The sequence below is a fragment of the Phallusia mammillata genome, chromosome 7 (assembly GCF_965637545.1).
Source record: "Phallusia mammillata chromosome 7, kaPhaMamm4.hap1.1, whole genome shotgun sequence".
Classification (NCBI taxonomy): domain Eukaryota; kingdom Metazoa; phylum Chordata; class Ascidiacea; order Phlebobranchia; family Ascidiidae; genus Phallusia; species Phallusia mammillata.
The window spans coordinates 20,533,797-20,652,814 of NC_137258.1; the positions used below are offsets into that span (position 1 = coordinate 20,533,797).

A 119,018-nucleotide genomic window follows, 5' to 3' on the forward strand; every position below is an offset into this window, starting at 1 on the left:
GCATTTAATGACCGTTGTTTATCGCAATAAATTGTGTGTACAAAAACCAACTGACTTTGTCTCTAGGTTTACAAACAAAATTCCAGACAAACAAAACATACGTTATAAGTGAGGATTTGGTTTGAAAGTTAATCCACACAAAACGACTAGTATTGGGATAACACAAGCATATTTAGTGTTGCAACTGTAATCATTTGCACTGTGTCGTGCTTTCGTGGCACAACACGAAATTTACACCTTTATCCCATTGTCTGTCGTGGAAACGCCAAACATCACTGGCACCCGCACGCGTGGGCCCCTTTTCATAAAGCCTATTGGGTCATCGTGCGTCAAATAAACAACTTCTATTTATCATAACGCTGTAATCAACACCTCGAGACCTATACAGCAAGTGGGAAAGCTCAGAGAAGCATCATTCGACTGCAGATCGCGTTTCGAGCATCCATTGTTGAGTCCCTCTATATAAAGGTGGCATATGCTTCGAAATTCATTCGGCAAATTTGGTTCCTTGCGAGCAACAGCAAAAAGCAAAATGGCGGGAATCAAATCAGCAAAGCTCCATTCCCGATTGGAAGGAGTGACTTGATGTTTCTAGTTAGCAACTGGCAACTAAATGGAAACATGATCAACCCAACGGCGACGGCAGTTGTCTTTTAACAAAGGTGTCAATCTATACATCAACAATTCTACTCAAAGGTAAGAAGATGTCACTTTAAGCAATATCAAATTAAACCATAAACTAATCTGGTTAACGATGTAAAAGATTAAAATGCAGTCTTCTAATCACGAGTCCTATTCATTTGCAGACGTGAGTGAAAAGATGTTGACTAGAAGTGCTCATCAGGAGTAACACCATTGCGGACAGCATCTGCACATCATCTACGCAATGTCCCAGTTTGGGAACTGTACATGGTTTCCCACAATATTTATATATTGTAAATATAAGTTTTGTTACTACAACGCGGTATTCAAATGTTATTCGAATACCAAATCGCAAATACTTTATAATTTTGACAATGAATATGACTTGATTTATTTGTTATGTACGCGCAATGTGGCTGACAATGTTGTATTAACTTGCAACTATTTAAAATTGACTTCTCCCTTTTGTTAGGAAGGATATATTTTTTTGACCTGACGTCGCCAGCATTAATTGCTGGTAATTATTTTTATTTTCTGACTTCAGCATTTATCGAAAAAGCTGAATAATGACTTTGACTTTCCGCTCATTGAGTGGTGACGATAATTTTGTGACATAAATTGCAAACAAGCAATTTACTTTTATTGTGACAGTTGCATTTTTTAATGCATAAAAACATTAATTGCTGTTTATTTGGTGTTTGACAAATGGAACCGTTTGTGTTTCGCATTTTTAGTTTCGTCTTCATTTGACAAATTCTCCAGTGGAGAAGATAATGCTTTTGTATTACGACAATGTCAAACTTGCATAACAAAAAGTTGCATGGGCTTAGTTTGACAATTTGTATTAATACCTCAATATTTTGACGTGTAAGTCTAATTCGACTTTTAATAATATTATCACTTGACATTAGCGCATCGTTTGCGTTTACGATTTCCATGACTTACCCAAATGGGTGAAATTAAATTGCATTTATTGTATTGTGACGATTGAAATAACATATTTATTTTTGTGTTTATTGACCGTTGTTTTTTCGCAATAAAATATTCGTTTGAAAGACAAAACTGATATTGTCTCGAGCTATCTAAAAAAAGATGAAATTACCAGATAAGAAAAACACAAACATAATAAGTTATCGATACACAAATGACTGGTATTTCTATTCAGTGAAAATGCAACCTATAGAAACGCCACAAAACTATTGCCTTAGAAACATATACATGCGTAGGGTCAAGACTAACATAATGAAAAAAACATTCTTAACTTAATGATCTAAATCTAAAAGAATGTTATTGCCATGTGTATGAAGGCATAACTAGAAAATGCATGTTTGCGTACCAACGCGCGATACAAGACGGAATTTTTAATTAGCCTATGATTTGACGCGGTGTGAGTTAGCTGTAAACGATGCGATTACGAATAATTAGCTGGTTTGGGTTTGGTTTAATTTGCTACGGGAGTCAAGATGTTAACACTGTGAAATTTATGTAGGTGTTTTTAAAATATTTTCGATAACAAACATATTTAGTGTTGCAATTGTGATCACTTGTACAGTCTCGTGCCATCACGACATAACATGAAATCTACACCTTCGTCCCATTGTCTTTCGTGGAAACCGCCAGTGAAGCTTGTTTCTCTTCGTGTGGGAGCCGGTTTGACAACAAAATTGTAATAATCATCATCAGCGCCAGAAAACACTCGTAACGCTGTAATCGGCACCTCCAGACCTATACAGCAAGTGGGAAAGCTCTGAGAAGCACCGTCGACTGCAGATCGCGTTTCGATGACAACGTGTGGAGCCCCTATATATACATGTAGCATATGCTTCGGGATTCATTCGACAAAATTGGTTCCTTGCGAGCAACAGCGAAAAAAAGAAAAATGCTGAGAATCGAAACAGAATCAGCAAATCTCTATTCCCGATTGGAAGGAGTGACTTGATGCTTCTGGTTAGCAACTGCAATTAAATGGAAACATGATCAACTAAACGGCGACGACAGTTGTGTTTTGACAAAGGTGTCAATCTATACATCAACAATTCTACTCAAAGGTAAGAAGATGTCACTTTAAGCAATACAAAATTAAAGCATAAACTAATCTGGTTAACAACGTTAAAGAATAAAATGCAGTTTTCTAATCGCGAGTTTTATTCATTTGCAGACGTGAGTGAAATGATGTTGACAAGAAGTGCTCATCAGGAGTAACACCATTGCGGATAGAATCTGCACATCATCACAGCAATGTCCCAGTTTGGGAACTGTACATGGTTTCCCACATAAGTTATATATTGTAAATACTATTTTTTTTATTACAACGCGGTATTCAAATGTTATTCGAATACCAAATCGCAAATACTTTATAATTTTGACAATGAATATGACTTGATTTATTTGTTATGTACGCGCAATGTGCCTGACAATGTTGTATTAACTTGCAACTATTTAACATTGACTTCTCCCTCTTGTTAGGAAGGTAATATTTTTTTGACCTGACGTCGCCAGCATTAATTGCTGGTAATTATTTTTATTTTCTGACTTCAGCATTTATCGATAAAGCTGAATAATGACTTTGACTTTCCGCTCATTGAGTGGTGACGATAATTTTGTGACACAAATTGCAAACAAGCAATTTACTTTTATTGTGACAGTTGCATTTTTCATTGAACGAAAACATTTATTGTTGTTTATTTGGTGTTCGACAAGCGGAACCGTTTGTGTTTCGCATTTTTAGTTTCGTCTTCATTTGACAAATTCTCCAGTGGAGAAGATAATGCTCGTGTATTACGACAATGTCAAACTTGCATAACAAAAAGTTGCATGGGCTTAGTTTGACAATTTGTATTCATACCTCAATATTTTGACGTGTAAGTCTAATTTGACTTTGAATCATATTATTAACTGACTTTAACGCATCGTTTGCGTTTACGATTTCTTTGACTTACCCAATTGGGTGCAATTAAATTGCATTGATTGTATTGCGACGATTGAAATGACATTTGCATTTTTTATTTATTGACCATTGCTTTTTGCAATAAAATATTCGTTTGAAAGACAAAACTGATATTGTCTCGAGCTATTTGAAAAAAGATGAAATTACCAAATAAGCAAAACACAAACATAAGTTATCGATTCACAAATGACTGGTATTTCTATTTAGTGAAAATGGAAACTACAGAAACGCCACTAAACTATTACCATGAAAACATACAGATCCGTGGGTTCAAGGCTAATATAATGGAAAAAAGATGCTTAACTTAATGATCTTAAAAAATGTTATCACGGTGTCTATAAAAGTATATCTAGAAAATACATGTACCCATACCAAAGCAAGATACAAATGAAATTTTAAATCAGTCTACGATTTGACTCATGTATGTTGGTTGGAAACAGCATGTCGGCAAATAACTCCGTCGTCGACGTGTGGTTCAGTTCGCTACCTTCACAAAAATGATAACATCATCAAAATTATATAGCCGTTTTCAAAATATTTCCATGACACAAACATGTTTAGTGAATTGCAATTATGATTACTTGTACAGTCTCGTGCCATCATGGCATAACATGAAATCTACACCTTCGTACCATTGTCTTTCGTGGAAACCGTCAGTGAAACTTGTTTCTCTTCGTGTGGGACCCGGTCTGACAACAAAATTGTAATAATAATCATCATCAGCGCCAGAAAACACTCGTAACGCTGTAATCGATATCTCCAGACCTATACAGCAAGTGGGAAAGCTCAGAGAAGCATCGTTCAACTGCAGATAGCGTTTCGGGCCTCTATTGTGGAGCACCTATATATACAGGTAGCATATGCTTCGGGATTCATTCGACAAATTTGGTTCCTTGCCAGCAACAGCGAAAAAAAGAAAAATGCTGAGAATCGAAACAGAATCAGCAAATCTCTATTCCCGATTGGAAGGAGTGACTTGATGCTTCTGGTTGGTAACTTGCAACTAAATGGAAACATGATCAACTAAACGGCGACGACAGTTGTGTTTTGACAAAGGTGTCAATCTATACATCAACAATTCTACTCAAAGGTAAGAAGATGTCACTTTAGGCAATACAAAATTAAACCATACACTAATCTGGTTAACAATTTAAAGAATAAAATGCAGTTTTCTAATCGCGAGTCTTATTCATTTGCAGACGTGAGTGAAATGATGTTGACTAGAAGTGCTCATCAGGAGTAACACCATTGCGGACAGCATCTGCACATCATCACAGCAATGTCCCAGTTTGGGAACTGTACATGTTTCGTGCATGGTTTCCCACAAAAGTTATATATTGTAAATACTATTTTTTTTTATTACAACGCGGTATTCAAATGTTATTCGAATACCAAATCGCAAATACTTTATAATTTTGACAACGAATATGGCTTGATATATTTGTTATGTGCACGCAATGTGTCTGACAATGTTGTATTAACTTGCAACTATTTAACATTGACTTCTCCCTCTTGTTAGGAAGGTAATATTTTTTTGACCTGACGTCACCAGCATTAATTGCTGGTAATTATTTTTATTTTCTGACTTCAGCATTTATCGAAAATGCTGAATAATGACTTTGACTTTCCGCTCATTGAGTGGTGACGATATTTTTGTGACATAAATTGCAAACAAGCAATTTACTTTTATTGTGACCATTGCATTTTTTAATGCATGAATACATTAATTGCTGTTTATTTGGTGTTTGACAAATGGAACCGTTTGTGTTTCGCATTTTTAAATTTGCTTTCATTTGACAAATTCTCCAGTGGAGAAGATAATGCTTTTGTATTACGACAATGTCAAACTTGCATAACAAAAAGTTGCATTGATTTAGTTTGACAATTTGTATTAATACCTCAATATTTTGACGTGCAAGTCTAATTTGACTTTGAATCATATTATTAACTGACTTTAACGCATCGTTTGCGTTTACGATTTCTATGACTTACCTAATTGGGTTAATTTAAATTGCATTTATTGTATTGTGACGATTGAAATGACATTTGCATTTTTCGTTTATTGCCCATTGCTTTTTGCAATAAAATATTCGTTTGAAAGTCAAAACTGATATTGTCTCGAGCTATTTGAAAAAAGATGAAATTACCAGATAAGCAAAACACAAACATAAGTTGTCGATACACAAATGACTGGTATTTCTATTCAGTAAAAATGCAAACTAAAGAAACGCCACTAAACTATTGCCCTAAAACATATATATGCTTGGGTCAGGACTAACATAATGGGAAAAAAGATGCTTAACTTAATGATCTTAAAAAATGTTATCACGGTGTCTATAAAAGTATAATTAGAAAATACATGTACCCATACCAAAGCAAGATACAAATGAAATTTTAAATCAGTCTACGATTTGACTCATGTATGTTGGTTGGAAACAGCATGTCGGCAAATAACTCTGTTCAGTTCGCTACCTTCACAAAAATGATAACATCATCAAAATTATGTAGCCGTTTTCAAAATATTTCCATGACACAAACATGTTTAGTAAATTGCAATTATGATCACTTGTACAGTCTCGTGCCATCATGGCATAACATGAAATCTACACCTTCGTCCCATTGTCTTTCGTGGAAACCGTCAGTGAAGCTTGTTTCTCTTCGTGTGGGACCCGATCTGGCAACAAAACTGTAATAATCATCATCATCAGCGCCAGAAAACACTCGTAACGCTGTAATCGATACCTCCAGACCTATACAGCAAGTGGGAAAGCTCTGAGAAGCATCTTTCGACTGCATATCTCGTTTCGAACATACATTGTGGAGCACCTATATATACAGGAAGCATATGCTTCGGGATTCATTCGACAAATTTGGTTCCTTGCGAGCAACAGCGAAAAAAAGAAAAATGAGGAGAATCGAAACAGAATCAGCAAATCTCCATTCCCGATTGGAAGAAGTGACTTGATGTTTCTGGTTGGCAACTTGCAACGAGACAGAAACATGATCAACTAACCGGGACGACAGTTGTGTTTTGATAAAGCTGTCAATCTATATTCAACAATTCTACTCAAAGGTAAGAAGATGTCACTTTAAGCAATATCGTGAAATCGTTTACTGAGGTTCTTAACAACGCAAAATATTAAAATGCATGCAGTTTGCTAATCGCGAATCTTATTCATTTGTAGATGTGAGTGAAATGAAGTTGACAAGAAGTGCTTATCAGGAGTGACACCATTGCGGATAATATCTGAGCAACATCTAAGCAATGATTTTTGGGAACTGTGTTCTCAACTATAGGGTTTCCCACAGTGTACATATTTCTTTTGTTACTGGAACGTGGTATTCGAATACCTAATCGCAAATATTTTATAATTTTGACAACGAATATGATTTGATTCGCATTTAGTTGTTACATACACATAATGTGTCTGACAATGTTGCATTAACTCGCAACTATTGACTTTGACTGCTTGTTAGGGAGGTAACAATTTTATTAAATGACGTCGCCAGCATAACTTGCTGGTAATACAAGTTTTTTTTATTTTTTATTTCGTGACTTGAGCTTTTATCAGAAGCTGAATAATTACTTTGACTTTCCGCTCATTGAGTGGTGACGATATTTTTGTGACACAAATTGCAAACAAGCAATTTACTTTTATTGTGACCATTGCATTTTTCAATGCCTGAAAGCATTTATTGTTGTTTATTTGGTGTTCGACAAGTGAAACCGTTTGTGTTTCGCATTTTACTTCGGCTGACTTTCGACTATTTCTCCAGTGGAGAATGCTTTTGTATTACGACGATGTCCAACTGGCAACACAAAATTTGCGTTGACTTGCTTTATCAAAGTGTATTCGTATGTTAACATTTCAACGTGTAAGTCCATATTGAGACTTTAAACAATGTTTTATCAATTGACTTTACGCATCATTTGCGTTTACGATTTCTATGACTTACCCAATTGGGTGAAATTAAATTGCATTTATTGTAACTTACTTGTGACGATATAAAATGATATTTGCATTTTTCATGCAATAACTGTGGCCGTTTCCAAATAAATATTGTTTGAAAATCGCATTTAGTGTTTATTACAGGATCTTTCCGGCAAATAGTAGGCATTTTATGTCGACGATCACTGATATATACATGGAATTATCTGTAAGAATGATTGACGAAGCAACAGCGCTTCCTAATCAAAATCAGTCAGCAAATGTTTGAAAATCAAAACTTTTTCAGAAATGTAAACATAGAGTTATCATTTTGACAAAAACAAACATTATCAAACTGTATTTGACTGTCAGGTAGATTACAAAAACTTTGTACTTCACCGATAATGGACTTACTGGTAACTCACAAAAATTCATTGCTTAATCAAGACATAACGCACTTTGCAGAGAAAATTATATTAGCCTTTTAGTTTCAAGTTAGACTCTATTTTTATCCCAATTTTGTGTTGATCGTGTTATTTGTCATTTTAAACGAAAGCGATACACTCATATTGCATGCGTTGACGATTTGTCTGGAATGAAATGAGTCCCAAATCACACTAAATTTTGATTCTTCATTAAGCGTTTTGTACATTGCTGCCAAACATACTGTGCATTCTTGCCAAAATACGCAACAAATATAATATGAATCACAGTACGCCAGGCCCATTGAAGGCGCTATACCGAATCAGAATTTATGTTCATCTTAACTGAATTTATGTTCAAATATAACATGGTTAGAAATTCGCAGCTCTCAAGACATTTAAAGGTACAACGAAGGCTACAAGTGAAGTCTATAGTGAAAAGTATTTTTTATGCCACACACTTTTACTCCTATACGTAAATTAAACACTTTTGTAATGTTTCAATTACTGCATGTAGTTTGCATTAGGTAGCTACAGAATTGCGGGTTTAGGCTACTATTACTTGTAGCAGTCAGCAGGAATTTAACTTGTAATTGTTGAAAATAAGACAAAATAGGGACTCAAGTCAGAAACAAGGACATTTCTTAGAAATAAGGAAAAGGACGGTATGGCAGCCCGGGCTATAGTGAACACAATTTGTAGCTGCAAAAATGCTTAAAACGAACTTTGAAATGGGCCTATTGTTAACCTGCAAGCGTTAAAACGAACAGCTGTTTTCTAATGAATCGGGATTGATAAAGCCACTTTATAAGCATTTTTAAAGCAAACAAACAACAAATCAACAATTATTGTACTTGAGAACTTGTATTTAATATAATTGTTTTCTGCTGCCTTGTTTAATGTATGCATAACTACTCATGTAACGTAGTGACAAATCCGTTTTATTCAAATTCGGAACTCATTAACTGCAGTGTTCATATTTTGATTGCTTCATTTCCGGCGCGATATTTTAATTGGCGTTTTTATTAAAACAGCTTTAAACGTCGTGCAGGCAGCATGGCTTGAGTGAGGAGATTTAAGTTCGTTTCAGTGTGGATAATATTTTTCTACATGCCAGAAAAACTAGTCATGACCGAAACAGTTATTTATACTTTGTATTTAAAATGCAGACACTTTATTGTCTTTCTGAAGTCGTGTACTCAGTAAGCACTCAGTCAAAAATTAACCAGTAAGTAGGTGGAAATCGAAAAGGACGCCAAAATACGGACAACCGAAAAGTTGTATTTTCATACGAAACGAAACAACTTTTAAAACAAATCTTTGCATTTTACATGAAACAAGACATATCAATTGCGAAATATTTTGCCATAAACAATCTATTTCAGCAACTTCTTGTCTGTAGAAAATGTTTCGTGTATATCACTACATTTCAGATCTAGGTTTACTTCCCTGTGGCAGGGATTTGACTGTCATTTCACTAAGTTTGTTTCTTGTAATTGTTAAAAAAGGGACTCAGGCCAAAAACAAGAACATTTCTTAGAAATAAGGACAAAGAATTTTACTAAGACACTACCGTTCAAAATAAGGACAAATCTTAGAAATAAGGACGTTATGGCAACCCTGCCAATCAGCAACAAAAATAGGTTTCACTTTTTTCAAGCTAAAACGAGTTTGACCATAGTTTTCATAGAGTTGTGCATATCGTCTTAGGTAAGTGACAGACAGCGTATTCATCCACCCTTTCGTTATAATTTTGATACATGGTTTGTATAAATGTTGAATATTCCATGATGGGTATCGCACTTAAAGCAAGTGTTTTTAAAGCAAACTGTTTTGTCTTTGTTGTCGAGCCCAAAATATATCTATTGGCACGTTTCATAAACGTGATGATTGTAATGAAAGTCGTCAGTAACAGACAAAACACGAAGTCTGGAGTTGACACGTTTGTCGGTCAAGTTCCGACTATTTTAAAGTTGCAGAGTTTCGAAATGCAGTCACATCTTTTGACTCATGCAACGCAAATAAACTTTAACTGCAGTCTGTATAGCGCATTGGGAATTTCACAGATAAGCGTTAACTCATTTGCGGTTTTATGATAGCAAACGATCTCTTTTTATTGATGTGGTCTTCCAATCTGTCGAACAACAAAGCTTTAACAACCTGAATGCTTATTCTAAACATTTTATAGCGACAAACAGAGATTTTCAACTCAATTTTGTAACATCGTTTTCATATTTAATTTTAGGTAATTTGCTTTATTATTGAGTTTTTGTTGATTAGTGTAACACTTGTACTGTAAGACAAGTTTTGATAAACACGGTTACTATTACGCTTATACACCGAAAAAACAAAAAATGATGTCATTATCGTTGCTGTTCGTTATCGTGACTCATTTAAAACGAAGCATTTAAAGCATTAAAGCATTATTTGCAGATGTTACAGCAGTTCAGCTCTTAGAGGTAAAAAAAACTAGGTTTCGAAAAAATGGTTTACTTGGAATTAGCAAGTTTGGTGGTCAATGGTGTTTTCGGAATTTTTGCGACATACATGCTTATCAGCCTGGGATATTTCCAAATCAGAAGCTTTAAGGAAAACCCGTTTGGACAAGGCGATGTGACCATTCGAAACGGACACTTGCTCCGTATATTCTGCATCGCAGGAACGTTTTTTGCTTGTCTGCATTTTTGGACGGTATTTATCCGACATTTTGTTGCTGACAGTGACAACACATGCTACGCCTTTGGAATTTTGTGGCTTCTTACTTATGCTCTGGGCATTATGTGCAGCTATATTTTCCTATGGTTTCGACAGTATGTCATCAACAACAACCCAAAGATGCCTTATCTGCGGAACAAAAAGGTCACCGTGCTCAGTTACTTAACCCTCGTCTTTCTGATTATCGGAGCTGTGATGATCTTTCTCGCTGGTTCGCGGCTGATATTTTTCTCACAATGTTCACAAAACCCTGACCAGGCTAGACAAAAGCTGTACACGATAATACTATCCGGGATTTTGCTTTCTATTACAGTGATTGGCCAGCTCCAATTGCTTGTCCTGTTTATCATGCCAATTATAAAGAGCAGACAGCAAGTGGGACAAAGCGTGGTCTCGGAGTCGGGGACCAGTCCAATGGACATAGTGCATCGGTGTATAGCTGCAGCAGTTATTTGCACCTTCAGTGATGTGGCAGCGGCTGTAGTGACTATTGTCATTGAGAGCTCGGTGGGTCAGCTTATCTACGATCTGAATCTGTTTGTCAACATAATCTGCTGTCTTGCAAGCTTCAAAAACTGGCAAAAGCTATTGAATCCTTTCGAGTATCGCCGCTTGCTGGCTAGAATTGCGATGCAGGGAGATTCCAATACACATATGTCAACGGAGGTTACCACAACTGGACAATAGAACTATGTACATAAATTTTGTCAAAAAGTTGTCCTTGTGCGTTTGCTTGTTGTGCTGTTGTCTTTATGGTGTTGGGGCTTAAACTTTTTGTCTATAACCTTTCTGTAGTAAACGAACCAATTATATACCTAATCACCAGTGGTGGGATTCAATTTTGTGTGAGTCGGTTCTATCACAACAGTCATATTTTTCAACCCGTTTGTCGATAGTAAATCCATTGACAGTAACCAGTAATGCTAACCGGTTCGCTGATCTCATAAAATTTCGTGAGACGGTTCTATAGAACCGATGAGAACCGGTTGAATCCAACCACTACTTATCACGCCTGGGACTTCTGCGTAATGTCTTGATCTTTTGACGAACTATGTTGTATGCTACGTTTCTTCTAATAATAAGATAAAACAGAAAACCAAAGATCGTTTTCGGACTGCATCACTTTGAAACGTTTTCTTGTTTTTAAGATAATCGCAGTCATCTTCCATTGGGTCCCGCTATTCCGTGGTTGGGAACCACCACCTTGAGCATTATCGTACACAGCTTATATAAGTGTGAATATTTAGAATTTTTTTATAGTTGTGAATACGCTATGAAGAAAAACATTTGGGTTCAAAGTCCCAGTATATCATCAATAAGTTAGAAGTCAGGACGCGTGTAATGTTGAAATTTTCACAGTACTTGCTTTATTCAGGAGTCATCCGTCAAGAAAAGATATCACTAAAATTATATCATGTGATTGCTTAATTTTGACATTAAATGTACGCAGAATGACAAAATATACCAAACACGCTTAAATTGGCATTTTTTAGCGTCTTTGAAACGGTCGTGACTCGGGTCAAGTTATTTCTTAATGAGCTACTTCCGGACCCTAACATGTTTTGACACGGATTATAACATTGCTGGTATGTAAGGATGCCCTAAATATGTCACCATGGTTTTTCCCGCGTCGAGTATATGCCAGAAGCCTGGCAACATATTGACAGTTAATAAAATTAATTGCCCTGTGAATAAGTGCAAGTTGAATGATCTTTGTTCTATGAGGATAAGAAGAGGGTTCACAAAATGCCAAGTTGTAAAGGAACTTAGTTGTGGTGTATGTATAGCATGTTTTAAGAGTTCCCTACCAACCTGGAACTATGTCACAGACAAAAGACTCTAAACACTTGACCTGAAACTGATACTTCAAATCGAAAAGTGCGTATCCAGCAAATAAACCCAACTGTTTATTAGAAGCAAAACACTTGTGCCGTAAAACGGCTAACGGCGTCGATACACGGTATGAAAGGGTATCGTGCCTTTATAGCGGATTGTTATCTGTACAAACAAGGATATACATACAGTACGGAAGTCTAGAGACGCGGCGAATGGATTACAAAATTCCGGCAGCTAAACGATTGATAACCTTAAATTTAATGCGCCAATGCCGACGTTCCGTTCCAAGACTGGCTAGGTGAAAACCGACATAATCCATTGCAATTGGCTAACATAATGGCGCCAGAATTAGTTTGAAGCAGCAATTTTCCGGTGTCTTGTCTGTTTAATGCACAGACAGAGCTTGTTTATGCGCCATACATCGGCGGGTACTGTTTGCACAAGATGTCGATAACGGTGTTATTTGAACAAGATGATTTGATTTTAGATAGGTGTCGATTTGGAATTCGAAGGGGTAGTACAATGAACGATGATTTAAAACGTAAATCGGACGTGCTTTTCTGCCAAAGTGCCGATTTTACCACATTCGTGTCGTATCGAATGGCACTCACGTACCATAGCAAAATGCACACAAGCGTAAAAATGTACTAACAGTTGCAAAAATTACTTTACAGCCAATTACAACTGCCTTGTTTCAACATTTAAACAAACAGCATATGTGTTTCGTCATTATGTGTGGACACGTCACGCAAATGTCGAATTTTAAACATCATGTTAGCAGTGTAACGTTGACTAAGCATATTCAGGACCGTATGTTAAGTGTAATGCTCGTAACAGGATGTCAAACAACACCGTGTTTGCGGAAAAGTCCATGCGCTGACGTTAGTAGGCAAAAGGGTGTTGGTAAAACAAGTTTGATGCGGCCAACAAACGCAGGCGCACAGAAAGAAAACAAAAAGTTGCAAGTGGTGGCCCAACAGCTACTGCTTCAAAATTAAATGCAAAACCAGCGTCTTTGGGCCAAATTACTCACAGTGATTGAACCTAAAGTTCAGTTACAAGGTGGCAAAAATTGTGCGAAACAGCACATTTGGTTATCTCTGCTAGCACTTGTTGATTAATTATTACTAAATTTACTGTACAGCTTGGTTGAATGACCCATAAGCTAGAAGCAAATTACCCTGTTCCCAACTTGGGAAACTGGCAAAAATGCCTTTTTATGTTTTTGAGTATTTGACGCTACAGACTGGCAGCAATTATTGAGTGACAGACTAAATGTTGGATTAAACCAAACACATGCTGTACATGACATTTTGGCAATGGTTCATGACATACACGATAGAGTTTAAAATTATATGCATGTACACTTACTGTGCAGTTTAAGAAGCAAATCTGATATCAAAACGCAACTACCTCCCAGCAAGAGCAATTGTGCCCAGTGTACTAAAATAATTAAGGCAATGTTTAGGGCAGATCACAAAGCTCATCTGCCAGGGGGATAAGGAAGTACAGCAACATCAATCTTTCTTTTTATCTTTGTCTGCTTCGCTATCACTCATATCTGAGTAGTCGGTTGGCTCCTCTCCAGGTTTCAGCAGTTTGCCCACAAAATCATACTTTTCTAAAATTATCGCAAGCAGGAGGTTAAGAATTTGGTGTTTGGACCAAAGCACAGCATTTTTCCACTATGAAAAATACTTTCAAGAACACACTAAGTACCTGAAAATTGCATTTCCCATTCTCGCACACTTTCCATTTCCATTGCATTTAAATCACTTATATCATCATATTCATCTTTAATTGCATCTTTGTCCAACCTAAACTGTGCCAAACCACGAGAAGCATCCCGTCCGGCAAATACACCATATGGTCCGTCTGCAGCAGTTTTTAACTCGTTTCTCAACGAAAACATGGTTTTGAAAATCCTATACTAACCTGGACCATAAAATGCCTTTCCTCTGGTTACATCAAACACTTTTCCATTAACAGCCATTAATATTCTTCCATCATTTTTCACACCATCAAATTCCTTTAGTTCACTTATTGTCATGTCCTGTTGTTTAAGCTTCGGTAATCCAGGATTTGGGGGTGGGCCAAAGTCCTGAGGAAGTTTTTTGTTAAATTTAGTAATCTGGGAATGAGTGATTTTCAGGATTAAAAGCAAAAAAACACATATATGTGTTTAAAAAAAACAGTTTAAAAAAGAAAATAATGCTCAAATAGACAGGTGTAACTGATATGGCCCCTCAAATCATTGATGATTGCATAAGCGTTTGCCGAAACGTTAGAATAGTACAGCATATCACCTTTTCTGTCTATTTAGGTCTTTATTTTCCTCTTTTAAAGCAACATGTCATAAATATTTCCAAACAATAAGCAGGCACTACAGTACTATGAAGTACCATGAGGTAAATAAAGCTGAACACATCAAACTATAACACAAGTCAATCATTTTTACCTCTGTAGAGTTGCCTCTGACTATTTTATACAACAAATAGGCGCAGACCGATAGTAAAACAAGATTAATAGGATTGGTTACAAGACTAACGAAGATTCCTTCTCCACCCTCTTCACCCATTGTAGGACCGCAGTAAAACTCTTTGCGACAGAAGAAGTCTAAATGAAAATGCTGTTCGATATTACTGTAAAATCTAAAATTGATAAACAAATGTACTGCAAAAATATCAGGAAGCACAAAAACATACAGCGACCATGTTACAAAAAACAATACCAGTGTTAGGAAGTTTATGTGTAGAACATGTAACAATTTCCTGTTTATTATTTAATACTTTTTGACACAAATGGATGAAACAAATATCAATACACAGTTTTGACACAAATACAGGCAACAAAAAAGCAATATGGAATGTGAACTATTTTGTTATTATTATACAGCTACAAAAATATCTTTTCTATCTAGTCCTGACTTTTCTCAGAAACAGAAAGGCAAACTGCGGATGTTGAATCTTATAGTAAGCGCATAAACGACCACAATCGTTTAAATCGATAAGTGCTTAGTACACAACATGCAGTCCTAACTGTAAGGTTAATGCCGACTGCTGACCCTACGTACGCACATTTCTTCATCAACATGCATTTTTTGATTTGCTAGAACAGCATATTCGTAAAAAAACGCAACATGCAGTTCACAAACAATTTCTGCATCACTCTTTGCATTAAATCTTTGCATTAAGTCGTAAATCATTGACGTCATGACACTTTTTTTACACAGAGATAATAAGCAAAACATGTTTTTATGAATCAAGGATAAAAACATAAAAAGTCAAGAAACTTTTGTTTTACAATTTTTTGTCGGAAAAACAAAAAATAAAAATATAGGATACAATGTACAGACTGATACTTGTATTTTCTAACAACTTTAAAGCAGATCTAATCTTAAAAGAAACTGTTTCAAATTCAACAATTTTAGTGAATATTATTACTTACTGGATAAATTGTGTTAAAAATATTGTTATAACGTCGTTTTGTAGCGAAAAAAAGTAATAATATGGTTGTTTATGGTTCGTCGAATTTACCAAGTGAAGCCATGCGCATGTCGGATTGCCAGTCTTCAGCAAACCAAACCATTTAATATTTTTTAGAGAAAGAATTTTCGAAGTTTTCCTGTACAGTGTAGCAATGAATTTCAAAGGCTTTGGTTCTGCTGCAACAAGCAATTCTGGTTCTACAGGTTTTACATTTGGGTAAGCTCTATACTTTTATCATTTTTGTTTTAGAACAAAAAAATTGAGTTTTTTTGTATTTTTTGTAGAAAGACTCCAGCCACCACTGCGACAGGATTTGGCCAACAAACTGGCACTACTGGTTCAACTGGATTTACATTTGGGTAAATACAAATAATGGTACCAGGAAAAGAAATAGGGTGACACTAAAACGCTGAATGGGCGGGAGCGGGACGTCGCGGAACCGCTAAATATCGGGTAAATTGCTGATGGTTAGTGCTATTAGGGTTGGGTTGGGGTTTTATAATAGTACACAAATAAAAAAATGTCCCTGCCTAAAACTTATTCAGCTGTTTCTTGACATTCAGCAAAAACGCTTGGGCGGGAAGACTCCCTCGGCCGCTGAACGTTTCCCTCGGTCGCGGAAGGTATCCGGGCAAAAAAAATTATTTTTAATGATTTTATATTATAAAACCTTATCCCAACCTTAATAGCACTAACCGTCAGCAATTTAACCCGATATTCAGCGGTTTTCACGTCGCCCCGCCATCTCCTGCCCGTCCCGCCCATTCAGCGTTTTAGTGTCACCCAAAGAAATATGCCAGACTTGTTGGTTTAAGTTTTCATGTACTCTAGTTTTTTTTGTATGAAAGATAGAATTAAGATGACCCTTCATCCACTCTACCTTTCTGGTAGGCAAAAACTGTTGGCATATTTCTTGAATTGCTGTGATAAACAATGATCATTTTTTGACTCATAAAGCTATCTATTGTTAAGACACTGAGGCAGTTTAACAGTTTCTGAAATGCTCATATCCAAGATCTGTTTTAGTTCTACAGCAACCACAACAAGCAGCACAGGATTTTCACTTGGAGGAGCTGCCAGCACATCTGCAGGAACAGGTTTTTCATTTCCAACCAAAGGATCGACAACAGGTACCTCTAAAAATTGTGCAGAGAAATGACTGAAACAAAACATTTAGAATTATGGCAAGGTATCGCAGTCTGTTTGAATGAAATACATATTGTTTTTGTCCGTATTTTTTTTTTCTTTTTTCCCGTCTAACGCGGATTTGGTCAAGAAAGAATGGTTCAAACTTTTTCAAATTTACACACATTACAGATATTGATCTAAAGTTGGTCCATGTGAATTTTGACCCCGTTTGACCCCTAAGTTCACCCACAGCCCCCCAAAACGTGCAATTTTTAGCGCAGATTTGTTCCCACGTTTTGGTCAAGAAAAAATGGTTCAAACTTTTTCAAATTTACACACATTATAGTTGTTGGTCTAAAGATGGTCCATGTGAATTTTGACCCCGTTTGATCCCTCGGTTCACCCACAGCCCCCCAAAACGTGAAATTTTTGAAACGGCTATACTTGCTAAAGCAGATGATTCTGGAGTTTCATACTTTTTTGATTGGTACATTGCAGCGTATTTTAAAGTATTTTGTAACTTGAAGTTGTATATATCCATTTTCACCCCCTTACCCCCAAATGTTTGTTTGTTTGTTCACATGTTAATAAGGTCAGAAATACAAACTTAACCTGCTGAAATTTTAAACAGCTGTGGATAGGGTACTCCTTATCGGCTGTTAAAAATTTCAGTGCAATCGGCTCAGTAATAGTAAAAATATGTTTTTACATGCTGTCTTTTGTCAAATTTGTGCTCGCTCTGTGCACAGCTGATGCAATGGGAGTGATTGACGATAGTCGCGCATGGAAAAAATGCCTCTGCTTCACGCATGAATGCAGTCGCCACTTGACCATTTTCTCACTGGTTTGAATTAACATGTTACGATGTTAGTGATATTGCGCTGTAAACGTTAACGCTGCGGGGTCACGGCAGGGACAGGCGATGTGTATGACATCATGACTGTCTTGGCCTGTCGCTCAGTGCACAGCTGACGCAATGGGAGTGATTGACGATAGTGACGCATGGAAAAAATGCCTCTGCTTCATGCATGAACGCAGTCGTCACTTGACCATTTCTTATTGGTATTAAGATGTTACGATGTTAGTTATATTGCGCTGTAAACGTTAATCTAGGTCAACTTTTTCGTGTTTCGAAACGCAGAGCGACAACGCCTCACTATTTGTTACACCTGTGTAACCTAACTTCTCAAACTGAAAGCGTTAATAAAATTGTTTCAGAACAGGTTTTGGACATAAAAAGCCCAGCTAAGCAATCATATTGATGGTATGTAGAAACTTAACGGCGCCAGGGAACGCTATGTGTGGATTAAAAATCATAATTCAACCAACTCAACCAAAGCCAATTCAACCAATTCAACCAAAGGGCTGTGACTGTTACAAAACAAAAGTTTATAAATATTTCTTAAATACGTCAAATTTCATCTGTGCAATTCAAATTCTTACCTAGCATATGCATGCGCCATTCATCCTGTTACGAACTCAAAATATATGTGGGTGTGGGGACCCATTGGTTTTTGCTAGCAAAAACAATTATGTTATAACAGGCCACAAAGTATTGGTACCATACTGAATGTATCCATCAAATATATATCCCTTACAATTATAACAAATGGTGCGTAAATATGGCACAGTTTCTGTAAAATGGAATATATAGGAAAATCACTATTCCAGTTTAACAATGATTGTGCCCTATTTTTACTGTTACCAAATCGCATGTGCACATGTGTGGGGACCCATTAGATTATGCTTGCAGAAACAATTATGGTATAAAGTGCCAGGAAAAAGATAGGGACCCAATGAAATGTAGGTGCCAAATATATATCCATTATAAATATAGTAAATCAATATGTGATACATCGTTAAATATGATGTAGTATATATAAACTGGCAATATATAGGAAAACCACTATTCTAGTTTAAACTAGTAGCTGTTGTCTTTACTCCTTGCCACTTTATTTCTAAAAAAAACTCCCATTGACATCATTTCTCTTCAAAAGTTGGTTTTCACTAGGCCTTACTTTTGTGAATTTTCGACTTTGTAATTGTTGAGTGCAATTGTGCCTCTATATGTGTTTTTCCAAGCGAAAACTCAAATACCATTCAAAGACATATTCTGAATTTAGGGCTTCTGTATTAGACTAGACCAGGATTTCAAAAATTTAACTAGTGGTTAATTTGACTCACTTAAAGGGAAAACTAAGTAAGAATAAAAATTTAGGTTCTGTTGGATTAACATGTAACAAAAAACTCTGGGTTCAATTTTAGTGTGAAAATTTGCATTGGTAAATGACAAAAAAAATCAGAACGCATGGAATAAACATCATTGAATTCGCCATTACAGCCAGTTCAACAACTCCCAGCTTGGGACTGGGATCTTCTTTGCAACAAACCACAACAAAGCCTGCCTTTAAAGGACTTGGGGGAGTTGATCCAAGTGTTTCCACATCTAACAGCAATGGTAATGGTAACAAAAATGACACCATAAGTCAAGCTGTGAAAGAGCAAAATGTTCCAGACGAAATCTGCAAGGATGTCAAATCCTTCGAGTATGCATTATAGATTTTGTGCAGTCTAATTGTACTACCTGTGTATTAAAATCAATTTTCAATGTTTCAGGGAATATGTGACAAAACAGAAGGCAGAAAGCAATGAGGTTGGAAAATTTTCTGTCCATTCTTTGCACAAAATAAATGAAGAAATAGGTAGTCTTTCATCAGCTTTGGCTGTAATTTCGACAGCTGTCCAGAGGTAAGTTTATTACCACCATCCAATCAACCATAGTTACAAAACATTAAGTAAAACCATTCCCTTGTCCTCAGGAATAAATCGGCAGTGGATAAACTCCGAGCAGAGTTTGGTTCTCAGTTGTGCTACACAGAAATGGCCCAAAGGACGCAAGACATCCCACCAACATTGCAACATGAAAACACTGCCCCGCTTATGTTGGTCTATGTTAAATATTTTAAAATTGAACATTTGTTTAGAAACATATGTAATTTTAGGTATTTTGTTGACTTGGTCATGGAATTTGGAGAGAGTATGCAAATTTATCGACAACAAATAGAAGAACTTGAAAATCACCTGCATTCCCTGTCACAGCCATCCAATCTGACACCACAAGGTGGGTTTTCCCATTGTCTTTGCAACTGTTTCTGTCATTACCTTACCCAATGCTTTTCAGACATATCAGTTGCTCTGTGCAAAATGCAGGAGAGTTTTATTTCGCTTGCATCCAATCTTCACTCTATTCACGACAGTGTGAAGGTATGAAGGTTTTGTTGTGAAGTATTATAAGATGTATATAACCGTTACAAATTTTTTCAGCACATTAAAGAGCAATACCTCGCGTATCGTCATATGGTGGTAGGAGACTCCACGGATATCTTTGCTGCACAAAAGAAGACAAAACCAAGTATAGATTCTTGAACCAAATAAAAAAAACATTGTAAAAGAGATGTATTTTGGTCAATGCAGATTCTGTTAAAAGTCCTGGGTCCCAAGGCCCAGCACCCCTTAGTAACATGAGCAACATGGCTGCGCTGGCCATGGCAACCATGCTGCAGCAGCCCCAGCAGAACCAACAGGCCCCTCCTTCTCAAGGCTTGGTAAAGCCTGCGTTTGGCTCAGGTAGTAAAAACCAACATTAATTTACTGTTTTGTGCTCAAGCCAAACCCGGGTTTACTTACTTAGCTACAGGCAGTCTATTCGGTTCAACTGCTGCGCCTACTGGTAGTGGCTTGTTCGGGTCTACCAAGACAGGATCTACAGGATTTGCGTCTTCAAACCCCCTTAGACCAGCTCTAAGTGCAGGTAGGTTGATACAGTGTAACAATGGTTTCAATGTTTTCACCTAAAACGACTACACCCTCAGGATTTAACCCAGCGTCTAGTGGTGGAAGCGCATTCTTTGGCAACACAACCTTTAACTCGAGTGCTGGGGTTACATTCGGTGGGACTGCTTTGAACAAAACCTTCGATTTAAAGCCTCCACCCGCTGCAAGCAAAAGGAATCGAAAATAATGTTGTTTTTTGTTCGAATTATTTTCACTGCCCATTGACCTGCTGTCGTTTCCACTCCCTAGACTATTTTGTGCAAAATGTTTTTCATTTTATTAAAATACAACACAGTCACAACTTGATATTCACAGCAACTAGTATTAGGTTATGGTGGGCAGTTAATTAGACGCTTTCAGAGCCCCACATGAAGCATTATGTCTTGGATGAAACTATTGTACTGGAAGACTTGAAATCAAAAGTAGATACAACATATGGACCCAAGTAAAAACAAACGTTAATTTTATGACAGTTAAAAAAATGCATGACTAAACCGTTCAAGGTGTTGACCACTCCATTGAAATGCATGGGTAAATTTTACTTGTCAGACCTATATTATGCTTCAAGGCTGCACAGATTACCAAAATACAATAATTTACTAATTGAGTGTGTGTTAAATGCTGCTTATAGCACCTATGTACAAATATACTGAGAAATTATTTATCCATAATATCAGCAAAGGCATATTGGTACATCATGCTCAAATGGATAATTTTTTCAAAAAACAATAGACATGTGCCAATGCCACAGCTGTTGGAACATAGCACACAAAATAAAATTAAATGTACTGCACTGCTTCCAAGTTGACTAATAAAGGCTGTGCTGCACAAAAAAATAGCAACAAAGTCGCGCAAATCAGTCATTATATGAAGAAATGGAAATATTGAAAAAAACTTTACAAATCGTGTGAAAGTTGAACATACAACAATTTCAGGGAAATTTGCTTAAAGTGCTCGCAAATAGCTTCATATTAAGATAACCATGCCATGAAAATGGTGTTTCACGTGACATATTAGTACAACAGTTACTGCAGTGGTTCCCAACTGGGGAGGAATTTTAAAACTTGACAGGAGGAATTTACTTTTATTTGTACATGTGATTAGTAAATAGACACTTTGGCTCTGGAAATATGACCTGTGACGTTGATAAAAGACTGAATTTTAAATGGTCTTTGCATGTCTTAGCATCTACTATGTAGCATGTGGGAGGAATAAAAATGTTTTTAATTGTTAGGGGAGGAATCTGCCAATAAAGGTTTGGAACCACTGGGTTACTGTATCAAACGCCGTTTGTAGTGTTACAGATTTAGTTGAGAGAAACCAGCCTTAAAACAAACCAAACAAAACAGACCAAATTCCCCAGCAAATATGATTACAGTTTAGGGTTTAAAAATCTAAGACATAGTGCCAACAATTTTAATTCATATGGCTGATTTTAGAAACTTTTTGATATGTAAGCACAATTTTAAACTGCAGATTAATGCCCCAAACCATAAACCCGATTTTTCTGGTCCACTTTTTTGATGCATAAAGTTGTGGTCAAGTTAAGAAAATTTGTGAAACGCAATACAAGACTAAACCAATGCCTAAAAATTCTGGTTTGCATGCAAGACTGGTGCAAACACAGAAATTAATCGGTGCCACAAGAGCAGAAATGCGTAGTAAGGGCATGTGATGAACAATACAAAAAAGAATCAAAAAATCTCAACCACACATATCACTCTGAACAAAAACAGAGTAAGAAGATAGAACAATACACAAAAAGAGTAAATTGACCACCATGAGAATAATAATTTAACATGTTAAGTATGGGTTTACTTGACTGTCTGATGTTCTTGACATGGGGCCATGTCCAAAAATGAACCATATTGTCTTTTTAGTGCATCCATTGATTTACAAAATGCAACAACATAATTGACAACGTCCTTCTCGACTTTTTTCTCTGCTTCTTTGCTCTGTTGACAAGTAGCATGCATTTGAAAAGTATATGTATTTCTATAAGATACATATTTCTATCGCACCTATGTTAAGATTGTGAAATGTTTTAAAATGCAGGCAACTCCCAAAAGCATTTAAATTACAAAAATCTCATTATAAAACACAAATATGCACCTAGTCTAAAAATACAGTTTTTCCCTTTAGATGTTAAACAGGAAAAGGCAAATACAGGTCATACAATCATAAAGGTGTTGACATTTAGATCCTAGCTACACAACATACCTTGCGAATGAGGTTCTGGCAATGTTTCTCGGCATACAAGATGCATCACTGTCATTTTTCCAACAGGAATTTTCAAAGCTTCACAAAACAACAATTGAATAAATTAATGTACTGGTAAGGTTTAAAAGTTTGCCCTTTATATCCTGTCGTGTAGGTCAGTGCTTTTAACTGGTTGTCACACAATTTTTAATGGGTGTACCATATACAATATACTGTTGGCCAGGTATCACAATAGGCATGTTTATGTTTTAGTCCAGACTGACTGGAGTGTACAATACATGGTACAACATGTATCTCAATTGTACATAGCTTGTAAGTTACTATATTTTATTTGTGACGTCATAATTTATTATTTCTCACGGCAATCGTTGGTAAGTGTTCCTTTTGCAGTGGAAAGTGAATTGCAATTTACAGTTTTCACTAATTGTTTGCCATAAAATAAATGATCATGGACTTGCATTGTGCTTATCCTTATTCCTGATAGGACTACTGATTCAGTGTATTACAAGGGTGAATACGCATTTGTACACATTTTAAGAGAAACCTTAAAAGTGTGTACCAAATAAAAGGTTGACAAGCACTGCTGTAGATTACAATTTACCACTATAAACATTAAATATGCACCTAGTCAAAAATATATTATATACTTTCCAAACTACTTTGTATTCCCAGAATAAGTTTTTATTCTCTAAATGCAATTCCTAAGATGTGAACAATTATAGTTTCAGAACACAATTAGTAACTAATTGGGTATACTGAAGTGAGTTATAGTTCTATAACTTCTAAGTGAGTTATATATATATATATATTAGGCAATAATTACATACAGTTTACATAGAGGTGACTTGGTAATGTGACAACAATGGACAAAGTGGCTACTGCTGTAGACTGATAATGAGAGATGGCGTAAATTGTGACATTTATGTTGAACAGCTTTAGCAACTGTATGTATTAGCTTAACAAGCGAACAGAAAAGGTCATGTTTACACTAACAGGCAATATTGAACATAAGTAAATTCTAATGTTTATTTGCTATAATCAAATACTGAACAATATTATACGAGATAATGTATACAAAAATAATAGCCTAATGGATGTGACAAGTCAGAAACTATTTAATACTGGGTTGAAATATGTTAGCTTTCTGGACATAAATGTTTTCCAATCTGTGGATATAGTAGGAGAGGTTGAAATCTTAAGAATTTCAACAAAAATCATTTTATCAATACATATATTTGATATATACTGTATTTATACGATTGTAAGCCATGCCTTATAAAGTTTTTTACACTACCATTTAGGCGGTTTACATTCGAGGGCAGCTTACATTTTCATTTCATACTGGTATAATTTCAACACCCCTACTTTTTGACTTATTTAGCGATCACAATTCTCTTGCATGATGGATTTACATGTCAACAAACACTCTGATGGGTGATATTGTTTGGGTAACTAACAATTCTTGACAACTAGTTATACATTGTAGCAACAGGCAGAAAAATTATAAAACACTATTATCTAACTTCATGGGAAGTGGTTTACAATCAAGGGCGGCTTACATTATTTTTTTGACACCTTAAGCTGCGGCTTACAATAGATGGCGGCTTATAATCAGGCGTGGCTTACAGTCAAGTAGATATGGTACTGCTTTAAATAATGGCAATACAAGTCCACAGGACCAGAGACAATACAAACCTCCTAAAGTTGCATTTCCATGTAGAAATCTGCCTTGGTAAATAAGTCGCAAAACATCATGTGACGTTGCTGTGTCTTCGGTCCACTCTGCAAAGTAAACACGACAAGGGCTTGTTAAACATTTTAAAACACTGCACAACTGAAAATTGGACACACAAACACATTTGAAACCCACATTGGAATATGTAGTACTGGTACTAAACCGATTCACTAACAAAATGGTGTTTAAATAACATAAACAAAAACCATACTCCAAAGTGAAATGTTATTAAGTTTAAGAATGATTTTTGTGGAAAGGACAATAATGATTTGAAAAATAAGTCATTATATTTCACCACCGTGACTAAATACTATTTTGTGTGTCAGCAAGGTATTCAAACAAGCAAAAGAAGATCATTATATACTTTGTGATATATGACTTGTTCTAATTATATACATACACTTTGACTAAACCCTAATTCAAGCGCTATAAAAATGTTACCATTATAATGTACATGTGATATAAGGACATTTGAGTCATTTTGTAATCACATTGTTATAAGAATGCAAGCAGTGAGTGGTTCTTGCAAATTAAGATGTCTGCTTCCATTGATTGACCTACATTTTCTGCATGTTTGGTATTTACATACTGTATGTGACCCAGGCTGTAACTTGCAGAATGTATAGGACAACTGTTCACACTGTTAATGTGTGTAGAAATACATTGTCCAAAAACTGTTTGTTGCAGATGAGTTTAAACTTGCACTACAACAATCAAAATTGATAGGAACAAAATGGCATTTTGTGTGTGTGTGTTCAAAACAAAACTTTAAACCAATGGTTCTCAAACTTTTCAAACATTAACAAACTATAATTTCTTGTCATGTCACACACATCAGGCAAACAACACGAAAAGTTGTAAAAAAAGGTCAATTTGCAACTTTGTCTTGAGTTTTTTTGTGACAAATAAGAAAAAATAAGCTTTCAAATATAGTCATGCATTCTCACATTTTGTCAAGTGCTACTACATCACAGAAAGTTTGTACTTTAAATTGCAAATATTTCATGGCATACTTGGACATTTTTAATAGCACAGTAGTCTGCCATGGCACGCTTTAAGGTGTTAAGAAAGGCTAATTTGTAACATTACATTTTTTTATTAAAGTTTCATGTACTTTGATGGAAACAGTTCACAAAATCAAAAAATTAAGAACCAATACATCAATATAATACAAACAAATTCATTATGGGACTGCAGAAACAATATATCTCCTCAAGCATTTTGTTTCCTGTGGTATTATTATAATGAAGATAAAGGTTTGATACCGAAAGCAACAAAAGTGCTTCACCAATATACCAAAGCCTATTTGATGTGTTTGGCCTAATATAGGTTTGATCAGTTGCCTCATTGTAATACATGCTGGTGACCTAATCAAGACCTGCACCAGGCGGGTTATGCTGCTCTGCAACCTTTCATTACACAAGCCCTGTTGTTGACACAGGGGAATTTCAAGCAACAGCAACTATGTGTGGTAAATTAAGCAAAGGTAACATCACCAGAATCAACAAACTTAAGTATACCATGTTCAAAACAAGGATTTACTGACATGCTGATAAATTCATTTTAACCATGGGGATACAGCCATATTTTACAAAAATGCAAGATGGCGAATGTAAAAATAAACTGAACTTATTGTGATGGCAGTAAAGGAACACGGAACAACAAGAATCATTTAAGAAGCCATTTATTACACACAACATGCATTGTTTGCAATAATGATCAGCGATTTACTGGCAAACGATTGTGTGTTTGGCGTCATAAACAAGGCACTAGGTTGCAACTTTAGAGCCGTTTTGTTGCCACACCACCAGTAAGTTTGGTCAAACGAAAAATCGTTTTTGCTTTTTTCATGATTTTACAACTTTTTTTTGTACAAAAATAAGCAAAACGTCTACAGTGCCTATGGTTACAGTGGCAGTTTCTAGCTTGGTTAAACAATGACGTGTCTAAACAAGCTACCAAGGAACATGGCATTGAACAAAAAGAATGACAAAAGACAGCGAAACGTTTGGACCTAAAATTTGAACTCCCTCTTCATTAAAAAAACAACACTTGTCAAGCCTGTTACAGGTAAAGAAGCACCTTGCTAGCACAAGAACAACATGATCAAAAAACCCCGAAATTGTTTTTATTTATATTGTTTAAACACAGATGCTAGGAAATCCATAGAGATTTTCACACACAAGCCCATGTTTGGTATTATGTAATGGTGGCACAGCAAGCTAATGATTAACACCTAAGTGCATTTTATGTATGGTGGCTTCGCTGAACAAATACACAATGGAATTTAATAAACAAGTGCCAGTAAAGAGCATGAAGCAATCGAATACCTGCTGGCCAGTTTTCAAAAACATGCCTCGCGATATCAGATGCTGAATCACTGGGGTTAAAGTAAAAGGTTTGATACTGTCCGCTCACACGCAGCAACTTCAGGGCAATCTGTATGTAATAATACCATGTTATTATTTTGTTATTAAGTAAATCTTTACTTTTTGACACTGAAGTCCATCGGACATTTATTATAGGTTTTAAATAATATATACAGTATGTGAATGTAAAACTTTCAGATGATTTACAAGTTTAAACACAAAAACCCAAGTCATTGAGAAATTTAGATATTTTTTAATCATACAGTATGTGAATGTAAAGCAACCAATTAAATATCAAAAGGTTAAACAAAAATCACTTTAAGTTCAAAACCTATGGAAATATATGTGTTTCATTACACAACATCAAAGGTAAAGACTGGCAAAAAGTACAATACCAGGCTACGGTGACTCGCTAACAAAAGCTGTAATTCCCCAATGTTAACAAATGACCCATTTAACTACACTTTTCATCCATTTTCAGATTATTTTATGACCTATAGAGCAGACATGGGGTCGAATACATGCGTCCTGTATTCGAATACTTTACGAATACCTGCATGACTGTATTCGAATTCATGAATACTTTGGTAATTTTTGAGTGACAGCAATTCGAATGGTATTCGAATAAAACGAGTCAAGTATTTGTATTCATGAATTGTTGAACAAACGATAATTCGAATTGTATTCGTAAAAATGTAGTCATGTATTTGATTTTACGTATAGGCTATTACGTTGCCAAAGGCTGACAACAATTCGAATTGTATTCGTAAAAATGTAGTCATGTATTCGATTTTGCGAATTGTTACGTAGCCACAGGCTGACAACAATTCGAATGGTATTCGTACAAATGTGGTCATGTATTCGATTTTACGAATTGTTACCTTGCCAAAGGCCGACAACAATTCGAATTGTATTCGTAAAAAATATCGTGTATTCGATTTTGCAAATTCTTAGGTTGGCAAAAACCTACAACAATTCGAATTGTATTCGAATAAATTTACTCAAGTTTTGTATTCATGAATTGTTGGTTCAAAAGTTAACTTCAACTATTCGAATCGTATTCATGCACTATCGAACGAAAGCCAAAATCATTCGAATACAGCACGAAGGTGCCAAAACCTGTATTCGAATACGAATGGCCCCATGTCTGCTATAGACTAGTGAAACAAATTAGCAACATTTAGTACATGGAAAAACTGTGAAACTGAAATTATTTGTTACGTTTTACAAGCCTAGTGCAAAACTCGAGTTTTACTCGTGCCACCAAATGAGCTGACTATGCTTTCCTACATGGCACTTCAGGCAATTTTTAACAAACTTTTTTTCACAAGCACTGCGGAGATTTGCATTCCTTACATATTTTAACAGTTTGCATCACTCAGCATAAAAATTTAGCCTATTCAGTCTCAGTCCAGTGTTGCAATTATTGATTAGTTTTAATGAAAATGTAAAGGGAGAGCATTTGAAGTGACAAAACCAACCAAAAGTATATATAACTACCTTATCCTTTTTAATAACTGGAGTGTTGTTGCCTGGGGGAACAGATTCAGAAGAGGTATTGTCAGTCATATTCACAAGTAATCTAGAAAAAGAAGGTACAACTGTAAAAATAGATATATACTGGTGAATTTTGGTGCGTATTGTCTTGCAAAGATGAAAGTTGTAATGAGACAGGTGGTCAATCTCATTATGACATGAACAGGTGCTGTTCTGCACATCCAGATTTAACACTCACAAAAATCTTGTTTAAAACCGAAACAGCAATTTTAATGCCTACACTTAATTTGCTTACGGCCTCCATGTAACCTGCAGTAACATAAATCTATTTAATACTATCAATTTGTTAAAATATTTTTAGGACACTTATGGAACAATAAAAGAATTAAATATTATATACCTTCAATTTTTATGCCAAATTTCCAGTTCGGATAAGGCCTTTAACAATAAAATCCCATCCGAAAATTTTGCAATGCTCAAACCTATATAACGGTATGTTCCTCTGGTTCACCTAATACTATAGATGCTACAAATATGCAAAAAAAGGTTAAAATTGCTCTGGGAGACATTTTACTGGCGATCAAGCAAGATATGTTCATTAAAGTTGCGCTTTTTTCGCCAAGTATAACATTCTCTTAGTTATACACAAGTGACTGTTAATTTATGAAATTTTGTTATATCGGACAGAAGAGATTTCTACCTTGGACAAATGTGTAGTCCTAAATATGTTCTGAAAAAGCTGTTTTTTATTGCTATTCAAATCTTAAAGTGGTTGGTTTGATTATAGAAAATCACAACCAGTCAATTCCAGTTTAAAAGCTGTCAAATGTCTCAATAATGATTTAATGAGTCTAAACACACAGAAAATTGAAAACGGGTTCAAATGCATATTTTTGTGATTATTTGTAAAACTACTGAGACTGACATAAGAACTCCAAATGCTGTACAGGCGTTTTCGTCCACCAGGTTGCATATTTAACAAAAATGTCGTTCAACTGGTGTTAATGTTAAACAAAAATACTAGTTGTTTCTATCCATAACTTGTATTTTCGCTGACGTTTCGTCCACCAGAACGGTAGGACTTCTTCAGAGCAATGAATGACGAATGCAAGCAAACACCAGTTGAACGACATTTTTGTTAAATAAGAACTCCACACAGATACAGTAAGAATGGGGTTATTTTGTGTATTTTGGCCAGACAGAATTTGTTTTTGCTACACAACATGTAAATATTCCTCAAAAAATTACTGAATATTAAGCATTATTTTTTTCTCATTACACATGAAAAGGTTATATCTGGACAATTAAAACCAAGCAAACTTAGCATATAATATCCTTAGATCCATCTTTACAATACTTTCAATGGGGATTTTGTGAACGTGAAGAATTTCCTACAGATGCTGCAAACATATTTTCCCAACAAAACCTTAATTTGACCCAAAACAAGGCGCCACAATAAAAACTTTTTCTGTTTTTACTGCCCCTTGTCGAAAAACCTCAAAGTGTGTTACACAGAACTTTCAACAAAGTTTATGTCCATTGTTGTTTTTTAACTTTTAAAAAATTGGTTGATCACTAAATGTAAATAAAGCTTAATTTTAACTACAGCAAAACTTTATGAACATTTATACATCTCAAACAATAAAGGGTAAGAGAAAATGCTGTTTGATGGCTTACAAATATCTTGACAAAAAAACCAACCAATTTAACAAAAATCGAAGGGGCAAAAACGTATATTTCATTCTCTGTTTATAATTTACTGAAACAGCTGCCCAAATCGAAAACTGCCTACGCACGAAACTAAACCTCATTGATTGATAAAGGTATACACAACACAACTCGCAAATCCAAAACAGGAAAAGAAAGGAATCGATTCGTTGTCATATCGTATGAGTGCAGCGTAAAATTAAACAAAAATGAAGTGACGATTCTTCTGATTAAATTTGAATTACGTAATCACATTTTAAACTTATGGACAATATTTTACACAGTTCAAACAATTTACAAAATTTAAATCTTGCGAGTTCACATGCAAATTCGTTTGATATTTGTTTGTTTCAATCAAAAAATGCCAATTTCAGGTCATGGACCACCAGCCCTATTAAAAGGATATCGTGGCGTTTTGTTCTGCCTGTAAGCAAAACGTACACAACAAGAATTATTGCAAATTATATTTCTTTACAACACAATTTCGGGATTTACATAAATGATTTTATGCATACGTTATTTATTCAGTTGATCACCAAATATAGTGGATCGCGCGAACCACTCGAAAAGCCATCATGGCCCACTTGTTGAGAACCACGGTCCAAGTGTAACCGAAAGAAGCTGCTTAGGCTAGTGAATTGCACATAGTTTGTTTTAAAAATGCCTGTTTATGTACTAAGAACTTTTTTTAAACTTGGCGAATCAGTCAGTGACGATGCACCTACATCTTCAACAAAAATTCTTTCAGACCGGAATTGTGCTTCTGAATTTACGACTGCGTTGAGTAATTCACTTGGTTTGTTACGACTAATTTCTCCTGTATACTTTCTAGATTCAAGTTAATTCGCAATGACAGTTTGCAGACTTACTACATTTGCGCAAAATACCGGTACTTTTGATATTCTGCTTGTTACCAGAGACTCCTTTTTTGCCTAAACAACACCTTTACAACTGAATTTACTAATTAAAACTGCATATAGCGGAGACAAACTCAATTTACATTTCACCATTGCCAATACCATGTAAATGCGATGCTTTGAGGCATGTTTTCATTGCCCTAATCTGCATTACATCTGTGATTAAGCAGCTGGAAGAAAACTTGACGACATTGTTCGGTTCGCGACGTTTTAAATTTATTGTAGGGGCCTGATGCGGTTACAAACGGCGACCACGTCGTCCACCCTTTCGTCTTGTGCTGTCGGATGGTATTGGCGTAACATCCTCTGCAAGAACCAGAAATGGTTATTAGTTCAAAGAAAAAACTGTGGGTGATTCAAGGTCGATCTTTTGAAACCAAATTTCGGCATGAAACCGCACTGAGTACATTAGGTATTTTTGTACACCAATTCAAAAGCACTGCAGAGCCCTAATGTGCATAGTGTTTGCAAAAAGACTAAAACAAGACAACAGAATGATCTAATTCAAATATATAAGATATGAGAAATTTGTCTTGCAAGATATACCATTACCCTAATTAAGGCGCCTTTCGTTGTATTTACTATAAAAATTGCTGGAAGAGCAATACTCGTTTAAACAGTATGATCTGTCGTTATTTATTATGTACTGTTGTCACTGCTTGTGATGCCAAAACCACACAATATCAGTAGTCCAGCGACCGTCACAATGACCTTTAGTATTGGTCGACTTTTGACCAGACTGAAGTGGAAAAACTGCAGCCTGGCTTCGATACAGACCATTTAAAAATGAATTATGATTCATTATGAGCACATCATTAGACTTCAAGACAAAACACCTAACATACCAATACGTCCAATTTTCATGCCAGATCTAGCCAAAGCTCTCAGGGCACTTTGGGCACCAGGTCCTGGAGTTTTAGTCCTTGTTCCACCAGTAGCTCTCAGTTTAATGTGAAGTGCATTGATGCCAATCTCTTTGCATCTGAAATTCATACACCAATTCAATACAGTCAACAAGCTTGGATTATAAGTGCTTTGTAAGTATTTGTTGCAGAAAAAACAAATATGGCACAACAAATGTGTTTTTGAGCACAACAAAGAGCATTATCCAGCTTAGTTTTTTGGTATCATTTTTTATAAACAATGTGGTTGCAGTTTGTGATGCCAATTTCATACAGAACGAAACAAATCAGCGACCGTCACAACAACATTATGATGTTGGTCAGCATTTGACCACACTGTAGATACAGACCACAGAATGGCTTCGATAGTGACCATTATCAAAACTATAGGGTGCCCAATCTTTTAGCTTTTTCCACCAACAGCTGCAATATCTATTTGTTGATAAATTACAGCATTAAAGAGTTAGCTTAGCGTGTATCTTATACACATAACACAATAGCCATTCTTCCAAGACCGAAGTCCAAATTGATGTCCTACTTTATTCACAAATTTGAGTATTTTCCTGATTTTTATTAACTGACAACAGTTTCTCTATTCATTGCTTGTTTATTGTGCATTATTTGTACACAATCCAACAAATAGTCTGATCCGTATGGCTCGATGTGTGTAATATTTTTTACAGACCAAACCAAACTTGACCCAATTTTAAGTCCAGTAGTTAACATAGTATTAATCCATGCAGGATGACAGTACATACATGTACTTTCTTGTAGCGGCTGCAAAGTGAGCACCCCCAATCAAGACCGACTGAACGCTGAATGTGAACTTGCACAATGACATTCATTTTTTTAACAACTTTCCCACTGTTTTTATTTAGCTGCACACATAAACTACCTTGCAGCAACATCTTGGGCAGCCAACATAGCAGCATAAGGGGAAGCTTCATCTCTGTCAGCTTTCACTTTCATGCCTCCAGTTACCCTGACAATTGTTTCTCTGGATAAAAAAGAATTTCAATTTAAAGACATTATTTCATCTAAAGATTACATTACTATTTTTTGGGGGGTGCCTAGTGCGAGAAAGCACTAAGTAAAGATTTTCCACATAAATCACAAAAAACAGTTTTAGTGCTTGCGCAAAACATTACTGGAGCAGCCAGGTTTTAGGCCCACATAAAATGGGATTGTTGACAAAAAGAAGTTAAAAACCACTTGGCTGAAACACTGGGGATTCTCATAGTTACCACAAAAGGTGGACACAATCTGCTATTTTACCTTAGTGACAATGTGCATTACAAATACATGGGACATTTCAACGGTTGGTAAATAAAAAAACAGTTGTAAACAAACATCATTGGCATAACCAGTAATAGAAAAATTGAAGCACTTACTTTCCTGACAAGTCTGTCACATGTACAAATGTGTCATTGAAAGAAGCATAAATGTGAGCAACACCGAAGACATTTTCGCCCTCTGCAACTTGAGGGCCGAGCTGCACGACTTCCTCAACTTTTTCGGTCTTCGCCTTTCTTGGTGCCATGGTGCACTAAAATAACAAAACATAAATGTCAAGCAATTTTGAACAAAAGTAGCAAACTTTGTGGCAAAATAAAGTTCAAACAAATATATCTTGATTTTTGTAAAAACTCCTAATCTAATAACACTGGTACACAAACATAATTTTATGAGCATTGTCCTTTCCAACTCATTTCTAGATTTTATCAATGTGTAATGCATACTTAAAACAATTTAAATCTTTACTGCAAAATAATAAATAGGGTCCTTCCAAGTGTTTTATTGACAAAACAGTCCAATACTAATTTTTTAGCATATTAAGCACTAGCCATACAAATTACAAACTCAATGAAAAAATGCGCATGGTTCGGTCAAGTTCTGCATGTTGCAGTAACTATTGTAATTTCTTGAAAAACTTGCAGATAAAGTGAGAATATACCAATCCTCCTTAGCATCTTTTACTTAACTGTTGGTTCGGCCTACTGATTAAATGACAACATTTACACGGTTAACAGCACACTTTACTGCACTAAATCAATGTAAGCCTAACTGAATAACTTTAAACTGATTTGAAAACTTCGTACTGTACCAATCTGGCTGAAATTAGCTGATTTTCGCAGATATTTTACCTTAACAAAAATCTTTACTTACCAGCAGCGGTGATCAAGTAAAAAGGCAGCATGAATTTCGCATGGTATCCTGCTTGACAAAACATTCGCACAGCGCCACTTGCTGGCTAATATATATTCACAACACGCTGTCAGTTGTTTTCAATATCATTTTTGCTCTATTGTGGTGAGATAACTTTTACAAAATTAAAGTCATTTTTAATATTTGATCAGCTTTTTACTAGCAAAAGTGATGGACTTGCGTGATAATCTCATACTATTTGGAAGAGAGCAAATACTTTTTTGGGAGGGAGGCATTTTTGTTTTTTTGTATTGCCTTCTAACTAACCAACAATTGGCACATTTTATAAATAGGCCAATACACGATTATAACACCGCTATATCTTTTTTAAGAAGTATAGTTTCCGACAAGGGAAGTTCTCTTTCCATTTAATCGACAAAGTGACATTTTAAGACACGTGTAGCCGCTGCTGCCTCGATGACGACTTGTTAAAGGCGGCTACAATGTAAACTATGATGTTCATTGCAAATTGTTTGGTGAGTCGGATCTTTGCATCTCAATAACAGCTGACTGATTAACAGCCACACATATGTCTCTTCTTTCTTTGTATTCTTGAATAACGTTAAAGGCGAACGTTCAAATCAGCTACACATCCACATGGGATAAAAATAGAAGACTCAAAAATAGTCTAAGAATAGACCCAGAATAGACCAAAAATAGACCGGCGACAAAGTCGAAAATAAGTTATATATAGTAGAGCAAAATATTGGCTATTGCGTGAAACCTTTTTTCCTTTAAGTTATAGAATTCATTTTATGGCAAAGGTGCAATTTATAAAGTCATAGCGCCCTCGACCGAGCTGCTATGCTTCTTCTCAAGTACTAGCGGCTGTGTTCTACTTTAAACTTGAAACGGAAACGACAGTATAAACAAGAGGAAGTATGCGTAATGATGAACAAACACCTGTCTGTGCAGAACATTCTAGAATAACAAAATGACTCAAAATATCTAATGACTTGCATGAGAACGGAAATACCAACACTTACATCCAGTTATAAAGAGGTTAAACACTTCCCCTACATGCTGTGCAACATTATTGCAAACAACATGGTAACGTTAAACATAAACTTTGTTCACATTAATATCATGACCGCTACAAAAGCTCCCCCCCAAAAGGGTGTTAAATGTGTTTGAATGAAAAACACATTTCGAAATCCTACAAAATTTGCGTGCGACACTTTACAAGCGACAAAAAAACACTAAAACGCTGGGTGACGATGGAACGAAACAATTACTTTGCGTTGCAATGATAAATAATGTCATAAATTCTTGTCAAATATGGGTATTGACTCTGCAATTCTTGTAGTAGATATGGTAGCAGGAGCGAAACAGCAATCAATATAACAGTGAATATGTCGACAATCATAACGTATGCAAATATGGACTAGCAAAAATGGTTAAAAACAGGGACACTGTTACTTTTTTTTCTCTTCTTTTTTTGTATGTATATATACAACGTAAATATGACAATATACAAAAATGTAAGTTGCGCTATTGCCTCAACCACGAATTTTCAAATTGAAAGTTTACATTAACATTACGTTCAAAAAGTATGATACAATATATACATATTTTGGGTAGCGAGATAATAGGGAAAATTCTGCACTTGACTAATAATGGCGAAATGGTTCAAAAACGACATGCAAAATAATTTAATTGTTGGATGTAAAAAGTTAGTGCTATGCAATAAGATATATATTGACTCTTCCCTAAAATATTGGAAGCTAATCTTAACAGAAACGATGTGTGAAGTGAAGTAAGATTATATGTGAACAAGGGTAATGTTGGCGTTAATCTATTTACGAGTAAGGGGCTGGCTAAAATGTTAACGCCGTGTGAAAAGCTCAGTTTGCTGATTGTCGGCAAATTGCTTCCTGTTGATCTTGTTGTTGTTTGACGTCTGAGTTCATCTGTTTTTGTACTGTCACGTGTGTGATGACGTGGCCAGTAAAAAAGGTGGTTAATAGCACTGCAAAACTAGTCATGGATATGACGATTGCAAATAATTAAGTTGGTTCCAATTGTTGCACGTTGTTACCCACTTGAGAGAAAGTATCGTTCGCTCGTGCTGGCTCATAATTTTGTAGGCTTGTAAATAGTAGGAGCTCGTGGCTCGAAATGTCTGTTTGTAGAGTTGTGAATAGTTGGAGCTCGTGGCTCGAAATGTCTGTTTGTAGACTCGTGAACAGATGGAGCTCGATACTCAAAGTGGTATGCACCATGCAGACAAATATGGCGTAGAACGACGTCGTGTTTCGGTTAGGATGCTTGTTTTCTTGGGTTTGGGAAATTGTCCCCAGCGTAACTGAGCTCACTTGTTTTTGACAGGTTGGTCGTTTACATGTAATATTTGAGTGAGGAAAATGTGTGATCTTATTAAACAGCTCAAGCCAGGGAGTCAATACATATCCTGCAGCGTTGGTAGCAAAACGAGAACGTTTCCGGCTTGACAAAACCGTTGACATGAAACGTGAAACATAAATTGACGGTGAAAAACACCGAAGCACACGTTTACAGTTTGACACTAGCAAAAAATTATATCAATTTTTACTGAATTGTAAGTTATATACACGCACACAGCTTAACATGCAACATACATCGATGAATAAACATAACTAATTTATCTTGAAAAGTGTTACTAAGCGAATAAAATATATATTTTACAACACAGAAAATTGTCAAGTGCAGATTTCACACGAACTTACTTAACAGAGGAAAAGATGTCAGTCGGAGCGACCGCGTGAATTTCATTTCCGTGACCTTGGTAGTCGATTTCTTCCTCCTCTTTTGTTTCTGATTCCATTGGGATGTCAGTGGCGTTGCACATAACTAAAATGTCTGGTTGTGCTCGAAAAGTCTCTGGCAAGTTCGGTCGAGCGTCAGGGCAATCTGTGAGTAACCCTTGTCCAAATGACGACTTGTTCGAACCGTTCGGGGCATCACTTTGAACGTGCTGTCCGAACCTTGCTCGTAAAGTACCAATTTGAAGTGACATCTGCCTGCGCTGGAAGCGAGTTCGGAAGGTCTGTAGCAACTCGTGGGCACCACTTTGTAGCAGCACCTGCCTCGATGACGACTTGTTAAAGGCGGCTACAATGTAAACTATGATGTTCATTGCAAATTGTTTGGTGAGTCTGATCTTTGCATCTCAATAACAGCTGACTGATTAACAGCCACGCATATGTCTTTTCTTTCTTTGTATTCTTGAATAACGTTAAAGGCGAACGTTCAAATCAGCTACACATCCACATGGGATAAAAATAGAAGACTCAAAAATAGTCTAAGAATAGACCAAAAATAGACCGGCGACAAAGTCGAAAATAAGTTATATATAGTAGAGCAAAATATTGGCTATTGCGTGAAACCTTTTTTCTTTTAAGTTATAGAATTCATTTTATGACAAAGGTGCAATTTATAAAGTCATAGCGCCCTCGACCGAGCTGCTATGCTTCTTCTCAAGTACTAGCGGCTGTGTTCTACTTTAAACTTGAAACGGAAACGACAGTATAAACAAGAGGAAGTATGCGTAATGATGAACAAACACCTTATGTTTGTGCAGAACATTCTAGAATAACAAAATGACTCAAAATATGTTATGACTTGCATGAGAACGGAAATACCAACACTTACATCCAATTATAAAGAGGTTAAACACTTCCCCTACATGCTGTGCAACATTATTGCAAACAACATGCTAACGTTAAACATAAACTTTGTGCACATTAATATCATGACCGCTACACACGTGACAAAACTATATCTTACTCGCTAATTCGAAAACAAACCTAAAAGGTTTTGTATAGTATACAAGATTTTATTAATGACAAAAAACAAGACAACTCAAAACAAATTCGCGACACCTACAAAGCAACTCAATGAAAGTACAAATCGGTTGTAACGCAGCTTCAAATTAAACAAACAACTTTTGCAGTTGGTCCATTGTAACCAACGTACGGGCAGCATGTAGCTACTGTAACAGACGATACGCGTCAAAAACTGGATAAATACACTGAAGCATTTTGTTTCCTTCGCTACAACTCCAAATGATGCATCTCGTCACTGATGACGTCAAAGGATGATGACGAATCGACTGACGTCACAGAAGTGGTGGAAAAATTGGAATCAGTTTTCACTGCAGGAAAGATTCAAATTAAAACCTAACGTTACATTTAATTTGGCTAATGAAGTTTGCGCTGTCAAGTTACCTAATTTCCGACCAGTAGATCTTCGCTTTAGCGGTGGCGCAGTAGCTCCAGGTATCTCTGGCAGTCCAGAGGGTGGCGTTAGAGACAACGGAGACTGGCGACATTCAAGGAGAAAATCTCGTTCGTATGTTATCCTGTGCGTTCCTAAACAATTCATAAAAAACTAATTACCAAAAACAATTAAATTTTATAAGGCCACAATCCATGCCACACAAAAGTGCATAATTAAGGAAAAAGGAAATCGCCTGAATGAGCTGTCTGTTTTATTACAAATTTGTTAAATCATTTTTTTCGCACTTGGGCAGTTGGTAACCTCAATTTTATTCCAACTATCGAGAACCACTGAGTTGGAGTATTGGCGCTAACACACACAAGCGACCGAGAAAGGATTAAAACCGGCAACAATGTAAACACAAAACCACTCGGCCATTTGATGAGTATCTGTAGCCTACCCTTTCAAACAAAAGCAAAACATTTGCTTAAAATTGAATCGCACCTCCAGGAGACAATCCAGTTGCCCCGCTGGCACTGCTGACCCGTGTCACTTGCTTCTTTGACCTGTGCAAGTGTCTGTGATGATTTTTTGTTGCTGGAATTGATACCGGAGCTGAAGTAGTTCTTCCGAGAGCTTTATGCCGACGTACTTTGGGAGAGACAGCTAAAATACAAAAAACTAACTTGAAACATTTATTCCCAACCAACGCAAAGACAAATTGTAAGCACTGTCTTATACTTTTGTCATGATTTTTGCTGTTAATATTAATAGCTTCGCTTTTTGGTCGCGCAGTAGGTTTGGGTGGAGAATGCTTCAACACCTCGTTATATTTCCGAACTGCACATTCCGTTGACTTTATATCAACTGCTGGAAGAACCGATTTTCTATCCAAAGCTGCTGGTGTTAATGTCTTCATTTCGGCTTTGCAAACAATTTTTAAACCTGTTTTTCAATTGAGTTTCTGCAAAAATCTGTCCTATTAAGTGTGTTGTCTAATTATGCTACACTGTGGCAGTCTGTTTATTATATACCAGGACTAAACCAACAGATGCGCTCACTGTAGTAGGATACTTGTTACGAGACACGTCTCGAATATTCGTAATCATCACGCGCCAATGACGTGCGACGGCAGCAGCGTATAAGACGTATGTTATCTTTGCCCTACTGCCATACAATATTTCTCCTAGATAGTTTTCAGCTATAGTATCATTTGTTTTTCTGCACTTATAACACACACTTATTACGAATGCAAAATCTAGCATTTTGAACTGTTTTTCTACCTATCAACAATATTTGCTTATAGCCTATACTGTGCGTCAGTGTGTTTCAAACGTTCAAATTTCTTTATTGTTTACTTCTCACGCTGGAGCCTTCCAATACGAAGCAGCGAGTCATCTTTCGAACGACTTGTTTTTTTCCACCAGCATGGGAATTTACACATCTGGCTAGGTTGGAGCAAAGTTCGCTCATAAACTGAATACTGAACTGTAGTGCCCATGTACACATTGAGTATATATGTTTGCTGTTAGCAACAAATGTTCATTTAACCGAGTAGCCTACGTGTTTGTTACATGTAGTTTGAGATGACGCCAATCCACTGTTTTGAGAAAATGGTTCGACACAAATACAAGACAAATTTCAAATACCGCACCCTATAAAAAATATGTTGTTGTTTTTCATGCATTATACAAAAAGCTGTAATATTTTGTACCATGATGCACATTTTATAACTTACCAAACTACAAATGGCTACGCTAAGATTTTAAACGATATGAATGGAATAACGCAAATCAGTTTATGATGCTGTTACGTGCATTTTTTAAAATTTTAAAGCGTGGCAAATGAAATATTTAATTGAACTGAATACGGCTTGTATAAAGTATCTTGCAGCATTAATAAAGTAGTTATAATAGACTAGACGTATATACTAGTGATGCACCGAACCCGCCTAAAAAGGTTCGGACCGAAACCGAATATTCGGCCACGAGACCGAATCAGGCCGAACCTAAAATCCTTTTCTTATGGATGTTTTCAACTGAACCTTGTGTCGTTGATGTGAGTGAAGTGAATTATGACATTCACAAAATCACTTACACCATCTGGAAGCTTTACTAAACTTGCAATATTTTGCAGACAAAGTGGCTCGTATTTTATAGATACAACAATTAGTTAATTTATGACGTTTTGTATGGGTGAAAATGCTATAGTTTGGGCATTAATTTCATGCATTCAAAAAGTTCGGTTTCGGCCGAATTTTCAAAAAAGTTCGGGCCGAAACCGAAACATCGAAAAACGGCGTATATTCAGCCGAAATGTTTCGGCCAACCGACACTTCGGTGCATCATTAGTATATACCATAGCCATGCAGAAAAAAACACGTGTAGAATGCGTATTGTTTCATTTCTTTTAGAGTTGAAATTTAAGACACTCTATTAGTCTATAGCAGGGCTTCCCAAACTTTTTTCATCGCGACCCCTATTAATCTCTTCAAATTTTCCGCGACCCTTCACGGATAATATGATAAACAATGAAAAAATACGTTTGTTGTATTTATTGAAACGACTAATTCGAGCGAAAACTAAAAACAACCTACCGGTACTCGGAGTCTACTACTTTACAAGTTCAAACACCGATACCTTTTACGTGCTTTAGCCTTTAGTTTCTGTCACATTGTTTTGCAAATAGGCACTTGTCACCTTGGACCAAGTTTAGGTCGTTGCAGTGCTTTGCAAACGGACATTAAACACAGCTTAGAAATCGTAAATTTATTACGTATTTTATCAGAGAAAGTTATTGCGCCACACAATGACACAATACTTAAACGTTAGTCTGTAACACTATGTGTCATCTTTATGTTGCAATTAAAATGCCTGTGTATTCCAAAACAATTGCAATTGTTGCGTTTCAACCGACGTTTGTTCGATCAATGGCGTCTCTACAAGCTCGTTTGCGCTTAGCTGGAAACGTTTTGAAACCGACGTAACTTGAACAAAAACAACATTGTGACGTTATACAAAGGTCAAGGCCGGGGGTGTGCGGCATTCCCGTACTCTATCCCAGTGTATGGAGTACTTCCTGCAAAATTGGTACAGCTCTCTGCGACCCCTTCCGGGGTCGCGACCCCCAGTTTGGGAAGCCCTGGTCTATAGCACAAGTCTTGTCCACAACTAAAGGTTTGATATTTAATAATATTTTCAACTGTTTATTCTTTATGGCGGTATTTTTCAACGTTTTTGAGCCGATGTATTCTTTTTTATGGCGGTAAATTTGCTGCACCCTACCAATATAAAAATGTTATAGGCCTCATTACACACTCTGGAGTTTAGCCTAATCACCTTAAACCAATTTATTAAATAATTTAACAACAGTATATGTCAATAATATAGGCCTACTTAAGAAATATTACCCCATATGCTTCAACAACGTTGGATAGGGTCAAAAAAGAGTTGTAAAATTAAACAAAGAAATCACGTAAACCGGTGATCTTTAGAAGTTGATTCTTCTTTGTGGCATCAATGGAGTTTGCAATGTGTGGCATGTGAACCGCGTATATTTTCATACGGACGCCGTCCAATTTAATGAGCAAATGACGCATCCCATGTCAACATGAAGCCATACAGTTGTAGGTCAAAACAAAGATCACGCAGATCATTCAGGGCAGCGAAACGTTTTCCTGGTAAACTGTTAGATTCCTGAGGGGCCAAACTAGGTGAAGTCGTAACATTTCAACCCACGAAATGTCGATCTAATAAAAGTCCAATAAATATCGACCACTAATACCTGGAAGACGTTAATTTGTTGCCGCTGATTGAAATAAATCCAATAGAAAACAGATACAAATCATGTAAAACATAGTGAAAAGGTTTTATCAAAAAGCATCAGTGCCTGATAAAAATATTTGTTTGGTAAAAGATGAAGGTGAAATACTTACTTTTCCTGTTCTGAACTCAGTGCAACTTGTTAGATTTTCGTAAAATGAAACAATTGCACTACGCATATTAATTAGCATTGGGTATGAAATGGGGTATGATAAAAAAACTTGTATTTTACCTACACAAGACACATGTAGTTTACCTATACACAAGAAAGACGTAGTGTAAAGTTTGACACTAAGCATCACCCCTTTATAGGTTTCAATCATATTCTTCAAAATGTTAAATAGTTTGAACGCAAAAAGGGACAAAACAGTTGAAAGGTCAACGTTCAAACGCGTTTAATATTCTTGATGAACGCTGTCGAATCAGTGCTGCCATTTGGCACACGCCGCAAAAGACAAGATTCGTCGTATGACCCACGGCTATATTGTCGCATTGCATTTAGTCCGGCGGCCACTGATAAGCATGTGAAAAGGTTTTATTGCCTGTTTCGGGTACATGACCAGTACCGCGAATTACTACGTCAAATTATCAAAGTTTTACAAAGGTCGTACGACCCGCAACCGGTATATATGTACACACATGGAAATTAAGCTTATATAGCAGAAAAATCGTTATACTGCAGAAGCTGTGGCGGTTGGCAAGTTGTAAGATTGCAAAAAGAAGTTAGCCCCAGTAAGTCTAATTGTACATGCACAGATCAATATTAAAATCGACAGGCAATAGTCGCTCGCCTACATTACTCCATAAGGCTGCTGGTATTAGAAAGACAAATGAGATGTCGTTAGTTCGTGTGCAGCAAACGAGTTTAGATTAGAAAAGGAATCAAGTTTGATGGGTTTGTAATTTCTGTCTCAATAATTAGATCTCTTGGACAGGGTTAACAATATTATACGTGCACTCTATAGATTGGCTGGGTAATGAGTTTTAGATCTGTTTTGTATTAAAAAGGTCAACTTTAAAAGTTCATTGCGTTAAGAAGACATTAGTTTGTTTTAATAAACGTCCGCGAGTTAATTAATTTTGAAATCTTCTTGCTTGGAAGTAAACTAAAAAACATCGTTAACTATTTTATAAATGCTTTTATTGTACAAAACATTTAAAGCATGGGTCCTGAATCAGCAGTACGTGTAAAAAAAATGTGAAAGCTGAAATGGTGCAAGTGCAAAAAAGTTAAAAACCTCTATTATTTATTACATTACAGTTTTTAATGTAAGCCTAGTTAATGGCCCAAATACACAATTTAGATTTATGTTATGCAATATTGTTGAAGTAGTATTAAACTTAGATGACCTTGCTAACATTTTAAAAGTAATTATAAAGTTGAAGCTTTGTCCGCAAACCTTTTTTCTTTCCGGAAAAGTCATTAGAAGTCGATCAATTTATTGTGATCGGCATTTGCGTTGCATAGCCCGTGCTGGTTTGTACCGCATTACGGATTCGTAATGTAGCGATTACAACAGATGGCATAGAAAGTAGGCAGTACGCTACAGCGATAGGTTCGGATTGCGTTTACATGTCACATGTGATTACATTCGTATTACAACCCGTGACGTACATAAAGCCTCTCATGGGATACTCGTCTCGCAGAATGTGATTTCTGTCCGTGTGCCGACGACGAGTCTCTCGAGAGTTCGTAACGTCATTAATCGTAGATTTTGTTGCGTGTTGTTTGCGTGAGATTTAAGTTGTACAAGTGGTTGTTTAAGAATTCACACCAGTTTACTACGCACTCAAAATCCAATGAGTGCGGTATTTAATTTTTTTATTGTTAGTGGGGTAAAACAACGCATTGATGTCTCATGGGCGTGTGTTTATTCTCTTTTTTTAGATCTATGTTGGTTTTCATTGTTAACAAAAAGTTGTACATTTGTTTTACAAACGATTTTAATTCACTCAGGTTTGTAGGCTATTTTTTCATTTAGATTAGCAAATTATTGGTCTTGGTCAGTTTGTTTTACGTGTAGGGCTCCATTAAATTAAAGGTTTTCCATGCGAATAGTAAGTTTGAAAAGTGATTTTTATCCAGCAAAACAAATTTGGCTTGAACAATGAGGTTACTCGCGCAAAAATGGTAGTTGATTAATCATTTCAAATCGAGTTTTTTTTTAATCACATTAATTTTTAGTTTTGCATACATTTTAAAAATAGCAGTAAGACCTGGGAACAATTTTAGATCTAACAAAATGATTAAACTTTTAAAAAGTCATAAAATCGAATTGGTCTCATTACGACCGGACGCAAGTAGAGTGCAATGGTTCGGATGACAGAAGTTGACGCAAATTCTCACGGGACCAATCGAATTTGCGTGTCAGTTTCTGACTGGATAATACCGCTACAGCGATACACGTGATTATTGGTCGAAAGTTTATTGGCATAAAATTCGATTACTCACAAGGGACCGCCCTGCAGTTGTGTGATACGCGCATTCGTTGTAATGTAAACAATCCGCGCTTTTGTAGGTACCTTTCCAGTTTTCACGGAAACCCTTAAAGTAGTTTTACCAGACATCGAAACTCTCGTAAAATTTTGTGCGTTAAGTCTAGGCCTGGAAAAACAACACCTAAAATAGTTACTGCGGATTGTTTTTCTGGGGACTCAAAGGTTTACGAAGTAGGTGATTTTTTGCGTCTTGTTAAACCCTGTTGAAAGGACGGGATCGCCCCAAAACTATACCCATCGCCATAAAAAAACATTCTGGTTTGAAACTTATTTAAAAACGAAACAGCCATTTTTTCTCCATGGTAGGCTACGTATAATACTACTTACCCAAATATGTGAAAAAGAATTATAATGCAAGTTTGGTATACTAAAAATCGTCAGGAATTTTGCCGATTTAGATATCGTAAACCTACTTTAATTTCGCCTCTGACCAACGACTAACAATGTTTGAATTCGGCTTGAGAATTTTGGAGGCGATTTTAAGCGAGGCGAGTTGTGTCAATCAGGAAACAAAATAGAAGTATTTGCCGCGTGGACACTTGACTATAAATTGCTGTAATCAAGATACGGAACAGAAATCCCCTTCTTGGTAAAAAACCACGCGTCTGGTCTGAAATCGATGATAATGTATTAGGCTGTCAGCTAAATTGTCGTGCGGCGTTTTTCGACTTCAAACGCTATTTGGCAATTTAGGGATAAAGTTTAGGAGGAATTTAAGGTCCCCAAAGGTGTACTTGACTTTAAACGTATTACTTAGACTCGCTCAATGTCACTTTTCGGCTTGTAAAATATAACAGGAAATATTAAAAACTCAATGTGACCCAACATACAATACAATAAGGCCAAGCTCATTTGAAAAATTTGAGTGTATAACCTTGCTAATATTACCAAATCGCAGGCAATAAAAGAGTAATTTACTGTAACAGTAATCTGATTGCTCTTGACGCACACGCGGTTTATCAGCATATACGTTATTGCCAATATCGACAGGAATGTTTAAAAGCAAAACCAACCAATATTAAGGTTAGTTTTGCCTACTGTTCTTTAGGTATTCGGCGTGTTTAATTACTTACATTATGATATATTACATCCGCAGTTGGTTCTATAGACTGCATAATCAGAGGTGTAAATGCGTCGATGCAAGTATCATAGAAACAAGTTTGTCGGGTTTTGTACTGTCACAAACTGACAAAACAAACTCGTAAATGCCAGTCAACAAGTCAAAGTGTCACGTTGACCGACGTGAGTGATTTGTAAGGTTAAAGAGTGTAGGAAGTTTGCATTAGCCTTGCGTTAAAAGTAGCGCATGTGCTGCGATAGACCTTATTGTCTTGTGCTGTAACAGTTTTGTATTTAGGCGTTCAGAAATGTTAATACAACAGTGCTTTGTGTGTCCCAGGACCCCTGTTTAAAGTTAGCGCCAATTGTACACATCCTACATGCATGCATTTGAATCTATTGATCTCAGCGCATTTTTGAAACTAATTCGATAGTTTAAATCGTTGCCTTTTTTGTGAAGCCGTACTACCCTAAATCAACTTCTGCTAATAACCAACTATTGGGAATTGATTGGTTTTAACCCACTAAGGAATTATTCCGCTTATTTATTGTTAATCAAGACCAAAGTATAATGAACTTCGATTTAAAATCCGTGACCCGGTATGATTGCTAACAATCCAACGAGATATGGATTCCAATTTCTAATAGTTCGTTGGGCCATGATTGGGAAGGGGAATTAAGACCTTTGTTGCAAGTATATGGGCACAGGTATATCCCAGCCATTTCTCTTGCATCCCTTGAGACGTGATTAATCTATGAGAAAGGAGTTTCATCGTTCAACCGATATGAATACATTCATATATGCGTCATCATCCCAGCTGTATCACTGCGAGAGCGAGTTACAATTGGTGAGGGACAGTAATAATTAAATTTCAGTCCCTCCGGGCGCTTGATAACGGGTCAGTCCCGTTCTTTTGCCTGCAACCGCTGGACGTTGCGCTTCTTACATAGTCAGTCGCGCAAAAATACATACACTATACCAGACTGCGGTACGATTTGTTTCAGGGCGCCCGCCAAACAGAGATTCTTGTTAGCTGTTGTTTATTGTTTACACTCGAACTGTGGGAGTTTAAGAATGTTGTGTCAAGTCTTGTTGAGAGGTGGCTTTGCCTAATCAGGCGCATAATACAGGGGTCAGGTTTGGAAATAGTTGCTATATAGGCTTGTGATGAAATAGGAGCCTGTAGTGAAGTATGTTTTTGCGTTTGTCAAGAACTTTGTTCAGCGTCATAGTGGATTTTTCGACAATGGGAGGAAAAAATATTAAGTTGGTTTAGAGTTAGGGCAAAATTGGGCATGTTTTCCAGCTGCAAAAAATGCACAAGTTCAGAGATATTCTATTAGTGTAGGTATAAATTGTGCAGGTAGAAACCAAACGAGGAAAATTTGTTGTCTTTACTGGCTATTCTAATATACTTAAGTGTGTCTGAGCATAACAAAAAACTTGTGATCATATAATCAATATTAAACATTAACTTATTGAGTAAAACGTGGTACAGCGCAGGGTTGAAAATCCGTGGTATTTTATGGCCATGATGTGAGAGGCAATTGTTTACCGAACTGTACATGACACTATTTTTAATCACACTAATTAAATCGTCAAAATTTTAAACGGTTTGTGATTTCGGTACGTGTAAGGTTACGACACATAAAATTACAGTATTAGAACGTTTTTTCTGAATATTTGCATGTGGCCGGTCGGTTTATGGAGTTTGTCGCGGCTAAAACTTACATGTGTATTAGAGCAATATACTTTGCAATTTAGGGCACTAACCACACGATAGTACCACCAGCGTCATTATAGTGGCATTTTAATGTCAAATTTGATTAGACGCTGTCAAGTTTGCTGTATATAGCTGCCCAGGAATAGCAGACAAACCGCCGTATCTCAGAAACCTTTAACCGGCGACAACTTGTCAGACAATCGTGAAACAAAATCAGCCATTAATTGAGCCCGGCACTAGTGAATAATTAAAGATGATTCAGGAAGTTAACGAGATAACACTTGTCTTTCAAGTGCTTTAATTCCATTTTTTCGACAGTCCCCTAAGACAGCGTTCAGTCCGCTTCAATTTTGATTTGCGCATACACCCCGGGGTCGGTAATCGATTTTGAAACGTATTTTGTGCGCTCGAAGTCATGTAACTTTCGTCCCGTCGCCTCAACTCAACACGCGTCTGCCTCATCAAGCTTTGCTCGTCAATCGATGTTGCTGTCAAGTGCTGGCCTCTCCGCCCATTGATTTCCAATGCTGGCTGCCCGGCCTATCCACCCTTGTGTAAATGCGCGCTTAATGGCTTGTCGAAGCCACCTGATGTTGACATGCGTTGCCTTTAATTCACGGATCGATACACGGCTAAGGGAAACCGTGATCACCGGGCGCCAAGAATTGCAGTAAATGAGATGCAAAGCGAAAGAAAGTCAAAAACTCCTTCATTGCGGTCAGCGTTCGGGGCAACACGAAGGCGTGGTGTAACTATAGAACCGCGTTTGGTCGTAAATTACAGAGTTGGACGTCGTCACGCGGGTTTGCATTTCAATCACTCGCTTGGATTTAGCTGGCGTTTTAGTCGGTTAGGCTATACGCTACAAGAGGTAAGGGGTGACAATTAGGTGCGATGCACGTGTTCTGTAGATCGAGCACAAGATTTTCTAGACCCAACTGCGGGTATACCAAAGTGTTGTACGAATGTGAGTGTGGTTCTGTATGCAAAGTTGTAGCATAAAAGCGTTCACTGAAACAAATGATCACAAGCTCATTGACTTCAAAGCCAGATCGCGTTGGTTAGCTTAAGGCGATGTGGTTAAGCGACCGTGCTTTGTCGCACTTAGTTCCTTCGACACTTCACCCAGGTGAGATTCGACTTATAAACTGGCAGTTGTGGGTCGACAACGCCCCAGTGCTACCCGCTGTGGAATGCTCGAATGCTAATTATAGAGTAAATTATAATTTCCGCTGCGGACTCTCAGAAACGAATCGATCTCATAAGTACCAGTTCGGTTTGAAACCTATATCACTGCTTTAAAGTGCCAAAATGAAGCGAACATATAACTAGATGTCTGTCTTCATCATCAGTGCTCGGATTTTCGCTGTTCTTTATAGTGAAGGAAACCCGAAATTCAGCGATTACATGTGGAAGGCTTAATCCCAGATGAAGGCGAAACTTAGTACTTACGGTAATCCGGATTTCCATAAAATGGCGTAAGCAGCTTTGGTGAGCCTCTAGTACAAAGATGTCCCAGAACAAACACGAAATCTCGGCTGAAGATGCGCATTTATGAACAGGTCGAAGAAAATAATCTCGATTTGAATGAATTCAGACGCAAAGTATACGAGTATTGGATTCTATTGGTCAATAAATACTCATACTGTACTTTTGAAATAGTTAAGCGGATGAAATCTAGGTTTAAGATGCGCATTTATGAACAGGTCGAAGAAAAATAATCCCGATTTAAATAAATTCAGACGCAAAGCGTTTTTTATGTGTCTACGGGTCCTTGAGTATTCATACTGTGTTTTTGGAATACAGTTAAGTGTATGAAATTTGTGCATAAACCCGCTTTACGCATAGGCTAAAACAGGTGGTTATGCAGTTATTTCGTTTCATATGTCATGTAATTATTTTGCCCTAAAGCAGAAAACGTTTATGGACAACCTGTAAAACCTGTTGCAAATATATGATTTTGTGATAAAATGTGGTGTATTATCTTCTTTCTTCCTGTAGCACAGCTATAGAATCTGTTTATCATGATAAACCGGTGTTCTGAAATTAAATCGTTGTCGCTTTTACATCAGCCGTGCTCACGTGACTGCGGAAGCCGGGTCGTAAACAAGTTAGACCAAAATGCCAACACGAAAAGATGTCGGTGAGGCAGAATTGGATTTGCATCCGAAACCGGTGGATTACGACCACGCACAAAAAAGCGGAGCAAAGATACGAAATCTTGATGCAATGTTGGCCCAGCTGTGCACTCTGGATCGCGCTTTGGACAAACAAACAGCGAAAAAGTTGGCTAAAAGTAAGAAAAATTCGCAAAGCTCAGACGAGCGGAAGCGCAAAGAGAAGAGCTCTGATAAGAAGGAAAGGTCACAAAAACACCCCAAAGATGAAAAGTCAAGGGAATCTTCACGAAAGAAAGACTCTTCACGACCCTCGACACGCGGTGGCGATAGAGGCGCAGAAGAATATCCACTGTCTGGCGAGAGGGCAACCCAAGACAAGCACATAAGCAGAAGACCGCAGCAGAAGGCCAAGCCCGTTCAAGGTGGATCACGTAATAACAGCCCGAAGCCGCCGAAAGTCCACAAAGCGGCTGAATTTGGCTCTAGGCGAGCAGAAGAGATTTTATCGAGGAGCGACACGAATTGTTGCAGCTCATGTTTGACCGGTGGAGAATCACCGTGCGCTTGCGGAAAGCCAACCAGTAAGCCCCGATCATTAAACGGGAGTGCCGGTTCAGGTAGTAGGAAAGCCGTTTTTCCAGCTGGTGGTAGTTTAAACTCCAATGCGTCGCGAGGCAGCACGGGTTTCAATACGATCGAACAAAACATTAGGGAAATGGCGCAGGCTATTGGCATTTACCCAGAGGCTCCGCGCGTGAGCGATAAAATCAGACACGACGTCGCTTATGAAGAGGACGTTCTGCGCAGTAAAGTCGGATCCATCAGCATTTGCGACGGCAGTGGAGACTTCTCAAGTTTCAAAAACAGTCCAAAGCAGCAGAACCGGACACAGAGCGACAAGCGCAAAAGCCCGAGCTACGCACTTAAGTACGAGGAAATCAATATCAAAGATGCCGATGATAAACTTGATCCAGCATCCAGGGTAAATTTGGACTCGACGCTGGCAAATTCGAACGGCGAAGAAAATCCCTTATCTGGGATTCAACCCCGCAGTGGCGGTGGAAACGAGAAACCCGAGTCGAATGACATTTTCGGCCCTAAAAAAACAGACCGCTGTTTGGATAGGACTGCTTGCGGCGATATAGAAATTTTTGATGAAAAGACAAGCGTCCTACCTTCGGAAGAAGCGTTCAGTATTGCCGAGACTCCAAAGCGCAATACGGGTTCTGGAGAGCGAAGAAAAAACTCGACAAGCGATCAAGCAAATGAGGAAAACTGTCGGGTAATCGTTGTTAGAAACCCGAAGTTGTATTCCAACAGCAAAAAGAAAAAGGGGCAAAGCTCACGAAAGAGCAAAGCTGAGAAGGTCAGCGGTGAAGTCGAAGGAAGCAAAGATACCACGAAAGGTAAGGAGAAAGAAGCTCGACGCAAAGCTCGATCAGAAAAGCATAAAAGTCACAAACATAGAAAAAAACTTAAAGATGCAAACGCTGGCAACGTAGACTTGACCGTACCCTTTGAAAACTACATTGGCGGCGACAGCATTGGTTACAAGACAAAGTCAGATAAAGTTCATAAGCTGGAGGACCAAAGCCGCCGAGATTCTAAAAAGTCTAAAGAAACGGATGAGGAGAAGCGGCGCAGACGAGCGGAGAGGAAAATGTACGAAAAGCGCAACAAGATTTCTTCCTCCGATGAGGGAATCGCCAGATCCCCGTCAAAGTCTAAAAAGCACGGCGACACCACTTCATCGAAACACAAGAAAGACAACCGCCGGGATCCCACCGCTGTTGATGTTAGCGTGATTCAAGGGACACGAGTTCAAACCGCTACCGACGCGTCAAAAAAACGAGATAAAGAAAGGTCAAGTCGGTCTAAAGACAGCTCGAGGCGAAATGGGAAAGGGGACAACGCCGATTCCAGAGCCTATAGTTCACGTACATTAAGAAAAGTCGAAGAGATTACACAGCGGTCAAAAGCAAAACCGCCGGTTGAAAAAACTTCAGAAGTGACGCGGACGCAAAAATCAGCATCCAAACCTTCCATTGACCGCAGACCAGACCCCGAAGGCGCTTACACACCTTTTAACCGCGGAACCAGAATACCAGACATTGCAAACTGGCACGCAAACATGTACGATGCCAAAACCCTTGTGCGCCCAGGACGGAGAGACACCAGATCTAAAACCAGCATGCCAAATGAAGATAAGAAGGTAACCAATGGGCGACGAGAGAGAACACGCAGGGTATCTTCTCCCACCGACGTCTCCACCTCTTCATCATATTCTTCCGTTTCTGGCTCTTCCCGATCTTCATCATCTTCCTACGAGTCCTCTGATGACACATCGTCCATTGACGAACCTCGCAGCGACGGTCGGCGTACGCGAGCAACAAAATATAATAGCAAGCACGTAAAGTCGAGATCTCCGTCGCGAGATAGCACTTTAAGACAACAGGACAACAAAAAAGTAAACGGCGAGAATGGACGTCATTCCAAACCCCAATATCGCAAATCCGCATCTAGCACTTCAAGTTTTCAACGTCGGCCGACGACAAACGATGACAAGCGACGCAAGAACGATAAACGCGGGGAAGGTACGTCTGTGGTCAAACGCAGAGGCGACGAAAATGACCAATCGCACAGCCACTCGCCTGTAGACGATAAGATGCTTGAGCAGCAGTTTGGAGCTCACCGCAAGAGGCGAACAAACACCAGTGTGAAAGCAGAAGGCGAAGACTCTCACTCACTGTGGCAACATCACCAGCTAGTGGTGATTTCGCAAAAGCCTGACAGTCTTCCGCTGGGAAGCAAACTGAAACCGGACTCGCCAAAGGCAAACTCAACCACCAAACCACAACTGTCTGCTCAGAAGAAACCGGTAGGCAATACAACAAGCGGCGGAATAGATAGAAGATCTCTTACCATTCGTGATCTCTACTCTCTTCATAACGTCTTGTCCGACACCCAAAACGGAACGGTAATAGCATAACCGTGTTCAGTTGTTGTTTGTCTGAAAAAATGCATTGGTTGTTAACCTTAAGCGAAAGATAAAATTAGTTGCACTTTTCATAAATGTACTACTGTTGGGGCCTGTATATTAAAATAGTTTGTACAAATTACGATTTACTGTGTTCAATCACGGTTTGTGTACATTAAATTGGCTGTTCGCCACAGTAAAAGGCATTTAATAGATTTTTTCCAAGTTTACTATCATTAGTGCCCATATATCCAAATAATTTGTCTAAATTACGAACATTATTGTACAGGTAATATCCGGTTATCGCCGAAGTGATGGCCTACGCGTCGCCATCAAGCGGATATCGAAAGCGGGGACAACGAGATGGGGTTGGCTTGGGGGCAAGGTTGTTCCCCTCGAACTAGCCCTTCTTTGCCAAGTTAACGAGGTTTGTGCGTAGTCTGGTTCTACAAATGATACAAAATCTGACGATGGCTTGTTTGTGGTTGTAGGTGAGAGGTCACGGAATCGTAGAGATTGTTGAATGGCACGAAACAACGGAAGCTTTCCTCCTAGTGATGGTGCGACCCCATCCTGCCGTTGACTTGTACGATTATGTCAGCAAGCGAAAACGTGTTAATGAGCCGTTGGCGAGGTACATGTTTTCATTAAATATGTCGGCATGGCAGCTAGATCACAAGCCTAATTGGATGCGTTTCTACCAATATGACATTGTACTTGTTTAATGTGCCAAACGACTGGTTATGTAAACGGCTCCACAGTGAACGATACACTTGCCACCTGGGCAATAAGAAGGACAACTAGTAGCTATGGTTCCGAATTGGCTCGAGGCACTGTTATTAGCAATAAAAGTGCCGTTTCATCACTACTGAGTTTGGCCTGACGTTGCGTCGTAACCGCAACTTAAACACATGGAATTAAACTGTAAAGGAGCCCACGCAGAGTCCGATTCTTAAGTGATGGAAATGTCAAATAGTTTCGGCTCTCACGACTTTCACACACGACGTTGATTTGTTCAAGTAGCAAGTTGATGAACTCTTGTGATCCCGCAACCTAAACAAACTTTAACGCCAAGTATTGACGTAGTTGCTACCATTTGAGTAAAATAAGACAAACTACACATGCAAATGTAAGGTGAAATTAAAATATGTGATCCACATTGCAAAGGACTGACCAGTTCTTGAATCTGCAATAACCTATAACACTCCAACTGTGCAATTTGCTTTCTTAAAGTTCTACTCATGCGCAAATGTAGGATTAATATCTGCTGTGATTGGTAGCTAAACTATGGGAACGGTGCCCCATGCGTTTTGTTTATTGGAAACAAATTCCTATGATACGAAATTACATGAAACATGTTGCACCGAAACGAAATTAGTTTTAATGCGAATGGGGTCCAAAGGGATTTATGTAAGTGCAAAAAGTCAACCTGTCACCAGTTCCCGCAAATTTTAACAAGATTTGCATGCATTAAAATGTGGTTGCGTTTAAATCGTCGCACGGCACTTCTCACGCCACTAATTGAAGGATTTTTCTGTGTTTTGGATTACAACTTGCGGAATACACCCACCAGTTATTAAAGTTAAAAATAAACTCGATAGGCGCAAAGATTAGTCATATACCACACAGAAAAGGTTCTCAGAACTTTTCAGAAACCTTAATGGAATAAAAAAAAAACTGTCACACACGTTTTTTTATAGACATAAATATACGAATAGGAGAAAAGATTTGTCCAGTTACTGACAGTTAGTTGACAGTAGGTTATATCTATCTCCCTGACAAGCAACATGCTCATAGACGAGCTTTTTAAAACAAAAACCTGAATATGGAAACCAAAAAAATAATAATTAATTGAAAAAAAATAGTTGATAACAAAACTTTGCAATATATAATTAAATTGTCATCGTCAGATCCTTATTCAAATAGAAAAGTGGTTCCATATTTAGCATATCATTTTGTCAAAACAGCGTTCGATGGCCAGTTACAAATTTAATTAAATCGTGTAAAAAACTATTACTGAACCAGTGTGCCAGCAGTTGTTTGTTATTGCAGTCAATTTAACTTGTAACTGGGAGTTAACAGAACAACGACTGAATTGATTTCTTCCTATACAACAATGCGAAAATGACAGGTGGCCAACTGTGTGTGTTCCCTACAAACAAGTTGAGCCTGTCCTCTTCGAAAATGGAAGCTGATAAAATCTATGCACCCGCCAACCGCGTCATTTCATTCCGAGAGTTTTGCATATAAATTGCCTCTTATGGCCTCATATAAATTACCCCTTAAGCACAGATAACAAGCAGCGGTCCTGTTCTAGGCACATCATCCGCCAACTGGTCACTTCTCTACAGCACTGCATCAAATGCGGAGTTCTGCATCGTGATGTTAAACTGGAAAATATCCTACTGAATCCAGAAACCATGAACATGACTCTTATTGATTTCGGTTGTGGAGATTATATTCGCAACGGAACTTACAAAGGTTCGTTACATCACCCTATTGCTTGAACCATTCGTTTCTGCAGGCAGTGCACACTGTTTTGACCTGTAAAGTCTCATCAGTGCAACTGGTGACAAGACATTGACCGCATATAATCTACTGTAGCCACATTACGTCACTTAAGTTTGTTGGAAGTAAAAGACTGAATAAGCAGTGTGCGCTGTCTGCAGTTTGCTTATATCATGTATAGCTCCATGAGTTTACATTCATTTTTTGTCTTTTTGACGAAATTTTTAAGAAAACTTTGCACATGGTTTTCGAAGTTTCAGTTTGATAAAAAAATTCGCATGACTAATTTGTATTTTGGGATAATATTTTGACAAAAGGTCCGCATAAGTTCAAATTTATTTGTTCAGAGTTTGCTGGAACACCAGAATATTATCCACCCGAGTGGTTTGCACGAAAGCAGTACCACGGCGAGCCTTTGACGGTTTGGAGTATCGGAGTTTTACTTTACTCGCTTTTATGTGGATCTCTTCCCTATCGATCGTCCAAAGAAATAATAGAGAAGTAAGTATATAGAAAATCGCTAATACATCCCGGTAAGATACAATCCTGTAGCGACCCCTTGTATATCAAGCTTTTCGAATTCGGTATCGAGCCGGGTTTGGGATTGAGTATTAGTAAAACTGATCTGATCCAAGCCTAACTTTAAACTTGTTCACATTTTTGCCGCAATTTTACCAACTTTCAGGCGAAATTTGGACTTTTTTCAAAAAAACGGGTTCGGATACGGTTTGGGGCTTGTACTTTAGGGTTCGGGCTTAAATTTTAGGCCCGATCGAAACTCTGGTCTCAAACATAGAAGAAGTCAATTAACTAGAAAAGTCGTTTCCAGTGGTGTTTACGTACGTCATGGTAAATCCATACACGTGTCCGTATGGCTACAAGTTTAACACCAACGCTCGCCATATAAACCGATTAGTTTGCGGTCCACTGCCGAACGTCGGTTGTTGCGCGTGTAGTTCCTGTGCATTTCACCTATTTGGGGGGCATGTCACTTCTGTACATATGTGTTATGTACACAGGGTATCTCGTAATAAACCAAGCAAGTACGTTGTCAAAAGCCCATCGAAGCAGGGCCCGGGGCGATACCAACGATGACAATCTGATCGGTTCTAAACTCGCAGGCAAAGATTCCATACTGCACGACTTATAAATATAGATCAGTGGCGGTCTCCTTGCACGTAGCTGTTAAAATTGGTAGCTATCAGGTTGTTACCCCTGCCCGAAATTGTATGATTGTTTAAACGGCCGAGTGTAATTGGTAATAATGGCGGTGGTAAAGTAGCTTGGATGAGTAAAATATCTTGCCACGCGTTTAAGCGAAGCCGTCCACCCTAAAGCATAATGAATTGTACTACGTTATATTTCTATAGTTTGCTGGTTAATGCAGACAACAAAACATAAATATCTGTCGCATGCAAACTCAGAAAGCGTATTTATTGCCTTTGGCTATATGTTAGTCGTCATTGAGTTCAATTTAATCTGTCGTCATTTGGCAAACCGCTTTATCTTCGTGGGAAGCAAATACCATTACGCAATTTTGTTGTTTTCCTAGGGAAGCCACGAAATTTCCAAGCGACATCTCAAGGGGAGCAAAGGATATTATCGCATCAATGTTGCAAAAAAATCCACGTGATCGACCGTCGCTTAGCAACATACTGCTTCATGCATGGTTGGGCAAGTCGGACCGTCCAGTCAAAACAAGTTCATCAACTTGACCTTGATTTGTCTTCCGACGGCATTTAGTTTAGAATCTAAACTAAACTTAGATCAATGCATTATGTTGTAATAATTGCTGTTGTATGTTGCGTGTATACTGTGATTTTTGATTTCTTCTAGTGAAACGATTTTTTATTAATGCATCAGTTGATTTATGCTCATATTTTTTAGTTCGGGACAACAGCCACCAAGTAACACATATAGTTTTTACGTCATTTACCCATAATTTGCACCATGTAGGTCGATACAAAAAACGCACAATGTGTATTCCCGCTGAAGACGTAAATAAAATAAACGTGAAAAATGCTGGTGCATTAAAAAGCATTTAAATTGAAATAAACCTTATTGGTTTGCTATTCTGCTCTATTCAGCATAGCCGTTGATTGACCGCGAAATTTCTCCCGCCCAAAGATATAAACGTGTGCGTTCTTGGAACGACTCGCACATGCAGCGAAGCCCTTGGCCCTAAAAGTTGTAAAGTCCATTAGCGACATGCTACGTTTTATCACCGTGCCCATCTTACATTGAGCACAGGCCACTGGCAGAATTTGAATTTCGTTCCGGTAACAAAATCCTTATCGGTCTAGCAAAAGTCGGCATCGTGTTTTATGCCAGCAGAAACCCGCAGAGTGACTTTCGGGATTTCGAGGTGCTGCTTTGCATTTAATATACCCGTTGTTCTGTTATCCGTTTTAAGCGTTGAACACTGTTATGAACGGCGCTAAATGTACCGCTGCATTTGTTTGTTATTTTCTGTACTCTCTTGTGTACTTGCTGTTCTCCGTTGGACGGAAATGCTCGTCCATCGTCTTTAAATCATAAGTTTTTTACACAATAAATATAAAAAACGTTGGTTTTATTTTTAACTTTCCAACATAAATTAGCAAATTTGATTTTGCTTAACACTACCCGGTGAACAAAAAAAAAACGTTTCACGTTGGATGTGAAACTGGCTTAAAGTCGTTTGTTTGGGTTTAAGTACCGCACAACGTTACACTCACAATAAGCGAACACCTACGCTTGCTTTTTTGCAAACGATCTTAAAAGATAAGTACAATGAAATTGCTTCTTTAATAGATAAGCCAATCAAATTTGAACGTGCGGTTTATGTTCAGCCACTTTTGAAGGTTACGTTTGTATTTACAATATAAACCGATTGAGGGTATACCGCTTTTTGCTGTAGCTAAACAATAAATATACAAAGAGAACTTTGTAATGGAACAAGTATTTTGTAAGGAAAAGTTTCCACATTGGCTATTACTTCGAAGCTATTGTTCACTTTAACTAAACAAATTTAACGATTCATACAAATGGTCCACCACAATTCTTACAGTAGTTTTATAAGAAGATAAGCATCAACTTGTTTCGATTTACGCAACTGGGCAACCACATTTCTCAAAGTAGTTTTGGAAAACTAAATTTCAATTGGTCCTTATCCAACAATCACAATCGATTTCACATTACGATACCGCACACCGACTAAATTGATGCGTTTAGTTTCCGCGAAATTTGTTTTCGGTCATGTCAAATTTCCGAAGCGCCTTCAATATTTTACATTGCTCGCTCTGTGATGACGATTGACGTACCCCGCGTACCAACTGGAAAATCAACATTCCAGTGACGTTACAACCAGCGTCGTGATGTGACTCAGCAACCCCACCTGCCGGTGTATTTTTTATAGTTTTAGCTGATCTCAATAAATCAGGGAAAATTTTGTAAATAAAAGATAGTAAAAACCTTAGAAAAATCAGTATACATTTTAAATGATGCCCAAATTAAAGGAAAACTTGGATATAGTGAGTAGGACATCAATGTAGTAATCAATTTGTTGATTTACCCCCAAAAGCTTCCGCAGTTTGACTTGATTAATGCAAAACCAAATTATTAAGCAAAGTTTAAATTTAAACAACTCGTAAGAAATGTGATTTCGCTGTATAAAATGTTAGTAGCTACCCGCAATCTCGACAAAATTTATAATTTTATTTTCTCAAAAACAAAAACTACTTAATGGAGAAATTTGTTAGTAGCGGAGTTAGCTTTTTAAACTACCCTTATGTACTGGGCTAACAATACTCAAAAAGATGTTTTCTGATATGCCTTCCTGCTAGTTACTATGAAGTGGGAAAATTGATAAAGCCGACAAACGGCGTCAAAAACAGGGACATTCCTTAGAAATAGTATTGTTCAGCATCATCACTTTCAGTTCTTAGAAATAAGCACGATCCTGTTTTCTAAGAAGTTACTTCCACACAGAGGTATTTGCCAGAAAACAAAATCATGAAATAAAATGATTAAGTAAATGTTAAAAGCAATACAACACCATTTGGTGATAAAAAAATTATGCTTGTCATAAGGTTATTTGACGGCAATGGAAAACATGACATGAATAACTTTCAATTTACAGCATCAAAAGCAGTGGTTCTCAAACTCGGTTTTCGGGGCCGCATGCGGCTCCCAACTACTTATTTTGCGGCTCGCACCAGACCTCAGAAAACCACCCAACATTGCTATTTTAGCTTTCAAAGCAATAATCTTAAGTGATTTTCTTAAGGTTTCGTTTTTTTGCGGCTCTCTACACACTTAAAAAATAAAAAAGTTTGAGAACCACTGATCAAAAGGTCTGTCTTGCTTTTCCTGTTTACTATACATCTTCATTTAATATATTTTATCGATAAAGAAATATAGCAACGTATTTTGAAACGTCCCCACCAACTTTCTTGATAATTTGGGCAACCACATGACTGTGTCCGCTGTGGCGTTTTAAAAAGGGCATAGTCTACAAGTTGATTACGTTCCGTTGGAACAAAACTTTACAATTATTAAATGCACGGTTTTGTACCGTTTAACCAACTACACTAATCATTTTTTTGCTTGCTGTGAAAAGGTATTTAAATTTTAATTCATTTAAGGACACAGGATACAAGGTAATGATGTCCCGTCGGCTTAAAAGTTTTTAATTAATAAACTTGCTTTTTGTGCACCCCGACCTACTTTCCAGCATCAGACACGACCTGGGATTCGAACGCATTGTTTACATTACTGCCCTTGTGTGCGATTATCGCGTGGGCAGATTTGACAGCAAGGCCTGTCTATTGTGAGAGACCGTCCAATATTATTCCCCTCTGCGCTGGCAAAAGAGTGATGTCCTGCACCGAGGAAAATCCAATTATTTATACGTGACACAACGAGTTTTTAACTGTAGGTCGTGTAACGTGATTAGTAAGTTCAGATAATGCTTGCAATGGTCAGTAAAAAAGTCTATAAATGTAAATGTTCCCGTCCAAAAATAAACAGGTTAAAAATTAAACTTGAGAATAAGGTCGTCAACATTTGGGCAAAGGTTTATTCTGTGCCTAATAACCCAAAGCAGAACACCCAAAATTGCCAAAAATGCTCCGGCTTGATGATTGTCTTGGCGAAATTTGAAATTTGGTTACGTTTTTATTCAACAAGCCTACAGAAGTTTAACAGATTTTGGATTAGCGTATTCAATGCTGTTGCAACATAAACATTGCTGTGGTGTTTTGGTTATATAAATGTTGGAAGTGCAAAAAGTGTAGAGTCCTATTAAGTTTATTTCGTTTGGTAAAAAAAAATTAGCAACACAATTGCACTAAACAGTCACCAAGCCGGAAAAAGCTACACAACGTTAAAACGTTATGGAGCGCAAAAGTAGAGGACACAATCAGTTGATCATGGGCTACCCCGATATAGGGCGCTATGTAAGTGCATGGGGCTTATAAGAAAGTAAGATTGACTCATTGCGGGTAAATACGAGGGTTAGGCACGTTGTTAGTACCAGAAGAGGGGGCCCTAAAGACTACCCACATGCTGGTATTAGAAACAATTACTGGAAGATGTCATATAGATCTAATTTAATATTTGCGGTCAGTTAGAATATCTTAAGTCTTTTGGCGCCAAATTAACACAAGCTTCCAACTTATTTGCTCGCTTGCGCACTCTGGCGTATGATAATCCTGTTAAAATATTGGTTTTTCGCATAGTTTCACTGCATGCAATTAAGTATGACTTTAAGTGGTAATTGCGTTGTTCCATTGGGTTGACAAAGGAACGGAACGAATCTGTTACTTCCGTGACCGAGTAGGGGCGAAATCGCACGAAGGGTGCGCTAGCCTTCATTTACCGGTAATGGCAGGCCTGCTGCGTTTCAAAGACATCCCGGTGGGGTGGTGAAAATCTGCTGAGACCTGACGTAGCTGAACAGCCGCATAATATCGTTGCGCCTAGCGGGAGTTCGCCGTCTCTTACGCCTGCGACCGAGTTGTGCAAAAAAAGGATTTACCGCGGTCACCACTGACTTGCTCATCATATAAAGAACGGTTGTTCAACGTAATAACAACACTGTCAAATGTGGCGGATTAGCAAATAGGTCAAAGTTTAGTTGGTGGTGAAAAACGTATTGATAATGTAGGAATTCATTATGTATAATAGTCTTAGTGGGTGTCTTCTGTGTTGTATCATTGTTAGAAGTACAAGAGACGCAAATTTCAGTTGTGAGATTTGTTTTTTTTCAGGTTTGTAATTGCATAGCTAAGGTCGTTCAAGAAAAATAGAACGGGCTTTTTTCGAGCATGATTCAGTTTAATGTGTAACTTACATTTAAAGAAAAGAGTAAACTTAAAGTTTGAGTGGAAAGTGGCAAACATAAAAAGCGCATAAAAATATGGGCACAACCGCGCAAGGAGGTGTGACAAAAAGTAACAAACTATTTTGGACATGTGATGCAGACTACGTTAGTTCTTTTGAGGAAAGATTTAGACTAATTCTGTTTAGTTTTGTTTAGTTACGCAAGGTTGACGATTAAACTAAATGTTTTGTGATTCGAAGTTCTATATTTGAATTGACATTTACTCTATAATCCTAGTACTCTATAAACTCTAAAACACAACATTCGTGCATTAAGGTTTGTGAGATTCATTAGCAACTTATAACATGTCGTTGCTTTCCCAAATCGACACGAGCGCTTCGGTGCAACAGCCGGCGCAGCTGCTGAACTGGGTGTATCTCACGCTGCAAGGACCGACTGCGCATTCCCAACAGACTGTAATGTCGCCATCTTCGCTTTCCACCGGTCAGTACCAACTATCGGGACAAGAATCAATGACAAATCAACCCACAAAAGACGTAAGTACTGCGTATACATGTCGACAGTTTGGTGCTGATTCGATTGATTTGAAATGCACATAATCCTACGTTGTCGTCGACTCAGCATCTCAGCCTATGTTAAAATATCACGTGATTGTTTCCCAAGGCATTTGACCTCAAAGTACAGAGCATTGTGAGATGATGAGGTTCCTGAGGGAGTAGGCCTACTGTTGCTAGTGCGCTTATCAAAACGCACACTGCGCTACGAATTGTCCATGTTTGCACTTTCGCTCGAGATAAGATAGCGCACGCGTTTTAACAATCACGAGCCCCCCACTGAATTGTACACTGCTTGCGTTGCCACTAGCTAAGCGACCAACAACATTTATCTGTAAAAAGTCATGATCGTTTATTGTCTTTCATCAACAGGCAGCACAAATGTATTCTCCCATGTTCTGGGTTCCGGAATATCTTCTAGCGCCTTCAGACATTCCCATCCCCCAAGCCGGGTCGGCAGAAACTTTTCAAAGCTTGACGCCGAGGTATTTAATCACTTCTGTTGTGTTTCCTTATCAACGCCATTTGTTTGAGCCGTTTGTGTGCTAACATTCGTCCTAATGAACCGCATACGGGGGTGTTTTGTCTGAATGTTAGACTGTGTTTTAAGATGTATGCATGCGAATCAACCTTGAGTCATAAGTTGATTCCTGAGTTTAAGCCCTCTTCCTGGAGAAACAATAATCATGTGTGTAACTTTAAATGATGTTTTTATCAAAACTGTGTGAGCTTGAATGAACAGCAAAATTGCGCTTCCCAGTTTTCGATTTACATAAAACAAAACTGCAACAAAATCAAATGCAAACGTTGCCAAATATCAACGCCATTGCACGCCTTTTTGGGTTTTATTGATTTTGATTGACCGTTGTGCTGCCAAACTGACTCACTGCCCCTGTCATGATTTGCTGTGTCTGCATGGGCTGACATCACTTTCCTTTTCACCAGTCCACCGCCATCTCCATTCGACAGTGTCGGCGAACTGGTCGACGGATTTGCTGAGCTTTCACTCGAGTTACATCGACATGCAACCCGGATACCCCCGTCAAACTACCTCTGTCATCTCTGCTTCACCAAGGGACACTTTATCAAGGATTGTCCACACGTAAGAAGTGCTTAGTCAGGCCGAATTTTATACAGATAAAAATTGTAATGGCTTGGTAGACCGGATATTTGTTGCACCACAACACTTGTGTGCGAAGTTTATTGTAAAGTTATGCCTTTTTTCGACTTAACCCTGTAAAGAACACTAACATAACGTACTTCTGCGTTAAATACACATGCGTAAGATGTTTTTAGTCAGCGCGATTCTCAGAGAGATAAAAATCCATGAGAGGCTTGGTAAATCGGTCATTTGCTGCACCAGAAAACTTGAACTAATGACTTAAATGTCAATTTATTTCCTTTTCTGACTTAAACCTCTGCCAAGAATTCTAAAATGTTCCACCAGATATTTGTTAAAGAACACACTCTGTTTTTAGCTCTCTTCTTTTGTTCGAATGGTTGTAATTTGCTCAGCAGAGGAGACAAATCCTTTACATTTGTAAACAACTTTGACGAAAACTTTGACAGGCGTTATGTAACAGAGCAAAATACAACCTAACTTGACTTTGCAGCAATTTTCCGCATCAGCTAACGTAACATGGGCGCTTTGCTAAATACTTAAGTTTATCTCTGCAGGCTCGCCAGAAAGGTGAAGGTTTGACGCCGTACCAGGGAAAGAAGCGATGTTTTGGAGTTTACAAATGCTCGAAATGCAAACGCAAGTGGATGAGCAGCAACAGTTGGGCCAACATGGGCCAGGACTGCAACAAATGTCGTATTGTCGTTTACCCACACAAACAAGTAAGTCCAAACACATTTTCACTTGGTCGATACAATTGCCATAGCTTTAAATAAACATCCACACATACTGATTATACTGCAAAACAACTAACTATAATTAGATGTGAAACTAAAGGATTATAAACCGTCGCAAAGCAATTTCTATGCTGAGATTGTTATATAAAGCTGACTTCGCCATGGTTGCATAAAGGGCATGTACCAAACAGATTAATCACTGCCGGGACACGAAACATGTTTCAACAATGACCATTAATTGAGAAGGGATACCAAACCCATAAATGTAAACGTTGTTGCAGAGACCACTTGAAAAGCCAGATGGCCTCGACGTATCGGATCAAAGCAAAGAACATCCCCAGCACTTGTGCGAAAAGTGCAAGTCCCTCGGGTACTACTGTCGCCGTATCGTCTAGAGTCGATCATTACACACATCGCACATACGGACGCCGTAAACAACTACACGGTGCTTCAGTAACCGAAGCCATTTGGTTGAAATGTACATATGTTGCCTTGAATTATTTCTTAATTTTTTGTTTATCTACTCTACCCCCGATCTTCTTCAAGCGGTATTCCCGTGCCTTTTGTCTTTTTGTTAGTTTGTACTCCAGCCATCATGCTCGTATCACGTGCATACAATTTCATTGCTTCATTTGCGGTACTGTATTATACTTATATGTTTCATTTCTAACTCGTATTTTGTATATATTTGAAAACGTTGTAAGATTTAAAATCCTCCCAGCTAAAGAAACTTCTTTGTATATAGCTCGGTCCTTTGGGAATAAAGTTTATTTAAGAACCACAGGTAAACTGACCAATATGTAAGTGCCGATTTTTTGCGTTTTTCCATGTCAATAAATACAATCTTGTTCGAATACGTTTATCATCATGTTAAAAAACATGTAGACACTAGCTGTGCTAAAGAGCAATTTGGTCGTAAATTAAAGTTGACACAAACTGTACTGAACTAAAGCAATTTTAGTTCTACGTGCATTAATTTTTTATGTGTAGAGAATATAAATCACTTTGACCACTGTTAATAGTTTACTTAAAATTGCTTTTGAGAATATTTTGATTAGACCATTTGGAAACATTTTCGCCCCGGGCAAACAGCTGTAGCCTTGTTGTTCTATAACCAATTGTTCAATGCCAATGCTCGCCTGGGGCCAGTTGGCGTAATAGCTGAACCAACCAGCAGTGCAAGTTGGTTGTTTGCAGTTGTACTGTAGGAGTCCAACCGAAACGCATGTTACCTGACCAAAACACGACAGAATGCATGTGCAGTAACATTGGTAACTGGGTAATTTGAAAGCAAGGGTGTTCGGGTTATAATTGATGTTGAACCGGTCTAACTCGGCGACATCAAACGCATAATCGGATTTGTGTGACGCTGGATTAGTATCGGTCATTTGGGCAATATGTTGTGTACAGGGTGTTGTCTGAGCGAAAACTAAAACAGGCCACTGAGTCAGTGTGGCCCCATTCGCAGGTTTCAAAGTTGAGTCAACTGTATTTATCTGATTGAGCTGGGCTACTTGTATGCGCAATATAGCGTGTGAGCAGGATTACCCTAACGCAACGTCATGTTTTATTCATGATTTTCGGATGCGGGCGAAGCGAAAATGAGGCGATAAAACACTTGTTGCAACCAGTTTAGTAACAGTCTACCGTGTAGGCATGCAGAGTGTTTTAATTAAAGTTTGGCTTGCTGATAGTACACATGGACAACTAAATAGGTTTGATATTTGAAGATTCATTAGGGATTAGGCCATGGATTGTATAACGGTGGAAATGGTTCGAAGTTTAAATGAGCAGTGGGGAATACAAGTTTCAGGCGAAGGACCTTGTTACATCGATACTGTAAAGGTCAGTACAAATGTGTGCCATGTGGTGACTTTATTTTGAGACTGTCTAACGCAGTGGTGGGCAACCTTTGTTACTGTGGGGCCAATTACAAATATCAAAATTGGGTCGCGGGCCACACCTGTGTACAACACAAAGTGATTTTGCTTTGTTGCTTACCAAATCTTCTCAACTACAAGTATAATTCGCATTTGATTCTAGCCACATTTTGCCAGGTCGCAGAAAACTAGCATAAGGCGCATTAATCAGCTCAAAAATATGTAATAATTGGAATTGTTTGACAGTACTTTGAAATCCAAACACCTCTGCGGGTCGCACAACCTTCGCTGAAGGGCCGCGTGCGACCCGCGGGCCGCAGGTTGCCCACCCTTAGTCTAACGCTTAACAACTTCTAAGCTAAATGGCCACATAAACAACATTAAACTGTTCACTATGACCATCACTTTTAACCGAAAAGTTGAAGCCCAGTTTAGCATGAGCACCACGAAACTGGCCGCGCTTACATCTATTTCAGAAAAACATTCTTTACAACACAAAATATCCGGTTTGTAGAGGAGACTTAAGCGCGCTCCATGAAAAGTTTTGTCGCAAATACAAACGCCCACAGGCCAACAAATCAAACTATGCTGAAACTTTTAATTGTAAGATTCATTTAAAACATCCTCTTCGTAGAAAAAAATGCGGTGGACAATGTTTTCAACCCAAATTAAATCGCGCACAGACCATCTGACCAAACCAAGCTAAAACGTTTAATTGTAGTAAGGTTTTAGTTAATTTGTTGCGACTAGAAGAACGAAGCCTTTGAAATGTGGGTAATGTTGTATTATTTTCTTACCTAAACCGATATTTTGCGCTACAGGCGGACAGCCCAGCTGACTATGCGGGTATCAAAGAAGGCGACTGTATTTTCAACGTGAATGGAGTAAGCGTTCACGACGCAACACACGAGCAAGTGGTCACGCTTATCGCCGAGAGCGGAAGAGTCGTGAGGTACGTTGCGTTAGTCCGCTTTGACAATACGATCATTTGTGACCTAATATTATTGTCAGGTTTAAACTTCTGCCCGCTTTGCAAGACGAGGTCAAAGCCTGCTACTCTGACAACGAGGAAAGTTCATTTTGGACCAACGATTTATCTCCTAACCCAGGGCAAAATTCAAGGCAAGTTTTAATAATAAACAATAACTCACATGTGATTTCGCTGCATATATGACATCACAATCCTTTGCAGGTCACGAGCGACGTCATCTTCAAGTGATGATTCAGACAGTGGTGAGAATGACAGCACGTTTCTTTACTCCGACTGTGACAGATTTGATCAACTGTCAATGTAAGTAAAAGCTTTAGTATATATTGCGGTGATAACCTAAAAGATCCGTTGTAACATGCAGAACCGGATGTGATGGTAAATATAATCATACACAGTCACCCACTTTCAATGTGACTAAAAAGAAAAATGATGACACCATTGAACAATCCAAGTTTATTGTAACAAGGGAGTCCCAGAAGGAATTCGACAAGGACCCACTTGTTGACTGTACTTTTAGAGGTAACTTACAATATATCTTTGTATAATCAAGTCAATTTAAACAATGCTGACTAAATATAGTTAGCTGTAGTGATGGGACGATACCAAGTTTTGAAGCGAGTACCGATACCGAGTACGAGTACCGCATACCTTCGATACCGAGTACCGAATACTTAAGTACATTGCTGTACTTAGTTGTATATCACTGGCTAATTTTTCTGCCATGGCCGGGGAACAGGCGCACACACGCACATGCAGAAAAATGTGATCTCCACACGATAGCGAAAAAAATGTACGTAACCGGGCGGAACTTTTTCCAGATTTTGTGCTGTCCGAAGCAAATATTGGCATAAAGTTGTATTCTTATGTTGTATGTTGGCTGTATTCTTATGTTGTAAACCGACCTTCGGTAATCGCACGTTTGTATCGAAAACTGAGACAAAATATTTCGATACCGAGTACGAGTATCGATACCACTGAAATCGTCCGATACCATCAATACCGAGTACCGAGTACCCGTCCCATCACTAGTTAGCTGACCTTATAATGATCTACCTGGTATGTAATGTCAAACTTACTGTAAATTTGTGGTAAATTCAATACCACAGCACTTTAACATATCCATACAGTTGGCTATGCACTGTTATGTACATGATAATTAAGAAACAGTGGTATATAATACTTCCAGTGGTTCCCAACCAGGAGGAATTCCCCACCAGGGGGGAATTTTGTAATTTGTAGGGGGGAATTTGTGTCACAATATTTATCTCTTACTGGTTGTCTGTGCTATGTGTTTTTGCTGCATTTGCCATATATGAGCAAACTAAATTTGTAGAGGGAATTAGATTTGAATATCGACTAAAAGGGTGCAGAGGACAAAAAAGGTTGGGAACCACTGATTAAACTGTGTTATATAATACTAAACAAGAAAAACTTTTAAAAATCCATTAGAATCTCACTACAATCGATATTTCAAAATTAACATATATTTAATCACACAAAGTCTGCAACCATCTATATTACAGCAACAATTGCAGCAAAAATAAAACAAAATGCATTAGCTTTAAACACTGTATGTTGTTGATTATCATATGATATAATATTAGAAACATAGATCAAAGCAGGAAAAAATGTTTGCTTACTTATTCAATGGCTTCTGCCAACAACATAACCAATCATTTAGCATTAAATTCTTGAAAATTGCTTGCTGTTTGCTCTTAATTTGTTTAAATGAGTGTTTTCAGATTAATTCTTCAAATCTGCAAAAACATATTGTATATATAGAAGACACGCTCATAAAATCACAACATTTACAAGTTAGAGGCCTATGTATGGAATCAACTGCATTGTATAAAAGTAAAGTTAATTCAGCACAAGCAAAATGAAATAGGCCACACTTTACCAAGTAATCATGGTACTAGCATGAAATTGCATTTAAGCTATTGAGTTGGGTTGAATCTGTAATAAGATTTTTGCACTCACATGTCTGCATTTTCATCTCATTGCCCTTCATTAAAGTTTAATGCACTGTCTTCGCCAACACTGTGTACAGAACTCTTATCGTAGGGCAAAACAAATCATCTCTAACTTGAATCAAGCCAAAGTTAGCGACCTAAGCTTGCAATTAGGAAAATTTTGAAATGGGGATTTTATGCCGCCAAATTACAGCATAGAAATCCTAATATTTTAAGTTAAGGGGCATTTTCTGGATTTTGCTATGTTTTCAATTACTAAGCATTTAAATTTACGGTATGTATCCTATATGCCCAAGAAAGACACAATGTACATAATTCTGAATCAAATAGTGCTAAGAATTTGCTTTTAGGAAGCAAGGCTTCAGTTGCTGGGGCATTCACCGGCGACCACAACGTCATTCGAAATTCAAAAGATCAAAACGATATACGCGGAGTTCGGGCAAGAGTAAAAGCCGGAATTCAGCACTTCAGCTTTGACGAAGAACAGGAAAAGGTGATAGTTTAATAATTTCCTAAAATATTTATTAGCACACCAGCACCTTGGTAACTAGAAATTCGTTTTTGTCAAATTGTTGTTTGACGAAAACAAAGTACTAATGTACATATGGCATTTTAATACAGATTAATCCCGAAGACAAAGGAAAAATAATTATCTACACCACAAGTTTGGGAATCTATCGAAAAATTGCAATACACTGCGATAAAGTACGAAAACTTCTCGATGGCTATCGTGTGAAATACGAGGTAAGTGTTGTTGAATATGGTGCATCAACTTAAGAATCAACACTGAAATAAACAAAAAAATCCTATACAGGATCGGGACATTTTCAATTTTCCTGAGTACAAAGACGAATTATATGCAAGACTTGGCCTTGACGACGGCGACGCTTTTCCAGAAATGCCACGAGTTTACATTGATGGTGTTTACATGGGGGTAAGTGAGCGACTCGATTAAATACGTTGTTTATGGTTTGACCGAATTTACACGAATATTTTTTTTAAACCACCGAAAATCTTTTTGTTCTTCAATGAGAAATAAAAACGTTTTAGAGATGGGGAAGTGCTCAAACCCATCAGCAATTATAACAGTGACATAAGGGCATTTTTTAACAATCATCTTTGCAGGGCGCGATTGAACTTCAGGAGATGAGTGACTGTGGAGATCTGAGGATACGCCTGACAGAATTTCCGGTACGTTAAAGCACTTTTAGCTCCTTTACCTCTTTCACTTATCACATAAATCCATCTTTAGAAGTACAACATTCGAAGCAAGTGTCCCACCTGTAAAGGTACAGGTCTGTTGGTCTGCCATTCGTGCAAGGGCAAAGCTTACCGACGAAAGAACCGCTTTGCAATGCTAAAGTGCGCTACCTGCCGACAAAAAGGAACGATTTCCTGCACAGACTGCAGGGAATAAGATTTCTATCATCGGCGTTCAATTATTTAAATAGGTTGTTTCTAAAACAAAGAAACCTACTTACGCCGCTTTGTTTAGCCAAAGAGAAACAAATTACTATAGTTTGAAAGCAAGGTCTTCCTTTTCGCGCAAGTTTTGTTTCTTATTGTACTGGGCCACGTGCAATGTCGCTTATTTATTAATGTCACTGTGATGAAAAATTATTACTCTTTAAAGCATGATTTTAACTGTTGGTTTTCAACAAAACAATGGCAACACAACTTTTCATTTTTAGGAATATAGGAATTTGAGTATAAACCAGCTTTATAAAGCTGGTATACCAACGAAATAAGAAATAACCAAGACGTAATTCGACAAAACACTTGCAGTAGTTTATGTGAAACTTATTTTATTACAAGCTTCAATAAAAGATGTAAAAATGTGTAAATTTTCTTCTGTTTATGTGCAAAAATATTTGATCAAAAGTCCGTTAACTCCGAAAACTAATAATAAATCGGATAAAACGTATAAAGCGATAAGAAGAAGAACGCAGAATAAAAGATCAGGCTGCGCACACACAGTGAATATAACTCAATCAAAAATCAAATCAAGGTTTGAAGACAAGCAAAATCACATTTGAATTCACAAAGCCATGGAACAACAAAGATAAAAGTAAAGATTTCTCTTCTGGTAACATAACAAAGATATGGAAAAATGTAAACAACGACTCTTAGTTGTCGATGCACAAACAGATAGACACCAAATTTTGCTCGTATAATGTCTAATTTGATCTTAAAAGTAAAACGACAACATTGATTCTGTCACATTAGAAAGAGTCCAAAACCATGTGTGAAATAACTCTTGCATTATCATGTATATGTGAATTTTACCCCCGACAGTGATACAAATGTTGTTAGGCACTGTTAAGAAGATTTTGGGACACTGAGCATTTATACTGAAACCCGAATCAGTTTGTAACTTGAGTCAGGGATCCTAATTCTCCACCAGCGCATATCTTCCTTGGAACAGGTGAACATAAATCATCTTTCTTGACGTATAGGTGATAAGAAATCATCTTCAAGGTCAAAAATGGTCAAATGAACTCGGAAACAGATATGCTGCAATAGACTTTCACAAAAACGCCGATAAAGAAAACAGTAAGTATGTCATCAACCAGAAATCAACAGCAGGAGTTTAAAACGTTTCGTCCCAGCCATAAGTTGAGGATTCAAGGATCTCTCGGTCTTCTTCGGCATCACCGAGGTCTTCAATGCACCGTTCAAAGTTCTTGGTGTCAGTAGGGCTTTTTACATTCGGTTTTATAGGCGAGTGGATACGTTGGGCACGGAGTCCTTGCCAGTCGAAGCCCTGGTACCATCGGTGCTTCCGTATGTCGTTTACGCCACTCTTCTGGTAACCGAGACGGTCACGAGGCTCCAGCTTGCAGAGGGCTCGGATCAGCAGCTATGAACAAATATGAAGTGGTTCACAAGCGACCACTCGAATGTCATGTCGATTTTACAGATTACTGGGAGAGCGATGGGTGCGCAGGTTGCAAGTCGGCCTGAGTCGGCGGAGAAACCGAAAACATCAGCCCAAAACTTGACCGGAACTAGATTTTTTTCATTTAGGCCTAAAAGATGGTAAAATTGTGGCACAAACATAGCCAAAAAGCCCAAATCAATCCCGTTTATTCAAACTTATCCCCGAATCTAAACAAGACTCGACCAACTTAACAACTCCGGGGCTTTCGAAATCAAAATGTGTAAATATGGCGACGGCGTTAGTTATGTTTAAGGTAAGAGATCTTACTTAGCCGTAATAATATTTGGTTAGTGATATTACTACCCTCATGTCCGTAATTAGATTTCTTCATTTCGTTGCCTTCAGTGCATACAAGAAACAGAAGATATTTGTGAAATGGTTGTCGCATTATCCAAAATTTAAAGTCACAAATAGGCTCATGCAATTTGTAAACATATTTGGGACATTGTTTTTCATCACACCACTTCAGCAACAGAAAATAATTATACCTCAGCACTCCTGTGAACGCGCCTTGAAAATTTGACGCCCTCGATGCCGCTAAGTATGTTTTCGTAAACGGTCATGTCATCGGATGCAAAGAAGGGAGTGGAGCGCGTCAGCAACTCGTAAATGAGGATACCGAACGACCAGTAGTCGGCCGCGATGTCATGACCTGTGTGCATAAAAAAACACCCTTAAACACAACAAACCCAAATCTGAAAAATTAAACCCAAATCTGGTTTCCAATCGGAGAGGAATTCCTCATAAGGGAGGAATTTGTAAACCTGGGGGGAGGAATTTACTTTAAGTTCTAATTGTGGTTTGTAAATAGAGAACTTAACCTCTGGTCTAATATGACCTGAGAAGTTGATAAAAGATTAAAAGGATATTTCTATGGTTTATAGATTTAAAAGGATATTTTCTATGTAGTCTATTGGGAGGAATAAAAATGTATTAAATTGTTAAGGGATGAATTTAGATACCCACACGTTGGAAATTCCTTACTAATCTGATGTGAATTGCAATTCCCTGTTATATATTACGTTCACTTATCCTAGACTGTTTATATGATCAGTCAGCATGTGGATCTGGCATTATGGTATTTTTTTCTTGATCTAACAATAAGGACGCCCAAAAATTGGCTTTAACAATTTGCCGTTTATCTAGTACCTGTGTTTGCAAGAATCTCGGGAGGAAAGTACTCCGGCGTCCCGCAGAATGTCCACGTTTTGAAACCGAATCTGATCCTCTTTGCAAAACCAAAATCGACGAGTTTCACGTAACCTCTGCATAACACGAAATCGTTATAGCGAACTTTCAGCTAACTTTTACACATGTTGTTTTACTTGTGATCAACCATGAGATTCTCAGGCTTGAGGTCGCGATAAACGATTCCTCGTTCGTGGAGATACGCCAAGGCCTCCAGCACACATCCGGAACAGAATCGAGCCCCGCTATCATCAAAAGGTCCTTTACGCTTAAGTACGTTGTATACTTCACCACCCAAGTACGCCTCCATAAGCATATAGACTCGAAGTTCATCTTTAAATGTTCTGCGGCAATTAATACGTGACATTGATGATTGAAAACGATTAATGTGCTGTTTAGGATAAACAGAAGGCACATATACAGTTTCTGGCAGTGGGAGTTATTATGCTTCACATCTAAAACAAGTTTTTGAATCGTTAAGATAAACATAAAACTGTATTTAGCCCTGCATTCATGCAGACTAGCGACCAGGGAATAATACACATATAAATCACTTTGAAATCAATAGGCCGTAGAATGGAGTTTTAAACAGTTTCAATAAACTGTATAGCGCTTGCGTTTTGAATAATGTGCGCAAACACACCTGATTTATATTTGTGGTTGGCTCCTAAAATTATACAACACAATCGGCGCCAGAAAGAAATATCTTTCTATTGTACAAGTTACAACCTTGCAAGATAAAAAAAACATATCCAAGTTGGTGGTTACTTCAAAGTTACCTAAAAAGTCGTCCAATGAACGGAGATTTAATGGACAACAAAATGTTCTTCTCCGCCAGGACGTGCTGCTGTTGACCAGTTTTAATGATCTTCGCCTTTCGGATGGATTTCAACGCAAAAGCTCCATTGGAGACACCAGGAATTTGAACCAGCTTTACACATCCGAAGCCGCCTTGTCCAAGAATTGACAACACCTGGATATATTGAATAAACAATTATGGTTGGTTTAGACATGTTCTAGGAACTTTAAATCCTTTGTGTATTTGTACGCCATCGAAACTAGTCGTCTGAACAAACTTGACCGTTTATTGTACAGTGATGAAATCGCTTTTACAAACTTGACCCGGGTAGTGAAGGATATAGAGGCTATGTTCTGTTTCTCGAACTGTTGAAAGACACGCTGTCGTAGCGAAGTGGCCGCGCAGACAATGTTTGTACAACCATGCGCCCTTGATTTTTCTACTGGGACATTTTCCCCGGCTGAGCTATCTCTATTGTGCCAAAGGATGCCATGAATTTCCGTAAATCATCTTTGAAGGTTTCACACAATAGCTCGAACCATACTGTTCATATCAGTCTTTGCCTACAAACACGACCTGGGCCATTCAATACTCGGTGTTTCCTCAGTAAACACTGATATTCCGTGTTACATTATAACACTTCAACGTGCCGAGAAAGGCGATGTGTACCTTCAATTGATGAAGTTTCGTGTCCCGTATAATTGCCTCAGTTCCTTTGCTTGGCCGCGTGGTTATTGTTATTCGAACCACTTTCTCTGTTGGTTCCTGAAGCACGTCTTCCTCATCTAGTGAAAAAACAAGGACGGTTTGTAAACGTCAGGCACGTTCATATGTTTGCGTTATGTCAGATCCGACTTAATAGTAAATGGTACTGATCTGTAAGATAAATGATGAAAACAACTAAAGCGTAGGTAATCAGCTGGTGTGGCAAACGTTTTTAAGTTTCGGAACACTTACAAACTACACAATTTGTTCGCGGCAGACTTTTCAGGCGCAAAAAAAGAAATTTGTTCAAAAAACTACTTGCGACTTTTATAAAGTGTTATAAAATGAATTTAACGGTGTGTTCAATAGCGCTGTGATGCATAACCTAATTTTGTCATTAAGCCCAACGACATTATACAATTGTGTAACTACTTGGCTTGTTCCCAACCGGGATGGAATTTGAAAACTTCAGAGGAGGAATTTACTCTAATTTTAAAATGTGGTTTGTAAATAGACACTCTCGGAATATGACCTGTGAAGTTCATAGAAGATCCGGCTTTAAATGATATTTGTACGGTTTAACATCCATCTGTAGTCTATTGGGGAGGAATTAAATTGTTTTGAATTGTTAATGGAGTAATTTGTCGAAAAATTAGGAACCACTGGCTTAAAACCTACTGAGCTCAAGAATACAAATATCCTATGTTTAGACGTTTTAAATTAAAAACACCTTCTTCTGGGCCGTCTTCTTCAGTAACGGCGCCCAGCGGTCCTCTTACGCTGCCGTCTACTTCCGTGAAGGAGGTACCTTCAATGGGTGTGATAGATGGATGTGACGGGGACCTCGCAAACTGTACAACAAAGGGTATATGGTTTTGTGGTTTGTTGATTTGTCGATTGATCAATTATCAACATTGCGGTTACATCAGCAAGCGATCCAAGTAGGGAATTGAAGGCAAGTCGGTCGAGGACTAAAAGCACAACGCCACTCTCTGCTACAACATTTGCTGCTCGCTTGTCTTCAGTCAACAGGGCGCGTTCACCAAAGTATTCGCCTACACAAAACAAGTGTAAGCGTCAATATTAATACAGTAATGCCATATAATGCAACAGCAATGGAAAACTGCACATTAAAGGAAAAAAACAACCCGCTTTTGTTTTGAACATAAATTAATAGGGCAATGTTTTGGTTAAGGTATTAGCCCATTTAATGTATTGTGCGCTAACCTGTCCCGAGATGACAAATTAGGTCTTCCTTGATTGTGTGCCCTTTGCCCAATGGTTCCTGTAAAAATCAATTTGAGTCATGCGAAGCCTGGCTTATGCGAAGTGGCTATACGGTTCGAGTCAATGTTGTACCTGGTTTTGGGTCACTTTTACAGTTCCTTCCTGTATAACGTAAAAACTGTCGCCAACGTCGCCTTGACGAATGATGTATTCACCGCTATGGAACTGAGCTTCTTCAACACAGTCGGCAATCCGTAGCAACTTATTGTCGGAGAGTGATTTCAGTTTGTCGACTGTTTTCAGCAACCTCACGTACTCTTCACGCTTCTGTTGGCCGCTCCTCTTCACAATCGACTAAAACAAACTCGAACACTGCATTTGTGTGGCAAGAGGTGAAAGATTTAGGCAATGGAGAAATTTACCTGAAAGAGCTTTCGATCCAAAGCCCAAAGGCTGGCGTCGGTTTTAGCTTTGACTGAGGCGGTTCGCTTGCAGTTGTACAAGATCGCAAGCTCACCGAAAACCGTTCCAGGGTTTAAGTCCACAACATGTACGTGTTGCGACCCTTTCGTGTGAAACACTTCAACCTATAGTGAATTAATCATCATGTATGGCGTAAAAATAGATAAGGAACGAAAAACCAACATGTTATCGCGTACCTGCCCCGACTCAAGCACGTAAAGGTGGTTTCCAAACTCGCCTTCGCTTATAACGTGGCTGCCCTTAGAGACCGTTTGTTGGGACATCGAGTCGATTAATTGCTGGACCTGCTTGGTATCCAGGCCTTTGAGAAAGACGTTGGCATTGAGTGCTTTGCGAATTTGCAGCATTTGGTTAGGGCTCTTGGGCACAGCTTGCACCTGTCAAATAGAAAAGGCCTATTTAAAGGTGTAGAAGATAACTAAGGCTAAAAATCAATTCATATTGTATTACTTGAAACAGTCTAATCCAGTGGTTCTTAACCTTTTTTCCTTGCTGCACCCCTTTCAAATCACCAACCAATTTTCGCACCCCCTTTCAAATCACTAACCAATTTTCGCTCCCCCTTCTGTAATTGCTTGAATAGAATAGACCTAACCAACCTTAATAATTCAGCATCCCCGCACCCCCTAGGAACAGTTCTCGCACCCCTTGGGGGTGCGTGCACCCCAGGTTAAGAACCCCTGGTCTAATCGCTCTTTAGTGGAAAGAAAGATGAATAATAGCAAAGTAATAGATTTAGAGTGAGAAGAACCATGTTTTGTAACGCAACTATTTTCACTAACATGGACACTTTTGGAAGATCGATTTTCGGCGGAAATACCAAACCGAGTGTTCTTGTTGTCAGGGGTGATTGCGCGAACGTTAAGCAACTTGGTTGCCCTTGTAACCAGCTCCTCGGATAAGTCTTCTTCTTCGAGTACCGGTGTCTGACCGCTCGGCGTCCACAGAGCACGAAGACGCCGGATTTCGGAGTCTTTATCTCGAATTACCATCTCAACAGCTTCCTTTACCACCGACACCTGTATACAGTCAAATAGATTTTACTGACACGACTACTGATGTATTCGACCTAGGGTTCCCTTTATGTGACCAAACAGCCCAGCAATGCAAAAATACTGGTTCAGCCGACTAACGTTTGGAATTCCAAAGCTAGGCCACAGCGTTATTGACTTAATGACGTTTGAAGCCCTCACATTACAAATTTCCCGGCCTTAAATTCGATAAATTTGCATGTCAACAACATAATTATGTCGCAATGGTTTGTGGCTACATTCAAAAAGTACAGATACACAAAACAGGTGATACATGAAAAAGGGTTAATACACTATACGGCACACTGCAAATGGTTGTGGGCTTGTGGCACTTTTCAACAAGCAAAGCTTACCTGTGAATCCTTATCGTTTCTTGACTGCATTAATTGACGTTGGAGTGACTTTATCACGTCTTCTTTTTCGTTCAGCTTTGCTTGAAGCTTACGCACTTGGCTCTGGTGAAACAACAACAGTAAATCAGTCTACGCCTTGTAAAGCTGCGGTTTGTTTATCGAGGCCTTACTTTCAGGGTTTCTACCAAGTTGTCCTCCACGTTGGAGCTTCCTTTCGGTCTCATTGCCATTTCGTATCGGTCTGTAGCTTCCTTAGCCTGCTTGGCCAATCTGTTGACAAGATAGGTAAAGTGCTGCTGTTAACCTACCACGAAATTGTCTTTGTGAACTATGCCTATCAACCAACGCGTGACCGCTCAAGCGTGGCGCAGACAGCGACGTCAGACACGAAAATAACTGCCTTCGTGGAATACTCTTGCGCCATGCTAACAACATCGTGGTTTCGTATAGCTTAGTCAAACATTTTAATTCCCAAGGAACCCATGGTACATCATGCTAAGTAGTTTGTTCTTTTCATTGCACAACAACACATCTTTTTCCCCTTTTGTTTATCGTGCATTGTTCTACGCGCATTTAATGTTACTTACCCTGATGAAAGCAACCGGTACGTCGAAACGTCGAAATAAAAATACATTTGCCAGAAGAGCTCTATAAACCTAACAACACATTACATATAGATCTACATACTCAGCTATCTTGATGTCCTTTTGTTCAGCCTCCAATTGCAGTCTTTCGACAACTTTGGTCATTTGATTGCGCCAATCTTGGACGTGCCTCTCTTTTGCAGACATGGTCTCTGACGGTCTTTTACTATCTGTAATAATATCAGGTTAAAAACCGACCCCTTTCTCATTTAAGACTTCCGCTAGCTTTATATGACAGCAATCAGGGAACGAAGGAAGTCTAATTCATCATTGAATCAATTTTATGGCCACACGTTTCCGAGTTGCTGCTATGAATACACACGACTCGTCCAGCCTTCTTTGCAGTTTCACCACATTAGAAATCTCGTCACCAAGTAAACAAGACGTGAATAAATAACTGCCGCAATTTTTACAGCGAACCGGTTGTTATACATGCCTCCACACTATCAAACGCTTACAGAGGGAAAACTGGTCCCTGTCAGCCGGAATACACCAATAATGGCATGTTTTGGGGCTAATGATTATGTTTGAGAAAAACTAATCAGGCCATTGCCGCCAGCCTAAACAATAATTCACCATAATTTTCAGACAACTTCATACTGGGATCAAGTCTAAAGCGAAAATGCAAACCAGCGAATACTGTACATTAACATTTAAAATCGTAGTACGACAGCGTTATTCCGTTTTAACCATAGCATTGATAAGCATGCTACACTGTGGTTTAGCTTCTAATGCTTGGAAAACAAGTTTGTGACATCAATTCAACACTGTTTTCAACTTCGTACCATTCACCTTTCACATTACTATTGTTGCAATTTCACATTAGTGCGTCACAAAACTACCACCATTACGTTACAAAGGGTTATCAGTAGATAATCGCGATTTGAGTACAAGCGCGCGTCGTTTCTTACCTGATTCCGGTTGGTTGTGATTCTTTTCGTCTTGTGCTTTTAGAGCACGATTTCCCATACCGGGACGTTCATTGATGTCTATCTCCGAATGTTTCGTTGTTATTCGCGACTGACCGTTCTTTTTGCTTGTTCCTTTCGTTTTTGACGTCTTTACGACTTCACTATGTTGCACGCCTCGCACCGAAACCTTTCCTCGCTTCTGCGTAGATCCGGCGATACCCATTGTCCGGCCGCGGCACGAAAAAATTACTCAACAATTAACGGTCAATTCAACGTGGCTTGTTCAATATTTGCCGAGCAAACCAAACTGCTAAATTTCATCGATCAGGACTTCAGCATTTCTCCGCGACAGCACAAAATCAGGCGGCGACTTTTATCAACTATTGCCTATTCTCCTTTGTGTGTTTCTGTGCAATCACACCAGGCTTGCCTAAAAGGTGAATAAAAGTCAAGCTCACACTCGTTATCTGCACAGTGAATACTAAAGAGAGTCTTTTTGTTGGTTATAAAGCCAGCGTTGAAGGGCCTGACACTTCAATTTGCCACCAAACCATTGTCAAGTGCGTCAATGGTCGCATCTCACTATGCGCTGTCCGATAGTATGTAGAATCTGCTGCTTTAAAGTTCGTCTACTCACAATCTACCAAGTGGTCGCGACAGAGGCATTAGCAAAATGCTACAAACTTGGGAGGCATTCAACTTTGCGGTCGGTTTAAACCCAAAGCAGGGTTTGTAACCCTGTCTGATTTATTTGATATTGTAAAGTTATTGTCCCGTGGCAGCCTAGCTGATATCCGCTAAGTCGTGGTTGTACACACCGACACGTCGAAACGACTTTTGTGTATTGTTGACATTCGGAATCGTGACAAACGGGCTACGGCGCGAACGACGGTCTCACCATTGACTGTGACTAAGTCGAAACATCAAACGTCAGAACGCACAATGCGATGCTCTCTCGAGGAATTACAACTAAATTTTAAAACTATTTTTAAATTTGCCCCGAGAAACGCATCTGCCTCTGCCACAAGACTTGACACCAACTGAAGTCTGTTAAAAATCTTGCATACATGTCCCATCATCTCAGAATTAAACTGCTCCACTTTGGGATATATATGATGTTCGTGTCCGAACAATGACTGTACACAAAAATTCCCGTCAACCGAAATGACAACATCGGAGCACTTCCCCGTTGTTGGAACAACCCGTCCCGAGTACATAACGGACCTAACCGCGTTCGTGTGTTTTCGTCCCGACAACGCCTTGACAGCAAACGTATTACACCTGCATCACGCCTAACCCGTGATTGGTGAAAGCCGTTGCTATGGCGACCGTGGCAAGCGTTCGTATGCAGACAGCTGAGACAGGCATTTTTGGCACGTGTCGAAAAACATTTTTGAGAAGTCGGAGTCTGTTTTTGGAAAATCTATTGTTAGGATTGATTCCGGCTTGCACACTTGCTTTTGTTCACGTGTTTACTTTTCAAAACAGAAAGAGTGACAAGCGCACACCTGCCCACGGAGTTTTACTAAAATATGTGCTGAAAATTATTTTGCGTTATTTGTCTTGTCCTGATTTTCACAAATTTAACCGGTGTATAAAATAATTAAATTTTAATAGTTATTACTCAAACATATATTTACTCACAATTAAAAAAATCATTTTCAAATATTTTACGTGTTAAAATTTTAGGTTTACGAATATTAGATCCGGCGGGCGAAATGTTTTGCGTGCTCTCCAAAACTGAACCCTAGTTACTTTCCTCATTGTTACTTACTAATGCGCTACCATTATTGGCATGTTCCAAACCTAACGAAGTCCGCTTTCCACTGTAAACTCTGTTACCATGACTTTACCTACCCTCGTTTTTATAGTGTTCAAACTTTACGTACCGGTCGTTTACCAAATTTATGCACTCAGTACTCGATCTTGCGTTCCCAACTGCGTAACACGCCTGCCACTGCTTTCGCTTTGACACGAGCCGAACTCGTTTCCCCGCGGCGCAACATCAGTTAAAGTCTGTTTACAGCGACGTCACTCGGCATGATCTGTAGTTAGCCCATCGATAACATGGACAGACTCTCGGGCCACCGGTTGACCACTACACAACAACCAACTACGAAATATTGCCGGATGCCTAAAGGTGAGGCCTGGGTAAACAAGAGCACTTAACTGGTGACTATTGATTTTGTATCGCGGGCGCGGTGATTGGAAAAGGGTGCGTAGCGTACGCTAAGTAACCTAAAGTGGATTGTAGGACGATTAAACGAGTTAAGCCTAACACCTCTTACCCTCCCACCATCCATGTAATGGCCAATACCCACTGTTTTATCTGCCACCGTGTCAACCTTATCGGAGACTTTGGTTTTTTAACGATTTCTCTTGTACGCGTCGAATGTTGAATTAGAACGATTTTATCTTTAACTTTTATTCAGTAAAATTGTATTGTTTTATTATCATTGCGTTGCATTACACAACAATTGTTATTTATTTATTTTTGCTTCTAACAATAGAATGTATGAAAGATCCAAATACAGTTGATACTTGGTGTGAGATTCGAAAAATTACCAGACATTTGTCAATTTTACAATTGAGTCCAGAACCATGCCATTAACATAAAACGAAATTACCATGGCAACCAACGATGCCTAAATAACTGCTTAAGGCCCACATGGTTTCTCGCATTTTAGTTACAAGCTTAAAGTTATAAAAGTAATTAAATAATTCAAACGCGTGCAATAAGGATTTTGTCAAAATACAACGTGCTTGGTATACTAAGTTATGTAACTGACAATATTTTATGACAAAACTACAAATGTTTCACATACAAAAAGGGATTGAAACTGGATAATCTCGATCGCTATAACTGACCAAAACGGTTACAATTTCGACCTAGCTTTACTGTTTTATTCACTTATATTCAATTGCCACCATGCAGTGTTTGAGTTTAAAATCATCACTATTGCATCTGCACTAAGTTTGAACCTTCTACGAACACCTGACCCAACATTTCTACTCGTACTGGCCTGCCATTGCATGTAAGTGGCTTCTTTACCCACAAAAACTGTGTGTATAAGAACACCAAATCAAGAGATTCAGTAAATCCCTCGAGCGTTAATTAGCATTTGCTTACAAGGAATTTGTGCGCGTTGAAATCCGTCGGTTAACGGGGCAATAACTTAAAATATTAGGTGGACACTGATGGGTGAATGTCTCAAATAAAAAAGTTTTTTTGTGGCAAGTGCATTTTAGTAAGATATTTGTAATAATCCTCGGCAGAGCGAAATTAATATGATACCTTTATTAGGGGGTCTAATTTACATGTGAGTATATGCAGTAATTGCTGGGCTTAACGTAGTAGTGGATAAATGTGCATCTTAGTTTAAAAAAAACATTGAAACTTAGACTTGTTGCAATATGCATCGCATATAGGGTCATTGAACATATATATTAGAAAACCTTCAATGCTTTCAAACATGTACAGACTTTCAATCATGTACAACTTATTGTAACCTTCGATCATTTTTTCGTGATGTGTTTTTGTCAGTGAACAAAACATGTATGAATTTGAACACGAAAATCTCAAATAACGTTTCTTAAACATATGCTTTTATTTGCCTTCGACATTAGACTCAAACAAAATTGCAAACTATGTGAGTTTAAGCAGAATGCGGCTGTAGGCGACAATGTTGCATCAGTTCACTGCCAAAGCAATTTGCAAAGATATGGTACATAAAAGTTTAGGTAATGCACTGCGATTTTCAAAACCCAAAATATCTAGGCCTTCTCGGACAAATTTGACACCAATTGAACAAGTTTTTCTGGACGTATTTTCCCCGCACTATTACATTCCCTGGTTTGACGTGCATCACATCGCCGAAGACTTGCCGACAGGTAGAAGCTATTTTCATCTCCTTTCGGTTAAGAACATATGACCACACATTCAAAGTCGAGATGCCACCAATAAACTGTTGGCTGTAATAGAGTGTATAAGAACTTAAAAAAGAAAAAAGAAAAAATTAAGTCTTTGCAGTTTACAAATGAACTCCACATCTTACATAGACCAATTGTTTCTTTACATAAATTGTATCACAAACAAATTTACGAAATCTACGCATAAAACACATACTAACTGGCGTTTAGTTTAAGCTGCAATGGTTTCGCAAACGATGTTATTGAGAATTTGTCACCGGCATAAAAATCCTTAGGAAGAATGGATTTCTTTGTCCTAAATAATCTTAATTGGTGCAAACTTAATATTGCTGATTTTTATGCACGTTAAACAGGACAATGCAAATTGATCTAAAATAGTTAAATTAATGTTCACACCGCCGATCTAACACCGAAGTAAATTAACGATACATAATAACGCTTCCTTATTTCGCCAATGTCCGCTTTTTACTTACAAGTATTCGAAGCATCCTGGAACACAATCTTGCTCTGCGCCAAGCATGAGTGACCCTCCGCCTCTGATCACATGTTTATGGGCATGTTTGTGTCTTGAGCGCTGTATTGGTCTACCATCCAAGTAAACGATCGATTCACCAGTAGCTCCCTCCCAGCTTACACACACAAAACACCACCGACCTTGGGGAAACATTGGTCTTCCTCCTACACACAAGATCATGTTTGGCAATGAGTTTGTAAGCAGGCTTTGTTTTATTCATTTGTGCAGGTATCTTGAAATCCAAAGCACATTGAAAATAATTTACTTCTACATAATTAAATACTTAAAGTCAGCCAGTGCAATTGGATACCAGAGTCTTACCCGAAAACTTATCGTCATTAATTCTGTAATGAAAGCCCTCCAGTGGATGTAAATAAAATAAAATTTCGTTGTCTTCTTCGGGAACTGCATAGCTGAATATTGCAGAATGTTGGTATCTGTGATGAATTAAATAAAGACTAAATTTATTAAAAATAAAAATGTTAAATCAAAAGACATAGATTATTGCATTGAAAAAGAAGGGTTTTTTATCGATTGAGAAAAAAAACTAACATTTTTTTAGGAAAACCGATTAATAAAAAATACACGCTGTTTGCAAATTAGGCATGTTTTTGTTTTAAGTTTGAAAACACCGTACCGTAGTTCGCTACGAATCCAAACACAGATTGTCATTGCTCTTAAGCTTGGCATAGGAAGATTCACTTTTGCCCAGTTCCGGTCGCTTCGATATCGAGGCATTTCAACAATATAAGCATCCGAGTAGCATCCTAAAATACGCTTTTGCATTACTTCGTAACCACGAAGGATGTTAAAGAATGCATACCTCGTTCGTATCGAAATGGGGGCCTGACCCATTTTGTAGTAGCTTCTTCGGTAGTAGTTTGTGTTGTAGTTGTTGGTGTAGTCGTAGTTTGTGTTGTAGTTGTTGATGTAGTCGTAGTTTGTGTTGTAGTTGTTGATGTAGTTGTTGGTGTAGTAGTAGTTTGTGTTGTAGTTGTTGGTGTAGTAGTAGTAGTTTGTGTTGTAGTTGTTGGTGTAGTAGTAGTTTGTGTTGTAGTTGTTGGTGTAGTTGTTGGTGTAGTAGTAGTTTGTGTTGTAGTTGTTGGCGTAGTAGTAGTTTGTGTTGTAGTTGTTGGTGTAGTAGTAGTTTGTGTTGTAGTTGTTGGCGTAGTTGTTGGTGTAGTAGTAGTTTGTGTTGTAGTTGTTGGCGTAGTAGTAGTTTGTGTTGTAGTTGTTGGCGTAGTAGTAGTTTGTGTTGTAGTTGTTGGTGTAGTTGTTGGTGTAGTAGTAGTTGGTGTAGTAGTAGTTTGTGTTGTAGTTGTTGGCGTAGTTGTTGGTGTAGTAGTAGTTTGTGTTGTAGTTGTTGGCGTAGTAGTAGTTTGTGTTGTAGTTGTTGGTGTAGTAGTAGTTTGTGTTGTAGTTGTTGGCGTAGTTGTTGGTGTAGTAGTAGTTTGTGTTGTAGTTGTTGGCGTAGTAGTAGTTTGTGTTGTAGTTGTTGGCGTAGTAGTAGTTTGTGTTGTAGTTGTTGGTGTAGTAGTAGTTTGTGTTGTAGTTGTTGGTGTAGTTGTTGGTGTAGTAGTAGTTTGTGTTGTAGTTGTTGGCGTAGTAGTAGTTTGTTTAGTCGTTGTTGTTGTAACTCTTGTCGTTGTAGTTATTTCCGCTGCGGAGGTGGTCGGTGGTGCCGTTGGAAGTACGTCTAAAAGCAAAACAACATGAATTGCAACGTACATACACATAGAAAGGGTTTCTACAAACCTCTCGGGGGTGTTGCTGTTTCAATCTTTTCAGGTGCTCTGATAAGTTGATTACCTGTTGGTGACAACCAATCCTTGTTTAGGTGTTATAAAGAAGTGACTTAAGCTTTCAGTTTCTTTTAACACTTAGAAATAAAAATGATTTTTGATGTGAAGCGAGACGTTTACATTTCAATCATTTTTATGTGTTTTGCTTTAGTTTAAACAGGCAATGTTTCAAACTACGTGTTAGAAAGTTGACTTCCTCAACAAATACCTGGTTGTTGGGTAAGAGTGACATCTACCGGATAAGTTGATTTTGAAACAAGCGTCATAAATAGCGTCAAAGCTGGTCTTCCACTAATCGACGATATGACTGCCTCTGCGGTTTGATTTCGAACTGGCCAACCAGCTTGGAGATCAAAGGGATTGAAAAATACTTCTGCCATATCGTTGGTGATATTAAGAAGGAAATCGTGCAGCGCCTGCGTGTTGTAAAAAATAATAATGGCCATGTAGATTACTTATTATCAATTTATACAAACCTCGTTTGGATCTGTAATCCAGGTAGATCCTAACATTAACATGGACCCGTCCTCAGTCTCTAGACGTAGGGTTATGCCTATATCAGTAACCTCGATTTTTAAATGCTTTTCTTCTCCGGGAAGAAACACGCCTGCATTGTTAAAGTAGTTGTTAGTTTTTACTGTATTAGGCGCCTTAATTGCTGGAGTCAAAGCACAAACCTTTAACTTGAGTTTGATCCAGTGGCCAAACCGCAGCCTCTGTACACGTTCTGCTCTGGAGCACCGATTGCACAAACTTTAGCGCTCTGAAATAGAAAGAGGTTTAACAAAGAGAATACAAAACTCGCACTTCAGTGAAACATCAATAATGTCTTACCTGAAGTTTGCAATTTCAAAAACGTGAGTTGATTCCAAACCACTAGCGATCGTGACCAACTCATTCCTGTTTACAACCTCAGTTACACCAACAGCAAATACGTTGATACCGGATAAGTGTGCCCTCCTTGAAGCCGCTAAAGAAGATGACATCGTTTAATTTACACCGAAAACTTAGGTAAAAGGCAACGTTGTGAGGAAAATCTCTCTTTTTGTTCATTACTGTAACATGGTACCCTATTTTTGTGTTCGGACTATTTTTCGTGTACCCTATTATTCGTGTTAATTGTCATCTTAAGATGTTATTGACAAATATGGACTAACCAAACACGTTGTCGTGACTTTGACCATCAGTAACTACGATCAGAATACGTGGTACAAGCTCAGAAAGTCTCCTCGCTCCTCGCCTTGTCACAAACATGCGGGTAAACACATAGTTGATCGCAAATCCCGTTCTTGTGGTACCTCCTTTGTACTTTACCCTGAACAAGTAAAAAAGTATTGTATCAAACTGGTCTGGAAGTAAAATACCACAAACGTGTATCAGTTAAGTTGTTGATTCACTTAAATTGGACTAGGTTATATAATGTTTGTCACTGTAAAGGTTATGAAGCCTCTTCTTTTTTGCAGAAAGTGGAATGTTTGTAGCGTGTTTTAAAACTGACATGGAGATGTAGTAAGGTTCAAGTGATTTGTCGGAAATTACAATAGCGCTTCATTGCAGGTATAGGGTTTGTAGATATAAACAATATGAATGTTCATTTTTTGGCCCAGGAATTTTCAAATGGAGTTTCATTTATTTTGGGTTGACAGATTGCCAATCTCTATCATTGTGATCAAAGAACAGTTATTGCCAAATTGATGCGACTATTTTTAAATGCGGTAGCCTCAAGCGAAGAGAGTTCTATGCCGCTATCTCAAATGCTAGATGTTTTAGATTACGACCTGTATGCCTGTATTACGAAAAAGATTCACCAAAGACTTGGCATAACAATCCATATTTAGTCCTGTTTTCTATTGTGGAGGTATTATGGTTGCACAAACAGCTTGACATTTGATGGTTAGTTGTACCTGCGAATAGCATTGAGGAGGGCCGGCTTATTAAGATGTTGACGAAGATAAAACTCGACTCTTGCGGTTCCCGAATACTGCGCCATGCCCACGCGGGCTCCATTCGTATGAACCTGTGTGAAACAAAGATAGCTGACGTCAATACACGTGATAAAACAAAGTAAATGCGTAGGGCAGATTGTTCATTGCATATTTGCTGCTCTTGCTTCCCATTTGGTAGGTTAATTTTCATGAAGCAAATGTTTGGGTTTTCTCTTTTAGGTAAGGAATAATGTAAACCTAATAAAGAATGTAAAAAACTTAAACATTTAGGCTGGAAATTCTCATTTTATGCAGCTTTTAACTATTTCTATAGATTTGTAACCGTAATTTAGCATTGCAATGCCGTATTTTGTACACTTAAGTTAGTCAAGAGCGTTACATACCGTAAGCGGCTCTACAATTCCCTCCACAAAGTCCATAGCGCGTTTAAAGTCCCGCACACCCACACTTCCGCTTCCGTCCATCAGCAAAATAAGGTCTACTTTTCCAACCGCGCAAGCTGTGTATAAAAGCGTCACATCCTTGAAGTGATTATTGTTTAAAACGTCATTGTGCACAGGTGTGCTACTTGTTCAACACCACAAAGTTATGTTTGTTATTTTGTGGCTAAACTTCGTGCACCACAGTGGCTAAATAAAGCTTTAAGTATAGAAGTTGACATTTCGCAACATGGTAAATAATTTTACCTTGTCAGTTTTTGTAAAGCAACTGGGTTTTGCCGTGCTTCAACACAATGATAAAAGACGATAAGAGGCCATTAAATCAAACCAAATGTCGCCTCAGGTAAAAACAGCGGAAGCGTTTAGAAAGGTTGAAAAAACATACTTTCATTTTCACGTTGACGTTCGATGACACGAACAAACGATGTATTTGAGGGGTCAATAGCTTGACCCAGTATGTTGATTTGACGGTCCTCGCTGTAAAAGTATTTGATCCAGATCACTGCTTGCTCATTGATGTCTTTCGGCACCCCTTGGGGTAAGATTGATGTAAGAAACAATCGCGCTGCCAGTCCAGAATAGATGGGCTTGCGAAGGTCCACCCATTTCACATTCCTCCAACGAATTCCGAAAACCCGTAGCACCCCTTGATGCTAAAATCAAAACGACATATAGTTATCAGAGTAGTAAACGGTCGTGCGAAAGAACCCAAGGTACAAGCCTCGGCCCGAACCCAATTTAAGCAAAGCCCAAAAGTTGGTGAAAATGCGGCAAAAATGATGCAGAGTGTGAAGTTAGGCCCGAATCAACACCATTTTATTAAAACTAAACCCTCAACAAAATTAGGCCCAACTCTAACCTTAATGATTTATGATATGAACATAAGTTCAATAACAAACCTGTGGGTTGAGATCTGGTGACTTCGTAGCATTAAATGTCTCTTCATCGACGCCCCATATACCACCATAAAAGTATGGATCTTGATAAGTCCCCGGCATTGTACCTAAAAAATACCATTGGAGCGTTAATGCACGTTTTCTAAATAGGCATATCTGCACGATTCTGATGCTTACAAATATACAGTGCAGCCATTTCCTCTTGAAGATGCCAGGCAGCGGTTTAGGCCGGGTATTTGGTGCTAAAATATTAATTTCTCCCACATTGTTTCACAAAACAGGTTACGGTAAGACCTGTTCATCAGGTTTTAAAGCCATCAGAGGCTGGGCTGCATATTTTTTAAAACGCCTTAACTTTTATCCCACACAATCCACGGCCTTGCGTATCTGCAGCTTAATCTTCGATCATTTACCCTCGCACCTGTTTGTTAGTGGAAGATGCATTTAAAAAAGTCTAATAACTTTTGAAATGAACATTTGAATCTTTAGATCAGTAGATTTGGTCTACGATTATTTGTTTTTCCCCAAGTTGTTGTCAAATCGAATAAAACATACACAAGCTCACAGGAGGTTATTTGTATCCTTTCTTTCGTGTTTGGACTTTACTTCATACAACAGCTTGTTGAGTATAATAATGGAAACAAACGCGAGACATTAAACGGGCCTAAAATTGTCTAGACCCACAATTTTGTTTAAAGAAATTAGGCCAGAAACTTAAATTTACCTTACGACTTTAATCAGGCCGAGGATGCATTCAAAAATTACGACTTCAATAAGGCAGAATGTGAAATCAAAAATTATGACTCAAATGATGCCAAGGGTGGGGTCAAAACTGAATCAAGTCGTTTTCTTCCGCCCGGCCCAAAACCGAAACAGGATCAAATACCCAGCCTGGACAGTAGAAGGGAAGTAACACTGGAATGCGCGTTTTGTGTAAAACTTACCATCTCGTGTCTGCACGAATGCAAGTCGCCTTAGGAACAAATAATCATTGGAGAAAACTTCGGACGCGTCCAGTTTCTGCACGACCGCTTGAACAACCTCAGAACCTGCAGAGCACAAACATCGCCGGGGCATTAGGGATTTGTTGGCAATAAAAACGTGCACTGTTATACGATGAATATGCAAATCTGTCCAGGGTCAACTGGATGACACTTTGTGACCTCGTCTAGTCGTGTTAAAGCAAACAGGGATCCAATTTTGCCATTGTAATTAGAAAATTTTGGATTTAAAACATTTCACTTCATGGAAGATACAGTGCCTTGGTGGCATGTTCACTTTGGGTAGATTAACATTGAAATTAGTAAAACCCTGGCAAAAAAATTCCATTTGATACAATCTTAATGTATATTACAATACCAAATTAATCATTGTTAAATTTTATCAAAAAAAAAAATGTAGCGTTTTTATCAAACAACCATGGTTAATGCATTAGAACCTTGTTTCAAATCATCGCTAATTCAATTTTGATTCAATATTTTATTTGCCACGCTATGAAGTTAATATAGTTGCACAACTAAATTCACTACTTTTTCGTATTTGTTTATAATCCTACCTTTCGCTGTTGGCCACAAGGTGTAATCAATCGGTCCAGTAAAATAATATTCGGCATTTGCACAAGTTGCCAGTACGATCAGCAAAAATGAAATGATCTTCATTCCTGATTGCAGCTGATTTTGTCACCACAATACCACGAAAATAAACTCCTTAACCGCTGTAAAAAAAAACTATGCTATTACCTCTAAACGTTAATAAAATGTAAGGCCTGCGTTTTGCAGAAATCACAATTGAACCTGTCGCTTACAATATGTATATACGTGGTCTAACTAAAGAATGGCGAAAGGAAGAATTCTCGGTCATCAGTACCTGTGTCTCTTTCCCGTGCCGATGAAGACTGAACGGTTTATTCTTGGTGTTGCTGCATTTTGTAGAAAATTGCTCCCGTTTCGTAATGGCCGCGGACGAAAGGTCACGAGCGCTACACGACTATCTCCTGGCAGTAAATACATTTGCACGTGCGACCCGAACACTGAGCGTCTCGTGTAAGATCAGCAGGCAACAATGGCGAAGTGGCGTTATCGCCGAGTTGGTTTATTTCCACTGTTAACCGAAGTATCTTATCTAAAGCATGCATCAGCTTTAAATTCGCAACTGTGTTTTCATTGGGCGCAACGTTTTGTTGAAAAACCTGTTGGTTTTAAGCTATGGCTAAGGTGCATAGAAATAAACATGAGCGCTGTGTAAAGATTTTTGATCACTTAATAACGCTTTTGGGATTTCTATGTTTAATGTCATTTTGTGACGTCCTTGGCAATCAGGCTGGTCACGTTTAAAAACTTTATCACATCGTGTAAACATCGGCTCGCGGCTATGTACCAGAAGGGGCAAGGTTGATCTAAATAACTTATCCAGGCTGTATATTTTGTCGAACCACAAAATCTAAATTGCGTTGCGGATTCTACACTTAATAGCAGCGCCGTGTATGGATTCAAATAGGTGGTGTTTGTCTCCCTTCCGCATAGATTTTAATTGGTTTAGATAACAGGACATATCTTACCTGGGATCAAAGTAGGTCGTTGTGTGTATAAGCAGCGCGGGTCGGGATCGGCCACACCGAGCTGGTTGCCGTGGGTACGAATGCACGACGACGTCATAGGTTACATACGTGCTGTCTGGAAGTGATTCACTAATTATTAACAGAAGTTGATAAAAGTTGTCTTATTATGTAGCATATTTTGTTTCGTTTGTTTAACTATCTCAAATTGGAAAACAAAACTATAAGCGTATTACAATGCAAACACGTTCGTTTGTTGCTTAATTGTAAAACTGGAAACAAATAACCCTATTGACAACTTTTATGGTGATGGATGTTAAAAGTTAAAACAGTCCTACAGACAATAACTGTTTTTCATACTTTTTTCAAGTACGCAACTGGCTGTGTTACTAATATCGAAAAAAGATAACCAAGCACACTAATTATTATGTTTATTATTGTTATGCAAAATAACTCGTAATCTTTTATCTCAGAACAGTAAATTTAGTAGAGCAAAATCGGATTACTGTGAATATATTTGCAACAGCTGATTGGTTATTGTAAAGTTCACGAGACGTTTAAATAGGTAATTTTTTGAAGCGATTGAAAAGCAATTAAACTAATGGTGGAAACAACATTCGTGGTTCCTTTAAACTCCACAAAAATAGTTGCACCGACACAACGTGCTATTTTTGTCCCCTTTCAAAGGTTAAATTAATGAATGCAAATGATTCCAAACTCTCAGTTCGCTAGTTACAAATAAATTCTTGGTCGTATTTTTAACCAGCGTAAAGCTTGTTATGATCTTCTTGGTTTATTGTTGTACTCATTTTGCTGGTATTGATTTAGCGCTTATCTTTTACAATCGGTTTTTCCTTGGGGTTTTTAGGCATTTATTATGCAATTTATGTAAAATATACATTTTAATCGAATTATGTCCGAATTAGGTGAAGATCTGGGTTAACCGATTCGGTTTAACCGAGTCTTGATGTATTGTGCTTTGCTGTTTAAGTAAAGTGTTGTGAAGTTATCTCAAAATAGTTTTGTCCAACTTTGAAAGGAATATACACAAAACTTTTGAAGCACAAAACATATCGACAATTGATCTGTTTCGCCTAAAATATAACAACAAAAACAACCCAAGCATTTATACAGTTGCAAAATGTATTTTTCGGACTCTCGCCTCAAGACCCATAAATTCTGTATGGTAGAAAAAGATAGGTAATATATGTATACATAAAGGCGCGTTAAGTATCGAGCGCAAATGCTGGTAAATTAGGGGACAATGCAGGAACACATCCAGCGCCAGTCGTAGGTAGTATCAAAAATAGATCTTAACCTTGCACAAAACAACTTCACGTAAAACCGTTCCAACCAGTTTGCACCGGTTACGTTAGGGTTGGTGTTACAAAAGAGAAACATGAAAATACGTTGATTAAGTAAGTACGGGAGGGGCAGTCGGCCGGTACAATAAACGATTGAAGAAGATTTTGCTTGCAATTTGAATAAGAAGAAAAAACACATATATCTGCACCAAGGGCAATAGCTTCCTTGAGCTAATAGTTATGACCAAAAACTTATCGAGCTTTCATCAGCAAGCCGAAAAATTTTACGTTTCTCGTGAGAAAAATCACTTGATGCCAGTTCACGATCAAGACCGATTACAGCCTTGGCATTCAGTAACAAATGTAGCCACGCCGCTAGCAGCGCCTTTATCGTTAACAGAAAGATGGGAACAAAACAACACATAGAAAAAAAGGAACGAGACAGAAAATAAAGGAAATGGGCAAGAACAATGTTGAACGCTGTACAGAACGAGCACGTACAAAAAACAAAATCGACAAACAGCGCAGGACACATACATAAGGAACGTATAGTACGAACTGAAAAAAAATGCTTTACGAGCAATAAATAGTGAAAAATACTGAACTGGATGGGAGCAACAACGAGAACTATAGGCGCGAGAAAAGCCAAGTACGTGGCCAGGTCAGGTTTTTATAATTCAGTCGTTTTTTTATGAATGAACTTTGACGGTATCGCGTGTGTACGTTAAATAGCGGTGTGACAAATTTTTAGTTTGAAGTGGGGAAATGCAAATAAATGGGCTTGCGCCGTGTCAATTTTGTTGCGCAGTGCAGTTCTGCGAAGGCAAACAGGATGGGCTTCGCGCGATATGATTGCGTAAACAGCAGACGCTGATGTCATGAGGTACCAAGTTGCACTCCGCGCTTTGTGTATAGCATGAAGAATGGCAAAACGTAAATGAAAATTAACTTTCAGCTCAGCAGACAGTGGTTATGCGCGGCACCTAGGAAGTTAACAAGGTGGCACAGTTGAGATTGCACTTGAATGTATATTGTCTCTGTGGGCTCAAAAAACGATGAAGCACACTCGATGTATCACGTATTATCGACCGCTTGGAGCGCGGATGAGTTTCTAAGGCGCCGCCGCAAGAGGCGCAGCAGCAACTTCGGCCGTTTTAACCGACGCCACTGATGCTCAAGTCGCGTTGAGCTCAATACATTATCCGGTTGTTGCGACTTAAAGATGTCCTCCGATTCCAAAGCCTGATGGATCGACCGACTTACGCGTCGCCCGGCTTTATCTCTGGTTTTCTTTTGCTTTTTTTTCGATTTCTTTTTCTTTTTGGAGCGACACTTTCGCCTGTTTTGTTTTCTGCACTTCTTCGTTTTGCAACGCTTGCGATCTCGTCTTCTTTTTCTACATTTTCTCTTCTTTTTCTTGCCTTTCTTCGGCTTCGAGCCTTTTGATCGAGGCTTGCTTGCTGTTGGCTTGGTTTGACTTGTTGATGTTGAAGTCGTGGCCAACGCAGTCATATCTATTAAAGAACACTAATTTTAGTTTAACGTTACAACTCCTGTCTAAGGTTGAGCTATGAAAAGCAACTAAGTTCTTCAAACATTCAACTTGAGATATTATCTGTAGTCCTCCTGCTTTGATATAATTAAAACGTCTTTAAAGAGTTAATCATAGTACACCTGGCCGTTACATGAAATCATGCCGGTGTCCCAAGCATTCCCTTGTCACGTTTATGTTATTGTTTACACTTCAGACGATTTTGTCGCGATTGCCGAAAGAAAGGAAATACATACAAGTTCTTACCTTTTGTAGTGCTAACATTAACGTGAGCTGTAGTTGTAGTTTGACTTGGGGATGAAACTTCAGCGCTAGTTGTTGAAGGTGGAAGGGCTTCCGTGGGCAATGCGTTGGAGCTGACTTCATCTATTGGGGACTCGGTCAGAAGGAGACCACTTCTGGCTTCGCGTACTAGAAAATGTGTCCGCTTGTTGGTGTCGTTGCGAAAGCGTCGTCGAGTGGGCTTTCCGTTTCGCAGTGAAATGAATGACTCGTGATCAATGGACATGTAGGCATCGTGAGAACTGGCTTTGTACACATGCCGAAAGTTCGTGTTGTTGTCGTTGTCGTTTTCCTGTAGCAACAGGTGGCACCATGTGAATAAAGTCCGGGCACTTGTCATAATTGAAGCAGTGCTAACTGCGGTGCAACACTGTGCCGATTGTTTGCGTAATCGTATATGAGCATATGGTGCACAAACACTTACCGCGCCATATAGGCTTCCATCGTTGCGCATCGCCAGGTATCGACCAGTCTTTTTCCCGCGAATCTTCACCCGCAAGTTCAGTCCCAATCGGAGGATGTTCACCACACCTGCGAACGAAGCGATGGCCCAGGTCACAACAATGACATTCAATATTGCAGTAACACAGGACGAGGCGATTTTTCCCAAGCTTGCACAAACTGCCTTTTGTGGCTGCCTACGTCATGTCACCTGATCCCCTCGCCGCTTGGTTAAACTGTAAATGTAGCGGGGCGGGAGACAAACGCAAGGTCTATGTCAATTTTCATCAGCACAGCTACCAAGCCTAGTTAACAGGTGGTCGGTACGGCGTTTGATAAAAGAGCGGTGGCTGTTTCGTGTGGGCACAATTTCGTCGCCTAGTGTTTTGTATAGCCACAGTACGTACTGTTGTGGTGCAATGAACCACGGCAGTCGCGTTACCGCCGCCATGAGAAAGTATGTCCGCACAAGAGGCCCCGGAAACTCAAATCGAACATCAACGCCTTTAGCTCTGTTGTTTACAAGCGGGCGTGCGTGTGGCACAGTGGCCAACAAAGTACCGCCAGTTTAAACTTTCCAACGCAGAAACATAAGCAAGGCTAAATCATGATTTCCGCGTTGGCAACGCAACCTTTTGCCGGGTTTATTTTTAGAAGGGGGCGCTCGAAAATTGGCAGATATGTGTCGCCAAGTCTCGAAGCGATAGACCATCGGCCGGAAAAGAAAGGAAATGTAATAATGTCGTGCACAGATGAAACGAAGCACAAATCGAATTAATTTTCCCCGGATGACGGGTCATCAGTTTGCGATTTTAGGCGTGGCGAGACACATCGCGCGCTTGAAGAGCAATATCACGCCTAAACATGAGAGCGGCTGGCTTCAAACAACGCATTTTTGCACGGTTTCGTAGTCAACAACCCTTCTTTGACGAGTCCCGAACAAAACACGCTCGTAACACCCATGGATTGGGCGATAGGGTGATCCCAGGCCAACGCGCACAAACTGCGTCATAACGTTACGGGGCGCGGCATGCTCGGTACAGAAGTTTATAATTATGTATCAATAGACGGGGTACTTCAACTGAGCTCTCCAATGCACTAGACAAAGCGCCAAGTACCCCCTGTCATTAGCGTTTTATTAGCTTGAAGTGGTGCAAAGACAGGTGACTGGGTCCTCAAGCGCCATTGGCGAGCCGAACGAAAGCCTGCTGGGAACGTGAGAATAGCTTTTATGGAATTATGTCCCGACATCTCTATAACTCGCTACAATAACTCGCTGTTTGTGTGACTAATTCTCTGGAATCCAACGGCGTACTTGAACGAAAGCTGCTCATTGGTTCACTGGGTAAACGGCTTGGGGGCTTCGAAATTGTACGTTGTGTTCAATTTAAATAATTATAGTGCTTGATTCAAGATTTGAAAAGTGTGCGAAAGAATTTATTTCACAGATGTTGTCCAGCAATTCGCCAGACAGCGTCTCAAGGACTATCCCGCCCCACAAAAAGCAATGATCTATTTTAACCCCACGATTACACAATCCATCAGACGATTTCAACGTAATTACGCCCCTATTTCTATAGCGGACGTTCATTCACACGTCGTCGGGCTACTTTTCTTGTCACCCACGGGCCCCAAGTGGTGTGTAAATTGAGACTTCCGTATTAGAAGTGGGAAAAATCGGACGACTTTAATTGGCAACACCTGTGACTGTCACTCCCACCTTTACGAAACTCAGTATAAATAGGACTCAGGAAAACACGCGTTGGTGGTGTTTGTCAACGTGCCACCTACCATTTGACCTTATAAGGGAACCTCAATCCTAAGTCGCCCAGTCAACCACTAATTAAAAAACCATAGACTTCACGTCTTGCCATATAAATTGCACCTGATTGTCAAATGTCATGCGAATTCTTAGTATTAAAACCATTAAACTTTGCACATCTCACACGCCTGTTTATTTTTAAGCCATTAACCAATGTGTAACCGCCTAATTTTGAACCGAATGCGCACCATAGGGCCTCGAAGTCTTGAAAACATACGATATATTTTCTGTAGCCGTGCGAGCATTCTTACAAAAGTCAACAAAGGACGGCTGTTTGCGAAAAAATCTACCCTGTACAACTTCGCGGATTTACTAAAAGTCAACTTTGCGTATTAGTCAGCGGGAAAAACAGAAACATAACTTACTATGACAAAGCAAAATTTGGGTTCGGCGTGTTTGCCATCTTTTCAAGAAGCTGTCCATAATATCCATTTATTACACCGTGGGAATCAAACGTCGGTTCGGTAATGATTAACAAATACTGCGCTTAGGCGTTTGTCGAAATCCCACGACATTGTTTAGCTACCGGGTAACAGTTAGTTGATATTTCAGGTATTGGTGTATTTAATGCTTGGTTCAATCATTGGATCAAGCGCGAGAACAAGTACTGTTAACACCAGAGTTGTAAACGGGCCTAAAATGACACCCGAACCCGAAAGTACAAGTCCGAAACCAGGCCCAAACACGAAGAAGCCCATTTAGGCCCGAAAATTTGATTAACAGGCCTACACTTGAAGTCTCAGAAAAGACCAAGACAACAAACACAATTTGGTCTCGAACAAGGCGTTTAAGGGCTGTTTGACATTAGGTCAGGTCCAGCCCACTGGCTATTTAGCTAGTAATTTTGTTTTTAAACTGACACACAGGGTAAAGTCAGAGCCGAATCAACCCTTTTTTAAGCCCGAACCCGGCCAGAACCCGAACCCGGTCCGACTCACAACTCTGGTTAACATATACTTAACATTGCAACTGTGTACTTACAATAAGCATCAATAACCGTGTCCTCGACAAATTCCACTCGTCCGTCGGGCAGCATTCGCAGTGTTAATCCACTGTTGTGATAAATGGTGTGTATGTTTTCCCGCAAGTGTCCACCCTTGACACTTGTAGGAGGAAGGACTCCTGCGGAACCGTCTGGCAACGAGAAAATAGGCGACTGAGGTGGCAATGGCTGGAGGTGTGATTGTTGCATGCGACCCTGGTTCTGGCTCGGTGTTGCAGTTGTTGGAAAAGCGTTCAAAAGTTCGTAAAGTGATGTATGTTTTTTTCGTTGTGGTGCGCCGCGTTTTACGTGGTGGTTGTGCCGATCAAGTCCAAGGTGGGACGCTAAACGCCTGGTTTGGCCACGACGTGCCTCCGACAGGATCCTCTTTGCGGCGGCCACGCTGATGTTATGCTTGGGATCAATCTGCCTCAACAGGCTTAGAAACATCACTAACACCGGGTCACTTTCATTTCGGATCATGTCGCGAACCGGCATAGATGAAGTTTCATGTGTCACACCCTCGACATGGGAATCTGTTTGAGCATAATCCAAGTTCTCAAACGCTTTGATATCAGAACGCAATGACGACGTTTCGAGTTGGGCCTTCTCTGTCGATGATGAGGCGGATCCCGCGGGAATTGACGTAGGCGGTTGTTGCCGGTTGGCCGCCGGGTGAGTTAAAACCGAATCATGTTCCAAATTCATGTTTGTCGCAGGCTCATGGGAAGTGCTTTTGTTCTTTCCGCTGTCTTTTCCATCAGTGCCCAGCAACATTACACCCGTCATGGTCGAAACAGTCGCCGGTCGCACTGTGTTATCCACGTCTGACCAGCGTTTTCCGAACGACTGAAGACTTCTCGTGCTTCGTTCATGCGCTTCCAACTGCCTATGTAAGTCCGCCAGGGCGTTAGGTAACATTTGGAAAACTTCTTGCTGGCGCAGAGCACGGGGAAAGTAGCGACGTGGGTGAAACTTTGCGCGTGCGAAATTTCGGTGATCGATTGCGTGTCGTAACAACTCGTTCTCATCACGTGATCCCCGATTCGCTGCAACGAATCCGGATCCTATGAAAGCTAAAAACAGCAGCAAGTATCCTTTTGCAGTAACCAGCGTTATGTTAAGCATGTTGAGTAACTTTTCGACTTGAACAATTACTTCGTGGCAGCAAAGCTTTGTGTTCAGCTTGTACAGTACCATTCGACCTCTAACATTCTTCTTTTGACTTCAAATGTGATGCAATAAGCCTACAATGTGCAACATGCCTGTACAGATGACGTGCGTGTGTGTGTGTTAAGAAACAAAGCTGGAACCTATACACTGAAACGTAAATGTAAAGCATCTTAAAATAAGCATCGTTTCAAACACGTTTATTACCCTCATTACATAAACACTTGCTGATTTGTTGATAAGATTACGCGCCACCGCCTGTATACGTAGTGGATTCGCGCACGACTGGGAGCAGCAAATTGCACCGGCGTGCAAACCTTTGCCCAATCAGGTGGCGAGTTGACAGTCACGTGGTTGTCTTGCGGTGTTTCAAACCACGACATGAACGCCCACGAAATTGCTGTGGGTTGTCATAGGGACGGAAATAATCACGTTTACACCCTATCGATGGGAATACTTTAAGTTAAGCGTAGGCTAGAAAATAATAATAGTTTTCCATTCAGTGGTTACCTAAATCGTTTGAACCAAGATTACTTGTTGACGTATAGTTTTTACACTGTGTTCCGTACAAGAACGATGATGAAGTGCTACTCTTATAAAAAGTATGCAAAACCGTTTAAAATGTTGTCCAGCAACTCGCCAGACGATAATTGTCCATACAGCGGCTAACAGTGGTCACCTAAATTGTTTTAACCAAGATTACTTGTGAGCTTTGAGTTTTTACATTATGTTCAGTTAAAAAATACTGGAGTGCTACATTTGGTTTCCACCTAAAGACACCTTAATTATTTTAATCCAGATCCTATCTGAGAAAATTTGTAAACAGCCAAGCAGCACGAAAACTTTTGTAAACAGTCGAGCTGCTTTTGCTCAACAGTCGGCATTGCGCTATGAGCCGGCGAATCACGTTTCTCAGAAAAGCTCGGTACCTCGGGGTGATCCAGAACAATTCGCGGTCTAATTGTGCAGGAAGCGGCTGCGGAAAAACGACCGCGGTGAACCGAAATCAATTTGCTCGCAGAAAGGCAAGCAATCACCCATCGAGCTCAATTTTCACCGCATTTAACCGCCAGCAACTCGCGTGCCTTTGACCCCTTGGCACTTGCGCCTTTGTGGGTCCACGATTACACGCTAATAGGCCTCGATCCGTGGGACTGTTAGACGCCGTACTCGTCTTCCATTACATCATGGTTTCATTGAATAGCACGCGCTGGTGTACTACCCCATTCACACAGAACCCGAGTTGTGCGTCATCGGGCCATGTCACTTTGTTGCTTGTTTGTTTTACGGGATTTCCATTCCTATCACTATAGGACTGACATGTTACGCCCACATTCATCGCATCTTCTAGCAAAGACTTCGCGCGATCGCCGGCGAGTTTCCGTTTTGTTCAATTGTTAGCTCAAGCATTCTGCGAATTCCTGTCGCTTTGGGTCACGTCCGTGTTTGTTTTCTATAAGTAGAGTAACACTTTTCCTCTTCCCGTCATAAGCGCTGTGTTTATGCCCACGGGTTCGATAACATGCTAAAAAATGCACATCCTTGGCGCTTTAAAACGACCACAAGCTCACAACTATATCCGGGATACCGCCATGGGCATTCTTTGGTGATTAGGATGGTGCTGTTCTGCCGCTAAGCCCAAAAGCTGTTTTAAGTTAATCGCCTGTTACAGTCACGCCGCTGCAGCAGTACCATTAAAAAAGTCAATATTAGTTTGGTGGCGCAATGGCTGTTTAACTGTCAACGCCAACCGCCAAAATGTTGTAGCTTGTACCTCGCGTTGTTGGTACGCTTCTAGGGGCAACAATTAAAAACATACCGAGAGCTACTCAACAGGGTTACAACCGTTCGTGAACCCGCCTGCAACGCGAACGGTTGTGTGTTCTGTATCAACACCAACAATGTTAACTGTGGCAACCGCCTTCACGTTAAGCAAACATTATAGTTGAACTGTGACGTAATTTGAGAATGAACGGCAAATATTCATAATGGCTTTTTCCTGATCAATATGCCTCTTGCCTTCCAAACAGGTTAACAATATAAGCGTGAGCGACAAGTGTTAAATATTGCACCTGCACCTTGCCTCTGTGTTCAAAGTTCAGTTACACTGTAGAGTTTCGGCGACCGGCAAGAAGTTTTGAAGCCAACCGCCGCTAATGATTCCTCGAACCCTGTGTTCTGCTCCTTATCTTTGAAACTCCTACTACAGACTGCCACATTCAAACCGCGCTGCAATGTAGCACCTGTTTCACTACAGTTTGAATGAAAACATAGCGGCAAAAGTATCCCTCATTTATTAAAATATATCGCACATCTGTGCCGGCTTCTCTCATGCCAAAGCTCTCACGTCACCTCCCAGCAAGTTGGAGGCAAAAAACCATCACTGATTTTCTGCTACGCATCTGACACGCCGCAAAGACCAAACTGCACTTGAAATACCATCTGAACTGTCACTTGTCAAGCTTTCACAAGCGCCTTTACTCAGAACGGCCTGAAAATGGCGGCGGTCCATCTGTGCCAGTTCTGCTACTGCAGCTTTGGCCTCCCACACTGTTGGCTGTGCACCAGTGACGACGCGTCTAACTTTGCACCTGTCATTTACACAAGTCTCGATCGGTTGTGTACCCCGCGCAATCGAGCTGCGCTTGAAGCAAACAATTTCGTTTTTCCCGCACGTGGCACGCTGCACGCGTTCTGCCTGAAGCGCGCACCGACCCGCCTCTTGCGCAAATTTCACAAACTGCCAGGCCAACGGCCCCCTCAACTCTCAACACCTGGCCATCGCACTGCAAACGACGCTTACAAACAAGTCTAGTTAATCATCAGCAAAATCCTTGACTGCCGATGCATGCTTAGAGCATCGCTGGCTGTCAAATTGCTTGTTTAAACAACTCATTGGCGTGCTTCCTTAACCATACCAAAACTGATACTCTTGAGTGATATATAGTTTTAGTGGGGCCAGTTAGTGCCGACAAGCAGTGGGCCGAATTCTCACTGACGCCAACATCGACGACTGAATAGATTTCAGGCGTTTATAATGGAACTGGAACAATGCATCCAACATTAAACTGGAATGTTTGAACAAACTTGGAATATGAATGCACTGTATGTTGACACTTCATCCATTTATAGACGTCAATCACCCGCACGCGATGAGTTCAACAGAGCATTGTCCCCAAATGCCCCAAAACCTTTTCCGTTCCCCGCAAACAGGGTGGACTGTTTGCCGCAAACCACACAAAGCGAAACTGCTGGCCACCACGTCTTGACGCTTCTGCCTAACGCGATATTTCCCTCCTGTCCACATTCGTTTGTACAGCGATTATCGCCGCGAGTTTTTGCGATCAAACAAACGCCCGAAAATGTCAGGGCAAATATATACTCCATTGTGCGACGGTATGTTGAGTGGCCTCGCGATCAGAGGACGTCGACCCCATTCGAAAGCAAATTTCAATCGCGTCTCACGATATCCAACTGTTGTAAATTTCAAGGTCGATGTTTTGTTTGCTGTAGCCGGCACGTGCCAATCATACAGTCAGTTGCTTTATAATAGCTCTATGGTATGACGTCACTACATTTAGGCTGCGACCTCCGAAAAAGTATTAAGTGTGCTGTCACTTCTCCTGCCTAAATGTTATAAACCGTGTAGAGCAATTGTAAAATATTCTACATCTGCAAAGTCCGGCGTCCACCACCGTCAAACAACAATCCACATTCTAAATAACAAGTCTCATGGCCTACCTGTCCCGCCTTTTGTCCAAAGTTTTTCCTTTCTCGCAGTTTATTTTGCACTCTCCTTTGAAGTCTCCCTTCCCGAGTTTTTCCTAAATGTAATTTGCCGCTGTCGCCTCTCTACTGTTATGATTAAGAAAACTTGGCAAAAAACATCTCTCCTTATGGCGCGCTCCCCGCCCCCGTTTGCGACGAAAAAGGGTACGTTTCCTTGGTTAAATCGCTCGTCTTGTCGCGCATCCTGTGGCAGAAGTCCTGTCATAACAAATCTGTTTCTTGTGTTGTTGGCTGATGTTGAAATCATAGATTGGAATAACAGACAGGGAAAAATCACATTGGTCAGTCTGTGCGATAGACTGCATTTTGACATATATAATCTGATGCTGTTACATTCTTACACATCTGTTGACCGCTTAAAATCGTAATCTGACTAAAAGGAGGAGATTAAGTCTTCAGGATTCGGCGAGGCGCCACCCGGGTTTCGGTGATGAACCAACCGAGCCACTGGTTGTGCAATAACCCACTGTTGTCAGCAAGCCAAGGAATATTTACATCACGCCCTATTTTAGGCGCCACACACTAAGACAGTCAAATACCGCGTGTAATTAATACCAACTATAAATATCGTTTGCAAACAGTTTACATAAACTCTACGTAATCCAAAGCGCACGACTAGTTAACTGAAAGCTAACTGCAGGTAATTCTTTTTTTTTTTTGCTTTGATGTAACAGCGCTCGGACACAGTAGCTCTATCTATCTGAGTCTCCCATTAACGAGGGCCACTTAGAACAGATCAATAACATAATCAAATGATTTGCCATTGGATGATATGTCGGTGTAGTCATTCCCAAGTATTATGTTTCAAGTGTGTGATCGTGCACCAGCGCGTCGCCCCCAGTTGGCTGCCTCGCTTCGACAATGGGACTCCGAACGCTCCTGAGAACAAAGTGTTATTCCATGCGAGGCCTTACCACTTCACGTTCATGTCCCTGGCGGATATTATTGATTACTCCACTCTTTGTCCGTCGCAAAAGAACTTAATCGTGTTTTAATTGCCGGCGCAACGGTTCTGTCTACGAAAACCCGACGTCTACTGCTGTCCCATAAGCACAGGTGCAGCTTCCACGTGTAGCTGCGGTGTCCATATGTGATGGACCTGGATATAAATATACCCGCTCGCGTGTTGTGCGTAAATCTTGTGCTCCGGTGGAAATATAACCACCGGTAATCCATCAATTGCAATTTAACTGCGGAGGAAAGTTCACTGACACTGGCCACACACATCAAGTACAGATTGACAATCCGTCAGTTTTGGCGCTACAGGAAATATCGAATAGCGTTAATCGCGTTGAGGCGTCACAAGCAGTTCTGCTAACTAGGTGAGGTGTCGCAGCGTGACAGGCAAATCTTTTCCAAAGCGTCAGTTTGACTCTGACTGAAAGGTCGCCATCAACAAACAAAGGAAGTCACTTCAAAGAGCGCCACCAAAAAAGGAAGCACATTGTTTGGTTAGGCAGACATATGCGCAAAACATAGATTGAAATTTGTTTTAGAGGGACGTTTTCTATTTTTGTGTCATTATGCACCTTTTTGGCAGCGAGACTTTTGTAAGTTTTTGGGCGAATTAACGAGCTTCTGTGTTAATAGTATTTGTTCCAATATTATTCCTGCCGTCAAAACCTGTTTGCGAGGTTGACGTTGCGTCGAGTACGCAAGAACGCAAACGTAACGCCCCTTTTTGGGTTTGCTCAGTCAATTTGAAATTTTATTTTTATCATGCGGTGGTCGTCAGGTGCCCGAAAATAGCATCACAACGCTGCACGCCAGCTGGAAACGTGAAGGGAGAATGTGGTTCCGCCAGTAATTGCGGCATTCTACATACGTTTTAATGCGGTTTTAACAATGTCATAAGAAAATAATAGTCGAACTGAAGTTTACAAACGTCCAGCGCAAGGGGAAAAGTAACTCTCACGCAACGAGTATTTGCACAGCAGCGCCAACGTAGACTGTTTGTCAGCGTTTCTGAAAATACACCTGCACATAAAAAGCGTAAGTCATATTTTCTTGTCCGCGCGCACATACCAGTTATGACGTAATAGGTCTGCATTATGTCGACATTCTTTACATTAATTCCAGCGCGAGAGTTGGTCGCGGTCTAAAGAGCGTGTATATCATAGCGATTTGTTAAGCAATCAAAATTACTGTCGTGCAATAACAATTCATACATCGCCTCGGCGTTTGCGTCAGCTAAACACAACCACCCGTTGTCTTGCCAACACGCCGGTTACTCAACCAGGCCACATCAATAACTTTTTTGTCAACGACCCGCCATTTATTCGAACGCCTTTATTCGCTAACATAGCGTGGTTGGAGACCACTAGCAACGACAAGTGTTGGAAAACTCGTCAAAGGCTTTCAGCAAATGGGCCTGCCGTCAAGCGAGCAAGCGATTGATGCCTTTCAAAGCAGAACGAGAAATGGGTTTTCGAGCGGTTTAGTGACTAACGCGATAACTGCTTGTGGCCTCTCCAAATCTATTACCTAAGCCACATCAGGTCTTGGGTGTGGGTGTGAGACACCTGATACGCGCTATTGGTGTGGTTTGTACTCACGCCCATTTATACCGTCATATGGAAAACAACCAATTTCGGATTTTTCGTTTTTTCAAATCGGCTATAAAATGAAACTTAAAAATCTACACAAACATTTCTGCAAACAATTATATAATGGGCAAGGGCTTAATTTTGGTGCTAAAAATGTCGTCTTTAAGTCTGCCAACAAAAAACGTCTTGAAAAAAAACTTGTTTCTAATTTTTAACATGACAGAAAAAATCCACTTAACATAAGAACAATGCACATGCTCTTTATAATTTTGTGCCATGAGTGGGCTTAATATACATACAGTATAAGCCGAACAATTACAAATACTTCAACCTAAGCACTTTGCGGAGAAGCATAATCTGATGTCTGGAGGTATCTTTGTTCGTTTATCACACGCGGCCATCGTACACAAGCCAATGTTTAGACCATGCACACTTGCGACATTTTGAAAAAACTCATCACGTCTTTGTCACACCAAAAAAAGACTACATACTTTCTACTGCATTTAAATTTAATTTCAACTGCGTTTTTAATAAAATTACCACTAAAAGATAAAAACGGAGAGGATAATATAGTATTTTCCAATTCACTTTCCTTTTGCTGTGCAGATATTGATAACAGCTTTAAACGCTCTTTTTCTTTTTCTTTAAAATTCTTTAGATCACAGACAATTCGAGTCAAACATTTCACACCTTGCGCATAACACTCATTTTATTAGACTCGAACACTCACGAATTCCTAACCTAACTGCATTCGCGGCCGTCACGACGCAATGACGCAGCCCAGACGCGGTAATTCAATTAATTGGTGACGATTACATGCATTAAACTGCCTCCAGCCGGTTGTCGCTGTGATGTCGCTCCATACTCTACATGCAGAAGTGACGGAATCGTTCAAATTGACGCAGTTCTCTCTCTGACAGCTTTGGGGCCGCAACCCGACCCAAATAGAGCATCGCATTGGCGACAATCCGACGTCTATGTCGATTTTCCTGATTAAAATATTGCCCCGGTAGCGTGACATGCAATTTGACACGGACCGAATGCGCGTAATTGGGCAAAGGCTTTGATCCGGGAAGATTGGACCTCCAGGTGAACCGACATGATTGCGCGTCAATTCAATCGCAAGTGCCTGGTTAGGGTGAATGTGAATGGCGGGAAAGGTGTGACTTCAATCATCGTCGCTGCCAAACGTATTCATGACGCCTTTAGTCTCGATTTTGTCGGTTATTGCAAAGCGTTACGCAATGGCGCGACCTTCCTTAATAATTGCAGGGAATGCGACCGCACAGGAGGGCTTCCAAACTGGTGACAAATCAAGATCAGAAGGTTTATGGTGGCTAATGATACCAACAATAGGGAAGTTACGATATTCGCTGGGTTGCCATCGGTTGTGCAACCACCGGACACATCACTAAGTTCGGCGTATGACCAAGTATCGACCTTCAGTGCTATGATGAAGCAATGTCGGTTTTGCTTTGATGTCGAGCCCCTCGCATCCGTTCTATGCCCGCTCCCGATTCGCATTGCCGGTTAAATGTCGCGCGACGCAGTGGCAGTCACGTGATCACGAGAGATGCCAGGCCTCTGACGTGACGCCTATTTGCCGTCGCTTGACTTTGACAGCGCGTCTGATAGATTAACCGCGCCATCATTGAAGTACAAACATTGGGATAGAAGACGTTGCAGGGCAGATTCTAGGTTTTGTATGCACAGAACTTGAAGCAATGGTAATGGGAAGTTAGGGGCATCCATGGGAAAACAGGTCAAAGCGGAAAGCTAATTCCAGCACGAAAACACCGGCCTTGTTAGACGCGGTTTTCCGTAAAGTGGCAAGTGTACAAAACAAGCGCGGATCAAACAAGCTTCGCGCGTGGTAAAGTAATCACATCCCGTAGGATGGCGCACCATACACAATGTGTTTCCTTAAGGATGTGGCCGCTGATTGCAGAATAAACGTTTGTGCGTTAATGAATCAGGTCAATGGGACGTACAATGTATCCCAAACAAGTATTTTTTGCGTTAAACGTTTCATTGCGACCAATAAGAATCCGTCGCAGGTGGTCACGTTAAGAATAGCAGTGAGAGCATGATGGGATCGGATTTCATCGCTGTTGTTGGAAGTTCAAACTTCACGCATCGTTTGAGGTTTGTACGTCATTGGAAGATGCTAAAAACAAATCGACGTGTCATAGCCCTTCATTCGTAGTAAAATATATGCAGCATTTTTTCTTGTTAGAAAACAATGTGTTGCAAAAACTTTTATGTTTCAATTTTGGTTATATTTGACACTACAAATTTTACATGTGTAAAAGCATCACGCCAACAAACGATAAGCTGCAGACAAAGCACACTGTTTTGACCTATAAGGTCTCATCAGTGCAGCTGGTGACAAGAAATGATAAGAACTTATAGGTCGAAACAATGTACACTGCCTGTAGCTAATATTTTATATAGTTTAGTAGTTAAAGTCCACTATAATTTTCACCCACTTATAGCAAATGCAAATCCCGGTTGGATGGTCTCCTTCTTATGCTTGACATTGGGTTGAGTCCGATAACTTGCAGCCCGATTTCGGCGTAGAAGTGCAATAACCGCAGCAACGAGCAAGATGAACATTAAACCGCCCACAACCCCAACCGATATGTAAACTTTAGTATAGTCCGATGCTGAATTAAATATGCGCTCAGTTAATCGACTGAATACCATTTTTCTGCGGGTATGTAAGCTATGTTTCCGCTTACTTTGTGCATGCATATGTCTACTAAATTGGGAAAATTACCCCAAAAATGTCTAAACACCCTGAAAAAACACAAACCTCAAAAATACCTTACAATATAAGGCAATGTGCAAAACGCAGTATGGCGTTGCCCACCCACAGAGGATAAAAACAAAACCGTGTTTATAATGGTAGAACGCATTAGATTTTTTTACGACAAAATGTGACCACACCTTGCTATTATTTCCCAACCTTTTTTCCTTTTACTTACATTCCGTGTTTCTCGCGAATTTCAACTTATCTTCAATGTTGGAAGAGTTGTCGAAATTTATATTTCCTGTTTGAAAGGGCATCTTCAGTGGGAATATTGGGCCGAACCCCAGACGCACAGACTCTGCTGTCTCGTCGAAAGTTTGTAATGTCGCTCTTTGTTGCCATCTCGTGGGCAAACCAGGACACTAAATGAGTTTCGCATTTAATATGGGAAAAATGCCACCACAAATAAACATACCTTGTCGGTATAGTTGCATAAAGACTTCTTAGAGTTGCCTTTGCAAAGTATTACATCGCAAAATATGTAAATTCGTTGCATCGGAAGGTTTAACCACTTAAACATCTGGAAACGCCATCGAAATATTGAATTTCTGTGGTCGTTTTTTATCACCAGTACAGTTGGATCGTTTTTTGATGGGCAGCTGATAGAAGAAGGAATAAAGCTTATTATCAAAGTGTAAAACTGCACTCCATATTTTAGCTAGCTAGAGGTAGGTATTATAGTGGGGGCAAAATCACATACTTTAATTAGGACTTAGGCTACCAACCGATGCACACTTGGACGAAAGGGTTATACTTTATTAATAAACAATCATTTGCACAGGCATTCGCTTGTAACGCTCCTTGGGTGGGACTTTTCGATCGTTTATGTCTATCCCAGTGGAACTTTATTCATCTTGGCCGAAATATTTGGTCTACATCGGTTTGTGTCCTATTGTAAGGTCACACAAGAGTATGTCGTCATACTTTAACATCTTACAAGTGGAAATATCTCTGTTGCGCGAAAAATATTTTTAGCACACTACTGATGCATGAACCACAGTTTGGAAACCCCTGGACTTTCTAGTAAAGTCTATTCATTTTTTTGTTAAAAAAACATTACCCGTTTTCAATCAAATTGTGAATCGATTTTTCATCGTTGGTGTCAGGTTGGTGACTTGCAATGCAGCGTTGGACAATCGTACTGGACTCTCCTGCACCATCTAGCGGGTTTAATTCCGACGCTTTAATTTCGACGTACAGAAACTGGCCAATCTGAAAATATGTTGGCATATTTGGTAACATGAAAAACGTTACTTTAAACTGTGGTTCCTACCGAAGTTAAAACGATGTGATCTTGTTGAAGGTTGCTGGAGGTAAAAGTTTCCTCGCGATGAAGTGACATTTCCAAATTTCCAAAATCGGCAACGGACAGTCTGTATAATGTTGCATTTTTGTGTTTAAATATGTTTATTGAAACTTTGGATCACGGTATTTGTTCTATACGTAACCATAAGAAAACAGTTTACACGACAATTAAACAAACCTAAGCAACCTGGAGTTCTACAAACTTAATGCTTGAAGTTTAAACAACAACATATAGATGCATTTTAGTATAAAGTTGAAAATGGCGACATAATTCTCTTCTTTTAGTTTACGAATTTGAGTACAGGTGGGCCCTAACTTGACTTACGACATGTTACGAAGTCTAACACGACAATCGCAGTTCTCTGTCAAAAATAAGTTAATTTATTGACAAGAACATAGATAGATGGCTTGTAAAACACACCTGCGCATATTGAAGAGCACTGGTACCGGCTTCTGGCCATAAAACAAGCATGACACGTTGAAGACGTTCTTCAGAGCACCTGTTTGAGCATCCCACATATAGATTTCATTTCGATACGAAGTAAAAATGCCACGTTTCTAGAAAAAAGATGATTCTAGTCAAACTATTTGAAAATACGTTTTGATTTTCAGATCATGGTATACCGTTATTTTGCCTCCACACAGTTGCTTCTTTGATATGTCGATCTTTATTTCAGAAACACCGTTGGAATGCGTTACTGTTCGGCAACGATCAAACGGAAAACCATTCCGAAATTTCAAATTATTTGGCTGAAAATCGTCAGTCAGCTGGACTGTGACTGTCTCCCATTCGCATAATGTAGAATACCCTGCAACAAAGTAAAATGAAACAGCTGGTTAAATTGTGCATTCTCTGCTAATTGTACAAATTGTTTCAACATCTTGATGCTGTTTTGAACACGGTTATATTGCCTTAAACCAGTTTAAACTTAATGCGACTTACCATTCGTTAGATTGAAAGAAGCTGCAACTCGGTCAAACACAAAGGCTATGCAGTAGAAAAAGCACCAGCCTTTCCACTGAAACATAATGCTATTGTGTTCGTATGTTGTCTTTTCACCAAGCGAAATAAACTCAACTCCACTTAAGCATTTTAGCACAAGCACAAGCTTCCTAACCAAACGTTAAGGAAACATTACAGCGCCTAAGTTAACTGCATAAACTCCTCAAAGCTCCTACAATTAACAGAAGCAGCAAGAAACGTGTTTTCTACGATAGTTAAGTGCAGTGTGACCGGTGCGCCGAATCTCTTTAGCCACGAGGCGACACAACATCCCGAGGCTATTGCCGCTGACGTCACAGCTACACCAGCGAACGACAAACCACTAAACCGTGACGTTTTTATAGCCGGCAATTAGGATGTTTGTCGCGTGGGGGCGTGCTCGACGTGTATTCCAACCAACTGTCATTCGGCTCGCGGCGACTTCTATTTTGGTCCGTTCACACGACTAGTGACGTCTTAAGAAACAGACAATGACGAAACATGCTGTTGTTGTTATTTAGAATGTTTACGAGTGGTTGGGAAACTCCCTTAAGAAAACATTATCTCTTTGCTTTAATGTTCGCAAAATTTTATATGGCATGCAAAAACGTGTCACTTATTTGCAGATATTGCATTTGTTGCACAGCACAAGTTACACTTGCTTTAAGTTTAACAAATAAAACAAACAGTCTTTATAATACATAGATATATACACAGGGTTGCCATCGACTTGAAACAAAAAATAAGGACAACCGAAAAATAAAATTTTAATACAAAACGAAACAAACGTTTTTGAACAAATCTTGATAATATGCAATATTTTGGCCAAATACAATCTGTTCCAGCAACTCCTTGTTAATAAAAAAAATACTTAGTGCATCTCATAACAGCTCAGGTCTAGGTTTACTTTTACTTGTAGCAGGGATTTGACTAGTAATTGTTGAAAACAAGACAAAATAAGGACGTAAGTCAAAAATAAGGACATTTCTTAGAAATAAGGACAATGAACTTTTGTAAGGCATACCCCCTCAAAATATGGACAAATCTTAGAAATAAGGACGGTATGGCAACCCTGAGTATATACAACATTGTGAAGGCTTGTTCTATGGGGGTTGCCCATTGTCGGTTTCAAACCGATCGAAAATATTGACATGCAAAGCAAATTAGGACATCCCGTCGGATCCAATTAGTCAACAGTGTGGATTTCCAATGTCGGCACTATTTGCAAATGATCAAAATCCTTCAATCACGTCTTTGGGTTTGCCATTGCACGATGGTGCTATTATCAAATAGGGGATTAACCGAGGCACACCACAGTCAAGGACCTGTTTTGTTTCCTGGCGAACGTCAAGATTCATATGAACAACTGCAAAAATCGACTGCGCCAAATCCCTGTTCCCGAGAGACTGGTTGGTACAAACGGAAGAAATAAAACAAACAAATACTGCTTGACATCGATTACAATTTCACTCTAGCTTGGTCAGTATTAGAAGCGGCCCAAGAGCAATTGATTTTAGAACCCAGGCAAGCGGCAGAGGTATGGTTCAACCAGTTTTTCGTACGCTATAGCTAGTCCGTGAACATTCTATTTTACGCTGATGAGAGCATAGAGATGCCCTGCCGTTGCATATGATCAGTGCTTCCTACTTGACCAATATGTAATTATAGGATGCCGCAGATAATGCTTGTCTGTTTGTCCGGGTTAACATAGTGCTATGAAAGACCACAACCACAGGCTATAGTTTAAGACTGACATCCATGTGTTGTAAGTTTACAAACTTTTTGTCTCAAGCAATATTTAAACTTAGTCGTTAGTGGCATATGACAGCCTTTTATATTGTTTTCAAACCTGTTAGATTTGGAAAACATTTGGGTCTTTGGCTTTCCCAACAACAGCATAATAGTATTGATTTTCTTTTGAAATTTTTCTGTTTCATAATCATCAATTATAGAGTTGTTGTACTTCTATGGTTGTGTATGGTAGCGGCTGTAGATGCGTTTCGACCCGTTCCATGATCAAAACAGAGAAAAAAGTATAGCTAAATATATGTACGAAAATAAGCATGAAAAGGATTTTTGCAAATTTTACTTTGAAAACGATTTGATCTCTCTGAATGAGTTAAAATGCGAATTTTAACATCTTTTACATCGAATCGCAGACGGAGTGGTAATTTGCGCACGCGTTCCTTATCAAGGCGAAGAAGATTAAGTTTCAAGTTCGATTGCACAAAGAAAGATAAGACATCGTCAGGGTGTGAGGTTACGAAAACTCGCAAGCCGTGGGGTGCGAGGTAAAAAGTGATCAGTGACCTTATCTTGTCCAACCTATATAGCTGTCCGCGATGCGTTGAGTACACAGCATAGGGACAACGATAATTACGGGCTACTGAACGCAGTTGGTAGCGTGTATAATGCGTAAACAGCGCGGACCAACGAAAATCTCGCACTCTATTGTTGGAGAGACGGGCGCGTCCTCAGAAGCTGTCCTAACGAGACTCGATCAGAAAAAAGGCGGGACCCATTCTAAACAGTGAAGAAAAGTGGTACGCTGCTTGCAAACGAGTGTTAGAAAGACGAGCGGACAGCAGAAACGAAGGAAAGAGATTTAATCCCACTGACGAGAACAGACAGAAAGGGTTGCTGGTGCTCAAGCGTTCCTCTTGTACAGAACAGTATTGCATACCATTGTCAGAACATAATGTGGATTTCACATGTCTCTGGCAGCGGATTAGTCAGGGATGAGATTTTCTTCGACTTAATCGCCTTTGTTCTGAAGAGTCCCGCAGAGGGATGTGTATCATTCCGTGCAGCAAATGCATATTAGTGTTAGAGGTCTGTCATAGCAGCGGCTGTATAGTGAGAGGTTTTAGTAATGGGTAAGTGTATCAAGATTTCAAAATTTCGTAACCTTTAAGAATAGGCGTAATGTTATAGTGGTAGTTATCTGATTAACGTAAACATATTTCATTTCGCAACACACTTTTTCGTCACAGTGTTGACAAGTAATTGCTTTTCTGTAAACAGAACAGCAAACTGTATTACGTATGGCCGCTTGTGTCTTTGGGACGTGGACGTTACGTAAGGCCACAATTTCTAGGCGCAATTATTAATTTGCCTGGTAAGGTAACTCGTGTATGGAGAAGCTAACGTTATAACCCTGTAATTTGGTAGTTGATTTGCGTAGGACCCCCCTGATTACCAAAGAAACATCAACGGCGGTTTATTAAACTGACGAGCCAGCGCAGCCATGTCACTGAAGGTTGTTTACCAAAATGTTTTAATTGGACAACAGCTGACGCCGGTCCGTTGTCAGATTTTATTGGCCACAATAACGGGTCCTCGTTACGGCGATTTTTACTTCTCACACCGCCAGAGACAGTTACTGACTTCAGTCACACGCACAGTGCAGTTAAGAAGCAGAGGGGACAAACAGGCAGGCAGTTAACAGCGCGATAAAACGGCCGGGGCATTAATTGGCTGAAACTTGACATTACAATATGACAGTCAGGGCCATTTGATTTACAGTCGCTTCTCCCCGCAGCCAATTTGAGTTTTCTCTCAGTTTAGCGAAAGTTTGCAGCACTGTGAAATTGGTTGAGCCGTGTTATGTTTAGGTAACATTGCCTAACCGTTCAACTTGCCTTTCAGCGGATTGCGTAGCTAATATGTATTGTACAATTGCACCGCCGACCGCCCAGGGATTATTGAGTTCTCACTCAGGACATTTTGGATTACCAACGCAGCTCGGGCTAGTACGAGTGCAATCGAGCTGTTCATCTTCGGGGTCGGGTAGCGAAAGCGCTTTTGCCCAGCAAAGTCAAACCCTGATCGGCACAAACGCAAAGTACACTGTGATTGGGACCGATGATCTCGCTCTGCAACTTGCTGGAGATCGGACTCGAGCTAAGTTTTTGGAAACAGGGAGCAACTGTGAACGAAGAACCCGGGCTCCACAGCACTGTGACTCATCGTCAGCTCCACCTTCAGTGTTGTCAGCTTACCATAGCTCATCCTCCAGTAGTGGTAACTCATCTCCCACATCGTTTTACTCCTTACCAAATCACGACCTGATGTCTCACCTCCATTCTTCGGGCGCAACGAGACCAGAAAGCCCAGTTGTTGTTGTTGCTGGTGCTGCCTCAGCCCAGCAACACAGACCCAGTACGAGATATCACCATCCAGCAGCTACTGCTTCAAGCCCAATCGCCTCGCCAACCACACAAAAGAGTATGTTTTTGAATTGGAAAAACAACAACGTTGGACAGACGCCGCGGCCCAATGAGGTATCAACAAAAAATAATTCTCTGACCCGAGCTACAACTGCTTTAGGTTTATCACGTCAATGCAACAACGATTTATCAAGCGAAAACTTACCACGAAGCAAATCAAACTTCTGCGTAGAACTTTCCAAACAGACGAAAACAACACAAAGTAAAAGGCCGCAAGTTCCCCCCAAATGTGAAAAAGTGATCGAAATGTTAAAAAGCAAAGCGAGGAAATCGAATAAAACTCGAGCCGAAATGAATATTAAAAACAATAACTGTCCACCACAAGGTGCCGCTGTCGCCCCGTCGCCCGTGCAACCGACTGCCAGAAAGGAGCAAAACAAATCTGCTTCTGTTGAACTGAATGCAAAGTGAGTTATACATACAAATATTAGGAACTCTTATATCAGTAAATGTGTTGATTTATGATATTAATGTTTACGTTTCTTGTGTAGGAAAAGTTTTCTCGAGACATACGATGTTCTTGGGGTGATCGGTGTTGGAGGTGGCGGAATGGTTTACGCGGGGACCAGAACCACCGACAATCATCCCGTGGCGATCAAACGTATCATGCGAGAGAAGGTGAAACGCTGGGAGCGGATTCAAGGCAGGACTGTACCACAGGAAATCGCCTTAATGATCAGGTACAATATATGAAACAGTCAAAAGCATATACAGCCAGTGGTGGGATTCAGCCGGTTCGCGCCGGTTCTACAGAACCGTCTCACAAAATTTATGAGATTAGCGAACCGGTTAGCATTACTGGTTACTGTCAAGGGACTTTTTGTAATAGTATCGGCTGAAAAATATGACTATTGTGATAGAACCGTCTGACAAAAAATTGAAACCCACCACTGGATACAGCTAAATTATTGTGCAAAATCAATCAATATGCAAGTAAAGAAACAACTGCATTAAAGGCCCCGGTACTAGGGAGGATGGGCGTAATGCGCTTGTGGACACGTGTTCAGTGAGTTCTATTGTTTCGCGGGCTGGTTTAGAAGTCGTCCACTGACGTGCCTTCGATTATTCTAATTGCTCAATTCAGTGGTTCGCCCGAGTGCAAACAGCGATCGGGTGCAGGTCTCAATTTACGGCCTTCGAAATTGAATGTCACCGCGCAACGGGTGACGACGCTGTTGCTGCGAGAGCGTTAAAAAACGAACGCGTCATTTATGGTCCTAAACAGAAACAATTGAGTCTCACGCAATAAACAAATTGGGTGGTTTTCCACTGCAAAAACGACGTGGTAAAAATACGGTAGTACCAACGATGTTCGGCGTCGTTCCGGCGGCACAACACCTCTTAAAATGAAAAAATATATTGGTAAAACAGGAAATATTCTTTTGGTATCCACACCTACCCTTGTATGCAATCCTAGATATAAGTCTTAGCCTTGTTGACTTACGATAACTGCCTCGGACGTAAAGAGATAAAGTTGGGAAGAATAAGTAAAATATGCTTTTTGTCGTTGTGGAGCAATGCCTAAAATTTCGAGTATTTTTGTGATTATTATTGAATTTTTTATTTATTTGTTTGTTTTGTGATTTAAAGGGTGAACGGCCACCAGGGGATCATTCGCCTATTGGATTGGTACGAGTGTCTCGATTCATTTATTCTTATCCTGGAAAGACCCGCCAGCTCGGTTGATCTGTTTGATTACATTCGCGAAGTTGGAAGGATGAATGAAAAAGAAGCCTGTATGATTTTCAGACAAGTAAGTTTACAAACATTCCCAACTCTCTACTCTTCCAATATTGGGAAAATCACATAAAAAATTTTCAAGAGTAAAAAGTTTAAAGTTAATAAAAACAAAAATTACTATAAAAGCAGAGAAATTTATTTACTCTTGCCATTACAAAAGCATTTTTACCAGTGTTTAAATATCGCGTGCAAAACGACATAATTATTTTTCCATTCAGATCCTTACTGCCGTTTACCACATCCACACTAGAGGGGTCGTACATCGTGACATCAAAGACGAAAACATTGTCCTTAACCGCGACACTGGTGAGGCCAAGTTGATCGACTTCGGATGCGGAACTCTCATTCACGAGCATCCTTACCGCGACTTCTCAGGAACTCCAGAGTTTTATCCACCCGAATGGTTCAATGAGGTAAGACGAAAGTTGGTTAGCCTAATTGTTTGTTCGCTTTACCCAGTGGCCCGCAACCCTTTTCGACGAATTCTTTCTTCAACAATTCAAAACCGTTCCATTTCTCTCTAATGTACTACATAGTAGATGCTAAACCGTTCAATAATCATTAAAATTGGGGCTTCTATCAACTTCACAAATGAAATTCCCAGAGCTTAAGTATCTGTCTACAAACCACATGAACAAATTAAAGCAAATTACCCCACCCCCTATCAAGTTTCAAAATTCCTCCCTTGGGAAGAATTCCTTTCCGGTTGGGAACCACCGACATAACCAGTGATTTTTTAGCTGCCAATAAACAGATCCTGCAGAGTAGACATGGCCCATTCATTTGTCCTGCATTTTTGCAATTGTCTTTTTTGGGATTTTGTTGGAAAAGAATATAAAACAAACTTTGTGAACCACTGACTATAACAAAACTTATCCGCTCTTTATTTCAATTGGTACCAACAACATCAAAATGTGCAAACTTGGCATATAACTCAAACGTGCATATTTTTCTTGTCAGCATTACTATAACGCTCGCACTGCAGCGATTTGGAGCCTGGGAGTTCTACTCTTCGACATGCTCTGCGGGGAAATCCCCTTTAAATCAAAGACCAAGATCGCACAGGGAAAGTTTGATTTCAAGGTAAATAGCTTGTTTCATATTTTCAATTGCAAATATGGTTTGTCCGCATCTCAAGACTGCGGGTTGAATAAATAAAAAGATAGCGAATAAGTAGCGCGGTTTGTTTAGAGATACCAACGTCTCTTCAACTTGATTCGTTTGGACGCGATTGTATTATGTATTGAGTGTAGAAAATGTCAGCTATACGATGTAAGTTATATAATAATGTTACATTGACTGTTTCAAACAACTGCTATACAAGAGATAAAACGCGGAATGGCTGAAATATAGGCTGTAGTGTACGCTTTCCTAAGTGTTGAAAAATTAGATGAGCATTGCGCACTTCGGTGAAACAATAAAATTCACCACACAAGTAAAAATAAAAAGTCTTTGGATTGGGTGACATGCCCTAAATAACATGTTGGTGCAATCAACCTAACAGTCCCTGAATTGCTTGATCAAGTCTTGTGTAAATTCTAACCTCAACCAAACGTGCTCCAATCCGAGTACTTACAATTCTATTTACGAACTTGCAGGGCAATGTCAGCAGCGAAGCAAAACATCTCATAACATGGATGCTTTCCTTTAAACCCGAATCGCGACCAACTTTAGTGGACATTATGCAACACCCATGGATTGGAGGCAAAAAATTCTAAATCATATGAAATCTGCCCAGTTCCGTTCCCCTGCCCAGTGTTTACTCTTTTCGAGTCTCTTGAAACGAGTCTTTCTATATGCGTGCAATGTTGGTCGAGTGTCTACCTCTGTTGCTGTTTTGTCTGTTATCTCGTTTTCTAGTCAATTTGATGTTACCTTTCAGCTTGAGCTTGCCTATGCAAAATTTTGAGCGTCTGTGTGTTACGGACATACGTTTTTTAAAATAAACTTTTCTGATACCAAACTGTTGTTGTTTTCTTGTAAAAGTAGTCGTAATGTTGACTGTCAGTCACTGCAAAAGTTCAATCAAACACGGATATTATGTTGTCGTGGACAAATTGTTGACTAACAAGGTACGCATTTCGGGGCATTTTGGAATCCATATTAATTTCATGAATTTATACACGGGAAACGAGTGAAAGTAAAAATGTATCGAATATCATTTGATGATTGGTTCGTCTCCACAATGTCCAGGCAGAATTAATTGTCACCATTTAATAGTAGGTCACATTGTAGAAGAAAAAAGTTTATCAAGCTGTAATTAAGGTTCAAACCCACGTCAAAAGACTTTCTAAGGTTTGCGCTAACTAATATAAACTATATAGCCTTTGGTACCTCTATAAGTCGAAAACTAGTCATTTCGCTTTGTTTGTATGCTTCGTTTTTTAAAACTTAAAATTTTCTTATAATACCGCATTTCCGTCCGGGGGTTTTCGTTTCATGCGGCTAGCGATGTCAGCACCGGCGGTTGTTGGCGGATGTTTGTTGCTAGGTTTTCCTAGATGAATTAAAAAAAAGACGTTGTCAACTGCCCTTAATCAGCAAAGCACTTGCTTTTCTGTTTTATGGTAAGTTAAATATGCTACCTTAGGTTTTTTTTTTTAAAAAAAACGGGCCTGACTTTACACTGTATTTTTTTGAACAAATTTAACTAGCGAAGTAGTCAAGTTGCTGGACCTGACCTAATGTTAAACATCCCTAAAACACACTGTTTAAGACCA

The 119,018-nt window shown here is 39.2% G+C and overlaps 14 protein-coding genes and 2 non-coding genes across 19 annotated transcripts; 6 read left to right on the plus strand and 10 right to left on the minus strand.

Moving 5' to 3' along the window:
• Positions 1–10,377: 10,377 nt before the first annotated feature.
• Positions 10,378–12,362, plus strand: LOC145237101 (uncharacterized). Its single transcript, XM_080099844.1, has one exon. It carries the CDS (start codon positions 10,425–10,427, stop codon positions 11,340–11,342), a length of 918 nt encoding a protein of 305 aa, XP_079955970.1. The 5' UTR covers positions 10,378–10,424; the 3' UTR covers positions 11,343–12,362.
• A 178-nt stretch (positions 12,363–12,540) lies between these two features.
• On the minus strand, positions 12,541–15,281 carry LOC145237102 (membrane-associated progesterone receptor component 1-like). The gene is made up of 4 exons (XM_080099845.1): positions 14,950–15,281; positions 14,427–14,592; positions 14,211–14,366; positions 12,541–14,112 (listed from the first exon to the last, which is right to left on the minus strand). The coding sequence occupies exons 1-4, from the start codon at positions 15,067–15,069 to the stop codon at positions 14,009–14,011; spliced, it is 546 nt and encodes a 181-aa protein (XP_079955971.1). The 5' UTR covers positions 15,070–15,281; the 3' UTR covers positions 12,541–14,008.
• Positions 15,282–16,021: 740 nt separating this feature from the next.
• LOC145237100 (nucleoporin p58/p45-like) lies at positions 16,022–21,247 on the plus strand. The gene is made up of 12 exons (XM_080099843.1): positions 16,022–16,195; positions 16,264–16,338; positions 17,006–17,109; positions 19,449–19,653; positions 19,724–19,855; positions 19,927–20,049; positions 20,110–20,228; positions 20,289–20,371; positions 20,432–20,519; positions 20,582–20,734; positions 20,799–20,918; positions 20,980–21,247. Exons 1-12 carry the CDS (start codon positions 16,131–16,133, stop codon positions 21,126–21,128), a joined length of 1,416 nt encoding a protein of 471 aa, XP_079955969.1. The 5' UTR covers positions 16,022–16,130; the 3' UTR covers positions 21,129–21,247.
• A 140-nt stretch (positions 21,248–21,387) lies between these two features.
• LOC145237104 (ubiquitin-like protein 3) lies at positions 21,388–29,318 on the minus strand. Its single transcript, XM_080099849.1, has 6 exons — positions 29,163–29,318; positions 28,766–28,847; positions 27,227–27,335; positions 24,857–24,943; positions 23,162–23,239; positions 21,388–22,896 (listed from the first exon to the last, which is right to left on the minus strand). Exons 2-6 carry the CDS (start codon positions 28,832–28,834, stop codon positions 22,835–22,837), a joined length of 405 nt encoding a protein of 134 aa, XP_079955975.1. The 5' UTR covers positions 28,835–28,847; positions 29,163–29,318; the 3' UTR covers positions 21,388–22,834.
• A 2,259-nt stretch (positions 29,319–31,577) lies between these two features.
• LOC145237103 (small ribosomal subunit protein uS11) lies at positions 31,578–34,537 on the minus strand. Of its 2 annotated transcripts, none has more exons than XM_080099847.1 (5): positions 34,455–34,537; positions 33,680–33,834; positions 33,184–33,285; positions 32,232–32,368; positions 31,578–31,692 (listed from the first exon to the last, which is right to left on the minus strand). In XM_080099847.1, exons 2-5 carry the CDS (start codon positions 33,826–33,828, stop codon positions 31,625–31,627), a joined length of 456 nt encoding a protein of 151 aa, XP_079955973.1. In that variant the 5' UTR covers positions 33,829–33,834; positions 34,455–34,537; the 3' UTR covers positions 31,578–31,624. The 2 variants fall into 2 exon arrangements, with proteins under 2 accessions (XP_079955973.1, XP_079955974.1); XM_080099848.1 differs by lacking the exon at positions 34,455–34,537 and adding an exon at positions 34,243–34,411.
• On the minus strand, positions 32,031–32,167 carry LOC145202747 (small nucleolar RNA SNORA16B/SNORA16A family). Its single transcript, XR_013853333.1, has one exon. It is a non-coding gene; the product is annotated as a small nucleolar RNA SNORA16B/SNORA16A family (small nucleolar RNA).
• Positions 32,528–32,665, minus strand: LOC145202753 (small nucleolar RNA SNORA16B/SNORA16A family). The gene has a single exon (XR_013853338.1). It is a non-coding gene; the product is annotated as a small nucleolar RNA SNORA16B/SNORA16A family (small nucleolar RNA).
• A 488-nt stretch (positions 34,538–35,025) lies between the features above and the next one.
• Positions 35,026–39,754, minus strand: LOC145239165 (uncharacterized). The gene is made up of 4 exons (XM_080102452.1): positions 39,432–39,754; positions 39,195–39,356; positions 38,699–38,842; positions 35,026–38,625 (listed from the first exon to the last, which is right to left on the minus strand). Exons 1-4 carry the CDS (start codon positions 39,607–39,609, stop codon positions 38,525–38,527), a joined length of 585 nt encoding a protein of 194 aa, XP_079958578.1. The 5' UTR covers positions 39,610–39,754; the 3' UTR covers positions 35,026–38,524.
• Positions 39,755–49,757: 10,003 nt separating this feature from the next.
• LOC145239677 (uncharacterized) lies at positions 49,758–57,967 on the plus strand. The gene is made up of 6 exons (XM_080103057.1): positions 49,758–52,890; positions 53,180–53,317; positions 53,382–53,524; positions 55,208–55,371; positions 55,746–55,899; positions 56,951–57,967. The coding sequence occupies exons 1-6, from the start codon at positions 49,915–49,917 to the stop codon at positions 57,111–57,113; spliced, it is 3,738 nt and encodes a 1,245-aa protein (XP_079959183.1). The 5' UTR covers positions 49,758–49,914; the 3' UTR covers positions 57,114–57,967.
• A 3,550-nt stretch (positions 57,968–61,517) lies between these two features.
• LOC145239680 (zinc finger CCHC domain-containing protein 24-like) lies at positions 61,518–64,743 on the plus strand. Of its 2 annotated transcripts, none has more exons than XM_080103061.1 (5): positions 61,518–62,259; positions 62,650–62,762; positions 63,247–63,379; positions 63,955–64,119; positions 64,416–64,588. In XM_080103061.1, exons 1-5 carry the CDS (start codon positions 62,068–62,070, stop codon positions 64,527–64,529), a joined length of 717 nt encoding a protein of 238 aa, XP_079959187.1. In that variant the 5' UTR covers positions 61,518–62,067; the 3' UTR covers positions 64,530–64,588. The 2 variants fall into 2 exon arrangements, with proteins under 2 accessions (XP_079959187.1, XP_079959186.1); XM_080103060.1 differs by having other exon boundaries at positions 61,522–62,259; positions 63,223–63,379; positions 64,416–64,743.
• Positions 64,744–65,366: 623 nt separating this feature from the next.
• LOC145239679 (uncharacterized) lies at positions 65,367–70,822 on the plus strand. The gene is made up of 10 exons (XM_080103059.1): positions 65,367–65,979; positions 66,836–66,966; positions 67,026–67,136; positions 67,207–67,305; positions 67,367–67,524; positions 69,329–69,471; positions 69,600–69,722; positions 69,793–69,912; positions 70,104–70,169; positions 70,231–70,822. Exons 1-10 carry the CDS (start codon positions 65,884–65,886, stop codon positions 70,393–70,395), a joined length of 1,212 nt encoding a protein of 403 aa, XP_079959185.1. The 5' UTR covers positions 65,367–65,883; the 3' UTR covers positions 70,396–70,822.
• On the minus strand, positions 70,556–79,703 carry LOC145239678 (cGMP-dependent protein kinase 1-like). The gene is made up of 17 exons (XM_080103058.1): positions 79,261–79,703; positions 78,393–78,519; positions 77,876–77,975; positions 77,706–77,807; positions 77,104–77,340; positions 76,498–76,698; positions 76,261–76,425; positions 75,971–76,192; positions 75,839–75,896; positions 75,536–75,666; positions 75,342–75,462; positions 74,576–74,691; positions 73,887–74,080; positions 73,245–73,451; positions 73,069–73,184; positions 72,408–72,571; positions 70,556–71,838 (listed from the first exon to the last, which is right to left on the minus strand). The coding sequence occupies exons 1-17, from the start codon at positions 79,481–79,483 to the stop codon at positions 71,569–71,571; spliced, it is 2,754 nt and encodes a 917-aa protein (XP_079959184.1). The 5' UTR covers positions 79,484–79,703; the 3' UTR covers positions 70,556–71,568.
• Positions 79,704–82,849: 3,146 nt separating this feature from the next.
• LOC145239370 (uncharacterized) lies at positions 82,850–90,707 on the minus strand. Of its 2 annotated transcripts, none has more exons than XM_080102680.1 (18): positions 90,655–90,706; positions 90,344–90,502; positions 89,733–89,837; positions 88,792–88,895; positions 88,278–88,545; positions 87,836–87,951; positions 87,411–87,523; positions 86,664–86,821; positions 86,341–86,476; positions 86,184–86,269; positions 85,983–86,113; positions 85,715–85,922; positions 85,460–85,513; positions 84,528–85,400; positions 84,342–84,471; positions 84,026–84,141; positions 83,664–83,868; positions 82,850–83,232 (listed from the first exon to the last, which is right to left on the minus strand). In XM_080102680.1, exons 2-18 carry the CDS (start codon positions 90,444–90,446, stop codon positions 83,019–83,021), a joined length of 3,120 nt encoding a protein of 1,039 aa, XP_079958806.1. In that variant the 5' UTR covers positions 90,447–90,502; positions 90,655–90,706; the 3' UTR covers positions 82,850–83,018. The 2 variants fall into 2 exon arrangements, with proteins under 2 accessions (XP_079958806.1, XP_079958807.1); XM_080102681.1 differs by lacking the exon at positions 82,850–83,232 and adding an exon at positions 83,254–83,485 and having other exon boundaries at positions 90,655–90,707.
• Positions 90,708–92,467: 1,760 nt separating this feature from the next.
• LOC145237518 (uncharacterized) lies at positions 92,468–105,510 on the minus strand. The gene is made up of 4 exons (XM_080100414.1): positions 97,725–105,510; positions 94,905–95,011; positions 94,445–94,772; positions 92,468–94,160 (listed from the first exon to the last, which is right to left on the minus strand). Exons 1-4 carry the CDS (start codon positions 98,923–98,925, stop codon positions 93,721–93,723), a joined length of 2,076 nt encoding a protein of 691 aa, XP_079956540.1. The 5' UTR covers positions 98,926–105,510; the 3' UTR covers positions 92,468–93,720.
• A 411-nt stretch (positions 105,511–105,921) lies between these two features.
• LOC145237519 (uncharacterized) lies at positions 105,922–110,585 on the minus strand. The gene is made up of 9 exons (XM_080100416.1): positions 110,291–110,585; positions 109,972–110,156; positions 109,769–109,905; positions 109,316–109,415; positions 109,103–109,254; positions 108,458–108,641; positions 108,218–108,404; positions 107,720–107,896; positions 105,922–107,397 (listed from the first exon to the last, which is right to left on the minus strand). Exons 1-9 carry the CDS (start codon positions 110,373–110,375, stop codon positions 107,360–107,362), a joined length of 1,245 nt encoding a protein of 414 aa, XP_079956542.1. The 5' UTR covers positions 110,376–110,585; the 3' UTR covers positions 105,922–107,359.
• A 2,135-nt stretch (positions 110,586–112,720) lies between these two features.
• On the plus strand, positions 112,721–118,261 carry LOC145238687 (uncharacterized). Its single transcript, XM_080101932.1, has 6 exons — positions 112,721–114,965; positions 115,050–115,238; positions 116,149–116,311; positions 116,517–116,711; positions 117,259–117,381; positions 117,897–118,261. The coding sequence occupies exons 1-6, from the start codon at positions 113,995–113,997 to the stop codon at positions 118,014–118,016; spliced, it is 1,761 nt and encodes a 586-aa protein (XP_079958058.1). The 5' UTR covers positions 112,721–113,994; the 3' UTR covers positions 118,017–118,261.
• The last annotated feature ends 757 nt before the right edge of the window (positions 118,262–119,018 follow it).

Coding starts and splice junctions, on each gene's coding strand:
- LOC145237101 (XM_080099844.1), top strand. CDS start 10,425: ATGGTTTACTTGGAATTAGCAAGTTTGGTGGTCAATGGTGTTTTCGGA.
- LOC145237103 (XM_080099847.1), bottom strand. CDS start 33,828: ATGGCACCAAGAAAGGCGAAGACCGAAAAAGTTGAGGAAGTCGTGCAG. Junction 32,369..33,183: donor GCCCAAGATGTTGCTGCAAG/GTAGTTTATGTG, acceptor TATGAATTTCAG/ATGCAAAGAGATTGGCATCA. Junction 31,693..32,231: donor CATGAAAATTGGACGTATTG/GTATGTTAGGTG, acceptor TGGTTCTTGCAG/AGGATGTTACGCCAATACCA.
- LOC145239370 (XM_080102680.1), bottom strand. CDS start 90,446: ATGAAGATCATTTCATTTTTGCTGATCGTACTGGCAACTTGTGCAAAT. Junction 86,477..86,663: donor AAGTCACGACAACGTGTTTG/GTTAGTCCATAT, acceptor CATCTTCTTTAG/CGGCTTCAAGGAGGGCACAC. Junction 83,233..83,663: donor CCAGGATGCTTCGAATACTT/GTAAGTAAAAAG, acceptor ACTCTATTACAG/CCAACAGTTTATTGGTGGCA.
- LOC145239165 (XM_080102452.1), bottom strand. CDS start 39,609: ATGAAGACATTAACACCAGCAGCTTTGGATAGAAAATCGGTTCTTCCA. Junction 39,357..39,431: donor CAGCAAAAATCATGACAAAA/GTATAAGACAGT, acceptor TTTGTATTTTAG/CTGTCTCTCCCAAAGTACGT. Junction 38,626..38,698: donor ATCTACTGGTCGGAAATTAG/GTAACTTGACAG, acceptor TCTTTCCTGCAG/TGAAAACTGATTCCAATTTT.
- LOC145239677 (XM_080103057.1), top strand. CDS start 49,915: ATGCCAACACGAAAAGATGTCGGTGAGGCAGAATTGGATTTGCATCCG. Junction 53,318..53,381: donor TTCTTTGCCAAGTTAACGAG/GTTTGTGCGTAG, acceptor TTGTGGTTGTAG/GTGAGAGGTCACGGAATCGT. Junction 55,372..55,745: donor TCGCAACGGAACTTACAAAG/GTTCGTTACATC, acceptor TTATTTGTTCAG/AGTTTGCTGGAACACCAGAA.
- LOC145237100 (XM_080099843.1), top strand. CDS start 16,131: ATGAATTTCAAAGGCTTTGGTTCTGCTGCAACAAGCAATTCTGGTTCT. Junction 17,110..19,448: donor AACCAAAGGATCGACAACAG/GTACCTCTAAAA, acceptor TCGCCATTACAG/CCAGTTCAACAACTCCCAGC. Junction 20,735..20,798: donor AAAGCCTGCGTTTGGCTCAG/GTAGTAAAAACC, acceptor TTACTTACTTAG/CTACAGGCAGTCTATTCGGT.
- LOC145237102 (XM_080099845.1), bottom strand. CDS start 15,069: ATGGGTGAAGAGGGTGGAGAAGGAATCTTCGTTAGTCTTGTAACCAAT. Junction 14,593..14,949: donor TCAGAGGCAACTCTACAGAG/GTAAAAATGATT, acceptor AAACTTCCTCAG/GACTTTGGCCCACCCCCAAA. Junction 14,367..14,426: donor AAAGGCATTTTATGGTCCAG/GTTAGTATAGGA, acceptor AAACTGCTGCAG/ACGGACCATATGGTGTATTT.
- LOC145239678 (XM_080103058.1), bottom strand. CDS start 79,483: ATGGGTATCGCCGGATCTACGCAGAAGCGAGGAAAGGTTTCGGTGCGA. Junction 74,692..75,341: donor AGAAGACGGCCCAGAAGAAG/GTGTTTTTAATT, acceptor TTTTTTCACTAG/ATGAGGAAGACGTGCTTCAG. Junction 73,452..73,886: donor TTCATTGGACGACTTTTTAG/GTAACTTTGAAG, acceptor TAATTGCCGCAG/AACATTTAAAGATGAACTTC.
- LOC145237518 (XM_080100414.1), bottom strand. CDS start 98,925: ATGGTACTGTACAAGCTGAACACAAAGCTTTGCTGCCACGAAGTAATT. Junction 94,773..94,904: donor ATGGAAGCCTATATGGCGCG/GTAAGTGTTTGT, acceptor CTGTTGCTACAG/GAAAACGACAACGACAACAA. Junction 94,161..94,444: donor TAATGTTAGCACTACAAAAG/GTAAGAACTTGT, acceptor GTTCTTTAATAG/ATATGACTGCGTTGGCCACG.
- LOC145239680 (XM_080103060.1), top strand. CDS start 62,068: ATGTCGTTGCTTTCCCAAATCGACACGAGCGCTTCGGTGCAACAGCCG. Junction 63,380..63,954: donor TTATCAAGGATTGTCCACAC/GTAAGAAGTGCT, acceptor TTATCTCTGCAG/GCTCGCCAGAAAGGTGAAGG. Junction 64,120..64,415: donor TCGTTTACCCACACAAACAA/GTAAGTCCAAAC, acceptor ACGTTGTTGCAG/AGACCACTTGAAAAGCCAGA.
- LOC145239679 (XM_080103059.1), top strand. CDS start 65,884: ATGGATTGTATAACGGTGGAAATGGTTCGAAGTTTAAATGAGCAGTGG. Junction 67,306..67,366: donor AGATTTGATCAACTGTCAAT/GTAAGTAAAAGC, acceptor TGTAACATGCAG/AACCGGATGTGATGGTAAAT. Junction 69,472..69,599: donor TTGACGAAGAACAGGAAAAG/GTGATAGTTTAA, acceptor ATTTTAATACAG/ATTAATCCCGAAGACAAAGG.
- LOC145237104 (XM_080099849.1), bottom strand. CDS start 28,834: ATGACTGACAATACCTCTTCTGAATCTGTTCCCCCAGGCAACAACACT. Junction 27,336..28,765: donor CAGTTATTAAAAAGGATAAG/GTAGTTATATAT, acceptor TATTACATACAG/ATTGCCCTGAAGTTGCTGCG. Junction 23,240..24,856: donor TGGAAATGCAACTTTAGGAG/GTTTGTATTGTC, acceptor TGTTTTGTGAAG/CTTTGAAAATTCCTGTTGGA.
- LOC145238687 (XM_080101932.1), top strand. CDS start 113,995: ATGTATTGTACAATTGCACCGCCGACCGCCCAGGGATTATTGAGTTCT. Junction 115,239..116,148: donor GAAATCGCCTTAATGATCAG/GTACAATATATG, acceptor TGTGATTTAAAG/GGTGAACGGCCACCAGGGGA. Junction 116,712..117,258: donor CACCCGAATGGTTCAATGAG/GTAAGACGAAAG, acceptor TTTTCTTGTCAG/CATTACTATAACGCTCGCAC.
- LOC145237519 (XM_080100416.1), bottom strand. CDS start 110,375: ATGTTTCAGTGGAAAGGCTGGTGCTTTTTCTACTGCATAGCCTTTGTG. Junction 110,157..110,290: donor TTCTTTCAATCTAACGAATG/GTAAGTCGCATT, acceptor ACTTTGTTGCAG/GGTATTCTACATTATGCGAA. Junction 109,255..109,315: donor ATCACATCGTTTTAACTTCG/GTAGGAACCACA, acceptor ACATATTTTCAG/ATTGGCCAGTTTCTGTACGT.